The sequence below is a fragment of the Bos indicus genome, chromosome 18 (genome assembly GCF_029378745.1).
Source record: "Bos indicus isolate NIAB-ARS_2022 breed Sahiwal x Tharparkar chromosome 18, NIAB-ARS_B.indTharparkar_mat_pri_1.0, whole genome shotgun sequence".
NCBI classification, from domain to species: domain Eukaryota; kingdom Metazoa; phylum Chordata; class Mammalia; order Artiodactyla; family Bovidae; genus Bos; species Bos indicus.
In genome coordinates this window covers 66,513,039-66,640,956 of record NC_091777.1, presented here as the reverse complement: position 1 = coordinate 66,640,956, position 127,918 = coordinate 66,513,039, and the positions used below count along the sequence as shown (strand labels likewise).

The 127,918-nt window shown below is 47.7% G+C and overlaps 5 protein-coding genes, 1 long non-coding RNA gene and 1 other non-coding gene across 25 annotated transcripts; 2 read left to right on the top strand and 5 right to left on the bottom strand.

Annotated features, from left to right (window-relative positions):
- Positions 1-9,845: 9,845 nt before the first annotated feature.
- ZNF8 (zinc finger protein 8) lies at positions 9,846-25,178 on the bottom strand. Of its 3 annotated transcripts, XM_070772426.1 has the most exons (5): positions 24,995-25,172; positions 20,980-21,065; positions 19,712-19,838; positions 19,324-19,419; positions 9,846-15,126 (listed from the first exon to the last, which is right to left on the bottom strand). In XM_070772426.1, the coding sequence occupies exons 3-5, from the start codon at positions 19,743-19,745 to the stop codon at positions 13,772-13,774; spliced, it is 1,485 nt and encodes a 494-aa protein (XP_070628527.1). In that variant the 5' UTR covers positions 19,746-19,838; positions 20,980-21,065; positions 24,995-25,172; the 3' UTR covers positions 9,846-13,771. The 3 variants fall into 3 exon arrangements, with proteins under 3 accessions (XP_070628527.1, XP_070628526.1, XP_070628528.1); XM_070772425.1 differs by lacking the exon at positions 20,980-21,065 and having other exon boundaries at positions 24,995-25,178; XM_070772427.1 differs by lacking the exons at positions 19,324-19,419; positions 19,712-19,838; positions 20,980-21,065; positions 24,995-25,172 and adding an exon at positions 16,676-18,667.
- Positions 25,179-32,463: 7,285 nt separating this feature from the next.
- On the bottom strand, positions 32,464-49,557 carry LOC109571632 (uncharacterized). The gene is made up of 6 exons (XM_070770281.1): positions 49,513-49,557; positions 43,015-43,206; positions 42,725-42,929; positions 40,501-40,592; positions 35,687-35,793; positions 32,464-35,273 (listed from the first exon to the last, which is right to left on the bottom strand). Exons 1-6 carry the CDS (start codon positions 49,555-49,557, stop codon positions 34,952-34,954), a joined length of 963 nt encoding a protein of 320 aa, XP_070626382.1. The 3' UTR covers positions 32,464-34,951.
- A 4,429-nt stretch (positions 49,558-53,986) lies between these two features.
- On the bottom strand, positions 53,987-77,310 carry ZNF274 (zinc finger protein 274). 3 transcript variants are annotated; one of them, XM_019978139.2, is made up of 8 exons: positions 76,966-77,310; positions 76,475-76,550; positions 75,618-75,744; positions 74,786-74,881; positions 59,607-60,089; positions 56,756-56,841; positions 55,709-55,835; positions 53,987-55,303 (listed from the first exon to the last, which is right to left on the bottom strand). In XM_019978139.2, exons 1-8 carry the CDS (start codon positions 77,217-77,219, stop codon positions 54,393-54,395), a joined length of 2,160 nt encoding a protein of 719 aa, XP_019833698.2. In that variant the 5' UTR covers positions 77,220-77,310; the 3' UTR covers positions 53,987-54,392. The 3 variants fall into 3 exon arrangements, with proteins under 3 accessions (XP_019833698.2, XP_019833704.2, XP_019833703.2); XM_019978145.2 differs by lacking the exons at positions 74,786-74,881; positions 75,618-75,744; positions 76,475-76,550; positions 76,966-77,310 and adding an exon at positions 64,298-64,437; XM_019978144.2 differs by lacking the exons at positions 74,786-74,881; positions 75,618-75,744; positions 76,475-76,550; positions 76,966-77,310 and adding an exon at positions 61,976-63,997.
- Positions 64,014-84,594, top strand: LOC109571633 (uncharacterized). 2 transcript variants are annotated; one of them, XR_011561810.1, is made up of 3 exons: positions 64,014-64,090; positions 64,675-65,327; positions 66,679-74,537. It is a non-coding gene; the product is annotated as an uncharacterized lncRNA (long non-coding RNA). The 2 variants fall into 2 exon arrangements; XR_011561809.1 differs by lacking the exon at positions 64,014-64,090 and adding an exon at positions 83,449-84,594 and having other exon boundaries at positions 65,194-65,327; positions 66,679-77,199.
- On the bottom strand, positions 69,538-69,639 carry LOC139177435 (U6 spliceosomal RNA). The gene has a single exon (XR_011561876.1). It is a non-coding gene; the product is annotated as a U6 spliceosomal RNA (small nuclear RNA).
- Positions 84,595-91,214: 6,620 nt separating the features above from the next.
- ZNF329 (zinc finger protein 329) lies at positions 91,215-104,271 on the top strand. 7 transcript variants are annotated; one of them, XM_070772430.1, is made up of 4 exons: positions 91,263-91,281; positions 93,785-93,932; positions 94,586-94,716; positions 101,677-104,271. In XM_070772430.1, exon 4 carries the CDS (start codon positions 101,697-101,699, stop codon positions 103,311-103,313), a length of 1,617 nt encoding a protein of 538 aa, XP_070628531.1. In that variant the 5' UTR covers positions 91,263-91,281; positions 93,785-93,932; positions 94,586-94,716; positions 101,677-101,696; the 3' UTR covers positions 103,314-104,271. The 7 variants fall into 7 exon arrangements, with proteins under 7 accessions (XP_019833713.2, XP_070628531.1, XP_070628529.1 ...); XM_070772428.1 differs by lacking the exon at positions 91,263-91,281 and adding an exon at positions 91,288-91,510; XM_070772429.1 differs by lacking the exon at positions 91,263-91,281 and adding an exon at positions 91,288-91,510 and having other exon boundaries at positions 93,742-93,932.
- Positions 104,272-108,704: 4,433 nt separating this feature from the next.
- LOC109571619 (zinc finger protein 135) lies at positions 108,705-127,231 on the bottom strand. Of its 8 annotated transcripts, XM_070772415.1 has the most exons (6): positions 126,899-127,228; positions 123,504-123,588; positions 123,149-123,246; positions 118,331-122,097; positions 117,520-117,615; positions 108,705-116,752 (listed from the first exon to the last, which is right to left on the bottom strand). In XM_070772415.1, the coding sequence occupies exons 4-6, from the start codon at positions 118,473-118,475 to the stop codon at positions 115,035-115,037; spliced, it is 1,959 nt and encodes a 652-aa protein (XP_070628516.1). In that variant the 5' UTR covers positions 118,476-122,097; positions 123,149-123,246; positions 123,504-123,588; positions 126,899-127,228; the 3' UTR covers positions 108,705-115,034. The 8 variants fall into 8 exon arrangements, with proteins under 8 accessions (XP_070628516.1, XP_070628513.1, XP_070628515.1 ...); XM_070772412.1 differs by having other exon boundaries at positions 118,331-122,318; positions 123,149-123,588; XM_070772414.1 differs by having other exon boundaries at positions 123,149-123,588.
- Between the last annotated feature and the right edge of the window lie 687 nt (positions 127,232-127,918).

The window sequence follows — 127,918 nt, the reverse complement described above, 5'->3', positions numbered from 1 at the left end:
TGCTAGGGTGGGGGTGGGGGAGCAGGGTTAGAACCCTGGCTGGGAAACTAAGATCCTGCAAGCCACCCAATGCAGACATATAAATATAATACAAATGGGTAAAGAAAACATGCAAATGGATGCTCAACATCCTTTGTATTCAGGGAAATGCAAATCAAAGCCACAATGTGATGCCACTTCACATCTGCGAGGATGGCCGCCACCAGAAAGGTAACTAGCGCTGGTGAGGATGTGGAGAGACGGACACTCTCATACCAGGCCGGTGGAGATGTAAAACGAAGCAGGCCCTATGGAAAACAGGTTAGCAGTTCCACAAAAAGTTAAACATAGTTATCTTATGACCCAGAAATTCCGGGGCTTCACAGGTGGCACAGTGGTACAGTGGTTAAGAATCCACCTGCCAGTGCAGGAGATGCAAAGATGAGTCCAATACCTGATCAATAAGTTCCCCTGAAGTAGGAAATGGCAACTTGTCCCAGTATTCTTGACTGGAAAATTCCATGGAGAGAGAAAGAAGCCTGGTGGGCTACAGCCCATGGGGTCACAAAGAGTCAGACACGACTGAGTGACTGAGAACATACACACCACCAATTCCAAGAGAAATGAAAGCACAAAATATTATACAGAAATATTCACAATAACACTGTTCATTAAAGAGGTAAGGGAGGAGCCAGGGTATAGAGAGGTATGTTTCATTTTCTGGGTGGGGGGTGGGGGGAACACAACTTCTGATATAGTTGAACATCAAAAGGTTACTGCCAATCACACAGATCAGACACTTCAAGTTAATTTTAGTGCTTTTCCGTGTATGATTCCGGAGTCTGGGCTCATTGAAATTATTCCTTAGATAGGTATCTTAAGTATCCAGGGCCAGTATCCAAAGCACAGAGTGCTTCCTGTTTTTCTCCATCCTGAATTCCCTTCATGGCACAGCACCTGGAAGCAGCTGCACTGACGAGAGCTGATGCTGTGGACAGGAAACCAGAAGAAGCTGGGCTGACGGAGGAGCAGGAAGGAGACAGGTTTGATCGTCCCGGGCTCCCCATGGAATGATGAGACATGAGTCTGGAAAAGGCGGGCCACAGTGGGGAGAGCAGGGGCTTCAAGGTTGGCTTGAGTCAGAATTTAGCTTGGTGGTCATAGGGAAGCCCTGAGGAAAGCTGTGCGGGAGTGAAGGGCTCATGCCTGTGATGGAAACACATGCATGGCTCTCAGTAGGCATTTCAACATCCGGATGGAACAAGGGCTGCCCGTTCCCACACTGCCTTTGCCACGAGGTGGTCAAACGGACCAACTGCTTCTTAAGGCGGAACCCAATCCTCGCGTCATCTCCCGGTCTCAGGGCGGCGTTTATTCCAGCACCGCAGGGAACACATCTGGGTGTCTGCTTAGTCGCTCTGCGGCCTTTGGGATCTTCCCAGATCAGGGATCAAACTCGTGTCTCCTGCACTGACAGGCGGATTTTTTTTTTTTTTTTTTTTTTACCACTGAGCCACCAGGGAAGCTCAGAAAATATTTTCAATGAGAAAAGCCATACACAAAAAGAGCACATATTATATGACACCATTTACAGGAAATGTCCAGAGCAGAGACAGAAAGTAGGTTAACGTTTTCCAGGGGCTGAAGAATAAATGAACTGGGAGTGATGGCTAAGGGGTTCAGAGCATAGACCCACAGCCGCGAGGGCACACCTGCATCCACAGGTGGTTCACACAAGCGGGGTCGCACCTGGATACACACCTGAGGTCTCACCTGCCGGCACAGCACAGCTGGCTTCCCCGCCCCCTGGCACGCCCCGCGCCCCCTTCTGTCTCCCCAGTCCCACAGCCCTGGTGGGCTGCTGTCTATGGGGTCACACAGAGTCGGACACGACTGCAGTGACTTAGCAGCAGCAGTTCAGTTCAGTTCAGTTGCTCAGTCGTATCTGACTCTTTGCGACTCCATGAATTGCAGCACGCCAGGCCTCCCTGTCCATCACCAATTCCCAGAGTTCACTCAGACTCATGTCCATCGAGTCAGTGATGCCATCCAGCCATCTCATCCTCTGTCGTCCCCTTCTCCTCCAACCCCCAACCCCCCCCCAGTATCAGTCTTTTACAATGAGTCAACTCTTCGCATGAGGTGGCCAAAGTATTGGAGTTTCAGCTTTAGCATCATTCTTCCAAAGAACACCCAGGACTGACCTCCTTTAGATTGGACTGGTTGGATCTCCTTGCAGTCCAAGGGACTCTCAAGAGTCTTCTCCAACACCACAGTTCAAAAGCATCAATTCTTCGGCGCTTAGCTTTCTTCACAGTCCAACTCTCACATCCATACATGACTACTGGGCAAACCTCCACAGTTATTCAGCCTGCCTGTGAGGTTCACAACAATTTTCCCAGCCCTGTGATCATCAATGATTTCAAATTTGCCAATGTAATAATGCTTCATCATCACAATTAGAAACCTGATGATGACTTTGGAGCAGCGTATAATTCAGTTCAGTTCAGTTCAGTCACTCAGTTGTGTACGACTCTTTGCAACACCATGAATTGCAGCATGCCAGGCCTCCCTGTCCATCACCAATTCCCAGAGTTCACTCAGACTCATGTCCATCGAGTCAGTGATGCCATCCAGCCATCTCATCCTCTGTCGTCCCCTTCTCCTCCAACCCCCAATCCCCCCCAGTATCAGTCTTTTACAATGAGTCAACTCTTCGCATGAGGTGGCCAAAGTATTGGAGTTTCAGCTTCAGCATCAGTCCTTCCAATGAACACCCAGGACGGATCTCCTTTAGAATGGACTGGTTGGATCTCCTTGCAGTCCAAGGGACTCTCAAGAGTGTTCTCCAACACCACAGTTCAAAAGCATCAATTCTTCAGAGCTCAGCTTTCTTCACAGTCCAACTCTCACATCCATACACGACCACTGGAAAAAGCATAGCCTTGACTAGACGGACCTTAGTTGGCAAAGTAATGTCTCTGCTTTTCAATATGCTATCTAGGTTGGTCATAACTTTTCTTCCAAGGAGTAAGCGTCTTTTAATTTTATGGCTGCAATCACCATCTGCAGTGATTTTGGAGCCCCCGAAAATAAAGTCTGACACTGTTTCCACTGTTTCCCCATCTATTTCCCATGAAGTGATGGGACCAGATGCCATGATCTTCATCTCTGAATGTTAAGCTTTAAGCCAACCATTTCACTCTTCACTTTCACTTTCATCAAGAGGCTTTTTAGTTCCTCTTCACTTTCTGCCATAAGGGTGGTGTCATTTGCATATCTGAGGTTATTGATATTTCTCCCGGCAATCTTGATTCCAGCTTGTGCTTCTTCCAGCTCAGCGTTTCTCATGATGTACTCTGCATAGAAGTGAAATAAGCAGGGTGACAATATACAGCCTTGACGTACTCCTTTTGCTATTTGGAACCAGTCTGTTGTTCCACGTCCAGTTCTAACTGTTGCTTCCTAACTTGCATATAGGTTTCTCAAGAGGCAGGTCAGGTGGTCTGGTATTCTCATCTCTTTCAGAAGTTTCCACAGTTTATTGTGATCCACACAAAGGCTTTGGCATAGTCAATAAAGCAGAAATAGATGTTTTTTCTGGCACTCTCTTGCGTTTTCCATGATCCAGCGGATGTTGGCAATTTGATCTCTGGTTCCTCTGCCTTTTCTAAAACCAGCTTGAACACCTGGAAGTTCACGGTTCATGTATTGCTGAAGCCTGGCTTGGAGAATTTTGAGCATTACTTTACTAGCGTGTGAGATGAGTGCAATTGTGCAGTAGTTTGAGCATTCTTTGGCATTGCCTTTCTTTGGGACTGGAATGAAAACTGACCTTTTTAAGGAATCTCCACACTGTTCTCCATAGTGGCTGTACTAGTTTGCATTCCCACCAACAGTGTAAGAGGGTTCCCTTTTCTCCACACCCTCTCCAGCACTTATTATTTGTAGACTTTTGGATTGCAGCCATTCTGACTGGTGTGAAATGGTACCTCATAGTGGTTTTGATTTGCATTTCTCTGATAATGAGTGATGTTGAGCATCTTTTCATGTGTTTGTTAGCCATCTGTATGTCTTCTTTGGAGAAATGTCTATTTAGTTCTTTGGCCCATTTTTTGATTGGGTCATTTATTTTTCTGGAGTTGAGCTGTAGGAGTTGCTTGTATATTTTTGAGATTAGTTGTTTGTCAGTTGCTTCATTTGCTATTATTTTCTCCCATTCTGAAGTCTGTCTTTTCACCTTGCTAATAGTTTCCTTTGATGTGCAGAAGCTTTTAAGGTTAATTAGGTCCCATGTGTTTATTTTTGCTTTTATTTCCAATATTCTGGGAGGTGGGTCATAGAGGATCCTGCTGTGATGTATGTCAAAAACTGGAAATAGAACTGCCTTATGATCCAGCAATCCCACTGCTGGGCATACACACTGAGGAAACCAGAAGGGAAAGAGACACGTGTACCCCAATGTTCATCGCAGCACTGTTTATAATAGCCAGGACATGGAAGCAACCTAGATGTCCATCAGCAGATGAATGGATAAGAAAGCTGTGGTACATATACACAATGGAGTATTACTCAGCCATTAAAAAGAATACATTTGAATCAGTTCTAATGAGGTGGATGAAACTGGAGCCTATTATACAGAGTGAAGTAAGCCAGAAGGAAAAACATAAATACAGTATACTAACGCATATATATGGAATTTAGAAAGATGGTAACAATAACCTGGTGTACGAGACAGCAAAAGAGACACGGATGTATAGAACTGTCTTATGGACTCTGTGGGAGAGGGAGAGGGTGGGAAGATTTGGGAGAGTGACATTGAAACATGTAGAATATCTTGTAAGAAACGAGTTGCCAGTCCAGGTTCGATGCGCGATACTGGATGCTTGGGGCTGGTGCACTGGGACGACCCAGAGGGATGGTGTGGGGAGGGAGGAGGGAGGAGGGTTCAGGATGGGGAACACATGTATGCCTGTGGCGGATTCATTTTGATATTTGGCAAAACTAATACAATTACGTAAAGTTTAAAAAAAAAAAAAAAAGAATCTATCAAAGAATAAAAAAAAAAAAAAGAAAAGAAAAGAAAACTGACCTTTTGTAGTCCTGTGGCCACTGCTGAATTTTCCAAATTTGCTGGCATATTGAGTGCAACACTTTCACAGCATCATCTTTCAGGATTTGAAATAGCTCAACTGGAATTCCATCACCTCCACTAGCTTTGTTGATAGTGATGCTTCCTAAGGCCCACTTGACTTCACATTCCAGCATGTCTGGCTTTAGGTGAGTGATCACACCATCGTGATTATCTTGGTCGTGAAGAAATTTTTTGTACAGTTCTTCGGTGTATTCTTGCCACGTCTTCTTAATATCTTCTGCTTCTGTTAGGTCCATACTATTTCTGTCCTTTATCAAGCCCATCTTTGCATGAAATGTTCCCTTGGTATCTCTAATTTTCTCAAAGAGATCTCTCGTCTTTCCCATTCTGTTGTTTTCCTCTCTTTCTTTGCACTGATCGCTGAGGAAGGCTTTCTTTCTTTCTTTCTTTCTTTCTTTCTTTTTTTTTTTTGAAGAAGGCTTTCTTATCTCTTCTTGCTATTCTTTGGAACTCTGCATTCAGATGCTTATATCTTTCCTTTTCTCCTTTGCTTTTTGCTTCTATTCTTTTCACAGCTATTTGTAAGGCCTCCTCAGACAGCCATTTTGCTTTTTTGCATTTCTTTTCCATGGGGATGGTCTTGATCCCTGTCTCCTGTACAATGTCATGAATCTCCGTCCATAGTTCATCAGGCAGTCTTATCTATCAGATCTAGTCCCTTAAATCTATTTCTCACTTCCACTGTATAATCATAAGGGATTTGATTTAGGTCATACATGAATGGTCTAGTGGTTTTCCCTACTTTCTTCAATTTCAGTCTGAATTTGGCAATAAGGAGTTCATGATCTGAGCCACTGTCAGCTCCTGGTCTTGTTTTTGTTGACTCTAAAGAGCTTCTCCATCTTTGGCTGCAAAGAATATAATCAATCTGATTTTGGTGTTGACCATCTGGTGATGTCCATGTGTAGATTCTTGTGTTGTTGGAAGAGGGTGTTTGCTATGACCAGTGTATTTTCTTGGCAAAATGTTTGTCTTTGCCCTGCTTCATTCCGTATTCCAAGGACAAATTTGCCTGTTACTCCAGGTGTTTCTTGACTTCCTACTTTTGCATTCCAGTCCCCTATAATGAAAAGGACATCTTTTTTGGGTGTTAGTTCTAAAAGATCTTGTAGGTCCTCATAGAACCGTTCAACTTCAGCTTCTTCAGCATTACTGGTTGGGGCACAGACTTGGATTACTGTGATATTGAATGGTTTGCCTTGGAATCGAACAGAGATCATCCTGTCGTTTTTGAGATTGCATCCAAGTACTGCCTTTCGGCCTCTTTTGTTGACCATGATGGCTACTCCATTTCTTCTAAGGGATTCCTGCCCAGAGTAGTAGATATAATGGTCATCAGAGTTAAATTCACCCATGCCAGTCCATTTTAGTTCGCTGATTCCTAGAATGTCAACGTTCACTCTTGCCATCTCCTGTTTGACCAATTCCAATTTGCCTTGATTCATGGACCTGACATTCCAGGTTCCTATGCAATATTGCTCTTTACAGCATTGGACCTTGCTTCTATCACCAGTCACATCCACAATTGGGTACTGTTTTTGCTTTGGCTCCATTCCTTCATTCTTTGTGGAGTTATTTCTCCACTGATATCCAGTAGCATATTGGACACCTACTGACCTGGGGAGTTCCTCTTTCAGTATCCTACCATTTTGCCTTTTCATACTGTTCATGGAGTTCTCAAGGCAAGAATACTGAAGCGGTTTGCCATTCCCTTCTCCAGTGGACCACATTCTGTCAGACCTCTCCACCATGACCTGCCCATCTTTGGTGGCCCCATGGGCATGGCTTAGTTTCATTGAGTTAGACAAGGCTGTGGTCCTAGTGTGATTAGATTGACTAGTTTTCTGAGTATGGTTTCAGTGTGTTTGCCCTCTGATGCCCTCTTGCAACACCTACCATCTTAATTGGGTTTCTCTTACCTTGGACGTGGGGTATCTCCACGAGATATCCAATGATAGTCTAATTAGCACCGGGCATTTACCTCTTTTCCTCTTTGTTGATACTCTTGAGAATATCAGCTAGGACATTCACGTGCACCATTCTGGCAGCACAGAAAGATGGCAGAAAGGACGGGAGGCGCAAGCGTGTGGCATTCTCTGTGTCCTTTTAGCTATACTGCATATATATATTTTTTCCTCTTCCTCTTGGCCCATATACAAGTATTAACAAAAGGAATTTTTAATGTATTGAGCTATGGGGAAGTCATTCTGGGTTATAAATGATTTATCTTGATATTTATGCTAACTAAAACAGCCCACTTACAGCCTGTCATACATACACTCTCTGCTTTTATCACCAAAGAAAAGGGTGCACTGACCAGAACTAATGTCCATGTTAAAAATAAAGATTAGGAGAAGGATATGGCAACCCACTCCAGTATTGTTACCTGGAAAAGTCCATAGACAGAGGAGCCTGCTGGGCTGCAGTCTATGGGGTGACATGTCTGAGCATGTGTGCATGAGGGTGGAGCGAGATGAGTTGGTAGCAATAAACTGGTAGAACTAAAAAAAAGATTAAATGCCTTGCTTCTTGGGACACCAATGCTGGTCCTCCTTCAACAATAAGGCTCCCTTCCCAGGTGCCAAGGCCATCCTGACTCACTGTTGATCTGGTGGTTTTTTGTTTTGAAACCTTGAAGGAATGTATCCTTGAGTTGTGTGATGTTTTTTGTTCTGACAAGACATAAAACTGCACTGAAACCATGCTTCAATGGAGCAGTTTCTCAGGGTTATCTGAGATGCTGTCTCCCAGGCTATAGTCCTCAGTTTGGCTCAAACAAAATTTTTTTTCTATTCGTACTGTAGATTGGTTTATTGATTGGAAATGTGTGTGCAACAACTAGCTGGCAGGAAACTTCATAGGGCCTAGGATATCTTATTCTCAATTGGTACTGTTGCCTCAACACACACATGTACAAGGTCAGTCATGTTTGACTCCTTGTGATCTCTTGGGCTGTAGCCTGCCAGGCTCCTCTGTCCATGGGATTATCCCGGCAAGCATACTGGAGTGGGTTGCCATGCCCTCCTCCAGGGGATCTTCCCAATCCAGGGATCGAACCCACATCTCTTCTATATGACAAAGGTGGATTCTTTACCATTGTATCATATAAAACAGATGTGACCAAGACACACAGTCATGTGGACATTTAAGAAGGGGGAGACAGTGAACAATGAAACAAACTCAAACTTAGTTTAATTTGAAAGAACTAAGGTTTTGTTTAAATTTATTCTTTGAACTGGTAATATTTTTACATGTTTCAAAATTCCAAAAATATCAAAAGATATAGAGTGAAAATTATTCCTCATCTTCCCCCTCCCTCCAATTCTCCTCCCCAAAAGCAAGCAGTATGTCTGGTAACCTTGTACCCTTCAGATTCAGTGTGTTTGTGTATGTGTAAGCAATGGCTTCCTCTTTACACAAATGGAAACCTATCATACAGTTTTATACCTTTTCATAGACAATGTATCTTGGTGCTCTTTTCCATACACGTTCATAAAGACAGTCCTCATTTCAAGGGCTGTGTAACAGCCAGCCAGTCCACCAGAAATCACTTAACTAGTCCCATGTGGTGGATGCCAAGGCTGATTCTAAATGTTCACTTTCTGAAATCAATATCATAGTAAAAACTATACAAGCACAGTTTGTGCGGGTAGAAATGTATCTGTAGGATTCATTTCCAGCAAATGGCTTGCTGGGACAAAGATTGCTGTAATTTAGATAGCAACCAACAAAGTAACCTTCACAGAGGCTGTATCAATTCATATCCCCTAAGAAATGTATATGAATCCCTTCGCCCCCTTTTAGATAAAAGTGAAAGTTTAGGTAAGATGGTGGGTGGAGATCACATGGCTACAACCCTCCTGAATGTTAATTTAAAAATCCATCTTCACAGGAAAATGTTCAAAATATAGTAAGAAGCACATTACAAGAGAACTTTGTAAACAAAAGATAACTATACGTATTTTTGCTGTGTATAAGATTTAATGTTCACTCTATGTATACACACATGTATATTTCAAAAAAAAGTTACAAAGAAAATTAACAAAATCTTAAGGTAATGAACAGCCCTGGATGGTGGAAGTATGAGGAACTGAATTTTAAATAAGCCTTCATACTTTTGTGTATTTTACTTTTGTGCATTTTCCAGGTTTTGCTACAAAGATTTTGCATTACTTTGATAAACTGATAAAATGATACACTTTCTCTAGTTTACAGCAATTTCCCCTGAGGAGTTTCTTATCTGACTTGGTTTCAAAGTATCTGTAAAGAAATTAGTAGGAATATGATGCCTAGAAAAGGTGACCCGAAATGAGAAATGGAAAATTCCAAAAGAGCTGCACTGCATGGAGAGGGCCGCAATCACTGATGGTGACAAGCTTGTTCCCAGCTTAACAGACGAGGTGACTGGAGCCTCAGCCCGCCCAGTGCCCACTCTAAGAACTGTGGAGACACGACCCTTCTGCAGCTGCCACTGTGCGGGCCGTGGCGGAGGGGACGGGGCAGTCGCAGGCCTGGCTTCTGAGCTGTCCAGTTACCGCGGGGTCTCCCCGAGTCAGAGCACGCTAGTGGTGGGGGCATTCCAAGTCTGCACCCCCACACCAACGATGGGGCCGTCACAAATGGAGGGCACTAGTGACCAGGCTTCTCCCGGTCATCCTGCGTCAGTGGCAGCAGTGGGAAGGAAATGGAACAAAGAAGACAGCCAAGCTGCTTACACAGTAAAATCAACAGGATGTCTATTGGTATCTTTTGGATTGAGGGATGGGATGGCAGGTGGCAACAATCCTCGAGAAAGGGAGCAGGGAAGGAAGCACAGGTTTGGGATGGAAAGTGGCATTTCCCTCTGGGTAGGCGGTTTCCAGAGTTTGCCAGGCATCCAGGGGGAGCTTCCGGCAGCATGCAGCTGCTGTTCCAGCCTGAAGTTCCGAGACCAGGACCTGGGAGTGAGCAGCACATAGCCACGGTGTTGACTGGGACATCTTGGGAGTGTGTAGAGCTCAAGATGCGCCTCTGGGACAGCAGCCCAGGGGCCCCAGGAGTTGAGGAGGGGAGGGCAAGAGGCCCCTTGAGAGGTAGAAGGGATCTGGGCAAGCACAGTGCTCCAGCATGCCAGGGGACCGAGGACTGTGGGGGGCCTGGTCGGCAAGCGGGACAAGCCAGGCGTTGAAGAGGCGGTGGTGCCTGACCCAAAGAGGGAGCGCTGCAGATTCCTCAAGAAAGAGACTGGGGAGAAAGGCGACGGGCGCTGCCAGCTGCCCACCATTAACCTCTTCTGAGGCTTTTTCTCAGGTATAGTCTCAACCACGGAGGTTAGAGAAGCTAAGCGATTCAGTCTTGGCCAGCAAGACATGGAGGCATTGGATGAAAGCTTCTGGGAGAGTCGTTTTTTGAAACCTCACAGGTGATGAGTACTGGCTGCCTTTTTCCCTCCTCCAGTCCTGATGATGGTGGGTGCATCGGCTGAGGCTGCAGTGGTCTCCCTGTGACCATGAGGGACAGGCTGGGAGAGAAGCCACTGCCTCTGATGGCGCAGAGCCACTGAAGACACAGCCTTCAAGCAAAGTCTGATCTGTTTAAGCCACTGTTAATGGGGTGCTGACTTCAAATGCTGCCTCCAACTCCTAGCTGTGCAACCCTGGGAAGGTTATGTTTGTCCTGGGCCAGATTTTCCTTATACATAAAATGGCGCCACCTCACAGAGGTGTGAGTCACTGCCTGTCTGAAAACATACCTCTTCTGAGCCACGTAAATAGGTTATTTGCTAAGAATGAAATGGAAGGTGGTGGAGGCCAAGGCATGACAACAGAGGCGCTGTGATAATGAGAGTTGATGGAGAAGTCCACAAGACAAGCCCAGAGAGTGACAGGGTGGCAGAGACAAACCCGAGGCTTCGAGGCATCCTGAGGAACCTCTGGAGATGAGCTGCAAGCCTGGCTCTGCTACTGTGGAAACCCTACTGGGTGTGACACTCAAGCATCCAAAGAACAGAATTGGACAAAGGAAAGTTCTGACAGGTCCTGAAACTCACCCATCACATCTCAGCAGTGAGTTCTGATGGTTGGACACTCTGACACTGTGCTTAGAACAGCCGCTGTACCCTTCCAGAATACTTCTTCCATTCAACTCGACGCTCTGACAACCCAGTATTCCTTCTGGGGGATATTTTTCTGGAACGATTTCTACAAGCTGACCTGTGCCATGGCCAATTTTCCTTCCTTCCAATTGTTGATGTTTATGTTTTGTATTTAACTTCGATAGGATGCAACCACAGTGGGAACAGCAAACAAACAAGAAAGGCAATTGTGCTGTGTAACTGGAGCACACAACACAGCATCCCAGAGGGATGGGCATTTCACTCTTTCATTCTAGGTTAGAAAGCAGGCGGATTAAATCCTTAGTTTTTGCATCCTTTCTGCTGAGATACCAAGGAGCACACCTTTGAACACAATGTTCTTCTTTATAACAAGAACAGCATAGACAAAGATCAGAAGGCTTTGATTTCCTCAGGAGTAAACTTGGAAGAGAGCAAGAAGATGAGCCAGGCGAAGTTTCCAATTGTGGACATGAAAATGGTCATATTACAATGTACTGCATCATATATAAATAAGCCATTTTCTCAGACGTCTTGCTTTTCTGGACAATGACAGCTGAAAGAAAGGTCTTCTGAAGGTCAGCAGAGACCCCAGCAAGATGGTAAGCTGTGCTTGAGATGGGGCAGATAAACTTAGAGAACAAAACAGAGTCACATCATTCACCAAGGGCCCTCAGCATAGTCCAGTGGGTCTGATGGGCAGGCTTGGGATAGGGACAAAATTTAGGTTATCCTGTTGTTTCCCCCAACATATAAAAGACTAAAAAAGAAAAAGAGGGGAGACCTATAGATTAAAAGAGACCTAAGTCAAGCAAATGCACGGTGTGATTTTTCTTTAGAGCATGATTAGAACAAACCAAACAGAAAACAAAACAAAATTTATAAGGAAACCAGGAATATCCACTAGATATTTGATGACATAGTAATTACTGTTATTTCTGCTTAGATGGTAATATAGTTTTACTCGAGATTTAATGAAATTAATAATTTTTCCTGCTTCATCACAGACGTTCTTAAGTGAAACCATCCCCCCACCCCACTCCCTTTACTGCAGTGCCAGGGAAGGAAAAATATGAACAGCGACCTCGGGGCAACTTCCTTGATTCTCACTGAGACTCTGGCAGTGTTACCCAGTGTTGGATTTGCACTATCAGTGCAAACATCAGTGTAAACATCAACTTAGTGAAAAAGGCAAATGATAGCTCAGAATGACTATAAAAATGGTTTTTGTCATCACGTGCCAACATGATTTTATATATATATATATTTATATATATTTATAAAGTCCATGCTTTATAGAGATATTTAAAAAAATTGATAAAATGACAAGATTTCTGGTGCTGATGTAAAAATAATCCTATGGCAACAGGGGTGCCATTTTGAAAATGTATCAGCACATGGAATGTCCAAAATAAAATGCTAAAATTACTCAGAAAAATAAGTGGATTCTCTTCCCTCACACCAACTACAAATGTTGCAAAACAGTGGGAAAGAATTACTAAAAGAAAATGTGTACATGCTCAAGATAGCATTTGTTAAAATCAAATGTACAAGGCTGTTAACACAGCCCTGATTAACCAATTTCCAGAGTCAGGAAAGCCGGCTCTTATGCTGGGCGAGGGTTCTCCACCTCACGGCCAGGTGGCTCTTTGGTGATGGGGTTTTGCAGGATGCTCAGCAGCATCCTCGACTTCCTCCAGAGGATGCCACCGCCCTCCTCCGCCAGTCATGACAACCAAAATGTGTCCAAACATCACCAAGTATCTCCTGGGGGAACAAAGCCACTCTGAGTGAGTCCCTCCATCACAGGCAACATTGCCAATCTAAGGCCATGGTTTCTAACTGGAGCTGTGACACCCCCAGGGAAAGCTGTGGAATTTCACGGGGGAATCCTTTGTCCCTTGATTTGGGCATGAGTGTGGCTGCCATGCCTGCTCTAATGACTCTAAAGTGCAGAAATGGATCCCAGCGGCCATGGATGTATGTCTGAAACTCCTTTCTATATCAACTGCGACTTGGGTTGACTCCACATATAAATTAATTCCTGCATGTTTAGAATTTAAACAAAACCTTCCAGTAACGCAGCTGCATTTGTTTTGTGCAAACCTTTCCCAAGCCTTAGTCACCACTTTGGGATATCACACCCACACAGGCCTCTCATGTTTCTGTGGGTAACACCACACCCCATGCACCAGATGGCAAGCCATAAGCAACGCCCCAAGTCTCCAGGCACGATGGTCTCCACCACAGGGAAAGACAGCAACTCAGCCGACGTTACCTACTGACCGTTTCTTTTGCTTTAATTATCCTTTACAAAACGGGGACATGTATGGGTTTCTCAACATTACACACGTGTGTAGGTTCCATTACCTCTGAATTCATTTGCGAGGACTGGGTTTGAGACTCAGGAGAATCAGTGATCTCAGGTGTTTGCAAGCACCACCGCCTTAGGAAATCTGAGGGCGTTTCTACCCTCAGCCCCCTTCCAGAAATACACTTTGTGGACGTACCACATTTCTGTACCTGTCATCCGCCGCGTTCCTTCCCTACGTGGACTCCCTGATGTCAAACAGCACGGACGTGCTCATGGCGGGCTCTTCCACCCCAATAACGCGCACCGGGTTCTTTTCCTGCATGATCTCGTGGAGGTCAAACAGCGCCAGTGCCCTGCCGGCGGGCGGCCCCGCCTTCGTCCCGCCCCCGGGGCTCTCCTCCGGGGGTCCGAGCGGGCGCCGCCCGAGGTGCGCGCCGCGGCTGCGGACCTGCGGGCGCCGGCGGCCCCGGCCCCGGGGCTGCTCTCGGGTGTGCGTGATCTGGTGGCGGATGAGGTGCGAGCTCTGCGTGAAACCCTTGCCGCACTGGCTGCACCGGAAGGGCCTGTCGCTGCGCGGCGGGCCCTCGCCCGGGCTCAGGGGCTCGGGCCAGGAGGGCGCGGGCGCGAAGAGCAACCTCTGGCGGCAGTCGTAGGGCCCGTCGCCCGCATGCTTGCGCTGGTGCTGTGCCAGCGACGAGCTGTGCCTGAAGCCCTTGCCGCAGCGGCTGCACTCGTAGGGCCGCTCAGCCGTGTGCGTCCGCAGGTGCAAGAACAGGCAAGTGGTCCGCGAGAAGGCCTTGCCGCACACGCTGCAGGCGAACGGCTTCTCGCCGGTGTGCGTGCGCCGGTGGCGGCCCAGTGACGAGTTCTGGTTGAAGGCGCGCCCGCAGTCCTGGCAGGCGTAGGGCTTCTCGCCCGTGTGGATGCGCCGGTGCACCGTGAGGTGCGTGCTGTGGCAGAAAGACTTGCCGCATTCGGCGCATTTGTAGGGCTTGTGGCCCGTGTGGATGCGCTCGTGCTGCACCAGCGACGAGTTCTGGCTGAAGGCCTTGCCGCATTCCTTGCACGCGTAGGGCCGCTCGCCTGTATGGATGCGCCGGTGCACCGTGAGGTGCGCGTTGTGGTTGAAGGACTTCCCGCAGTCCGCGCACTTGTAGGGCTTGTCGGGCGCCTGGCCGCGCGCCAGCTCCGCCTCCGGAACGGGACGCGCCACAGTGGAAGCCTCGCCGCGGTCGTGGCGGCTGCGCGGCTGCGGTCCCGGGGAGCCCGTCTCCTCACGTGCGGCGTCAGGGCTCCGCTCCGAGCTCGGACCCCGAGATTCCGGCACACACGCACGCTCCACCCGGGAGACCTCTGGGAGCCGACCGAGGCTCTCCCCAAGTCTGAGACTTCCGTCCTGAACCGGGACTTCCTTGAGCTGCCAATGCCCCTGGTCCTGCTCGGGCCCCCTGACCCAGCCCGCCCGTTCCCAGTCTTCCCCCGACGAAGTGGGACACAGCGCCTCCCCCAGGAAGCCTTCCTGCCCCTTCTCCTCAGGAAGGCCCTGCTCCCGGGCTGGTGGTTGACCCTCCAGTGCAGCTTCCTGGCCTGAAAGAAAACCAAAGAGCTGTGAGGGGCTGATGGACACACCCTAGGTCGGTGTCCAACCTCCCAGTTCTGCTCACGTTGACCGCAGTGCTCTGTCTGCAAACAAAGCTTCCCTCACTCATTCTTTCAACAAAAACTTTTTGAGCACCCGCCATGGGCCAGATACTGGCCTAGATCAGGAGCTGGCCAAAGACAACCCCCAAGCTAACCACGCTAACGGGCGGACTCTGAAGCGGTCAGGTCTCTCTTGTCAGTCACAGAGGGTCTGCTGGCAGGCGATTTTGCAGGTGACACGCAGTCCACTCATCAGCTGGCTTTAAAAACCTTAGCACTGGGAGATGATGCTGGGTTAGCTGGGCGACGAGCAATCCCCTCAAGCTTTACAAACAGGAGGAGGAGGTAGAAGGGACAGGCTGGGCAGGGGGCCTGAGCCAGGGAAGCTGAGCCAGCTGTCAGCCTGCAAGGACACGGGGACTTCTGTCCAAGGACCACGTGGCTGGACTCTGCCAACAGCCTGCCCGCATGGAGGCACAGCCTCTCTGAGCCTCCCAGTAAGTCTGCCGCCTCCACTGCCCGCCCACCGGTACCCTGCCTTTGGCCTTGTGGGGGCCGCGGCAATGAACCAGTTGGGTCGGACAGAACTGAGAAATAACACGTTGCCTTAAACCTCTGTGTTTGTGGTAATCTGCTACAGTGATGATAGAAAACAAATACAGAGATTGAACACTGTCCACAAAGCCTAAAATACTGTCTGGCCTGAGGTGCTGGGGATAAAGCAGTGACTCCGAAGGACAGAAAGCCCTGCTGGGGAGGCAGACACACAGCACAGAAGGAGCAGGCTCGGGGGGACGAGGAGCTATTTCAAACCCAGGTGTGACAGGTCAGATCCCATGTGGAGGTGCCCTCTCACCTGTGGGACACCTTGCGAGGAGCAGCCCCTGGTCCTGGATCCTCCAGAGGCCGAACTGCCCCTCAGGCAGGCAAGGTGCTCCCTCCTCCCAGCACAGTGATGCACCACTCTACCAACTGACCACACACTCAGCCCCTGCACATACCTATTTCTGGGAAGGCAGGGCGGCTTCCGGAGGCTGCAGGGGGGGGTTTCCTGGACGCTCCAGCCTCCAGAGGCGCCCTCGGGCCTTGGCCCTTCCCCTCACCTCCAGAGCCAGCAGCGGAGCATCGGGCAATTCCCCTCTGACATCTCCCGTCCTCATCCTGCCCCCCTCACAAGAGGGCTGCTGTGAGGTCACAGGCTGGCCCAGCAATCCAACAGCTGGGCTAGGGGATTAGGACATGGACGTCTTCGGGGCCAGCGGGCCTGCCCACCCCCAGCTTGAACCTCCTGACCTGCTGCAATTCTGGCCATAGCACACTCTGTGTTCATGCACTCAGGGCCCACCTCACCACATCAGAATGTCCACAGGCAGCTCAGAGCTGACAGGAAGCAGGTTCTCAAACCTGCCTCAGATCCGAGGCAGTGCGGGAGCACTGGCCGGGGAGAGGAACTGGAGGGGCTCAGGCTGGCCAGGCAGCTGGCGCCTCTCCTCACCTCCAGACCCCAGACTGGGCTCCATGCACAGCACCCAGCGGGTCTTCTAAAACACCAGTCAGCCCTCACAAAAGCTTGTACAGGAACGTTCACAGTAGCGCTATCCAGTAGAACCAAGTAGAAACAACCCAATGTGGTCCACCAACCAAATGTGGTCCATCCACACAATGGAATGTGATTCAGTGATGGAAGGAATGAACTACGGAGACAAAGCACAGCATGACTGAACCTTGAAAGCCTGATGCTCCTTGGAAGAAGCCAGACATACACAAACTATCACGTACTAAAGTAAGTTACAAGGGCATTCTGTACGACAGAGGGTATTCACCCAATATTTTACAGCTGTGAGAGGAGCAGAGCCTTTAAAAACTGTGAATCACTACACTGTATACCTGTATTTATATAAGATGTTATACATCAACTACATTTCAAGAAAAAATAAAAGCTAGACACCAAAGGCCATGTTATAAGATTCCATTTAAATGGAATATCCAGAATATGCAAATTCCCTGATAGAAAGTGGATTAGTGACTGCCAGGGGCTGGGTGGGATGAGGTGATGAGCGACTACTGTCATTTAATGAGAAATATGTATGTGGTCTTCATCCCTGGGCCCCAGCACACAGCTCCTAAAACCCTTGCAATTTCCTTAGTGAGAGGGGTTAGGACTGTCTTTTGTTAATTGTAATAAATTCCCCTCAACCATGAGTTCATGCTGAGAGGCGACTCTTGATGGGCCCTCAACAGCTTCAAGATGGGATGCTTCAGCCCCTCTCCCCTGACACTTGCCTGTTCATTTATATCCTTTATACTAGCATTTATAAAACACAATAAATGTAAGCTGTGATTTCCTGAGTTCTGTGAGCTGTTACAGCACACTACTGAACCTAAGGAGGGCGCGTGGGAAGCCCTGGTTTACAGCCAGTCAGTCCGAAGGATGGGAGGCCGACTTGTGACCCATGTCTGAAGAGGGGCCAGTCTAATAGGACTGCGTTCCTAAGCTGTGAGGTCTGCACCAACTCCAGGCAGGGCGGGTCAGAATTGGACTGAACTGTTGCGACACCCATCTAGTGCCTCAAGAGTTGGGCAATCAGTTGTTGATGTGGAAAAAACCCACATATTTGGCATCAAGAGTGTTCTATGGGTAGAAACAAACCAGAGTACCTCTAGTGGATGATTTCTGGGGAGCTGCAACGTTCTGGAACTACACAGTGGTGATGGATGTACAATCCGTGAACATGCTCGAAACCAGAGAACCGTACACTTCAGATGGGTCAATTTTATGGCAAGCTTGGGACCGGGCAGCCAGAAGGGAGCTGGCCAGGTGGATGAGAGTTACCTCAGAGAATGGGGAAAGGAAGGCTACTGTCTGGGGCTGAAAATACACAGGCTCCACACCCAGAGGAGACAGCGTACTTGGCAGTCCTGTCCCAGGTGGGGGGCCACACCGTGTGTGGAGGGACCACAGACTCCCTGTGGATGGTGTCAGAGGGGAAGCGGACTGTGGGTCTAGCTGCTTACGTTTCCCATGGCCAGAGCCCACTTCCTTCAAAATGTAGTCAGGGTACCAACACATCGGCCCAGGGACTGATGACAATCTAACCCCACCCCAGCCTTCGAGCAGCTGGGGCGTCCCCCTCCTCAACAACATCTGGAGCTGGAGAAAGGGGACAAATATGACTGGTGCCACTCTTCCCAGCTCCCTCAGCCCTCGCACGGAGCACGGATGTGGCGTCCAAAGCTGCTGCAGCCGCACCCAGCCCGGAGAAAGGCCAGAAGAATTGGGACCACCAGCCTTGGCGGCGCGGGAATGCTGAGCCAGCACTGGCACGATCCCCCCAGCTCTGCTTCGTGAGGGGCCTGCCGCTCCCATGCTGACGGCGCTGGGCCAGCCGTCAGGTACTCATGGCTCCCACGAGAACAGAAGCGCGTACGGCACAAGTGCACAGACTGTGGACGTGCAAGAATGAAATGGAGGTGAAGGGCAGGTTCACACTCAGAAATTATCCCATGGGACAGACACACCACACGCTGCTGGGAAAAGAGGAAGTGCTGGACTCTGGCCGCTCAAGCAGAGCCAGCATCTCTGAGCTCAGAGAAAGGGGGGCATGAGTGAGGGGACCCCAGAGCACTGGGAGCACTGCAGGCAGGGGGTGAAGGACGGGGCCCAAGCCCCTGTGGAGAAAGGGCTCCAGGGCGGCCGAGGCAGCTGTCCCAGAAGGACAGCTTGAGGCCTTGAGGCCTGTCCCTTGAGCTTGTCCCTTGAGGCCGGCCTCTGGCTTGGTCGGGGAACTTGGATTTGGGGGCACTGCCCTGAACCAAACTGGGAAGAGAGACTCACTGTGGCTTAGGGCAAACACCTGCTTTCTCCTGGGAGCTTGGGTCTTGGTCTGTGCCAGGTGGAGGATGCCTGCAAGACCAGCCCCCAATCAGCCCCTGGCCCAGAGCCTACATGAGCCTGCCTAGTAGCCAACACCTCTCACGAACTGTCACAGCGCACTGCCGGGAGACTGAGGGGGTCCAGGGGGGGCTCTGGCCCCCCTGACTGGCCTCTTCCCTTTGCTGACTTTCCTCTGGGGACCCCAACACATCACCCCTTCCAAGGGGCACAGCTGCTCCTATCAGGGCTCCCACTCAGTGGGCTCTCACCTGGACGGCAGCCCTGGGCAAGTCCTCTCTCCGCCACCCACAGCTCAGCCCCTTGCTCCAGCTGGGAGATGACGTCTGGTTTGGGAAGCTCAGGCCCTGGAAACAGAGAAAGACAAAGGTGGTGTGGGTCTGCTCTGGAGAAGATGAGAACCAGTCCAGGCTCCAGACTGAGACTCCTGACCCTCAGGGGCCGGGGTGCCTCATAAGGTTCTGCATCCGGACACACAAGGGTAGAGTCTACAACCCACGTGTCCCGCAGGAGTGCGAAATCAAGCTCCGTGATCTCCAGCCCGAGGTCAAGTCATCACACGAGAAGCCCGGCAACCCATAACCCATGAAGAGTAAGTCAGCGCAGGAATCTGGTCAGCAGCAGGGGAAGCGGCCTCACCCACAGAGAGCAGGTGCCCAAAGGTCTCCAGCATCACGTCTCGGTACAGGGTCCTCTGGGCCGGGCCCAGCTGCCCCCACTCCTCCTGGGTGAAGTCCACGGCCACGTCCCGGAAAGTCACCGGCTCCTGAAACATCACACATGCTGCATCACCCGGACTGTCCCCATCGGTGTCTTCAGGATTAGGAGGAGGGGTGGGAAAGGTGAAGACAAGCAGGCCAGTGGCCAGGGAGTGCGTCCCAAGCAACGAGAGTCAGGTTTCCTGGGCCCTGCTGGGCTCCCGCCTGGGGTGGGCTGTCGGCCAGGATGCAAGAAGGCATCCGGGCAAGAGCAAAGCCAACCAACCCACAACCAACCTTGGACAGGCGCAGGTGCTGACAGAGACCAGTCTAAACTGCTGACTTGCAGATTTGTGGGCTAAAGAAACAGTGACTGTTGTGTCTAAGCCCCCAAATTTTGGGATAGTCTGTTATGCAACAACAGCTAACTGACACACTAAAAAATCCTCAGAGTCAAAGCAAGGCTTATCCTCCTCCCCGAAAAGAGGGGTGTGCAGTTGGAGTTAGAAATTCACTGGCCTTCAGAGACTGGGCAGGCTCACAAGTGACTGAAGTGGGTTCATGTAAGGGCCTGTGAGGGTACTTAACTTATGAGAGGTGGCACAGGAAGTGATGGTAACATGTGCCCTGTCTAAAGGGGCAGCTCGGACTCAGAACCAATTGACTGTGGCAAAATACAGGCCTCACGTGGTCAGAATGCCCAGTCTCTGGTGAGAAACTGAAAATTAGGCCACATTTTATGAGGGAAAAACTTGTAGTTCCATGTAAAAGAATAAAGTTAAGTCTCCTATCTCACGCCATATATAAAATTTAACTCAAATGGGTCAAAGGCATAAATATAAGAGTTAAAACTATTAACCTCTTAGAAGAAAACATATGGCTAAATTTTTATAACTGTATCTGACAAAGGATTCTTAGCTATAACAGCAAAAGAACAAGCAATAAAGTAAAAAAAAATAAGTAAACTGGACTTCATAAAAATTAAAACCTTTTTTGTTTCTAAGGGACATTAACAGGAAAGTGAAAAGATACTCGCATGATGGGAGGTGATGATTGCAGATCATCTCTCTCATACGTGACTTGTATTCCGAAGATATAGAGAACTCTTAAGACTCAATAATGAAGACAATCCAATAAATAAGCAAAGACTCTAAATAGGTATTTCTTCAAGAAGATATAAAAGAAAATAAACAATCAGCTAATAAGCACCTGAAAAGATGCTCAAGGTCATTCGCCACCAGGGAAATGCAAGTCAAAATCACATACAAAAGACTTCAATTTTCAAGTGGTATTTCCTTTAAGAAAAACACAATTACATTTTTAAATATTTAAGAAATTACAGTACAGGTGGAATGTGGTTCGACCAAAAATTATGCAGCAAATTTACAGAACCCTTTGGTTGCGACCAAGGTCTCTGCTCCTGTCCCCGCACCCTCACCTCTCACTCTGACGGTCCTCCAGCCCTGAAAACACGGTCGCTGTGCCTCCGGCCGCCATTACCTGCTCTGCACGCGGCGCCAATGACAGTGCTGGGCCCGCTGCGGGCTGTCTAGGCCACAGACCTCTCCGCGGCATCACAGGAGTCCCGCATGTCTCCTCCTGGCATCCCAGCAGAAGCCCGCTCCTCGCTGTCTTTGAGCCTCCCCGCTGCTTCACCGCAGACCCCTGCAGCCCTCCTCCTGGTCTCCTGCTCTGCACTGTGGGCCCAGCGGGATGGGCTTTGTCAGACCTGCTCCCTCCATACATCCTCCCCGAGCTGAGCAGGCAGTCACTGGACTCCACCCTGGGCGTTAGCTAGCTCTCAGTGTCTCTTACTCCCACGCGGCAATGCCTGAATGTATTTTTCAAACCCATGCCACTCCTGCTTAAAGCATTCAAATAGCTCCTTCCTTTCGATAAAGGATGACCCCCTTTAGCCTGGCTATGGGTAGCTGAAAAATGGCCCCTAAAGATATTCAGGTCCTAGTTCTTGGAACCTGTGAATATTATCATAAATGGCAAAAGGGACTCTGTGGATGTGTTAATCGCATCCCTTAATGGGTTTTAAACCCATTTTAAACCTTTAATGGGTTTTAAAAATAGGGAGATTATCCTGGAATATCCAGGTGGTCCTTAAATTCAATCACAAATGTCCTTCTGAAGGGAAGGTATTGGGAGACTGAACTACAGGAGGCAGAAGATAATGTGACCACTAAAGCAAAATGAAAGTGGACAAAGGCCCATGAGCCAAAAAATGCAAGGTCTATGGCTCTAATAGCTGAAAAAGGAAACACGAGACCAGCGGAGAGCCTTGACAGGAAAGGTGCAGCTGCCCACGCCTGATCTCAGTTCAGGGAAAGTGATTTCAGACTCCTGACCTCTGGAACCCTAAGAATCAACATATTAATATATATTTCAAACCATCACGTTTGTAATAATCTGTCATGGCAGCCAAAGGATGCTAACACACTGGACCTCAAAGCCCCCTGCTTCCGACCCTTGCCTCCTGTGGTGGCAGGCCTCCAAGATGGACCCCAGTGATCCCCAGCCCCTGTGTAGCCTCCTCCTATACTGAGCAGATCTGACTTATGTAACTGATACGATAATTCAGAGAGTGAATTCTGAGCCCAGGTCACAAGACACTGTGGCTTCCACCGAGCCCTCTCTTGGATCATTCCCTTTGTGGGAAGCTGGGCGCCATGTAAGAACGCCCAGACGGCTCCAGAGAGAGTCCCACACCAGAAGGAACAGAGGCCTCCTAACAACTCTCATGAATGAGCCATCCTGGAGGTGGATCCTCCAGCCCCAGTCAAGTCTCAGGTGACAGCAGTCCAGGCTGACATCTTGACTGTCATGAACCCAGGCCAGAACCACCAGCAGGTATTACAGGACTCCTGTCATCAGCAACTGAGGTAATACTGATTGTTGTTTTAGGCCACTATGTTTTCATCATTTGTTGCACAGCAACAGATAACAAACACACTCTCAAGCCTCTCACTGCTGACAGATTCTCTCCTTGACCGAACTTTAGTCTGGCTCGCAACCTCTTCCCAAATAAGCTTTGACCTTTGGGCTTCTGCATCCATTTCTGCATCATTCAGTTTTACCGAAATTCTGGTCCCATTGGTTTCTTGGGTCCCACTGGTCCCAAGAATCCTACCCTCCATATCTGATCACTCTTGATATCTTTTCAAAGTCCTCATCCCCCACAGCCCTCCAAGTAACATCCCATCATTTGGCCTGATTCAGCAAGAACCCTGTTTTAGGTCAGTTTAGCAAGATATGCAGATGACACCACTCTAATGGCAGAAAGTAAAGAGGAACTAAGGAGTCTCTTGATGAGGGTGAAAGAGGAGAGTGAAAAAGCTGACTTAAAACTCAACATTCAGAAAACTAAGATCATGGCATCTGGTCCCACCACTTCATGGCAAACAGATGGGGAAACAATGGAAATGGTGACAGACTTTATTTTCTTGGGCTCCAAAATCACTGCAGAGGGTAACTGCAACCATGAAATTTTTAAAAGATGCTTGCTCCCTCAAAGGAAAGCTATGACAAACCTAGACAGCATATTAAAAAGCAGAGACATCACTTTGTCCATATAGTTAAGTGAAAGTATTAGTCACTCAGCCATGTCCAATTCTTTGTGACCCCATGGACTGTAGCCCACCAGGCTCCTCTGGAATTTTCTTGAATTCTCTTGAGAATTCCTCTTGCCTGGATCAGGCAAGAATACTGGAGCGGGTTGCCATTTCCTTCTCCAGGGGATCTTCCCCACTCAGAGATGGAACCTGGATCTCCTGCATTGCGAACAGACATGCAGTCGTGTATGTCATGTATGGATGTACAGCTGGACCATAAAGAAGGCTGAGCGCCAAAGAACTGATGCTTTCGAATTGCGGTGCTGGATAAGACTCTTGAGAGTCCCGTGGACTGCAAGGAGACCTAACCAGTCATCCTAAAGGAAACCAACCCTGAATATTCATTGGAAGAACTGATACTGAAGCTCCCAATACTTTGGCCACCTGATGCGAAGAGCCAACTCATTGGAAAAGACCCTGATGCTGTGAAAGATTGAACGCAGGAGCAGAAGGGGATGACAGAGGATGAGATAGTTGGATGGCATCGCCAACTCAATGGACATGAGTTTGAGCAAACTCTGGGAGATAGTGAAGGACAGGGAAGTCTGGCATGCTGCAGTCCATGAGGTCGCACAGTCAGACAACAACCAAAAATTACCTCTACCCCCACTATAAAAAATACCCACATTTGCTTGTTGTATTCACAGTTGAGCCCAGTTCTATACTGAAGTCTCTTTCCCCCTATTGCAACTGTCCCCAAAGAAAACCTGTTTTTACTGCTTTAACTATGGCCCAGCTCTGATACTCTTTGACACTGCTCACTCCCTGCCCCTTCTCCGGGATCCACAGCAAAAGCAAACAAAAACGTGGTTGCATCTCCTACACATTTGCAACAGTCTCCGAACACTGTGCACACCTAGGATTATCAACAGTCTCACTTTGCATACCAAATCTGAAATAAATGCAAAAGCCGGTAGGCAAGGACAGAAGGACAGAAAGTCTGGAACTTAAGGAATTATATACATTTCTTTTGGTTCCTGCCACGTGGAGTCAGCACGGTATGGAGAACACGGGCAGCAGCCACTTTGTCTAGAAGGGCCGGAGCTTTCAAACAGGCGCCTTCCCAGATGCCCTTGGAGATTGCTCTGAACTGAGTCCCCGACAGCCCGGCAGGGGTCAGACCCTAATAGTCGCTCCCGCCCCAATAACGCGGTGTGTCCTTACCCAGGAGGCGGTGCCCGGGGTTTCGGGGAGCGGGACTCTGGGTGGGTGTCGGTTGACTCCGCACGTTGAAGCATCTCTACTACAGTTTCTAAGACCCATCCTCACGGTGGACGGCCTTCGGGGCGGGGGAGGGGGGCAGGATATCGGCGGGGGGCCAGCCTGATGCTCGGGAACGAACCCAAGTCCTTTCCCTGAACGGAAAGGCCGGAGGACTCGCGGAGCACGCGCACTCGGGGACGGGAAAGCCCGGGTTCGAACCAGACGCCACCCCTCACCAGCTGGGCATGTCAGCGTACCCCAACCTGGGCTTCAGTCTCCCCGTCTGTCCAGGGGATAAGGCCCGACCCTGCCCACCGTGCGCTGTGAGGGCTAAAGGGGTAATACCCGGCCCGAAGCCCGCTGCCATCGTTGTTATTGTTGCTATTATTGTTCTGCCGTACCTGGAGCCGTTCTACCGGCGGCCCCATAGCCATCGCCAGTGCCGCCGCTTCCTCCTCGGGGTCCATCCTAGGCTGACAGGTAGAGGACTGGTGCCCGAGGCGACCCTGAACACGAGAGCCGTCCCCGACACAAGAACCTCAAGACTCACAGCCCGCTGGACAATGGCGGCCGCGCTGGGGACGCCGAAACTACAGATCCCAGAAGGCCGTGCGGCACGCCGCAGCCCCGGCCAATGAAAGCTTTCGTTCGTCGAGCCTTCAACCAATGGGAGCCCGTTGGCTTCGGGCCAATGGGAGCTTCCTCCCTGTTGCCCTGAGGCCAATGGGAGCCTCCATCCTCCGGCCTCCAGGTACCGCAAGCGCTCACCGCAGAGAGCCGCGGGCCTGAGTGGGCGGGGTTCCTCTGCCCATTGCTGTAGTGCTGCGGGTCGTCGTCGTGGGGAAGTCCTTCTCCCAGTCCAGCCGTTCCGCAGCCTTCGCCTTCGCAGCCCTGCCTCCAAATGCCAGTCTGCGCCCCGGGTCCCCTCCTCCAAATACAGTCTGCGCCCCGTGGCCCCTCTTTCAAATGCCAATCTGCGCCCTGCGGCCCCTCTTTCAAGTGCAGTTTGTGCCCCGCTGCCCCCCTTCCAAATGCCAGTCGGCAACCTGGATTGCCACAGCCCTTGAAATCCGGGGTCTGCTCTTCCTAGCCGGAAACACAGAGGAGGAGGCCTGGGGCTTTCCTAGTTTCTTTCTGGATTGTATACTGTCGTTGTGCTCAAAATATTTCTATGCTTCAGAATAACACGAACGTTTAAACGTTTGTCACTGGAACCATTTTGAGGAGCCGTTGCCCAGAGCGGGCACCGCTCGAGATCTGAAAGCTGATCTTGTTCTGTTTCTCGATTGGGGGTGTTTCCCTTGCCATGGGTCATGTCTGTGAGTTTGTTAGAGTCTGTTAAAAAATTACTAGAAAAGAAGGAAAAAGCAGATGTTCACCGGGATGCAATCAAATAAGAATATTTACTTGACCATTTACTGTATGCTAGGAACCAGGCATAGCAAGCAGAGAACAGAGGTACTTGCCTGCCCTCACAGTGGTGCTGGTGTAGTGGGGAGAGACAGACAATAAAGCACAAACATGGCAAAGGGGTGAACAGTCACGGTCACTGCGGGGATGGGGCAGCCGGCCTCCAAGGGGCCTGAAGTTTCCACACTCTCTCCTGCTCCTCTCTTTTCTGCCCTTGAATCTCCGCTCCTCCAGTGACCCCTCTGCTCTTTACTGGGCAACCCCCCTGCAACCCTATCTGGGGCCCAACCCCACAAGGTCTGCAGTACCAGGAGGAGCATGTGGTCAAGCATCTTCCTTCACCACAGCAGGTGCCTGTGGAAACCACAAATCAGGCAGCCTCCAAGGAGACCAAATCTGGCCTCTGTCAGGAACCCAGCAAAATTTCCTGGCAGTATCCCTTTCTCTACAGTCACGGACCGATGAAAGGTTAGATAGCATCACCGACTCAATGGACATGAATTTGAGCAAACGCTGGGAGATAGTGGAGGATGGAGGAGACTGCCGGGCTGCGATCCATGGGGTTGCAGAGTCGGACATGACTGGGTGACTGAATAGTCACTGACTTTTCTCCTGGTGCTGCTGAATCTTGGATGCATGATGTTTTCCTATTACTTTGACTGTTTCTTTTCTATTACTTGTAGTTTTGTTTTCTTCTTGATTATAAGTGTTAATTTCTCAATGGTGTCCAACTCTTTGCCCCCTGGGGATGGTAGCCTGCCAGGTTCCTCTGTCAATGGAATTCTCCAGACGAGGATACTAGAGTGAGTAACCATTCATTTCCAGGGGATCTTCCTGACCCAAGGATCAATCCCAGGCCTCTTGCATTACAGGCAGATTCTTTACCATCTGAGCCACTAGAGAAGCCCTGATTTTAATATAGGGTTTTGTCTATTGAAGTAGTTCTCAAAGTGTGGACTAGGGACAACCTGGGAGATTCCTGAGATCCTTTCTATGAGTCAGTGAGTTCCAAGCTAAGTTCATAATAATACTTCCCCCCCATTCCCGTTTCTCACAAATGTATGGTAGAGGTTTTTTTTTAAGCTTCTGAATGAACAATATTGGGACAGACTGACGGTGTCAGACAAAGCTGGATACTGGTTAACTTGGTGAAAACAGACTTTATTTAGTAACTGCTGACAGAAGAGGCAATAACTGAGCTCCATTTGAATGTGTACAGAGGTGATTGGGCTTTCTTTAAAAAAATAATTTTGTTTATGGCTGTGCTGAGTCTTCCTTGCTGTGAGGTCTTTTCTCTAGTTGCGGTGGGCAGGGGCTGCTCTTTGTTGGGTGAGCAAGGTCCTCATTGCCGTAGCTTCTCTTCTTCCAGAGCACAGGCTACAGGCGTGAGGGCTTCAGGAGTTGCGGCCTCTGGGCTCTAGACCGCAGGTTCAGTAGTTGTGATGGGGGCTTAGTTACCCCACAGCATAGAGGATCTTCCTGGGCCAGGGACTGAACACGTGTTTCCTTCTTTGGCAGGCGGACTCTTTACCACTGAGCTACCAGTGAAGCCGAGACTGGGCAGTTGAAAGGGAGAATGAGGGAATCAGAAGGGGGAGTGTAGGGGCTCACATGAAAAATTATAAAGGGTTGTTCAGTGTAAATGTGATTAGGTCAGCTGCATCAGATGCTGGGCATTCTTGAAGTTAGGATTCTGTCCTCCTGGAGACTGGAGAGAGAGGCCCCGTCCTTCCTGGTGGTTGCATTTCTAAGGAGTGGCCTTCAGGTCCTTGAGAAAGACACTTCAGAGTTAGAGATACAAATGCATTTCAAAGGGGCAGAGAAAGGTTCAAAACTGCAAGCCCTTTTTTGTCAGTGCTCTAAGGTGACTCAATGGTAAAGAATCTGCCTGCCAGCGCAGGAGACACGAGTTTGACCCTTGGGTGAGGAAGATGCCCTGGAATAGGAAATGGCAAACCACTCCAGTATTCTTGCCTGGGAAATCCCATGGACAGAGGAGACTGATGGGCTTCAGTCCATAGGGTCGCAGAGTTGGATATGACTGAGCATACAAGCATGCTAAGAAAGGGAAGTCAGGAGACTATTCTCAGGTGATGGCTGGAAAAAAACTGTAAATTCTCCTAGCAGAATTTCTCAAGAAGACATAATAACGAGAGGTTGGGATCTTCCTAGCAATATAACGTTATGCCGCTAGAAGTCATGGTAGACTTTGGTTGTCTCTTAATACAAGCATTTGGACTGAGTTCTCTCTCCCCACACCCCTCGGCACTGGGAGGCTTGTGGGATTTTTAGTTCCCCGTTAGGGATCAAACCCGGGCCCTTGGCAGGGAGAGCATGGAGTCCTACCACTGGACTGCCAGGGAATTTCCTGGACTGAGTTCTTACTTGCTGAGAGTTCTGCAATTCTCAAAGGCATAAATCATTATGGAAATCCAGTTGCCTTCAGTCAGGCCAAACATTAAAGAGATTTGCAAAAATAAAAAGCAGTTTCCTACCTTGCTAGCTGGGTGACCTTAAGCAGGTTTTTGCACCTCTCTGAGCCTCAGATACCTCAATTGTAATGTTAGCTACCTCAAAGGATTGTGATGAGGGTTAAATAAATTAATGATACATACAAAGTACTTAACATTAGCCTAGCACAAAGTCAGTGCTTGATATATAATACTTGCTCCTGGCACAGAGCAGTTGACATGTAGTACTGCTACGGGGTGTATGTGTGTGATACATGAGGTGTGGTGGTGACTGGGATCCCCCACGCTGCCAGGTAAAGGCTCCTGCCGAGAGGTGGCCAGATGGAGAATCCTCCAGTGTGGATGGATGAAGAGGCCATTTTCCAGAGGGGATGGCTGGATGGGGGCCTCAGTGTGCAGTGAGCACAAGGTGGTCCCTCCTCACTGACTCTGAGCCCAGCATTATGAGGAGGGTTTCCACATGTGCAGGAGACACAGAAGCCACCCTTGAGTTATCTACATCTCCCCCACCTCCAGCTAGAGGGCTTTTTCCACATGTCCTATGTCTGAGAACAGAATAGGGCATGGCTCGGTGTTATGAGAGAAGCTTCATTTCTCCTCCAGAGATGAAGGGGAAATATCACGATGCGGCGGCACCCAAGAGTTCTGCTGATAAACTCAACCTGGACATCATTCAGAATGCTTAGTGTTAACACACATATTTGCATTTTATATTCAGGGTGTCTATAGGAGGAAAAACCACTGCTAAGCCTGGAGCAGCGCAAATGAGATTTACATCTACGTGATGGAATCACTGCTGAGGAATGTCGGCCGGGTCAGGGATGGAACGCATGTCTCCTGCATTGCAAGGTGGATTCTTAACTGGTCCACCAGGGAAGCCCCCAGAACTGCAGTTTAAACAGTTTAGTGGAACAGATACTATAAATACTGCTAGCTGTATTCATGTTTAAAGAGACAGAACAGCTTGAGAAAAATGGATTGACACAGCAGGCCTGAGGCTGCAAGTTTTAGGAGATCCTGTGTGCAAGCCTGAGCTTCCCAGGTGGTGCCAGTGATAAAGAACCCACCCTCCAACGCAGGAGATGTAAGAGATGTGGGTTCAATCCCTGGGTTGGGAAGATCCCTTGGAGGAGGGCACGGCAACCCACTCCAGTGTTCTTGCCTAGAGAATCCTGTGGACAGAGAAGCCTGGTGGGCTTCAGTCCGTGGGTTCTCAGAGTCAGACATGGTTGAGAGACTCAGCACACATGCAGCACATGTGCCAGCCTGATCTCTAGCTGGCATCTGGGAACTTGGCCTTTAGTGTTGTCTGTACTGTGCCTAGGAGAAGGCAATGGCACCCCACTCCAGTACTCTTGCCTGGAAAATCCCATGGATGGAGGAGCCTGGTAGGCTGCAGTCCATGGGGTCGCTAGGAGTCGGACACGACTGAGTGACTTCACTTTGACTTTTCACTTTCATGCATTGGAGAAGGAAATGACAACCCACTCCAGTGTTCTTGCTTGGAGAATCCCATGGACAGAGGAGCCTGGTGGGCTGCCGTCTATGGCGTCGCATAGAGTTGGACACGACTGAAGCGACTTAGCAGCAGCAGCAGCAGCAGCAGTACTATGCCTAGACTGCGGAAACAATTTCATTCACACTGAGCATCTGCTGGCCTCCTGGGGGTCTGGATTGTGGTACTTGCTGGGCAGGTGTCTGCTTACCTGGTGCCTGCTGTGCTTTGTATGACCCTTCATGGGAAGCACAATGTTGAGAGCTGCACACGGATTCACCCAGACTTCGCCTGCCTTTTCCCTTATGATCCAACTGCCTGCATCCCTGTAACACCACTGCCGTAAATCTCAGCCATGAGTGCAACTGTATGCTGAGTCTCATGAGTTCCTCTAGAAAGCTTCCTCATGTGGGAATGGCCTTGTGGACCCGCAACAGTCCCACTGCTGGTTGTATCAAAAACATACTCAGCAATATTTTGATATCTCTCTGTTTAAAAGCAGGAAGAATGGACTTCTGTTAGAAGGAGCCCCTGGGTCATATGTGACACAGGTGTGGCGTTTTGGTTTGTGTTAGTTTCTCAGTCGTGTCTGACTCTTTGCTGCCCCATGGACTGTGGTCTGCCAGGCTCCTCTGTCCATGGAACTCTCCAGGCAAGAATACTGAAGTAGGTTGCCGTTTCCTTCTTGAGGGGATCTTCCAAACAAGGATTGAACCTGGGTCTCCTGTGTTTGTGTGCTCAGTCGCTAAGTCGCGTCTGACTCTTTGCAATCCCACGGACTGTAGCCCACCAGGCTCAGACTATGTCCATGGGATTTCCTAGGCAAGAATACTGGAGTGGGTTGCCATTCCCTCTTATATTTAGGGGATTTAAAAAAATAAGCCACAAACATAAGTGAAACCAACAAAAATGAAATAGATACATGGATATACAATTGTGAGATTACTCTTTACAATGTTAAAATGGGTCCAGGGACCTCTCTGATGGCCCAGTGCCTAAGACTCTCAATGTAGAAGGCCTGGGTTCGATCCCTGGTTGGGGAACTAGATCCCATATGCCACAATTAAAATTTTGCATGCCACAACTTAGAAAAAATAAAGACCCCAAATGAATATCAAAGATCTCACCTGATAAAACTAAAATCTGGTGCAGTCAAGTAATTAAGTAATTAAAAAGACTGGCCCAGCAAGCTGTAACTCTAGCACTTCCTTTCATGTGTGTCTTATGCATGTTCCAATTTGGAACCACTGGTCTCTGGGTATGAGAACCATCTGGGAAGAAAGGTCTCAGGTTCCTATTTCAAGTGAGCCCGCTTCCTGGCCCCAGAAGTGTCTGCTTTGATTTATGAAAGGGTGAAACACTTCCCACAACAGGACCTGAAGCACTCATGTGTACACAGCAGCTGCTGTCCTTCCATTCCTTCCCGCCCCCCATAGGCATCCTTGTGTGATTCCCAGAGGGTGAGACAGAGGAGCTTGGTGTGCTAAAGACCATGGGGTGGCAAAGAGTCCGACAAGACTTAGCAACTAAATAACAACGTGAGAAGGCAAAGATGAAAGCATCCCCAGATGGGTGGGGCTGGTTAATGGCACACTTTGCTTTGGGATGAAAAGGGAAGAACTAACAATGATGACGAAGGTCCTTGGAGTGGCAAAATAAGGAAGCCCTTGTTCTGAAGCACAATACAGCAGATTCTCTAGTCCCTCAGAATTGTTTTCCCCGTTGTCAGAACATAACTCATTCTCTACTCTTTTTTTTTGCTGGCCCACAGCCAGATACTTAAGAGGAGAAAATCTGGAGTTTCACAGACAGTCCTTCAATGAACCCAACTTTCCTGCTCCCCCTGTGAGTCTACAGCTCTGCTGGGGTGGCTGTGACCTGCACTGCTGCAGCCCCTCTTTACAAGTTCCTGACTTCAACCTTTCCCACTCTGCACCTCTGGGTGCTGTCACCTCACTCAACCTGCAATTAACAGCCTCCCCTACTTGCTTCACCATTGTGGATTTACATTTCAGCCTTTTTTATGGAAGGCTTCCCAGGTGGCTCAGTGGTTATAAAAAACAGACAAACAAACCTGCCTGCCAAAGCAGGAGCCATGGGTTTGATCCCTAGGTCAGGAAGATCCACTGCAGAAGGAAATGGCAACTCACTCCTGTAGTCTTGCCTGGAAAATCCCATGGACAGAGGAGCTTGGTGGGTTACATTCCACAGGGTTGCAGAGTCTGATGCAACTAAGCACACACATATATATTGTTTTTTAATATGTTGCTGAGTTGATCTTAATCAACCATCTGTGCACAAATTTTTATGTGCTGTAACATTTTGCATACATACTGTTTTTGGTCCTATTTTCACTTCATTTGATATTTTTCATATTGCTCTGGACTCACTTAGTCAACCTAACTCAGCAAGAAAGTTAGAGCATAACGGAGTCCTTGGAAAACTGAGTCTACTTTTAACTCCAATAAAAACCATTTTACAAAACTTCCCATCCTTAGTATTCCTTCAATTTGTGTTTTTTATTGCTGGTTTACACCGAACATCAGTTCAGTCAGTTCAGTCGCTCAGTCGTGTCTGACTCTTTGTGACCCCATGAATTGCAGCACACCAGGCCTCCCTGTCCGTCACCAACTCCTGGAGTTCACTCAAATTCATGTCCATCAAGTCAGTGATGCCATTCAGCCATCTCATCCACTGTCATCCCCTTCTCCTCCTGCCCCTAATCCGTCCCAGCATCAGGGTCTTTTCCAGTGAGTCAGCTCTTCGCATCAGGTGGCCAAAGTATTGGAGTTTCAGCCTCAGCATCAGTCCTTCCAATGAACACCCAGGACTGATCTTCTTTAAGATGGACTGATTGGATCTCCTTGCAGTCCAAGGGACTCTCAAGAGTCTTCCCCAACACTACAGTTCAAAAGCATCAATTCTTCGGTGCTCAGCTTTCTTCACAGTCCAACTCTCAGCCATACCTGACCACTGGAAAAACCATAGCCTTGACTAGACGGAACTTTGTTGGCAAAGTAATGTCTCTGCTTTTGAATATGCTATCTAGGTTGGTCATAACTTTCCTTCCAAGGAGTAAACATCTTGTAATTTCATGGCTGCAATCACCATCTGCAGTGATTTTGGAGCCCAAAAAAATAAAGTCTGAGACTGTTTCTACTGTTTCCCCATCTATTTGCCATGAAGTGATGGGACCAGATGCCATGATCTTAGTTTTCCGAATGTTGAGCTTTAAGCCAACTTTTTCACTCTCCTCTTTCACTTTCATCAAGAGGCTTTTTAGTTTCTCTTCACTTTCTGCCATAAGGGTGGTGTCATCTGCATATCTGAGGTTATTGATATTTCTCCTGGCAACTGAACATGGCTGGCCCCAAATTTCATCTCTAACACCATCTTCCTCATGTAATGGTTTCTTCTTAGGTGGAATGTTTGGAGCTCTGTATCAAGAGTATTTTTCGGTTCACTATCATTTCCAGGAATGTGTTACTGGGACAAAGTCTGATTGAGATTGGTTGGCTGTTTGGACTATAAAAGATTATCTGGCGGGTACAGCTCCAGTCTGTGTTTTCTAATTCCTGCTGAGAGCTCTGACAATGTTTTTCATCAGTGGTTATATTCATAGCTTCTCACCTAACTGCAGAAGTAAATGTATTTTAGTGTACAAACAAGTCCTTCATGCTGCTTTTGGAAACTGTGGGCTCCTGAGTTTTACTGCTAGAGATTCTGATTTAGTAAGCTGAGGGTAAGCTTGGTAATGTGCAGTTCAACACAGACACTCCAAGCAATTCTGATGCCTGCAGTCATTAGACTACAGTGACAGTCATACCTTGGTCATCTGATGTCTAGTAAAGAAAGTCTGGCATCTTGACTATTTTTCATCTTGACTATTCACAGGGTTTCTTCCCTATAAGTCTTCTCATGTTGGAAAAAGGATGTATTATAACTGAAAGCTTTCCCACACTCATTACATTCATAGGGTCTCTCCAGTATGGTGTCTCTGATGCCTAGTAAGTTGACACCACTGGCTAAAGGCCTTTTCACAATGTTTACATTCATAGGGTTTTTCCCCAGCATGTATTCTCTCATGTTTTGTAAGGGTTGATCAATCATTGAAGGTCTTCCCACAGTCAATGCACTCATAGGGCTTTTCTCCAGTATGTGTTCTCTGATGTTCAATAAGGTGTGACCTCTGACTAAAGGCCTTAACACACATTACACTGACAGGGCTTCTCCCCAGTGTGCATTCTCTGATGCACAGAGTGCAGCCCTTTGGCTGAGAGCTTTTCCATAGTGACTGCATCATAAGGTTTCTTTCCAGCACGTGTTCGTTGATGCACAAGCTGAGTTTGCTGCCGAAAAGCCTTCCCACAGTCATTACACTCATACGGTTTCTCTCCAGAATGAACTCTCTAAGGTGAAAGAAGGTAAGAACTCCCAGTGAAGCCTCTCCCACATTGATGACATTCAAATGGTTTCTCTCCAGTATGAGTTCTCTGATATTCAATAAGGTGAGAGATCCCAGTGTAGGCTTTATCACATTGATTGCATTTATATGGCTTCTCTCCAGTGTGAATTCACAGGTGCCTAAGAAGTTGAGTGCTTCAAATGAAGGACTTACCACACTATATTCATATTCATAGGGTTATATTCATAGGATTTCTCTCCATGTGAGTCCGTTTATGTGTGACAAAGTCAGAGCTCTGACTGAAGGACTTTCCACAATGAGCGTACTCATAAGCTTTAAGGCAGTGTGAATTATTTGATGTACAAAAACGTTAGAGTTCCACCTGAAAGATTTTCCACAGTCATGACATTTATATGGTTTTTCTCCAGTGTGAGTTCATTGATGCCTAACAAGTTTGGAACTCTGGGTGAAGGATTTCCCACACTGATTACATTCATTGGGTTTTTCTCCCATGTGAGTTTTCTGGTGTACAACAAGGTCATAGCTCTGCCTGAAAGACCTTCCACATTGAGTACACTCATAGGGCTTTTCTCCAGAGTGTTCTCTGGTGTACAAGCTTAGAGCAACAGCTGAAAGATCTTGCACGCTGATTACATTCATGTCTTCTTTCCAGTCTAAATGATGTCACAGTAAGTAAAAGATGAGGCCATGTGGAGGCATCACAGTCCTCCTCATATATGAGTAGTGCCTCTCCAGGATGACTTAGTTCAGTCTGTACAAGGCATTTGTCACAATTGAACTGACTCTCCAAATGCGTTGGCTTGTGTTCATTAAGCGACAAGCTATGATTAATGTTTCCATAGTTCTGACCATCTTTGCTGTTCTCTGCTGAAAAAATTCTATTAAGAAAACGAAAGGAGGTACCATAGTTGAAACAGTCAATATTGACAGTATAATCATAAGGCTTTTTATTTCCTGTTTCAAAATCTGCAAGTTTATTCAAGTAAATAATCTGCTAGAAGGCTCTAGCACTTTGATGATCTTCACAGGGCTTCAGATCAGCTCAGTCTTTTTAATGAAAACTGAGTTCTGTTTCAACTTTTTATGCTGTGAGTTAACCTTATAGAAATATGTTCTTGTAGGTAATGTCGGAGGTAGGAGGCTTAAACTCAGATAATTTTCCTAAGCTCAGGCTCACAACTCCCACCTTGAGCAAAACATCTCTCTGAGGTGAGTACTGTTTGATTCAGCGTCCTACTGGTTCATCCCTAGCTGGTCCTGCCAAAGGTGCATTTCTCCTAATGACACCAACCTGGGGCCCTCCTCCTGAACATGGTGTTTCTTTTCCATGTGATAAGATGGCCCTTCCACAGCAATATCCTCTTCAGACACTGACTCCTTCAAGTGTAGTCTTCCAGTCTGAAAGAAATCCAAATGGCCTGAATTACTAGAGAAGCATTAGAAGGGGAGGGTGGGATAAAACAGACCACCAAGTATAAGAGATATATCTCTGGGTCTGTTTCTAACCTATGGACTGTAATTTCATGCAGAATGTGAAATGGAGGGATGGCTCAGCAAACAGGAAATCAGTGTGTGTGTAAGTCCCTCAGTCGTGTCTGACTCTTTGCGACCCCATGCACTGTGGCCCGCCAGGCTCCTCTGTCTATGGATTCTCCAGACAATAATACTGGAATGGGTAGCCATTCCCTTCTCCCTGGGATCTTCCCAACCCAGGGATTGAACCCATGTCTCCTGCATTGCAAGCAGATTCTTTACAATCTGAGCCAACAGGGATGCCCAGGGATTATCTGGGTGGGCCCCAAATGTTATCACAACTGTCCTTATAAGAAGGAGGCAGAATGAGACTTGATACACACAAAGAAGACAATCTGAACACAGAGCAGAGACGTGAAGGTGCTGGCCTGAAAGACTGAAGTGATGTGGCCACTGAGCAAGGAATCCCCCTAGCCACTAGAACCTGGAAGGAAAAAAGGAACAGCTTTTCCAATGAAGCCTCCAGAGGGAGAATGGCCTGTGCGCACTGATTTCAGCCCAATGACGCTGATTGTGACTTCTAGCCTCAGAGCTGTGGGAGAATCATCTATGTTGTTTTAAGTTACCCAGCTGGTAATCTGTTGGAGAAGTCACAGGAAACAAGGTCCTAACATGTGCCTCAACCTTATGACTCACACTCTATTTCCTGGTGCTGGATCTTAAAACGAGATCTGGCTGTTCTGTCCATGGTATTTTCTAGGCAAGAATACTGGAGGGGATCCTCCTCCAGGGGATCTTCCCAACCCAGGGATTAAACTCAAGTCTCCTGCATTGCAGGAAGATTCTTTACTGCTGAGCCATCGGTTCAGCTCAGTTCAGTTCAGTCGCTCAGTCGTGTCTGACTCTTTGCAACTCCATGAATCGAAGCACACCAGGCCTCCCTGTCCATCACCAACTCCCAGAGTTCACTTGGACTCACATCCATCGAGTCAGTGATGCCATCCAGCCATCTCATCCTCTGTCGTCCCCTTCTCCTCCTGCCCCCAATCCCTCCCAGCATCAGAGTCTTTTCCAATGAGTCAACTCTTTGAATGAGGTGGCCAAAGTACTGGAGTTTCAGCTTTAGCATCAGTCCTTCCAAAGAAATCCCAGGGCTGATCTCCTTCAGAATGGACAGGTTGGATCTCCTTGCAGGCCAAGGGACTCTCAAGAGTCTTCCCCAACACTACAGTTCAAAAGCATCAATTCTTCGGCGCTCAGCTTTCTTCACAGTCCAACTCTCACATCCATACCTGACCACTGGAAAAACCATAGCCTTGACTAGACGGACCTTTGTTGGCAAAGTAATGTCTCTGCTTTTCAATATGTTATCTAGATTGGTCATAACTTTTCTTCCAAGGGGTAAGCATCTTTTAATTTCATGGCTGCAGTCGCCATCGGTAGTAGGCCTCTAATAAAGAGTGCAATGGGCTCCCAGCTCAGGACACTCAACTGAGTCCTCCAAGATTCCCCCTTCACTTGTCACTCTGCCCACACAACTGCCCTTTTTAGGTGGGTAGCCACCCACACCCAGTAATATTAAGTCCTCTCTCCAGGTTCCCATCCCTTTCTCCCGTACCTGCCAAGGAGACAAGCATCCTCCATTTGGCAAAGTATGAGTTCCAGGAGGATGTTTTCCTTGTGCTAAACACAGACCTTCTTTCCCTCTTGGGGAAAGCCCTAATCTCTGCCCAACACTCCCACAACCACACTGTCCTCCTTCCCAAGACCCTGCTGTGTTCCTTTGGGGTGCTGCCTTGGAATCTCTGATGAGACGAAGTTTTCAAATGAAACAATAGCCTCATGAAGGGGAGTGAAAGAGTATCTGGGGATGAAGGGGAGGAAAGGAATCTTTGCGTGGCTAAGCTATGTCTAAGATATGTCTGGCTGTTGAAAAAATGGGCAAAGGAGGTAAAAATTCTACAGCAGTATCTGCATCAGAATCTTGAAATAAGGAAGACAGGCTGTGTGGGTCAGCCAGAAAGTAACATCTAGGGTAGAAGAGAAGAAAGACACTGCTGGTAAACTGAATTCAGAATGATGTCATTTGAGTGCCAAGGGTAAGTAAAAGTAGGTAAGACTTCCAAGTTAGAAACAAGAGAGGCTGCAGACATGACAGTTATAGGGTAAGAAGGAGCAGGAACACATGGGATAAATCCAACACCGCTAGGCTGGCAGAAGGTGGTGTGATAGACATAGATGCCGCTTATTGTTAAGTGAAAGCAGTCTCTCAGAAAGGACCAAGTACTGCATGATTCCAACTACAGGACAGTCTAGAAACGTAAACTTATAGAGACAGTAAATTAATCAGTGGTTTCCAGGAGTTAGGGTGGAGGGAGGGATGAACAGGTGGAGCACAGAGGATTCTTAGGGTAGTGGAGCTACTCTGTACACTACACCAGTGGATATATAACATCACATATTTGTCGAAACCCACAAAATGTACAACACCAGAGTGAATCTAATGTAAACTATTGACCTCTGATGGTAATCATTAATTGGTGTAAGATCATCATTTGTAACAAATGTACCACTGAATGCAAGATATTAATAATAGGGGAAACTGCATGGGGAGGGTTGGCATAGAGAAACCCTGTACTTTCTGTAAGGATGAAACTGGCTCTAAAAAATAAAGTTTATCAGTTAAAACAAAACCACACAAAAAATCAGAAGCAGCCCAATTAGTCGGGGAGATGACCATGTTCTAAAATAGACTGTGGTGATAAATCCACAAGCTGCAACTATATTAAGAACCTTTACGTGCTTTATACAGATGAACTGTATGGTATGAGAAGTGTTTTATTTCCATATAGCTGAAGGAGAAAAAAAAAATTCCAATTAGGCTGACATGCAGGGTAGGTGGTGGGCCTATGGGATGAGGGGAGGTGGGAAAGCAGGTCCAGGAATGGTGATTTAATAGGAATCCTTCTGGAAGGCATGGATTCTTACCACACCTGGGGATCATTTTGAAGTCATGAAAATGTCCAATGTGGAAGATGGGTGGACACCCAAATGGCAGAGCAAAGACCAGCAGGAAGGGGAGGCCTGAGGAGCTGGCACCCTGGATGGAAGCTATGATGAGGGGCTGGAGGAAAACAGGGGGCATGAGGACCTGGGAATGAGACATGGTAGCAGAGGAGTTAAGACCAAAGGGAGATGGGGACAGAAGTGAACTTGTGTGTGAGACACATGTTGACAACAGCAACAAGTATCCTCTGTGGGTGGGCTGGGCAGAGACAGCCTGACATGGATGAGAACGTGGCTGCCATGTTGGACATGAGGTGGCAGCAGAGAACACGTGAGCAAACTTCCTGCAAGCGGCCTCTCTGCTCCTTGGACTTTAACTGTTGAGCCGCTGGCTTGTTCTCACCTTGGGGAGGTCCCTGCCCCACTCTCCATTGGTCCTCCCCTTGCTCCAGCTAGGAGATCACATTTAGTTTTGAGAGCAGAAGTCCTGGTCAATGGAGGAAAAACAGAGGGCTTGGTCTTCTGCTGGGAGACAGGTCGAGCTCTCACCCCTGGGGTCAGATGTGGATGGACTAGGAGGGGCCCCCATCCTCCCAAGTAGACTCCCCACACCCTGAACCATAAGCCACAGACTTGCCCTGGAGGAGGGATAAGCAGCAATACCCAGACCTGCATCTCAAAGGGACACACTTCCAGCACCTTCTGGGCCAGTCCAGGCGTGCCTGAAATGAGCCACGCCCTGGGTCTGGTGATGGGTAGCGACTGCCTTAACCAGGGAGACCAGGCGACTGCATGTCTCAAGAACCACCTCACGGTACACTGTCCTCTGGGCCAGGTCCACATGTCCCCACTTCACCCATGTGAAGGTCACAGCCACGTCCTTGAAGCTCACGGTTGGCTGAAACATCACTGGTATTACCATGGAGCCCTGCTTTCTTGATGAGAAAGTTGGGAATAGGACAGCACAGGGGAGGGAGAACCCCTTGCTCAGATCAGACTCGGACCCAGGTCCAAGGTGTTTTCATTTTTCTCTGGGTATCTCCTCTGCTGCTAGTTGCATCGGTGATCCTGATTTTCTGCTTTGGGAACAACGGGGACCCCTCTTGGAGATCTTCACCCCCATCTTCTGTACAATATCAGATTGGAAACCAGCCAAAGAGGATGCTTTAAATCAAGGGTCAGCACAGCCATGAGACAAATCAGGGCTGTGGTGTGTTTCTAGGAAGCTAATGCCATGAGCTCAATTGCTTCCTCATGAAACCACATGTGAGCCATCTAAGGGTGCCTTTGGCGCTTTACAGGCACACTCTCAGCTGCCCTCCTGAGTGGTCTGCGGTAAGGGTCAATGGGCCAGAGTGGCTGCCTGTTTCTGGAGGCTCAGCTCTACTCGCCCTCAAGGGTCCACTGAGCAAACACCATGAAGAAGTCTGAAGAGACCTGGCTCAGAGACCCAGGTTTGGGGAATGCCTGGCTCATTCATGTGGGAGCCCGTGCACTTCACCCCAAGGCACAGGGCAGCATTGCAAGAACTCTAATGTGTGCTGACCTGAGGATGTGGGTGTTATTCCTGGATGCATTCTACAGCCATGGAGACTAAGGCAATGAGAACAAAGGTCTCCAACTCACCTGCAATGGGATCTGCTGAAAATATGCCTCCATTTCCTCCTCATATCTGGTGATGCTGTTGTGAAGAAGGCAGAGGTCCTCAGAAAGCAGGGCTGGGTTTGGGGGGACAATTAGGGGTTTAGCCCCTACCTCAGTGCCTCCACACTCCCAAGTCCACCCCCATGCCCAAAGGCAAGAGCAACCAGTGCCAGCTGAAGACTATACCCTGGGGAGTGAAGGGCAGGGAGGCGGGGCTCTGACCACATGATCTCCCTGTTCAAGGCTCTGAGGTCAGCCAAGGCGGCTAAACTCTCTCACTGAAGAGGGCCAGTCTGCCTAGCTCTGGGCCTGGGCTGTCATAGGCTCAAGGTAAATGTCTTGAGGCATGTGCTGGGGTGTATGAACCATGAACCCAAAGACACACAACAGTACCTCAACAGTCAAATAAAGGAGGGGCCAGTTTTTCCTGTCATCTCAAGATACTAGAGAGAAATGGAGGCAGTGTCAAAACAATTGATTGTACAATTAAAAAAAAATCTCAGTGAAACATCAGCCGGTTTCTAAAAATCGAGGTGGGGGAAGGGGACAAGGAGCATGTGAAAATTCCCAGGAAGACAACTAAGGGCACTCTGTGAGCGGGTATCAAACTTCTGGACCTGCTGGGATGCTGCCCAAGTGGCCAGAAGCCATACCTATTATCCCGTTTCCCTTAATGCTGCTATTGCTTCCCATACTCTGCTTATCTTATCCCAAACCCTTCCCCATGTTTGACTCTCTCTCACTCTGTGTACCAAAAGCACACCTATGCTGCACGCTTCCAGGCGTGCACACACACACACACACACACACACACACGTGTACACCACACCTAAGAAGACCGCTCAAGGCTCTATGTGAAGCTGTACTGTTCTGACATTCCTGTCCCTCCACGGGCAATCTACTACACGTGTTCATTTTCACCCTCGGGTCCTCTTCTTCCTTGTTGGAGACACCCAGGGCGAGGGCTGGGAACACCTCCCCTCCACAGCCAGACTGCCTGCTTTCAAAGTCCTACCTCCACCACTTGCCTCTGGAGGACCCTGAAAGGCCTCCTCAGCCTCTCGGGGCCTCATCTGCAGAAGTCTGGGAGGAGAGCAGGCCTGCTTTGTGGTGCTGCTGTGATGATTCCAAGAGTTGCATTTACAGAGTTTAACACTCGTGCTGACACACAGTAGGGGCCACAGCAGATTTAACTCTATTGATTACACCTGGACATAAAACTCCTTTCCCTCGTGCTAGACCTCTTTCTAGAGGCCTCTCTTTCTACTTCTCTTCCTAGTTTCTTTTTTTCCTGCCAGTGAGGGGGTGGGGCTTTCAAGTACTGCCCCAGGCCTTATGTCCAGCCCAGACCTCCCTCCCAGGCTCCCTACCATTGCCATTCTCTCCTCCATATCCAGCCACGCCTCTAAAGACTTGATGAAATAAAAATCGTATTTCATGGCAAGACAAAAACATTTAAACAGAAACGTTTGCGTTGCTCATTTGGGCCTCCTCCCTCCCATTTAGTGTGCATGGTGCATCCGCATTAACCACACCTGCTTAGGGGACAGACAGACTTCCTTCGTTCTAAGGGGCCACAATGACCCACTACCCACTTTGTACTGCAGGGCTGGATTATATCAACTGTCAATTCCTCATCTGACACATGGCCCTTTGTCTCAAAAAGTATATAACTGTGCTTTGACCTCCAGGGTGGAACAATCCTCAGAGCTTTCTGAAAAGCTGCTTCCTGAGTTATATAACCCAAAGGCTTGAATAAAATGTCCCATTTCTTTCTTAGAGCCATTATTGATTAATTTCTTCGTCCACAGACTCAACACAGCTGATAGCGTCCAGGGTTCCCTCATCCCTTGCACTGCGACCTCCATCCTGGCTCCCCACTAGAACCGGAAACTCAAGAGTCCTCCTCACACTTTCTACTCCCTCGGCACTGCCCCTCCACTGAGCCATCCACCGCCGGATTCTACTCTTTACTGAGGCTCTGAAACCCAAACCCCAGCCCTCGCGCACCCGGCAATTCTGTGGCCCGCTCTGCACACCTCCAGTCACGTTCACCCCTCCAGCCCCTGCTCACACCGGTCTCTCCACCTGGGCCAGCATCACCAAACACAACCAACACGGGCCCCCAACACCCAGGTCCGGAGTCGCCGGTGCCTTTTGCTCTGCCAAGACTGCCCGTAATTCTCTGTCCACCAGGACAACATACACTTTCTCTTCAAGCTGAGTTCGAAACCCGCGTACCAGTGGAAGAACTGTGTCCACGTACTGAGCTCGGGAGGCCTGTGGGGCACCGGGGCGCCTCCGCGCGGGTTCCCGGGCCAGTTCCGGAAGTGCGCCCGCTCGGCGCGAGGAACTACAAGTCCCAGAAAGTCGCGCGCCGGTGGCGGTTTTTCTCGCTCAGGGGGCAGTTTCTCCAGTTGCCGCGGCAGACGTTACTCCTCGCGGCGGCAGCACAGTGGCCTTTGGCGTCTGGGTGTGGAAGTCGGGAGAGACCACCTGCCGAGGAGCACGGAAGACGTTTTCACAGAGCCCGCTAGAGCAGGGGAGTCTGCCACAGCGGGTGTTGGGGAGAGGGAGGGCCTCGGGTGTGATCTGAGTGTAGAGTATGCAAGTTGGAGGCCGGCGACTAGCAGTGCGTCCTCCTGTGTGACGGCTTAGGGAAGCTTGTCTGGCTTTCTCCAGTTGGTCCTAAGTGGGACAGGGGCAAAAAATAGGGAAGCTGGCAGTTAGTGAGCAAGTCCTGGCTGCTTTGGACCTGTTGCTACAGAGATCGTGGGTCAGAGAGTTCTGTTTTATGTGGTCTGACCATTGTGTGCATATTCAGCCTCACTGCCTTGTGGGGTTGAGACCACAGACCTGCTATCCCGTCCTGGCTTCAAGGTGGGAGAGACCACAGGAAACCTTCCTAGGGCGGCCTTCTGGCGGAAACCACTCTGGCTCTTCATGAAAGAGGTTATCTGTGATAAGCTCTTCACTGAATACTTTCAATATTTAGACGTCACTTAAACCTTAACTAATTTATAATTTATGCAAAGTACTTTCATGGTTCCAACATGAAAACTACAGACACAAAAGTGTACTAAAAGAAGCCTAGCCTCTTTGGCTTCTCATCCCTGTATCCCTGTCCTCTCCCATTGGTAATTATAAGTTTTGGATTATCCTTCCGTTTAAAAAGTGTAAGCAATACATTCTGTAAGTGTATCCCACACTCTTCCTTGGGTAAAAGCTTCACTACTATACACAGTATTGTGACACACTTCATTGTTTTCCACCTAAGCGTTTGGTGAGAGATTGTTCTCTGGCAAATGCCAGGGCACCATTGTGTGTCAGGACTGTAGTTCTTCCACCAGCCCGCTACTGATGACACATAAGCTGTATTGAGTGTTTTACAGACGGTGCTGCAATGGGTATTCCTGAGCCAACATCGTTTTGCATCTGTGCCAGTGTGAATTTAGATCTCTAGAAGTGGGATGTTGGGTCAAAGGTAAGTGTGTTTTTAATTTTGCCTAATTCTTGTCCTTTGGAGTTACACCTGTTTCAGTTCAGTTCAGTGCAGTCACTCAGTCGTGTCCGACTCTTTGTGACCCCATGAATCACAGCATACCAGGCCTGCCTGTCCATCACCAACTCCTGGAGTTCACTCAAACTCATGTCCATCGAGTCAGTGATGCCGTCCAGCCATCTCATCCTCTGTCATCCCCTTCTCCTCCTGCCCCCAATCCCTCCCAGCATCAGAGTCTTTTCCAATGAGGCAACTCTTCGCATGAGGTGGCCAAAGTATCGGAGTTTCAGCTTTAGCATCAGTCCTTCCAAAGAAATCCCAGGCTGATCTCCTTCAGAATGGATTGGTTGGATCTCCTTGCAGGCCAAGGGACTCTCAAGAGTCTTCTCCAACACCACAGTTCAAAAGCATCAATTCTTCGGTGCTCAGCTTTCTTCACAGTCCAACTCTCACATCCATACATGACCACAGGAAAAACCATAGCCTTGACTAGACAGACCTTTGTTGGCAAAGTAATGTCTCTGCTTTTCAATATGCTATTTAGGTTGGTCATAACTTTCCTTCCAAGGAGTAAACATCTTGTAATTTCATGGCTGCAATCACCATCTGCAGTGATTTTGGAGCCCCCCAAAATAAAGTCTGACACTGTTTCCACTGTTTCCCCATCTATTTGCCATGAAGTGATGGGACCAGATGCCATGATCTTCGTTTTCTGATTATTGAGCTTTAAGCCAACTTTTTCACTCTCCTCTTTTACTTTCATCAAGAGGCTTTTTAGTTCCTCTTCACTTTCTGCCATAAGGGTGGTGTCATCTGCGTTTCTGAGATTATTGATATTTCTCCCGGCAATCTTGATTCCAGCTTGTGCTTCTTCCAGCTCAGCATTTCTCATGATGTACTCTGCATATAAGTGAAATAAGCAGGGTGACAATATACAGCCTTGATGTACTCCTTTTCCTATTTGGAACCAGTCGGTTGTTCCATGACCAGTTCTAACTGTTGTGTCCTGATCTGCATATAGGTTTCTCAAGAGGCGGGTCAGGTGGTCTGGTATTCCCATCTCTTTTAGAATTTTCCAGTTTATTGTGATCCACACAGTCAAAGGCTTTGACATAGTCAATAAAGCAGAAATAGATGTTTTTCTGGCACTCTCTTGCTTTTTCCATGATCCAGCAGGTGTTGGCAATTTGATCCTCTGCCTTTTCTAAAACCAGCTTGAACATCTGGAAGTTCACAGTTCACGTATTGCTGAAGCCTGGCTTGGAGAATTTTGAGCATTACTTTACTAGCATGTGAGATGAGTGCAATTGTGTGGTAGTTTGAGCATTTTTTGGCATTGCCTTTCTTTGGCATTGGAATGAACACTGACCTTTTCCAGTCCTGTGGCCACTGCTGAATTTTCCAAATTTGCTGGCATAGTGAGTGCAGCACTTTCACAGAATCATCTTCCAGGATTTGAAATAGCTCAACTATTTCAAATAGTGAGGAATTCCATCACCTGACTAGCTTTGTTCGTAGTGATGCTTTCTAAGGCCCACTTGACTTCACATTCCAGGATGTCTGGCTCTAGGTCAGTGATCACACCATCATGATTGTCTGGGTCGTGAAGATCTTTTTTGTACAGTTCTTCTGTGTATTTTTGCCACCTCTTCTTAATATCTTCTGCTTCTGTTAGATCCATTCCATTTCTGTCCTTTATCAAGCCCATCTTTGCGTGAAATGTTCCTTGGATCTCTAATTTTCTTGAAGAGATCTCTAGTCTTTCCCATTCTGTTTTCCTCTATTTCTTTGCACTGATTGCTGAGGAAGGCTTTCTTATCTCTCTTTGCTATTCTTTGGAACTCTGCATTCAGATGCTTATATCTTTCCTTTTCTCCTTTGCTAGAAGGCAATGGCATCCCACTCCAGCACTCTTGCCTGGAAAATCCCATGGGCGGAGGAGCCTGGTGGGCTGCAGTCCATGCGGTCGTGAAGAGTTGGACACGACTGAGTGACTTCACTTTCCCTTTCTCTTCTTTTCACAGCTCTTTGTAAGGCCTCCTCAGACAGCCATTTTGCTTTTTTGCATTTCTTTTCCATGGGGATGGTCTTGATCCCTGTCTCCTGTACAATGTCACGAAGCTCCGTCCATAGTTCATCAGGCAGTCTATCTATAAGATCTAGTTCCTTAAATCTATTTCTCACTTCCACTGTATAATCATAAGGGATTTGATTTAGGTCATACCTGAATAGTCGAATGGTTTTCCCTACTTTCTTCAATTTACATCTGAATTTGGCAATAAGGAGCTCATGATCTGAGCCACAGTCAGCTCCCGGTCTTGTTTTTGCTGAGTGTATAGAGCTTCTCCATCTTTGGCTGCAAAGAATATAATCTATCTGATTTCGGTGTTGACCATCTGGTGATGTCCATATGTAGAGTCTTCTCTTGTGTTGTTGGAAGAGGGTGTTTGCTATGACCAGTGCGTTCTCTTGGCAAACCTCTATTAGCCTTTGCCCTGCCTCATTCTGTATTCCAGGGCCAAATTTGCCTGTTACTCCAGGTGTTTCTTGACTTCCTACTTTTGCATTCCAGTCCCCCATAATGAAAAGGACATCTTTTTTGGGTGTTAGTTCTAAAAGGTCTTGTATGTCTTCATAGAACCGTTCAATTTCAGCTTCTTCAGCATTACTGGTTGGGGCATAGACTTGGATTACTGTCATATTGAATGGTTTGCCTTGGAAATGAAGAGAGATCATTCTGTCATTTTTGAGATTGCACCCACCTGTTTGCATCCCAGCAAATCACTGCAGATGGTGACTGCAGCCATGAAATTAAAAGGTGCTTGCTCCTTGGGAGAAAAGTTATGACCAATCTAGACAGCATATTAAAAAGCAGAGACATTACTTTGCCAACAAACGTCCATCTAGTCAAAGCTTTGGTTTTTCCAGTAGTCATGTATGGATGTGAGAGTTGGACTATAAAGAAAGCTGAGCGCCGAAGAATTGATACTTTTGAACTGTGGTGTTTGAGAAGACTCTTGAGAGTCCCTTGGACTGCAAGGAAATCCAACCAGTCCATCCTAAAGGAAACCAGTCCTGGATATTCATTGGAAGGACTGATGCTGAACCTGAAACTCCAATACTTTGGCCACCTGATTCGAAGAACTGACTCATTGGAAAAGACCCTGATGCTAGGAAGATTGAAGGCGGGAGGAGAAGGGGTGACAGAGGATGAGATGGTTTGATGGCATCACCGACTCAATGGACATGAATTTGAATAAGCTCTGGGAGTTGGTGATGGACAGGGAAGCCTGGCGTACTGCAGTCCATGGGGTTGCAAAGAGTCAGACTCGATTGAGCAACTGAACTGAACTGAACAGTGTTTGGTAGGGCCTGTTCCTCACAGTCTCATCAGCTGGTTATGGCATCATAGTTTTGAATCTTTATCTGATAGGTAAAAAGTGTTATTTCAAAATAGTTCTAATTTTCATTCCTCTAATGAGAATTTTTCTAGTTATGAGCATTTTTAATATATTTAAGAAGCATTTTTTTGTTTTGTGATCTATTCATATTGTAGCCATTTTTTAGTAGGTTTGTTGATCTTTTATTTTACCTTTGAAAGTTCCTTACTGGTAATAATAACTTTGCAGGTTGCAATTTTTGACAGCTTGTAATCTGTTCATGTTAACAGTGTTGTGGGGTTTTTCTTCCCCAACAATTGGTTTTCTTCCCCAATAAATAGAAACATTTATTTTTACACTATCAAATTTATCAGTATTTTCCTTTATTGCCCTTGGATTTTAATTCATGGGTAGTAAATATTCTCAAGTTTTGGGGAAATTCACCCATGTTTCTCCTAGTGCTTGTATGTCATATTTTACATTTAAATCTTTAATCCACTCAGAATTCATCCTAGTATGAAGTGTGAGGAATGGATTTCATTTTCTCTTTTGCAGGTATACTAAGTATACGTGTATATGGTATACTAAGTAGTTTAGCTAAAGTCTACTTTTTCCTCACTGAGGTGCCCCTTTTATCACTTACTTTACACATGCAATTAAATCTATTTCTGAATTTTCTTTTCTCTTGAATTGGTCTGTCTACTCATGTGCCAGTACTACAACTTTAAAATTATAGATGCTTCATAATATGGTTTACTATCTAGTAGAGTTGGCCCTCCTACATTACCTTTCATCTTCAGGGTGTTTCTGGCTTTTCTCTCTTGTTTATTATTTAGCCCTTATAAACTGACAGGTGTTGAAAGAGGAGCTAGTAATGATAATAATAAGAATAGTAATAGCTTAAGAGTTTGCCGACTACCAGCCTGGTAAAGCACACACGTGTATTGATTCAGTACTCCTCTTCAGATCAGATCAGTCACTCAGTTGTGTCCGACTCTCTGCGACCCCATGAATCGCAGCACACCAGGCCTCCCTGTCCATCACCAACTCCTGGAGTTCACTGACACTCATGTCCATCGAGTCGGTGATGCCATCCAGCCATCTCATCCTCTGTCGTCCCCTTCTCTTGCCCCCAAACCTTCCCAGCATCAGAGTCTTTTCCAGTGAGTCAACTCTTCACATCAGGTGGCCAAAGTACTGCAGTTTCAGCTTCAGCATTATTCCTTCCAAAGAAATCCCAGGGCTGATCTCCTTTAGAATGGACTGGTTGGATCTCCTTGCAGTCCAAGGGACTCTCAAGAGTCTTCTCCAACACCATAGTTCAAAAGCATCAATTCTTCGGCGCTCAGCCTTCTTCTCACATCCATACATGACCACTGGAAAAACCATAGCCTTGACTAGACAGACCTTTGTTGGCAAAGTAATGTCTCTGCTTTTTAATATGCTATCTAGGTTGGTCATAACTTTCCTTCCAAGGAGTAAGCGTCTTTTAATTTCATGGCTGCAGTCACCATCTGCAGTGATTTTGGAGCCCCGAAAAATAAAGTCTGACACTGTTTCCACTGTTTCCCCATCTATTTCCCATGAAGTGATGGGACTGGATGCCATGATCTCCGTTTTCTGAATGTTGAGCTTTAAGCTAACTTTTTCACTCTCCACTTTCACTTTCATCAAGAGGCCCTTTAGTTCCTCTTCACTTTCTGCCATAAGGGTGGTGTCATCTGCATATCTGAGGTTATTGATATTTTTATTATTGAATGGAAGGGGAAAGAAAGATAATAACTTAAAAAATTATTTGAATTTTGTTTTTTATAAATAAATAGAAACGTAAGTACGTTTGCAGGCAAAGAAGAAACTACAGCCAAATGAAAGTTCTGTCACACGGCAAGATTAGTCTGATATTAAAATATGACTAGTAAAATACGAGTACTCCTCCTAGCAACCCTATATTAACTTCCGCTTGGAACAGATAGGAAAACCGAGGCACAAAGAGGTTAAGTAATTAACTTGAGTGGCAAAACTGGTACGCAAGACCCAAGATTTTGAATCCAGGGCATCTTGCTGCAGAGCTCCCCCCTCCCCAAATATATGCCAGTTCTAGACCAGACTCACTTGGAAATCTGAGATTCCCTTCACTCCTGGTTTGGTCTTGGCCATGTCTTCTCTTCTCTGGAAGATCAATTTTCTCATTGTTGCCAGGGGAGCCCTCAAAGTTGGGGTGTCAAAGCTGAGTGTTGGTGTCACTGGCAGGAACCACTCTGCCTCACATGATGAGTGGAGCTTGTAGGCAGAAACCCAGCACCCCACCCAGGAACAGATGGAACACTGCTGAACAGCTCTCCTACCAACCGGACCCTGCAGGCTTGGGTGTGCTCATAATTCCAGGAACAATCATTGCTCTGTTGGGCAGCGCCTCACACAACTCCAGGGGGTGTCCCTCCCATGCAGAACACTGCTCTCATCTCTTTCTTTCCCATTTTGTGAGTTTTTAGCTTTTCTTTCTCTTGGTGTCATGAAAGGAACTCCTGCCTTTGGCTGTTCCCACTGAAAAGGCAGCAGGGATATTCTCTGCCACTTGATAACCTGCTTTATCAGAGGATTACCTCTCAGAGGTAAGGAGACTTGTCAGCCACCTGTTGCTGCATCCTGTGTGAGTAAATGTTAATTAACCTCTAAGTACGATCTCTAATTCTGTCTCATCACCAGTGTGGCCCTGATGATACATTTCTGTTAAGATGTTAACAGCGCTGCCTGTGAGAATGCCTACCCTGAGACCCAGCCCTGTATTCCTGGAAACAGCAGCAGTGGAAGAAGCCTCTGCTCTTGTGCTCCTGGAAATATCTTCCTTGCTAGATGTCCTATATAAACAGTTTGAAAGTGGGCACCTCACACCAACTTAACACCTAAGATGCACCTTGGAGTAGTGCCAAGTGAACCTGGCAGAGGGCTTCTTGTTCCTGAGAGCTTGATTTCAACAAACAGTAGGATCCAATAGGGAAGCAGCTTTTGGACCCATTACAGAGGTGGGAACAAATGCCATTCTCTTTAAGAAGTTACATTGCTAGTGTCAGAAGAATGGTCAAGCAGGCACTCCCATCTCTGAAGAGCTCTGGTTAATTTCTAATGTAGATGCACACTGCACATTAGGGAGAGGAGGTGCAAACAATTTTAGGTTTAACTTTTTCTTGTTCCTTCCTAAAATACAGATTGTCTTTCATTAAGTGAAAGCAGCAAACAGTGACCACCAGGAAAACCATAGCCAGCTCGTGGAATGGATCCCAAGCTTGTTTCATGTCAGACACTCAGGTGAGATACACTCACTCAGGAGATGGGCAATGGTTAAAGCTGTTCCCTCCTGAGACAGGCTGGGACCTGAACCCTGGGATCCTTTGCTGCAGTGCCTGCACCTGGACAAATGGTCTCTTTCAGCAACAAAAAACTAAGAAGCTAAAAGGGACTACAACTAGCTGTGTGCCTACACAGTTGGGGCACGTTATCAATGAAGAGATACAAAAAGACCAAAATGAGCAGAAGCAGGGTACTGGCATGCACCCTGTACACAGTGCCACCCAGGGGTGGGCAGACCACCTAAGTGACCCCTCCACCCCAACTCCTGGACACACCTCTGCTCTCTTGCCACATAAGGAACCAGCTGTCTCCTCCTCAGGAAGCCAGCAAAGGAAGCTGTTACTTGTTTTCCCTCCCCTGAGCTGCAGCACGAATCCCAATAAAGCCTTGCCTGAATTTCTTATCTGGTCTCTTATCTGGAACTTTCACTTCTGTGATGAGATTCTTCAATGGATTTCAAGTCCCCTCCGGAGGAACTACTGGGTACTCTTAATGGTAAATTCCTGGAACCTAAGAATGATAGGAGGTGTGGCTGTCACACACTTTTTACTTACCAGAAGCCAGGTACACTTAGCTTCTCAGTTCCTTATCCTGGTTCTTCCTGATATCCTCAGACAAAGGAGGAGATAGTCCACACGATTCTAATTTTGTTCTGTTTTTTACAAATGTGTTAATTATCATAGGAGCATTTAAATATTTTTAAATGGGACCAATCAACTATTTAGCCATTCCACTTTTATTCTCATCCATATGCAAACATTTTTTTTAAACATGACAGCATGACCATGTACATAATGTATTTTTCACTTCATATAATTATAGAATCTGCATAAACATTAGAAACTACAGAATCCACATAAAACAGATTAGAAACTATGCAAATATTCCCAAACGGAAAAATATCTAAGTGAAAAAGAACATTGATATTATAAGTAAAAAACATTGACACTACATTTTAATCAACTGTTTCCATTTTTAATCATCTAAGGAAACATTTACCCACATCAGAGCCTATTCTATTGTCCTTGTTCCTTCTCAAATCTAGGCCTCAGTGGTACTAAGAACACTGTCTAGTTGATCACCTTTAGTAGGATTGTCTTTTAAGGAGTCCTATACAAGTAGAGGAGCAGAGATTGACCATATGTCATTACACTAAAAACTGTTAATGGTTTTCTTCAAGGATGAGTTCTCTGATATGCAGCAAGGGAAGAGCGCCAAGTGAAAGCATGTCTGCACTGATTGTATGCAGAAGGTTTCTTTCACTATGAATTCTCTGGTGTTCCGTAACTCAGATGGTCTGCTGAAGGCTTTTTCATGTTACATTCATGTGGTTTTTCCACCTATATATGAATTTTCTGATTCACACTAAGATCAAAATCTCCATCTAAAGATTTCCCACATTGGTTACATTTACAGAGATTCTCTCCAATATGGATTCTTTGATGTCCAATAAGGTGAGAATTCCATTGGGAATACTTTTCCCATGACATTTATGAAGTTTTCCTCCAGTGTGAGTTCTCTGAAGTAACACTTCAAAGTGAGAACTCCAACTGAAGCATTTCCCAACTGATTACACTTTCCCAATGAAGAGAAAGGCTTCTTTCTCTTCAGTGTGAGTTCTTTGATGTGAAGTTACATCAGAGCTCTGAAGGAAAGATTTCTTATATTAATTGTACTCATTAAGACTTCTCTCCATTCTTTGATAGACATTAAAATAAATGACTGAAAGACTTCCCACATTGATTGCAAAAGAACAGTTTTTCCTCAGTATGAGTTTTCTGATGCCTAATTAGTTGATAATTCCCACAGAAAGCCTCCCACATTCATGGCATTCATGGAGCCTTTCTGTAGTACAAATTATGTAATGTCAACAGGTAGGAGCACCCGGTGAAAGACTTCCCACCATTGATCACATTATGCAGTTTTTCTTAGATATGAGAACTCCACTTAATAGATTTACCACACTAATCTTGTCAGTCTCCAGTATGAGTTAAGTCCTATAATTCCAGACATAAACACACACCTCCAATTTTTAGTGTCCTTTGAGGGAGTGTTTCAAACTTGACACTAACCTCCAGTAGGTCTTGACATACACAAATATCATGAACAATGCTGGAAGTGGCAATTGTGAATGAACAGCAAGGAGAAGGAAGACCATATAATTTGGTGGATGAAGATCCTGAGGAATTGGTCATCCATTAGCTCATTCTATACTCTGAAAAAGTTCCACTCTCATACACCAAAGTCCTTATTTGACCCTTATTAGAGCCCTGAAAAATTGCTTTAATCCTGTTTCACCTTTACCTTCTATTTTCCGTTGGCCATATTTTTCCAATTACAATCTAAGCCGCTAGGGGCTGGAAGATGATTCTCACGTGGCCTTTGAATTCTTTTCTGTAGGCATTCAAGGCCTGCTTGTTGAGCAAATAACTAAATATATGTAGATCTCTTGGCTCTGCTGCTCACCGGTTCTGTCCCCACAAATAGGAAGAAGACTGCCAACCTGGGAAGGTTATTGTGCACACCAAGAAGACACTGCAGCCGCATGGGAGCTCTCTTGGTTGTCTAGATGGTTGGCATTCATTAAATTCCAGCTCCAAAAGAACAGCTGTAATGGTGGTTGTTTCTATGTTCTGTGATCTGTGGATATGAGACAGAAGAAAACCAGATCTTAGCTTCTCCATTTTCTCCAGCCTTCAGCTGACACAATGTAATAAATCCCGCATCATTTTATGCTATATTAAGTGTGAACTCTTACATTCACATCAGAGATGAGGTGTCTCTGGCCTTCCGAAGCAGTCAACTTATGACATGAAGTTACCCACAGCCTGAAATCTTTCCCAACTGAGCCTTTATTACTTTCACGTTTCCTTTAGTGAGAGAGTGGTGAGTAGAGAGGCTCCTGCCATGAGACTAGGGCACTGCCTGCCCTCCTGGTGGCATCATCCACCATTCCCTGGTTGATCATCCTCTAGCTCACCATCCAGGCTGCTCATATAATCCTGACAGATGTCCATTCATCTGAAGGAGGTCCATGCAACACCCGCCCTCCTACCTGCTGATCATGCTCCCAGAGCATTTCCTTCACCTGCCTCCCCACACACTCCCCTTATGCACTCTGGGACAAATTCCCACATCCACCCAGGGCCCATCCTTTTGTTTTAACATTGCTTCTTTTAACTAAGTCATTAGTGAAAAGATGTTTAAATAGGTGGAAAAAAACACACAGAGACCCTACTACAGAAATATATAGTTTATTTATCCAAGTTCTCTTTCAACCCTTGTCCATATGCATAAATACTTTACCACAAACATCAGTGCACAGACTTCTTGGTATCTGTTTTTTTAAACTTACGTTACAAGCATTTTCAGGTTTCACTAGTTATTACTTTTAACAACCAATGAACAAACAAATTAGAACGGCAAATCAACTGAGCAAACACCTAGGAGCGACTGATGTATTCATTAGCAGTAACTCCCCACTGGTTTTCTTAAGTGCAGGGCGGTGTTCCTGGTCGTCCTTGGGTCTTGAGAATTTCATCACCAGCGACTTTCATTCATATCCGAATCCCAACCAGGTTTCCTCAGGTGACACTGCTGCAACGGTGACGCCTCCTCAAACGGCTTGAGAGCTGGGAGGCAGGCTATTTCTTCTTGCATTTCACCCTGCTGTGCGTTTTCTGGTGCCCTATCAGGTGCGAGCTCTGCGTGAAGGCCTTTCCGCACTTGCTACAGGAGTAGGGGCGCTCGCCGGTGTGAGTCCTCTGATGCCGGATGAGATGGGAGCTCTGGCGGAAGGTTTTGCCGCAGTCCGGACACGGGTAGGGCTTGGCCCCGGTGTGGGTCCGCAGGTGCTGGGAGATGGCCGAGCGGTCGTTGAAAGTCCTCCCGCACTCGTGACACACGAAGGGTCTCTCCCCAGTGTGAACCCTCTGGTGCTGCCTGAGGGAGGAGCTCTGCACGAACGCCTTCCCGCAGTCCCGACACACATAGGGCTTCTCTCCCGTGTGGATCTTCTTGTGCACCGAGAAGTACCTGGGATTCCGGAACGTCTTCCCGCATTCGCTGCACCGGCACACCTGGCTCCCTTTGTGAATTCGCGTGAAGGTGATCTGCGGGGCGTTCCGGGCGCAGGGCCTCCTGCCCCCGTCGCCGCCGCTCTCCACAGCCTTCCCGGCGCCGCCGCGCTTTGGAGGAAGCTTTACGCATGCGCCGCGTGTCCCCCTTTTAAGCCAGGGGTCGCGCTTGCGCAAGCGCTTTCTAGGAACAGCTTTCTGAAGGGAGACGCGGCCGCGGTCCGGGCCTGTGCTCGCCTGGGGTTGGGGGCTGTCCCCGGGCGGCTGCGGGGGGAGGGTATTTTCCGAAGCGAGTGTCACCGGTTTCAGCGCTGTGTCCCAGACTCCCGGGGCCCCGGCCTCCAGAGCCTCTCCGGAGGTGGAGGGCCGGGCGTCATCCGCCGAGGACCCCTCCTCCTCCTTCAGGGGGCAGGCGGGCCCCTCCTCAGGAGGTCCAGGCTGTGGCGTTAACTGCTTGCTGTCCAGGGTCGTCTCCCACCCTGAAAGAAACCCAGACGTGTGGACCGCGTTGAGAAAGTGCTGAAACGGGTCGATAATACGACATAATCAGATATCCAGAAGCTTCCTCCCGCCCCAAGTGCAGCCACGCAGGCTGGGGAGGGATACCGAAGCACTGAAGCAGCAGAGCTCAGCAGATGGCTGAGCGTCTGGGTTCTCATATCCCCTTGGAGTTTGGACAGCAAATCAGTCCTTCACTGGACCCGAGGCTGCCTCTGTCCACACCTTGCCTGCCCTTCTAGGTCTACAGCGTCAGCTAAAGGCCTGGAGGCTGCAGGGGACTCTTGAAGGCACATATAGGCCTTGCGCTGGGCCCAGAGGAGGTATAAGCCTGGACTTACAGCCTCTGGGGCATCCCAGTCCTGGGGACGGTGGCGGGGCCTTACCCACAGACACCAGGTGTCCGAAGGTCTCCAGCATCACGTCGTGGTACTCAGTCCGCTGTGTTGGGTCCAGCAGCCCCCACTCCTCCGTGCTGAAGTCCACAGCCACGTCCAGGAAGGTCACTGGATCCTGCAACGTCACACACGTGTCTCAGCAGGAAGTTCACACTCCTTGGTAGGTACACAAGAGAGGCTGGCAGGGACATTCCAACAGAGCTCACTGTGCTGGCACTCCCCAGCTTTGGGGGTTTACTGGGAAACACTGCCTGGGGCCTGTAAGAGGTCTAGTGAGTGTGTTCTGATGAAACCAGAGTCTGGGGCCCAGACTGGAGTTCCTTCACAAGGACTACAAGTGCCACAGACTGCTTCCTTTTCCCCATGACTTCCCACAGGGGACTACCCCTCGGGTTGCCTCGGGGTGGGGCAGCAGACCAGCTGCAGTATGGTCAGTCCTTTCGAGATGCTGACCAGGACTCTGGGAGTAAGAGGTCTTCCACTGCCCTAACCCAGATGGGAAGCACTCTGCCCACAAGGGGCAGAGCCTGCTTGAGAAGCAAGAGGCTGGAACACCTGAATACAGCCATACCTGCCTGTACGAAGCCTGAAGCCTGCCTCAGACCAGTCGTTACACGAGACCACTTCTGTGCTCAAGCCAGGTGTCAGCCCTGACCAAGGCCATATACACACCATCACCGGCCACTTTCTGAGCCTCGACAGTCAGTAAGACAGGACCAGTCCTATTTTGTCTACAACCTGGCTCTGGTTATTTTGAAGCAAATACCAGGCTTTGTTTTAAACACCATAAACACCCAAGTCTGTGTTTCCAGAGAATGAAGTCTCTTTTGTTTTAACTGAGATCCAGCAGTCATCTGCACGCCAGGGCTCAAGGCTGCCTGCCTCTCACTTGGCCCTTCTTCCTCTTCCGTCCAGGTTTCCTGACTCCAGGTCAGTGTGCCCCATCATGGTCTCCAATGACATTATGGACACTGGAGGGCAGACCTGCCGGGGAAGTCAGGACCAGAGAAGGAAAGTGCAACACTCCCCACTCACCTCAGGCAGCGCCTTCACGGGCCAGGTAGCTGTGTCCTGCTGAGCCGCGGGAGGGAGAGTGCCGGGGGCGCCCTGGGTGGGCAGTGCTGGGAAGAGATGTCAGCACAGGGTTAGCAGGGCAAGGGCAGCCCACCTCTGGCTCTGGGATGCCTGGGGCCGGCACACACCTGCAGTTCATCCCATCAGTCCTTTCTGTGACCTGCACCCAAACCCCACTTTTGTGACCACAGGGCACTGGCGTCCCTCCTGCTGGCCCCTCTCCCTGCCTCTCCAAGGACTGTTCTGGAAGCAGGCCCTCCACTGAGGCAGCCGAGTCACCGCCACATCACCTCAGCAGCTGGCTTCACACCTTCTCCCCAAACACAGAGACCCACTGCTGGCCTCCGAGTCCTCCCTCCCTCTGTCCCCCCTCCCCACGAAGGGTGGGACTTTCTCTGGCTGCCAGGACCAGACTCATTCTCTCAAACGTATCTTGATGCAATTTTACCAAGTTTCTTCCACCTTCGAAAACAGCTCTGCCCAGCTCTGTGATGCTTTGACGTGACTCTCCCCATGTGTCCCCACACGATCCTTAGGCTTCTATAATGATGATGCGCTCCCCCCCGCGCCCCCGCCCCCGCCACTATCAAGGGGACACATGGTATGACCCAGGCTGGGCCGCCAGGCTGTTGCTTCCTCCTGGCCAAAATGACTGCCTCAGGGACAAACCCCGGCCCCCCAGCCAGCCAATGAGAGCCGAAGAGGCAACTGCTGGAACATACAGGAAAGAGAAACCCCATGCTGGGAGCCCTATATGGAAACAGTGTGCATTTGCGTGCAGCTCCCAGAGGAATGATATAGCGGACGACAAGCCCTGAAGACGTCTGGAACTGCTGGGTCTAGCCATGCCCGAACCTGAATCACTCTGGACATTTTCAGTAAATTGTATTTCTCCCTTGAACCACTCTGTGCAAAGGTTCACAGCAGTCACACCCAAGTTCAACAGAATGCTGACCAAAAATGCAGGGTTCCTTGGAAAGCCTATTCCATTGTCTTCTGTAATACTAATTGGTTTCATTTGCCCCCGTGGTGTGACATGGACTCACTGACTTTCATCTCATGAGCTTGACAACCGTCTTCCTGGCACCTGTATTAGCTCCCTGGTTTAACAAGCTGCCATGACAGTGGCTCAAAATAACACGAATTTGCTGTGTTACAGTTATGGAGATTAGAAGTTTGATACAAACTCAAGGGGCTAAATCAAAGTGCTCCCAGGGCTGTATTCCTTCTGGAGACTTAGGGAGAATGTATTCCTTGCTCCTTCCAGTTCCCGGAGGCTCGCTGCCCATGACACTTTCCTTGTAGCACCCCTGCTTCAGCTGTCACATCTACTCTGACTCTGACCCTCCTGCCTGTCTTCCTTAGGATCCTTGCAATGACCTTGGGTCCTTCCAAATAATCCAGGTTAACCTGTCCATCTCTAGATCCTTAACGTTATCACACATGTGAAGTCCCTTGTCCCTTTCACCATGTGAGGTTCACAGGGTTCTAATGTGGATATCTTTGGGACCCTCAGCCTGCTGACCACAGCACCCCAGACTCGGTGCACGTGAAGAGACCACTCCTGCAGCTGCCAGCCCTGCTCTCTGCCCACACCTGTTTCTCCAGGAAGCCCTGTTCTCTGGATGCCACTCTCCAGGCTCAGATTCCCTCCCTCCTCCTCAAGCATCAGTCAGTCAGTCAACCATTCACTCACTCAAGAAGCATCTTTTGAGTACCGGTCATGGACACAGAAAATGGAGGTGAGCCAACAGGTGTCTGTGCTCTATAGAACTCAGCCTAATGAAAATCAAGTCTCATCAAGGCTGGATCCCCAGTACATCCCAAACTTGTACCATCTCCCTGGCCCACTGCTGCCGTCACCACTCTACCCACTGCTGTCAGATGCATGTTCACTTGTCAGACTCCCATCTTTCTTGCTAGGTTGGAGGCTTGTTGACCTCACGAGTCCATGAATCCTGTCTCAGTCATCACATTATTCACAGCCCCCAATGAGTGTGTGATGTTAGAAGCCACTTCAGAAATACATACACATACACCTGTGTGACTGAAATGGATGCAGCAGGGATCCCAGGATAAAAATGAAGCACATTATCTGCTGGCCTCCATCAGAAATGTGTGGAGGGCTCATTAAAGAACGCAGTGCCAGGGTGGGAGGGAGGTTCTAGAGGGAGGGGACATATGTATACTTACGGCTGATTTACATTGTTGTACAGCAGAAACTAACATAGCACTGTAAAGCAATTATCTTCCAATTTTAAAAAAAGGGACGCAGTACCAGGCCCCACCCAAGAGTTTCAGCAGCTTTGAGGTAGGGCCTGAGGCCTTCCATTTCCACAAACAGGTCCAGGGATGAGGCCATTCTCAAAGTTCTTTGATCTAGTGGTAGTGACAGGTATGTCAGCAAGGAAACATCTAAAGTAGGGGTCCCCATTCCTGGGTTGCAGACAGGTACCAGCCCAAGGCCTGTTAGGAACCAGGCCACACAGCAGGAGGTGAGTGGTGGGTAAGACAGCAAAGCTCCATCGGCTGATCCCCATGGTTTCCATTACAGCCCGAACCACACCCTCCACGCCTGTCTATGGAAAAACTGTCTTTCACAACATTCCTTGGTGCCAAAAAGGTTGGGGACTGATGATCTAAAACTGATTCCCCAAATGGGGTCGGGGAAGGGGAGGAAGCAGATGCCCTTGGCCTAGATGGAGTGGGCGCCACCCTTCTGCCACCCGTCAGGAAGGCTGGGTTCTTTTGCTCCCACCCTCGAGACACCCTCCCAGGAACAGCCATCTCCCCACCCTTCCATGGAACTCACTTTCCTCCTCAGAGATCCAGGTCACGTCCTCCACCAGGGCCACTGCCTGCCGGCAGTCCACTGGGTGCTGCGACTCCACCCATAGCCGCAGCTTCTCAGGCAGTGCGCCCAGGAACTGCTCCAGCACCAGCAGCTCCAGCATCTGGTCCTTGGAGTGCGCCTCGGGCCGCAGCCACTGGCAGCAGAGCTCCCGGAGTTGGGCCAGCGCCTCGCGGGGACCAGCCACCTCCTCAAAGTGGAAACCCCGGAACCTCTGCCGAGCCATCTCAGGATCAGCCGTAGGCTTATCCAGATGTTGAGGGGGCTCCCTGAGAACCTCTGGGCTCAGGCCCTCATCTTCAGCATACAGAGCCCGGATCTGGGCATTCCGGGGAACAGCCACCTCCTGGTTCAGGGTGAGGACTTCAACCACCTCGATGTTCATCAGGGGATTCCCAGCAGGAAAAGGATCCAACTGAGGTTCCAACTGAGCCTCAGGACACTCTGAAAGTCGAAAACAGAGCAAGACAGATGGGCAAAAAAATGCATGAAAAGTTTCGCAATGTTGTTAGCCACCAGGAAAATACAAGTCAAAAACCACTGTGAAATATCACTTCCCAGTCTCTAGGATGGCTGTTATCAAGGATGGGTGGTAACAGCTGTTGGTGAGGATGTGGAAAACCTAGAACTCTTGCACACAGTAGTAGGAATACAGAATGCGACACTACTTTGCAAAACAGTCTGGTAGCTCCTCAACAAGTTACACGTAGAGTTATATCATGATACACGGGTTTCAATCCAAAAGAATTCAAAACACATGTCAACACAAAAACTTGTACAAGAACGTTCACAGCAGCATTATTCAAAATTGCCAAAAAAGGAAAACAAACACCCATCAAATGATAAATGAATAAACAAAATAAGATCTATCCATATGATACATTTGTCTTTGGCAATAAAAAGGAATGAAGTTTTGATACATACTACAGCATGAATGAACCTTGACAACATGATGCTAAGTGAAAGAAACCAGACATAAAAGGCCACATATGTATGGTTCTATTTATATGAAATGTCCAAAATTAACAAATACAGAGAGACAGAAAGTAGAGTGGTTTCCAGGAGAAAGGAGAGATGAGGGGGTTGGGGGGTAACGGCTTCTTTAGGATATAGAAACTATTTTGAAATGAGATCATATTGATGGTTGCACAACCTTGTGAATATAATAAAAACCACTGAACTGTTACTTTCAAAGGGTGAACTTTATGATATATAAATTATTTCTTAACACAGAATAACGACAACAACAAAAAAACCCCAAGAGACAACAAGAACTGTGTCGCTATATATGCCTGCCCATGAGGCGAACTGAACCTGATCCCACCTCCATGGGGGCCAAGAATGAAAATATCTGGGAAAGACAGGGGTGCTGGGTCTTGGCATAGAGTCCAGAGAGCATTTGCTAAACAGAATTCCAGGATGGCCCTGAAATGCTAAGGAACAGGCACAAAGTAACAGGAAACAAGAGAGTTCTCTACAACTCCAAGAATAAATGCTAATTCTGAATGAGTTAAAGATTCAAAAAATAAGTTTAAAAAGGTGAATAACACAGATTATGATTTACTTTCAATTAGACTTGTTTTATAAAGACAGAAATGGCATAGCTGATATCCAGAGCAAACCCGTACTTTCACCGTTGCTATTGTAAGTATAAGTGGTTAAGCACAGCTCTACTTGGAAAGGAATTTATAGATGAACTCAAAGCCTAACAATGGATGCCTAGGAACTTTACCAGATGAATCTGCATATATCCGGGAGCCATCCAGAGGTGAAAACACAACTTCTGTGATACCCAGAGAATGAACACACAGACAATGGCCAGCCAAAATGAAAGTGAAAGTGAAGTCACTCAATCATGTCCGACTCTTTGGGACCCCATGGACTGAAGCCTGCCAGGCTCCTCCATCCACGGATTTTCCAGGCAAGAATACTGGAGTGGGTTGCCATTTCCTTCTCCAGGGGATCTTCCAGGCCCAGTGATCAAACCTGGGTCTCTGGCAAGAGCCACCAGGCTCAGTGGTAGAGTCCGAGTCCACCTGCCAATGCAGGAGACATGGGATCCATCCCTGATCCGGGAAGATCCCACAGGCTGTGGAGCAACTAAGCCTCTGTGTCACAAATAATTAGCCTGTGCTCTAGAGCCAAGGAGTCACAACTACTGAGTCCACGTCCTACAGCCCCAGCTCCACAATGAGAAGCCCGAGCACCACAACAGAGAGTAGACCCCACTCTCCGCCCCTAGAGAAAGGCCAGAGCAGCAACAGCAAAATAAAAGTATTAAAAAAAAAAAAAAAATGCTGGCTGAGGGGCCCAGTGGACAAAGCATTTACCTCAATTGGACTCATCAGTACAGCCATCCCAGCCGAGTCGGTAGGCGGAGGGGCCCCAGGAGGGCAGCTCCCGTTCCAGCCCGGAGACAGATTCTGGCCGAATGGAGCCCACGCTGAGCCTCTGATCCACCTCAGAACAGCTGTACCAGTGCCTACCCCACTTGCTATACCTCAGCGCAGCCCAGGGTTCCCAAGATCCCCACCATGCAACTGATTTGAGTACACAAAGAGTTCACAATGGACGCCTAGGAACTTTACCATACTAATCTACTTATGAGCAGGGAGCCAGCCAGAGATGAAGACGTGACTTCTGTGATACCAGAGAATGAATACACAGATAAAGGAAAGCCAGTATAAGACAACAGAACTCGGAACTACAACTTCTGTGGCAACAAGCCCAGCTCTCAGGACTTGGTTGATAACTTCCAGTTTTTCTTTCTGACCCCCAAGCCAATACTCTCCAATCAGAACCTTCTCTTTTTTTTCACCATGATCTTCCCCCTCCCAATCTGCTTTACTCTCAGTTCAGTTAGTAAAGAATCTGCCAGCAATGCAGGAGATCCTGATTCAATTCCTGGGTCAGGAATATCCCCTGAAGAAGCGATAGGCTACCCACTCCAGTATTCTTGGGCTTCCCTTGTGGCTCAGCTGGTAAAGAATCCACCTGCAATGTGGGAGACCTGGGTTCGATCCCTGGGTTGGGAAGATTCCCCTGGAGAAAGGAAAGGCTACCCACTCCAGTATTCTGGCCTTGAGATTTCCATGGACTGTATAGACTCATTGGGTCGCAAAGAGTCGGACACAACTGAGCGACCTTCACTTCACTTCAAACACAAAGGATGGTGGTTGATCTCCCCTGCTAGGTTCAACTCTTGAGTAATAGCCTCTGCATGTCCTCTTTTGAGCGGGCTTTATTTCCACAACACTCACTTCCAGGGCAATGTGGTAAATGATGGAGTAAAACTGGAAGACACAGGGAGTATTCAAACACAGGTCAAGAAAATTGTGAAAGATCCCCTTGTGAGCATTATAAAATTCGTACGTTGATTTTAGGGGGACTATGACAACATTGGAATGTTCCTGTCACATGCAGTAAAAAGCAGAACAGGAAATTACTGTTGAAAACGAGTCCCCCTAAAAACGACTTCCCTACCGAGTTTACGCTTAACCTCTATTATCCAAAACTGTATCCCCTTTCTTGTCCCCTCTGACTTCAATTCCGGAATCCACCAGTGTCAGACGACCAAAACTGCTGTGATCGATAGCATCGTATTTTAATACAAACTGAAGCTGTCTGTCCAGGGCAAGATGAGCTAACAGATCCTGGAGCCATGGATCACCTGGCCAGAGACGTCGTGATAAGTCATCTCCAACTGTGCGACGCTATGGAGCCTACTAGGCTCCTCTGTCCATGGGGGTTCTCCAGGCAAGAATACTGGAGCAGGTTGCCAAAAAACAGGATTAAGAAATGTCCAAAAAAAAAAAATTATTAACCCCAGCCTCTCCAATCTTTCCCTTTAAAACACTCCTAGGATTTGTCTCCACATAATAAACCTTTACTTTGCTGCAAACTCCCGCTGTTGGAGTTTGGCTTTCTACGCCTGGCGCACACGAGGTCAGTTATATTACTGTGGAGTAACTGCAGCTGCTTAAAGAAAAAAAATCTGAAAGCGACTAGGAGTAGCGGCTGCTTGTTCGCTGTCTCCGTGCTTTCCCTTGCCGTCTGTGGCCACCCAAGCACCTGCCGCGTATGTCGCCGCGCTCTTAGCTGCGGCGGCTGCGGAGCTGGTTTTGGTAGAGCCCGTGCCCACACCAGACGACTGTGTACGAAGTGCGCCCGACCCCTCCTCCCAAGGGTGAAGAATTTAGATGCCTATGCTCCCTTCACAACCGCACCAGCTCCTCTCCAAGTTCTAGGAGCTTAGGACCGCGACTTCCGGCCTGGACGGAAATGCGTCATGCTCCCGCCGCACTACAACTCCCAGAAGCCTCCAAGTCGTGCGACTTCCGGCGCCGCCATGTTGAGGCTTTGGGTTTCTCTGAGGCCTTTGGCAGGATTGCGGCTCACTCGCCTCTCACCTCTTCCTTTCGCGTTCCCTTTCCCGGTCTCCCTGGGTCAGTGCGGCGGAGCCTCCATACACACCTTCCCGAGCTGCAAGTCTGTCTTGTTGGGTGACGTTGGGTGTCGGGAGCGCGACCACTTTGCTCGAGAGTAACGAGCACCTGGATTCCCGACCCATTTTCCTCCCCCGCTCCCACATTCTTTCCTTGTCTCCTTTGGGCTTTTTTGTCCTCCTTTCTCCGAATTTTCTGATTACACACCTCGACTGGGCAGCGGCCTCCACGGACCTCACGGGTTTTGCCCGTTGCTGGCGCGTAGTGAGTCAGCTCGGAGTCACAAGTCGCCCAGTGCCAGCTGGGGCCGCTCATCCAGACTGGCCTTGGGCGCTCCAGGGTTGAAAAGCAGCTCCTGGGCCACGCTGTCACGTAATGGCCGCTACCCGGTCACTCCTTTCCTACTTTTAAAGGATTTTTTCCTTGATGAAAATCATGACAGACATTTGACCTTCCATTTCCAAACCCTTCCCCCAACTTCCTCTCAAATAAGGCTTTGAGTTAGCTTCATGTGGATGCTTGCCTGCCTTAGTTCATACCTGCGTTATCTTGAACATTTATTTAGTTCCCTTCCTGTTCCTCAGGATTCTGGAGGCTTATTCCCGCCTCGATGGACATGAGTTTGAGTAAGCTCTGGGAGTTGGTGATGGACAGGGAAGCCTGGCGTGCTGTAGTCCATGGGGTCGCAAAGCGTGGGACCCGACTGAACGACTGAACTGAACTGATTCCCGCCTCCCCGCCCAGTCATTCTTGACTTGAAAGCACAGTTTTTTTCTTTTAATTACAGCTCTTAAGGCTTGGAATTTCTCTCTGAGGATAACAAGGTGGGGCTCCCTAGGGGCTCCGTGCTGGGCCACAAGCACCATTTTGAGCAATAATCATGCATGACACTTAAAAGAAAAACCTTAATTCTCCAGATTGCTTAATAGCTTTTTACTTTATGAAATTTCCGTGTTTTATTCCTTGGTTAATCAGAGGAATTTTTATTTAGTGCTTTCTCCCTTAAAAAAAATTTTTTTTTTGTATTCTACTTCATTCTCTCTAACCTCACCCCTTCTTTAATCTGGGCCATATATTTACTTCCTCCTTATCGTTGTGGGCACCAGGGTGTTTTCCTTTGTTGCTGAATCCAGTGTATCCGCCCTCTCTCTGCTGTAGCAACCCTTCAGGTGGACACTGGTTATGCAGTTATCATAAACACCTACTGGATGCTGTGCAGTACCTGAAATGGCCGCGGGTAAGTGTCACTCCAGGCACCTCAGTCCTCTGTCTCATCTCAGGAACAACTCCCCAATCCCTCTAAAGGGAACCCTCAATGCTGTCTGTATTGGCCCCACTTGACAGAAAAATGAAAGCTCTGTGTAGGCTGAACCTGGATCCACACCTCACTCAGGCGGGGCTGACTAACCTACCCACCTGCCTTGGGAGCTGCATAAAATGATTCCTCAGCCACAAATCCCAAGTGCTGGCTTTCAATCCACCAGCTGAAAAACCCCCGGGGGTGGGGGGTGGGGTAGGATTGGGGAATTTAGTCCCTGCCACCTGCAATTCCCTATCTAGCTAGGGGGCTATTTTACAAACTCACTGAGCCTTTGGGCAAGGGGCTTAATCCTTCTGGGCCTCAGTTTCCCCACCCTAAGTGAATAGGGACCTCAAGGCAGGTACTGGGGAGTTGTAAAGGCTGATGGCAGTCGTTGTTTTCTTCTCTCATGCTCTCTCTGCTACCTTCAGGTAAGCTGTCTGTCTCACAGTGCCCAGTTTTCTAGTGAAAGCTTTGCTACAAGACCACAAAAATAATAGTAACTAATTACAATGTCCTTCTGTGAGCTTGTTGAGGGTGCAGGGGCAGCTCCCCTCATCCCTGTTGCACCTTCCCTTTGTCTAGGATGCCCTCAGCTCATCCTGTCTCGTCCTTTCCCCATTTCTTACTCCTCAGCTCTGGACATCTTGCTACATCACCTTCTAAACGTGTCTCCCCTCACTGGCCTGCTGAGGCTGCTAACTGGGTCTCATGCATTGGAAACTCCTAAGCCAAGCCCAGAGGAGGATGTGCCAAAGCTGTTGATGATCATTACACAGTCGGCCTTCAAATCAGTAACAGCAGCTACCATTTCATGAAACCCTCCAAGGACCTACCTGGGCTTTTACAACACCCCAGCCCCATTAAGCAAGTGACCAACTTTTACACAGATCCACGCTGGGAGAGGCTAAGAATCTGCAGAAGGGAGCACCTGGGAACCAAACCCTGTTCTTTCATGCCTTTTATACCAAAGAGGGCTTCACATAGCTACAATCTTTTCCTCGAATGTGCCCAAGAGTGTCTCATCCAGAAGTCACTGCACTTGCACCTGCCTGCCAGGTGATGTCTTTCCTAACATCTCTGCTTCTCCTTCCCCATCCAGCTCTCAGGTCAGATGTCATCTAGGAGCTATCTTCCCACCCAGTTCTAAACTAGTATTGCCCAGCCATGCTTCCCCATTCCTGTATCTTCCCCATATATATACTCTATATTGTTTCATTTTTCTTCATACCATTGATTGCCACCTTTAAGTATCTGGCTCATTAATTTCTCTCTCCACTCTCTCTAGAACAGCACTGCTCAGTGGAACATTCTTTGGTGAAGGGAATATTCCAGATCTGCACTGTCCAATGTAGTAGCCATTAGCTGCAAGTGACCAGTGAACATTTGAAAGGCCAGCACAACTAAGGAACTGAACTGGTAAGTTTGTTTTAGTAGGTTTACATTTACTCAGCAACACAGGCTAGTAGCTTCTCTGGAATGAGTGTAAGCCCAGTGAGACAGGGGCCTTTCCACCCTGTTTATCATGGTGACCCTTCCCTATAACAGGACTTGGCATTTTGGCAGGTTTGTTCAGGAAGTATTTGTTGACACAGCAGAGCTTCTAAGTGCTTTGATGAACAGTGCACCAAGACATTGGGCCTTTCAAAGGCTTATGCTTGCCCATATTTCAAATTTCAGGAAATCTCATTGGTACTGAAATTGTGTCCATCTGTAAGTTATCATGGGAAGACAGCCGCTGCTGCAAAGTTCCCATCTTTTACTTGGGAGCCTAAGCAGGTCATGGGGTAAGAGGACCTTGGTTTAAACCCCCACCTGCTTCTTCCCAGACAAGCCAGGTCAGGGACTTGCCTTCATGCTCCCACAGGATGAATGGGGCTGTGGAGTTTCTCTGGGGCTGCTGGCTGGAATAATTATAGGACTTAAGAAAGGGACTTCATGCACTTCTAGCCTTTTAACCCCTCAAAAGAAGTCAGTGTTTTTACATACTTAAGTCTTACATGGCCCTCTAACATAACCTTCTCCAAGTAGAGCCTGCTCATTCCTTACCAATTTATTCTTAGGTTCCATTTCAAAAAAGTATCAATAACAAAGTCTTTCCTCTATGTTGAAGTGGTTATTTCTGCTTTAAGCCACAAGTATTAAGTTTCTGTATTTTATACTCTGTTGTAAGTGCTCAACTCTATTTCAGAGGATACTTTTTTTTTTAAACACATTATCTAAAAATAGATAAAATAGGTGTTCATTATTACAAGCTACAGATATTTTCTCCGTTTCATATTTTTCTCATTTTGTGCTTTAGTGAGAACAATGCTATGTATAGGTTGCAGAAAGAACCTGTTAACAAAGCACCTAGTGTTCTGTCATTGAGTAGCTCATGTTCTGTGGAAACCTATCTTTTAATAGGAAGCTAGAAAATATTCACTGCCTGGGTTAATACAGAGATACAACTAATTATCTACTTTGTTCTTAAGAAAAAGTTGGTTTTAACATTTCTCTTGGGCCAACTTTACACTTTTCCAGAAATCTTTCCATCTTATTGTTTGTTCGTTCCTGTACTTAACAAATACTTACTGAGCACCTATGCTATGTCAGGAGCTGGTGACACAGCATGAAGATGACAGTCTTCCATTTTATAAGCATAGTTACTGGCAGGACCTCTGAAAGTGGAAGGTCACCCTCCCACCCAATTTCCTTCTCTGGAGACAATCACATCCTATAGTTTCTATATTCTCCCAGTGGTAACAATTGGTATATTAATACCTGGTGTATGTTTGCATGTATATTTTTAAGTGGGAAAAAAAGACATTGGTATCCTGTATGTCTGTACACCTTTATATACGTTAAGGTGGACTTCCCTGGTGGCTCAGATGGTGAATCTGCCTGTGATGCAGGAGACCCAGGTTTGATCCCTGGGTTGGCAAGATCCCCTGTTGAAAGGAATGGCTACCCGCTCCAGTATTCTTGGCTGGAGAATTCCATGGACAGAGGAGCCTGGCAGGCTACAGTCCATGGGTTGCAGTCGGACAGGAGTGACTAACACTTTCACTTCACACGTTCACGTTATCTATGTTAAAAGGTATATATTTGTAAGAAACAAATATCTCTTGGTGATTGTTTCATATCAGTACATAAAGCTGGCTTATTCTTCATTCTTTGGCCATACCACATGGCAAGGGGATCTTAGTTCCCCAACCAGGGACTGAACCCACACCCCTTGCAATGGAAGAGCTGAGTCTTAACCACTGGACCATCAGGGAAGTCCCTAGCAGGCTTATTCTTTGACAGTTGTTTAAAACACTATAATGGGAACATGTATTGCTGAATATCTACATAGTTTCTTTTCTCTGTATAGGTTTTTAACTTGCCACTTATTTATTCTTATCTATCCAGAAAATGGGCTCTTTTTTTCTTCTTCATTTCTGACTTACTACTGCTTTTATCTTATTTTTCCTCAGGACTCTTAGTTTTTTTTCTCCTCAAAAAAAGGTTTGAGTCCAATGCTTAGTTCATTTACTTTCCTTCTTTTTCAGTTAATAGTTTAAGCACTTCGGGTCTTGAAATTACTCCGGAGACTGTACCTAGACGCTAGGGAAAGTGGTCCTCAGATAATAGGATTAAGGTTACATGGGTCCTAGAGAGCAAATTGATGGTAACAGAGAACATGAAGTATTCTTGAATAAAGACTGCACAGTATGTGACCACACCGTGATAGGCTGGATTCCTGCCAAAACATGTTTGATAGCCATTCAAGGTTATAGACTTTTGACCTTGTCCCCAGGAATGTGACCACTTCAAAGTTCTTTGTAGCACTATTTTAAGATTTCTTTTATCATCCTCTTGGAGCCTGGCCTAGTCTTCAGACTCTCCTGTTTGAAGATTTCCTCATCTCTTGTAATTTTTCCAACTGTTTATTCACTCAACGGTTTCCTGAGCTGTAATGTCAGTTATTTCCTAGCAACTGGGGACATGTGAAGGAAACTGAAATAAGGATGCCGGGCTCACTCGTGCTACTTAACATTTGTTCTAGATATTCAGATAAGATAATAGAATCCAAATTGGAGAAACAGAACCTGTTTTACTATATATTCATACAGTTGACCCTTCACATCTGTCTATACTTCACAATTTTATTGTATTTTTTTAAAGTAGTATGGAGGGCTTCACGAATGGCCTGTTATCCTTGCACAGGGGCCATGCTAATCCTGTGTTGTTCCAATTTTAGTGTGCATGCTGCCGAAGCAAGCACTGTACTGCACCATTTTATATAAAGGACTTGAGCATCTAGATTTTGGTATCTGTAGGAGTCCTAAAACAATTCCCCATGGATATCAAGGGATAACTGTCCTAATGTGATCAAGGTTTTAGAGTTTGTCTTTCTTATGACAATCTGGTGTAAAAACAGAATGAGACATTTCATTTGTACTATTCAGTGTGGGTCTCTTCAGTCTGTTTTTCTGTTCTGTCAAACAAGGGGAGAGCTAAGATGAATGATCTGCCTGCACAGATTACGTTGAGAATCTGCTCTCATATGAGTCCTCTGATGCTGAACACAATGAGGACTCCTACTGAAGGGCTTCTGGTCAGTGGGTTCTGTGACTCCTCATGCCTAACATTGATTACATTCTCAGACACTCTTCAATATCTACTTCTATGATATTGAAAACAGCTGTTTATGAAACCTCTCCGCAGCAACTATTTCCCTGTGATTTCAGAGTTCTCAGATACAATGATTTGATGTAAGAACTTTTCCAAACGGAATACAACTGGAATTTTTTGTCTAGTATGAATTCTCTCAAATCAGGCTATAAGCATTTCCTGCTATGATTCCTGGGATTTCTTCCGTTTGAGTTCTCATATTGAAAAACACATGATGAAAAGGACTTCCTCCATTTGAGGTTTTTCCATGTGAGTCTCCTCTGTAAGCTGAGCTAAAACTAGGTTTTCTCACACTAAACATATTTACTCTTGTTCCTGAAAGAATTATCCTTTGTATAAAACGAATAATTTCCTACATCCCCCACATGTTGGTTTTATAGCCCATGTGAGTCCTCTCAGGCTACACAAAAAATCTTGAGAAGAATTTCCTTCTATTCCTCTCAACAATACAATCTTCTTGTACTAGCCTTTTTTTCCTACTAATGTCTATACTAATTTGAGTTGCCACATTCATATTTGCAGGGCTCTTTTGCTTAAATTCTTGACAAACCAAAAAAAATGTAACTGTCCTGCAAGCTTTCCTACAATCATGACCTTCAAAATAGTGTCTTTATTCCATTGCATTGTCCCTAATGTTTGAATCTATATAGATTATGTCTCAAGATATTCCACCCAAGCCACACATATGGTAGGTAATACTTTCTTGAAAGAACATTGAGTGAGAAGGCTTAAGATGTGAGTGCCATCAAATATTTCTCCACACTTATCTTCACAGCATCTTTTCAAATTAGTGCCTTCTTGAAGATTAATTCCATGTCTTAAGCATTTACCCAGGTTCCTTTCTACTTCAGCCACTGTCTGTGCTGCCATTTTTGCTGTCATGGAGAGCTAAGACACATGCAAACTGGGCTGTATTAGTGAGGCCTAGCTTTTGTTCAGTTCGTTCTCTGCCTTGAGGAGAGGCACAGCTACATTAGCGCTGGGAGAAAGGGACCACTGAAGGAGATATTCTCTTAACAGTAAGCAGGCCATTCCAAACACCTCAGACTCCCATGTTTTTATGCACTGCCTGGACCTCAGACAGGGGCATGCCACTGGCTTCACAGACCTTTACATGGGTGTTTCTAAGTCGCCTCCTATTCATACTCCGTTAATAGAACCAGTCAGGACATGGTACAGTTGCAAAAATATGTGAATTTAGGTGGAAGCTATTAGGTAGTTCTTTGTATGATTCATCTGTTTGCTTAAAATTATTTCAACATAAAAAGAAAAGCCAAAGAAAACATATTTCCACCCTTCAAAAGTCTTGGCCTTTACCAGACTTCCATGTCACTGACCAATGCCAAAAAGTCCAGAGTAGTAGTACCTCTGTTTTCAGTTCAGTCGCTCAGCTGTATCCGACTGCGACCCCATGAACTGCAGCACGCCGAGCTTCCCTGTCCATCACCAATTCCTGGAGCTTACTCAAACTCATGTCCATTGAATCGGTGATGCCATCCAACCATCTCATCTCTGTTACTGTATTTTAAAAATGAGATACTGATACATTTTAAAAGTGTGCATGAAAAATGCATATAAATACATACATTACAAAGAACAGTCACAAGGAATCCCTTGAAGCCTTCACCTGTGAGCAGTTCTTTGTAGCTTCCTTTCCGTGCCCTCCTGGTCAGTTACTCAACTGGCCGCATTGGATCCACCTCACATAGAGAGGAGCCAGCTTCTCCCAGCCCTGTTGGTACTCTCTTGGGGGCAGATATTAACCACCTCTTCCCTATCTGCTACTACCGCAGCCCCCCGCCTGCTGGCGTCTGTGCCCTTCTGTCCTCAGAGAGCTGTAAAAAGCACAGCACACACCTACTCAAGGAAGATCAAACCCCCCTGACAGTGGAGGCCCCAAACTTAACTCACCTATCAGTACACCTCAGTTACTTCCTTCCAGCCTAATAGGTGACTTTCCATTCCCAGAATGTGCCACCCTTGCCCCATTCTCAGGGTAACCCCCAGTGGCGTTTCTGCACCAGGAAACGAAGCTCTTCGCTTCTATTCTTGCCCGTCACTGCCGACTTTCTGTTCTATAGGCATTGGCTTAAAATCTTCGCCCTGCAGTGTCCCCTGACGCCACCTCTAGAGTAATTCCCTGTTGCTCCCTGCTTTACACCATGTTCTTTTTCTTCTCTGTCCATACCACTAGTTAACTGGCCTTTACCCAGTTAGATCTGTGTAGCGTGTTGGTAGAAGGTGCTCCTCTGTTAGACGGAGGAGTCTACAATCAAAGGGATTACACTAGGTCTTTGGCTTACTACCAAGTACATACTTTCTCTTTTTTATATTGCATAGGACACAAGGGGCCTTCTACAAATATTTCTAAGGTCAGGGGGAGACAGTGGAGAAAAAACATCACATAAAGGATTCTTTGTGACGAAGCATAAACATGTTAGGCACCTATCACCCCAGGCCTAGCTTGTAACACAGGATCTTTTGTTCTAGGACACCACCCCTGAAAAGCCAGCCTTTCTGACGTGCAGAACCATAAGTGCCCAATGACCCCCATGGCAGCTAGATTCAGGAAACTGCTAGATCATCCAGAGATGCATGGCTGGAAGGTCGTCATCACCAAAGATGCAGGCCAGGTACAGATTTCACAGCTGGACACTGTGAAAGTTCCAGGTAGTTCCAGAGCCACTTGCATTAAAGCACAGAGAACAAAGGGGAACACAAGAAGTTCTCCTTACAAAGCCAGCACACTCTGATACAGAAGTGTCCAAAAATAACAAGCATAAAGAAAACCATCCACCTCCCCAATATAATTTATGAACACTGATGCAGAAATCCTAAAAGTTAATAGACATCAGGATATTACAACAGGGGCACATCTATAATTATGTCACTGTTAACTGTTCAAATCAGAAAATCTCCATGATCACCTTGGAGGGCTTTGGAGGGGGAAAATTGGGGCTCTTACTAATTTTCATTTACTAGAAAGGGTGAGATGACTGTTCCTTTATCCAGATAAAAAGTGATACGAATCAAAGCAGAATCCAGAAACTTTCCCTTTTAAGTTAGAGACCAGATACTTAAAATCATCACATTCTCAGCCCAGTGTTTTGGAAGCAGTAGCTGTGAGGAATGTAATTACCTCCTCACCTACCTTGAATGCAAAAGAAATAAAATAATAATACTTTATACTTGCCAATAATATGACTCCGTACTAAGAAAATTAATGATAACCTAAGAAAACTGTTACAAATAAGAATTTAGCAGCAGGATAGGTTCATCTGCAGCAACTACACAGGACTGCAAGGGAGGAGTAACCTGAGCAGATAAGATAGCAATGGAGGGAATGCCCAACCGCACGTGGAAAGCCTGCCCCTTGTACACCTGAGCCGGAAGGTGACAGACCAGTTCTGATCAAATTTCTGAATGAAGTTAAATGTAATATACATCCTAACAGCATTTTCTCAATGAATCCTGACAAGCTGATGGTAGGTATTCATCTGGTTGAGAACAAATAATAGGTTTTTTTAATTAAAAAAAAAAAGAGGGCCTACCGTTTATCCAAGATTGTTATAAAGCTACAGTAAGTACAGTAATACGGTGCTTACTAAGATACCGACAGAGATCAAGGCACCATAAGGGGCCAAGAAGGCCTGCATGCAACAAACAGTGACTATGAGAGGATATAGATGGTGTTCCAATAATCAGAAAACGGCATTGAAAAAACTTGTGCCCCACACCAATTACACAAGGAACCCAGTACACGAAACAGCTAAACAAAACCCAAAAGTACCAGAATAAAGTATTTGTACAATCTGCCCATGGATGGCATGAAACCTAGATTAGGAATAAAGACAGATCTGAAAGAAAAAAATCTGAAATCATAAAACTTTATGGAGACTAAATAAAGGTAGGAGATAGATATTGGACTGTTAACCTGCAGTGTTACTATCCATAATATATAGTAGGGTCCTCCCCACCACCACACACAAAAGACAAACCAACAGAGGAAAAAAAAAGGAAAATAGAAAAACTCACAAAAGCAAAAGTACAAATAATCTGTAAACTTAGAAACCAAACTGAATATATCTTTTCCTATCAGATCTGTAACCCTTAAAAACAGGACTGTAAGTCACCATCTACCTTACGCAGCTGTATGTATTTTAAAGGAACTTAAGACAACAACTTGTTGCTACCAAATATTTTCACTTACATCTTGGTTGAGTCTACATTCTATTTCTAGAAATGCTATCTACACAAAAAACCCAACTTGATTGTGCAAAAAACTGTATGCAAGGATTTTTTTTTTTTTTGCAACCACTTGAATGTCCATCAAGAGAAAAAAGTAAAAGTCAAGTCTACACTGCATGTGTGAATGAATGATGCAAATCTGTCTCCACTGAGTATGGTCACCCCCCCCCAAAACATAAACTTACATAAAATCTGGCCAAAGCCACACACCAGTTACCGGAGATTACAAAAGGGAAGGGCGATAGACCATGAGTGAAGCAGGGTGAGGACGCCCCTACTGCCAACCTGGCACCAGCAAGAGGTTCCCATTCAGCCAAGCAGTGCCCCCGACTGAAGCCAAGGAAAATGCAGAGCTTGATTCAGCATGTTTGCAGCTACTCCTCACAACACCCCACTAGGGGTTTTCCCCATCCACCTCCTTTGCTAAGACACTAGTTCCTGCCTAACCAGGACTCCCACACCAGGACTCCCATGTGCCTGGTTCTCACCTGAAAAGGTGTCTTGAGGAATTCCTCTCTCCACCGACCACAGCTCTTCCTCTTCCTCTAACTGAGATACCACATCTGGCTTGGAAAGCTGATGTTCTGCCCAAGGGAAAAGAGACAGTGCTTGGGGGTCTGTGTTCGGGAGAAAGTACTTTCCTGCTGTAGCAATTCTGTCCCTGTGTTCTCCCTGGTAGAAACGGCTTCTGGTCTAGGGCAGTGTTGCTAACTTCACCCATCCCCTTTGCCATCTGCTTCCTTTTCTGGGTTCTCTTGACTGTAAAGGAGGTAGTGGGACTTGGTTCTGGTCAGTAAAACACTAAGGGAAGTTTGTCATCTGGGGGCTTATTGCATTTTTGTTTGTTTGTAAAGTGTGCCAGCTATAGAAAGAGAACTAGTCAGGGCTGCCCTGGCTTTACTTTCTGCCTTAAACTTGGATGGACATAATGCTTGGCGTCAGTCAGGCCCATGCTAACCTAAGAATGACAACTTCACGCTAACCATGCAGAGATGGAAGGGAGCAAGGCCTTTGATGATACACCTGAGCTGTCAGACACTGACACCACGTTCTGGAATTCTTGTTACAAAAATAGTAAGCATCCATCAGCAGTTGGAAACATCCCTGATAGGCCCACATCCCTGGTATTGAACACCTCTGAGGGGTGGACTAGGTAAAGTTTCAAAAGTTATTTGTAAAGTTGCCCTTTCCCTCAGGCTCCAGGGCCTTGACCCTTGAACTCAGATCCCTGCAGACTGAGCCAAAGCAGACACACACTTCAAAGGCACCACATTCGGGCTGCAAAGCACAAATCTTTATTGACACAGAGGCCATCCTTACCCACTGAGACCAGGTTCCTGTAGTTCTCCAGCATCACCTCCCTGTACAGGGACTTCTGTTCGAGGTCCAGCTTTCCCCACTCATCTGGGGTAAAACCCAAGGCCACATCTTCAAAGGTCACTGGTTCCTAAAACCCACAGGTGCCTGTTCAGCTAGGGCCTGTTGTCACCCATGCTGACAGGAGGAGGAGGAGGAGGGTGACTGACCACATGTAGGCACAATTAATAAGGTGACTCGAGCATTCCAGATATCTCATCACGAGTTCCTGAATTTGAAACAGCAAACCCAAGCTTGATCCCATCAGGTCACAGCAAGTAGGACAACCCATGAGGTCAGAAAACATTGTTCATTCTCTGAAAACCTTTCCACTTCTTAGTAACCTGAGGATTCCAACAGTGATATCAGGTGTATCCTTTCTCCTACGGAATTCCGTGAGCTAAATCACCACACTTCAGCCTGTAGCCTCCATCCACTGGCTATTCTGCTGCTACCTTCACCTATCAGGGCTTCATGCCCATCTCGCGCTTCACCCAGTGACTAAGCTTTAATTCCAAAGTACTACTGAAAGCTAAGTGAAGCCTGATTTCTGCTTACACCTGCCAATGGCTTTCCCCGCTCCGTTTAAAAGATAAATTAGAATCCCCCGCGATTTGTCCTCTATTTGCTCCCTTGGAAAGCTAAGCAACTTGCTATCCCTCTGCCCACTAGGGTCTCTCCTCCTACAGTCCCCCACCCCTTACCTAGATGCAAGGGGGCCTGGAGGCACCCCAGGGAACGCGTGTGCCTGCATCACCCCTCCACCCCCGCTCCCAAATCCAGCGGTAGACTCTGAAATTTATCAAGAAACCTCTACTCACACGGAACCAATCCGTCGGAAGCCCGGAGGCCATAACTTCCTCTTCCTCAACGAGTCCCGTGGGAGTAGGCAGAGTCCTAAGAAGGTCGAATTTGGGAGGTGGAAGGGGCGTGAGGGTTAGATCAAGGCCCCCGCCCCCTCGGCCCAATCTACAGGAAATGACAGATCTAACTCCAACCTCGGAAAATGCTCTAAAAAGTCGTCTCCACCTGTTCTCAAACACCCAGAGGGGAAATTTCCCAACCTCCTCACCCAGATGGAGTCGGCGCCTTACCCAGCCCGCAAGCGCCCGGATGGGGTTGCCCCGCCTCGCGCCCCTATGGGCCCCGAGTCCCCGATTCACTGCCCTAAAGGCCCCACGGCGGAAGGACGGCAGACGAGGCTGGCTCTGGGCTCCTGCGATTGGCGGGGTAGGGGCCGCAACTGGGTGCTCCCCGCGGAGCAGCCCTGGAACACAGCCCCCGACGGGTGCAGGTTTCGCGCCACACTCACCCTGCGCGCGCGCGCCACACAATGGCGCCTGTCAGCCCCCGGCGAACTGCGTCAGTGCGTCCATTTGGACTACGACTCCCAGAAACCCCCGCGGCGCGGCGCACCCCACGTTGTGGGCGGCGGAGATCTTGGCGGCCAACTCGGGGCGGTAGGCGAAGCCCCGGGCGCGGAAAGAGTGCCCTTGGTGATCCCGCTGGACAGGAGGAGGCCTTCGAGGGGCAAGTCGGTCCGCTGGTGGGTCCCAGCACCTGCATGGGCGGCGACGCAGGCTGAGAGGGAGGCTCGCCAAGCCTCGAGGGCTGCAACGCGTGGGACGAATGGGAAATGGAGAAAGAGAAGGCATGGGAGGGGCAGGGCCGGAAGTGCTGAGGGGCGGGGCGAGCTTCTCACACCAACCGTAGAGAGAGGAGGGGCGGGCCGGAAGTGCCTTGAGGCAGCGGTAAAGTTGGTCCCCTTAGGCTCAGCAGTCAAGAGTTGGCCTGCAGTGCAAAAGATACAGAAGACGCGAGTTCGATCCCTCGGTCGGCAAAATCGCCTGGCGCGGGAAATGGCAGCTCACTTCAGTATTCTTGCCTGAAAAATTCCATGGACAGAGGAGCCTGATGGACTTCAGGCCAAAGGTTCCCATACAGCTGAGCACAAAGTCCTGCTAAGTTTCGGGGAAGAGGATACTATGTGTGTGTTCACACCTCTAAGGGAGAGGAAAAGGGGTCGGGTTGGGCCGGTGGGACGTGTTCAGAAAGCGGGACTGAAATCCTCCCGAGCTCCTGGGAGGAAAAGAGGTAAAGGGCCTGCCGTGAATTGTGCGGGTGTTAGTCGCTCATCGTGTCCAGCTCTTTGCGACCCCATGGACGGTAGCCCGCCAGGCTCCTCTGTCCATGGGATTTCCCAGGGAAGAATACCGGAATGGGTTGCCATTGCCTTCTCCAGGGGATCATCCCGACCCAGAGATGGAATCCGGGTAGATTCTTTATGGTTTGAGCCACCAGGGAAATGTGCAGAGGGTGAGGCTACATGTCCTGCAGGCCCAGGGAGGGGAATGGGGTCAGGACTAACTGTCTACTCAAGTTGTGAAGAGAAGGGCAGAGCAAGTGGAACCCAGGCAGCAGAGTGGAGGGAGGATTGTCCACGGGTAAATCAGAGCTGGACGGAGGTTAAAGCAATGGAAGTAGATTTTGTTCAATAAACTTGCAACGGGGGAAGCGGGAGACTCCAGTGTAGAACAGCTCATTTCTGAATACAACTAGAGTAAGTGGGGATTTATGGCCTAGGAGTAAGGGGAGCCGTACCAGTGGGTAGAAAATGAGGAGAAGGAGGCATCCTGTCTGGGGGATTCTAGCTGGACAAAGCTAATAGACGGTTTTAAGGAAGGCAGGCCAGGGTGATGATGTATCACCTGGGGAGAGAGTAGGGGTGAGGAATTTGATCAGATATCAAGAGTAGGGGAGTCTTCATAAACTGACTTAGGATTCTTGCTCAAATGGGATTCTATGAGGAAGTACAGGTATGGGCCTTATGGGGAGAAGGTTCAGAGTAACTTTGCTAACGTTTGGCTGAGCAGAGAATCAGGGAGTTGGTGTGGTGTGGGGTGGACAGGAAGGTTCCTCTGCCCCGGGTCCTCATCTGTGAGCCAGGTGTCCATGTCTAGGAAATGGAAGAAGTCTTTGCCTGCCCAGGACCGGGTGTGTGCACCTCTTCCTTGAGCCCAGTCCACTCTCATCTTTATTTGGAGCCCAGAACAAAATAGTCTCATGTCTTCCTCAAAGTCCAGTATCTGGTGTCCTTCCATCTTCCTGAGGTTCCAGGGCCCAGACTCTGATGTCCTCTCTCCTTCTTGGTGCTTGGGACTCTCCTGAGACCCAGGGCCCAGTGCATCCTCTCTCCACTTTGTAGCAGGTTTCAGTGGCCTTATGCCTCTGTTTGAGTCATCCTGTCCATTGCATGCTATGCTTGTTCCAGCAGTTGTACATTTCTGTGGCCACTGTGGAGAATATTCACAGGTGTGCTGCATATTGTTCATCTTATTTGTTGCGATTAAGACAGTGTGTCTGTTGACTTGTGCATATTAGCATTGAGTCACTAACTATGCATTTCCCTGAATTTTTCTTGGCTGTTATAGCTAAAACAGCATCCCCATTCATTAAATAACTCAAGCCTCTTTCTCATATTTTCACTTAAAAAAATGGTGTTCTATAGCCATAGGTAGTAGGACAAGGCAATTAGCCGTATTGTTTTCTTCTGGTTATGACTAGGGATCCTTCTAGTAGTTTACGGTCAATTTGATGGAGGCTTGAACATCTTAAGGAATTGGGCCTTCTTGGAAGTTCTTTCAGTTCTTTCTGTTTGTATACTATAGAGTAAAAACATGATTTTAGGTTAAAAGGTGATCTTAAGTATATTATTTAAGATTGATTCATGAAACTCACTTTAGTACAATGTTTAATAATAAATTGCATGGGGTTTTTTTGCCATTTAGCAAATTAAGAATGCTGTTTAATTTGCTGTAACTTGATTACATTAAAAACATTTCTGGGGGGGTTTCCTGGTGCTTCAGTGGTTAAGAATCTGCCTGCCAGTGCAGGGGACGCAGGTTTGACCCCTGGTCCGGGAAGATCCCAAGTGCCGTGGAGAAACTGAGCCCACGTGCCACACTACTGAAGCCTGCTTGCTTAGCCTGTGCTCCACAACAAGAGAGGACGCTGCAGTGAGAAGCCGACTCACTGCGGCTGGAGAAAGCCTGTGCACAGCAGCGAAGACCCAGCGCAGCCAAAGATGAAGAAGTAAATGAGCACATTTTTGGGTGAATGTTAACTGTTACGTATGTAAAATGTCAAAAATGTTACGCATCCTACCTAGATGTCCATCAGCAGACGAATGGATAAGAAAGCTGTGGTACATATACACAATGGAATATTACTCAGCTATTAAAAAGAATGCATTTGAATCAGTTCTAATGAGGTGGATGAAATGGGAGCCTATTACACAGAGTGAAGTAAGTCAGAAAAACACCAATACAGTATATTAATGCATACATATGGAATTTAGAAAGATGGTAACGATGACCCTATATGCGAGACAGTGAAAGAGACACAGATGTAAAGAGCAGACTTTTGGACTCTGTGGGAGAAGGCGAGGGTGGGATGATTTGAGAGAATAGCATTGAAACATGTATATTACCATATGTGAAATAGATCGCCAGTCCAGGTTCGATGCATGAGACAGGGTTCTCAGGGCTGGTGCACTGGGATGACCCTGAGGGATGGGATGGGGAGGGAGGTGGGAGCGGGGTTCAGGATGGGGAACACATGTGCTCATGGCTGATTCATGTCAATGTATGGCAAAACCCACCACAATATTGTAATTAGCCTCCAATTAAAAAAAAAATGTTATGCATCCTGTTTGCATACAGGGCCCTAACCCCTTGTTCAAAACCTTCAGAGCCAGAAGTATTTTGGAATTCATAAGCATTTGAATTTTAGCAGTATAGGAAGGTGAACACACCGTATCACATGTGACATCCCCAACAGGTCTGGGGCAGCATCTGGGTGTATCTGTAGCAAAATATATAAGGGGTCACACTAAATTGGAGAAAAACTGTAAATAGCTGTGTTGTGCTCAGTCACTTCAGTCGTGTTTGACTCTTTGTGATCCTATGGACTGTAACCCACCAGGCTCCTTTGTCCATGGGGTTCTCCAGGCAAGAATACTGGAGAGAAGTTGACGGTTCTTCCTCCAGGGGATTGTCCCAACCCAGGGATCAAACCCGTGTCTCCTGCATTGCAGGAAGATTCTTTACGCACTGAGCTACCTGGGAAGCCCTACACAGCCTTGTCATTTCAGCTAAATTTTGCAGATGCATAATAGGGGAAGAAACTTTATTCATTAGAAAAGGTTTTAGAATTGCAGAAAAGGCATTGTGGATCATTTATGAAAACAGCTAGATAAGCAATAATAGTTTCATTCAATTGCAGGGTTTAATTTGCACTTCATCTCTCTTTGTATACTTTATATAGTTTAACAAGCATGTTTACTGAGATACTGAATTGTTGAAATAGTATTCTTTCATATGCTTTTAAAATCAACAGTGTCCTATTGGTTGAATAAGAGATATGAAACTATATATTGACCAAATCACTATAGCAGCTGGTGGCATTCAGTCCACTCAACAATGGACCTGTGATTTGGTCTCCACTCATCATTATTGTCTTATTTCATCACACAGAACATCTCAGAGTGTTTCATGTGAAGGGGAACATGTGTTTAAAACTCATTTAAAAAAAGAAGAGGAAGAAAGATGTATGTTTTGTCTTTAAAACATGAGCATCTAGGACCTTCTCAGAACTCCTCAGAGCTTGAAACTTCAGCTTGGAGAAGCAGGAATAAATCAATCAGCACATTAACTGTAAATTATTAGTGTCATAACTGGTTCCCCAAACAGACTTTGGGGTCGTGACTACTACACATTTGTTCTATGCCTGTTCTCCCCAAGATAAAGGGTGAGTTCAAAATCAAGATAATCCAGACTGGGTGTAGCACATGGAGGAAAGGTAAAGAATCTGAGGTCTGAGCAGAGACAGACCACATGCAGCTTCCAGAAGTGATCTGTTTCAAAGAGGAGTGTGGGAAGTCCACAGAAACTGGACAAACCAGTAAGTCGGGTTTGGTATCCCTTTCAATAGCTTTGTACCCTGTATCCTATAGGGTGTGTTTGGCCGTAAATGAGAATTTAGCTATCATAAACACCGTTTCCTCAAAAATGAATGTCCTGGGATTGGTTAAGCTGCCAGTGTCACCCAGGACCAGACTCTTACTTTCTCTGTTGCTCTCATCAGTGTAGGAGTGTGTCACCCTTCCTGGCCACTGGAGGGTAGACAAAGAATAAGCCAACAACCTGCTTACTGCTAGTCCTTTTGTTATTCAGTTTCTCAGTCATGTCCAACTCTTGCAGCCCCATGGACTGCAGCATACCAGGCTCCTCTGTGCATCACCAACTCCCGGAGCTTGCTCAAGCTCATGTCTATCGAGTCAGTGATGCCATCCAGCCATCTCATCCTCTGTTGTCCCCTTCTCCTCCTGCCATCAATCTTTCCCAGCATCAGGGCCTTTTCCAGGGAGTCAGCTCTTTGCATTAGGTGGCCAAAATATTGAAGCTTCGGCTTCAGCATCGGTCCTTCTAATGAATATTCAGGGATGATTTCCTTCAAGATTGACTGGTTTGATCTTGCAGTCCAAGGGACTCTTGAGTCTTCTCCAGCACCACAGTTTGAAATCATCAGTTCTTCAGCACTCAGCCTTCTTTATGGTTCTGAATACCACCAATTTCTACATTTCTCTTTACCTTAGGAAATTGACCTTTTCCTCTCCCATGAAATCTGACCTTTCTTCATTCTCTTGCCTGTTCACTCTTCTGTTCAATAGCCATGGATTGATGTACACATCCAAAACAGAAGATGATATCTGCTCTCAGCAACCTTAAGTTTAAGATTTCCTGGTGTTCTTATTATCACAAGTAAGATAGGAAACAGATCTAAGGGCTGTAACTACTGGAGAAGAAAATATAAAAATGCTTTAACAAATAGGCAACAATAGAATACTTGGGCTTCCCATGTAATACTGGTAAAGAATCTGCCAGCCAATGTAGGAAATGTAAGAGGCTTGGGTTCAATCTCTGGGTCAGGAAGATCCCCTGGAGGAGGAAATGGTAACCATTCCAGTGTTCTTGGCCTGGAAAATTCCACAGACAGAGAAGCCCAGTGGGCTACAGTCCAAGGGGCTGCAAAGAGTCGGACACAACTGAGCATCTGAGCACAACATTATTGTATATACAAAATCCAATTGGAAATTAAAAAAAACAAGATTGCAGTAAATGAGGCAATAAAGAAATAAAGGTACGTGACTCAACACACATGTAACATACAAAATCTTTACAAACAAATATATTGAAAAGGAGATTCACAGATGAAGCATAAAGACAAATGTCTAGGATTAATTTGTTGGGAAATGCAAGGAATCTACAGGAAGATACGTTTCTGGAAAGAATTACAAGTAAAATGGTATAAATGAAGATGAATATCGTGCTCCAGGTTGGGAAGGCCAACTATAAGTCGCAGACCATCACTGGGCTCAATACAAGAGCAAGTGGGATTACAGGACCACAGTGGGCGTCTGGTCCCTGGACTTGGCTCTATGCTTCTTTCCTCTTGAAAATGTGATGGAACGCACCACCATCCTCACTGGGAAACTACTTGGATTCAAACTCATTTTCTCTAAGAAATGCCCCCAAAAGTACAAGTGCCAAAAAATTCGTTTCTTTCCTGTAAATTTAGACTTCAAAGCCATCAACAGCATGCGGTAATAATCGTATAACTTTTCTTGTGTGTGTGGTGCTGGCTGCAGGGGTTTCATCTTTTCAGCAAGTTGGCCCAATTTTTTCAAATTGAAGAGTGTGGCTTTTTTCAAGCACTTTTTTTTTGTCCCATCCAGAGAGGACTCCTGTAACCCACTATGAAGACTCAGGGGGATACTGCACCCACGTCTGCGTGTGTAACTTGATGAATCCCCCATATGCCCTTGGTCCCATGTACTATCACATCATATCCTTGGAGCCTGCAATGTCTGTCTGTGTCCTCTGTAGCCCCTTGGCAGTGCCTCTGAGACTGCAGCTGAGGTAGCTTGGCCCATCTTGCTTACCACAGCGAGTCTTTGCTCCTTGTGGTGTGTCCACCTCCTGAGAAAGGACTTTGAATCAGGTAAGCAAGGGTCAGCCTGAGCCTGTACAACCTGCTTACCTGGGATGACTTCTTCTAGGAGTCCCTAAGGGACTTCCCAGGTGGCGCTAGTGGTAAAGAATCCACTTGCCAGAGCAGGAGATGTAAGAGTTCAATCCCTGGGTCGGGAAGCTCCCCTGGCATGGGAAATGGCAACTCATTCTTGCCTGGGAAATTGCCTGGACAGATGAGCCTGGTGGGCTAGTCCATGGGGCTGCAAAGGGTCGGACACAACTGAGCACAGCGGCAGGAGCCAAGTCTATGGCTGAATTGGCTCAGCATGACTAAATGAGACTGCAGAGCAGAAGTTGGTTGGGAACAAGAAAGAATTATTGTGCAAGATGGGTGTTTTTTTTTGGCCACAAGTTGCAGAATGTGCCACCATACATTATCTTACATCACATGCATTTCAGAGGCAAGAGCTCCCGGGGTGGTTGCAGGCACTCTCCATCGCCTGCTCATCACTCCTCAGTATATTGTCTTGGTTTTTCCAGAGGTTCCTGTCCTCATGGTCTCAGGTGGTTGTTTCATGCATCGCTTGAATCATACAACGTTTGGCTGAAGATATTGGCACCAGGGAGTGTTTGTTTCCTTTGACACTGTAACAAATTGCCACAAATTTTGTGGCTTGAAACAGCAAAAATGTATCATCCCACAGCTGTGAAGATCAGAAGGGAAATAGACCTTTCTGGGCAAAATAAACATGTTGGCAGTGCTGCCTTCTTTGGAGTCTCTAGGGGAGAACCAGTTTCTTCGCCTTTTCCAGCTTCTAGAGACTTCCTGCCAGTGGTGTATCATCTACAAGTCTCTCTCTGACTCTGACCTCTGCTTCATCATCACATTGCCTCCACTGACTCTGATTCTCCTGCTTCTTTTCTTTTCTTTTTTGAAGAATTGGAGGGTTCTTACTTTTTTTCTGTATTTGCTGTGTTAGATCTTAGTTGCCACATGCGGGATCTTCCTTCCATCATTCAGGATCTTTCACTGCAGTGTACAGATTCTCAACTGTGGCATGCAGGCACTGGAGCACGCGGCTTCAGAAGCTGTGATTTGTCGGCTTCGTTGCTCCGCACTGTGTACGATCTTAGTTCCCCAACCAAGGATCAAACCTGCATTCCCTGCATTGACAGGCAGATTCTTAACCACTAGACCACCAGGGAAGCCCCTCTCCTGCTGCTTCTTAAACAAGGACAACTGCGATTACATCGGCCCCAAGATAATCTTATCTCAAAGCCATAAAACTTAATTGCACCTGCAAAGAGCTCTTTGCCCTGTAATGAAACAGTCACTGGCTCCAGCTATTAGGATGCGAACAGCTTTGAGGAGCTACTCCTTGCCAACCACAAGGAAGGAATTCATGATCTTCTCGAGCCCTCTTTCCATAGACTTTCTCAGGCCCTGTTGTATCCATGTCCTGCCTCTGATAAAAGCTGGAAAAGGGTGGCTCACGTGTTGGCATCTGGAGCTGACCTCTTCTCAGCGGTGGGCACAAAAGTCAGCTTGGGGGAAACTCATCGGCCCCAGAACCCTCTCCTGCAGTTGGGTTGTAGGGCCACGTGCCCCTGGAGAGCAGCTGGTGCTGGAAAATGTCGGACTTGGTAGCAGCAGAGATCTGGACCACATCTTGTCCATTGTAAATAATGCTGCAATGAACATAGGGCTGCATGTGTCTTTTCAAGTTAGTGTTTTTATTTTCTTCGGATAAATACCCAGAAATAGACTTTTTATTTTTTATTTATTTTTTTGTTCATGCCAGGTGGCTTATGGGATATTAGTTTCCCAACCAGGGATTGAACCCGGACCATGGCAGTGAAAGCACTGAATCCTAACCAGTGGACCACCAGGAAATTCCCTGATTTAATTTTTTGAGGCACCTCCATACTTTCACTTTTCACTTTCATGCATTGGAGAAGGAAATGGCAACCCACTCCAGTGTTCTTGCCTGGAGAATCCCAGGGACGGGGGGGCCTGGTGGGCTGCTGTCTATGGGGTCGCACAGAGTCGGACACGACTGAAGTGACTTAGCAGCCACACTGTTTTCCACAGTGCCTACACTGATTTACATTCCCAGCCACGGTGGATGAGTGTTCCCTTTTCTCCACGTCTTTGCCAGCACTTACTATTTGTTGTCTTTCTGATGACGGTCATTCTGACAAGTGTGAGATGACATCTTGTGGCTCTGATTTTCACGTCCCTGGTGACTCATGATGCTGAATGTCTTTTCAGGTGCCTGTTGACCATCTGTTTGTCTTTGGATAAAGGTCTATTCAAATCCTCTGCCCTTTTTAGTTTGTGTTTTCCTTTTTAAAATTGTGTTTATTTACTTGTTTTTGGCTGCACTGGGTCTTCTCTGGGGCACAAGGGCTTCTCTCTCGTGTGGCCTGTGGGCTGCAGAGCACATGGGTATGTCTGTTTAGTCCTGCCTGGACACTGGCTGTGCCCCTGGAAACACGAAGATGCAGACAACTCTTTATGATTCCTCTCTTAAACTTAGTAATAGAATGCCATTTGTGAAACATTCGTGAGTTAGTATAAAACTCTGTAATTTGATGTGACAGGACTATGCAAGAAAGAAATGGATGGCATATTTTTCAGCTCTCTTCTGTGATTAGTATAAAATTGTACATATATTAATCCCTGTGATACTAAAAGATCAATGATCTTTGCATGACACTTCAATTTGATGGTTCTCTGGCTTTTATATGATACAAAAAATAGGGTGTTGCCACTGATAACATTTACATTTTATTATCTATAGCATCATTTCTATGAGACATTGTCCCTGAGGCTTAGACCCTAAGTCCCACTAAATGATGTTTCTACAGCAAATCAAGGGCATATATGGGGCATAACTGCTCATACTTCATCGTCCGTGACTATGGGGAGCTACAGGTGCAGTCATATTACATTCAGGGCTTCCATAGTGGCTCAATGGTAAATAATCCACCTGCCAATGCAGGAGACTCGGGTTTGATCCCTGGATCAGGAAGATCCCTGGAGGAGAAAATGGCAACTGGCTCCAGTATTCTTGCCTGGATAATCAAATGGACAGAGGAGCCTGGCTACAATCCATGGGGTCACAAAGAGTCAAACATGACTTAGTGATTAAACAACAACAGCCTATTTATGGGTCAAAGATAACTTGTGAATTCTGCCTTGTTTTTGGTTTCTTTATGTTGGCACATCGAATGAAATTCCAAGCAACAGCTTTTCCATATTGATTATGTTCAGTGAGTTTCTCTAATCTCTGAGTTTCCTGGTGTCAAACAACATGAAAGCCGTAATCGAAAGTCAGCCAACCTTGCCTCTATTCTGTTCTCCAGTATGAGTCCTCTTGTGTTGCATAAAGGGAGAACACTTCCCGAAGATTCTTCTACGCTGTGTACTTGTATAGGGTTTTCCCAGTATGAGTCCTCTGATGTCGCATCATAGTGCTGAGCTATGTTTAAAGCCTTTCCCACAATGCATATATCCATAGGTTTCTCTCCAGTGTGTTTGCCGTGATGTTGACTAAAGGAGAATAGCATGAAACTTTTCCTTGATGCGTATGTTGTAGGGTTTCTTTACAGAACCTTGTAGCATAGAGCAGTCACTCCTTGAAAATAATTTCTTGAATTCACTGCAAATATGAAATGTCTCATACGTATAACTTCTCTCATGCACAGTAATGGATAGTTTGTGCCTGTATATTTATAGGATTTTTCTCCTGTATAAGTTCTAAAATGTACTGATAGGCAATCTTTCTCCTACACTCAGATATTTGTAAGATGTGTCTCCTGAGAGAATTTGTTCATGGTTTTAAGGCCGAGCTCTATTCATATTTCTGTAGTCTCGATATATTTGTATGATCCCTCTTGAGTATGACTTCTCTGATGTCACTGAATAGAGGAAGAAGGAAGGACAGTCCTAATTAACTTTTCCCCCAAGCGTATTATTCTTGCTCCCGTTGTCTTGAAACAGTGTTTCCTCAAGGGCCATGTATTCCACCTCTCTCTCCTGGTTCTCCTACAGCTGCTGTAAGTGAGTCTTGTTCCTAGTCTCTGCCAAACGTGGAGGGATGTAGTTCATCCTTTACGAATCTTTCTGTTTTCAAGCAGCACATGATTCTAGGAGAAATGCTCTGCTTTCTGGTTAACTCTTTGCTTTTGAATTGGGTTTCCCGACCTGGAAAAAAAAGTGTAAGTGCTCAGTGCTCAGTCGTGTCTGACTTTTTGTGACCCTATGGACTATAGCCCACCAGGCTCCTCTGTCCATGGGATTTCCCAGGCAAGAATACTGGAGTAGGTTGCCACTTCCTCCTCCAGGGGGTCTTCCTGACTCAGGGATTCAACCCACGTCTCTTGTGTGTCTCCTGCATTGGCAGGTGGATTCTTTACCACTGCACCACCCATATGCAAATATAGACATTTATGTATAAAGAAAGTTGAGTGCTGAAGAATTGGTGCTTTTGAACTGTGGTGTTGGAGAAGACTCTTGAGAGGCCCTTTGACTGCAAGGAGATCAAACCAGTCTATCCTAAAGGAAATCAGTCCTGAATATTCATTGGAAGGACTGATGCTGAAGCTGAAACTCCAATACTTTGGCCACCTGATGCGAAGAACTGACTCATTGGAAAAGACCCTGATGCTGGGAAAGATTGAAGGCAGGAGGAGAAGGGGACCACAGAGGATGAGATGGTTGGATGGCATCACAAATTCGATGGACATGAGTTTGAGTAAGCTCTGGGAGTTGGTGATGAACAGGGAAGCTTGATGTGCTGCAGTCCATGGGGTCGCAGAGTCAGACATGACTGAGCGACTGAACTGAACTGATGTATATTACACACACACACACACACACATATATATGTCACATATATATGCCTCCTTCCCACCTGCACAGGGATACTTTGCAAGTCACTAGCAACATGTCAGGACATGTAACCCTTCTTCAGGAAAGGCGGTGAAAAGTTGGGACCAACAATCAACTGACTAGTTTTCAGCCAATGAATGTTCACTAAGTACCTAGTGTGTGCCAGGTAGAACAAAGACTTAGAAGAAGGAAAGAGCTGAGCATGTATCTGGTGGAAACATACTCTGGGCAAGGGGGAAGAGCATGTGCAAAGGCCCTGAGGTGGAAGTGTACTGTGCATGTGAGCACCAGGGAGAGGACCGGTGTGGCTGGAGCTGAGGCAGAGAGAAAGATGTGGATGATGAGCTCAGAAAGGCAACTGAGCTGACCTGGCCACCTCTCAGGCTACAGTATGGTCTTTCCCCACTGAGAGAGCGGCAGCCCTTGAAACTTTTGAGTAAAGGAGGCAAGGGGCAGGAGAACCCTCTGGCTGCTATGGGTAAATTGAGTTGGGAAAAAGGACAGCAGGGAGGCTGATGACAGGATCACTGTAAGAGATGCTGGCTGTCAGGCAGGCAGAGACGGGTGCATTCTAGGTAGGGGTCGGCATGATGCTGGCAGGACATGCTATCCAGTCACAGGTAGGATATGAGGGGAATCCAGACACCAGTGAAGACTTGGCCTGCACCAGGCAAAGAGTGGAAATGCTAGGAACCCAGACAGGCAGTACTGTGAGAGGAGTTGGAGTTGAGGGTAGCACTGGCATTTGGTTTGGCACCAAACTTACGGTTACCAAAGGGGGAAGAGAGGGAGGCAGGGATGATTTAGGAATATGGGATTAGCAGATTCAAACTACAATGTATAAAATAGATAAGCAACAGGATCTACTGTATAGCACAGGGAACTATAGTTAGTATCTTATAATAACCTATTGAGGGAAGGAATCTGAAAAAAATAACCGAATCACTTTGGTTTTCACCTGAAACTAAGGGCGTCCCAGATGGAGCCAGTGGTAAAGAACCCGCCGGCCAATGCAGGAGACCCGGAAGCCTAGCCAGCAGGCACTCTTCATCCCCCTTCTGATGTCTCCGTCAGAAGCTTTCTCTGTCCTTCACGGTAATAAAACTTCTGCCACACGAAGTCTGACTGTCTGAAGCCTGGTCCCTGGTCCCGAAGCTAAATCTTTATCTTCGGATATCACGAATCCAACATTGTTCACCGTAAACTATCATCTTGATCCCTGAGTCAGATGCCCTGGAGGAGGGCATGGTGACCCACTCCAGTATTCTTGCTCAGAGAATCCCATGGACAGAGGAGCCTGGCGAGCTACAGTCCATGGGGTTGCAAAGAGTCGAACACAAATGAAGTGACTCAGCAGGCACACACACCTGAAACTAAGGCAATATTGTAAATAAATTGTATTTCAATTAAAAAAAACCCTACGATCACCAATATGAAGGCAAAAAGGTATAAATATTGGGCAAGATTCTTTGAGAATTGTTTCCTTAACCTTGACTTTGGCTGTGTAGGGATTGAGCCTGGTCTCCTAGGCCTCCCAGACATGTCCTGCCTGGGCTTACTCTGAGGATCACCGCCCCCCCACCCCCATACACACATTCATGCTGGAAGTATGGCAACTTATTATTTTTTGTATATACATGAATGATTTCTTTTTGGATTGTTTTATATACATACACAAAACTGCGACCTTTTCAAAGCATACTTTCTAACTGCTTGTTACATTATTTTTGTATGGTGATTTTTCCACAACACATACGTTCATTCGCAGTCCTAATCCATCAAAAAATCCTTAACTAATTGTCATATCAAATCCAAAAATGTGTAGCTTCTGTTTAGATTTCTTTTTTTTTTTTCTGTTTAGATTTCTAAGTAAATAACTGTACTGTTAATTGATACTGAGTTGCCCTTATCTGAATTTGAACATATTTTTCTTAAAAACAACAAAGAAGGGATGGCATAGAATTATTTCGGCAATCTATGCAGTACACAAAGGAGATCAGCCCTGGGTGTTCTTTGGAAGGAATGATGCTAAAGCTGAAACTCCAGTACTTTGGCCACCTCATGCGAAGAGTTGCCTCATTGGAAAAGACTCTGATGCTGGGAGGGATTGGGGGCAGGAGGAGAAGGGGACGATAGAGGATGAGATGGCTGGATGGCATCACTGATTCGATGGACGTGAGTCTGAGTGAACTCCGGGAGATGGTGATGGACAGGGAGGCCTGGCGTGCTGCGATTCATGGGGTCGCAAAGAGTCGGACACGACTGAGCGACTGAACTGAACTGATGCAGTACACAAAAATAGGGCTGCACAATAATGATGTCCTCGGATGAAAGCCGTAGGCGAAAATAAATGTCGGCGAACCCACACTGATCGCCATAAATAACTGAATTAGTAGATGCGGCGAAAGGACATCTCTGCCCCAATGCACTTCTCTGAAGCCCCGGGCTAGAGGCGAAGGCTGGGCGCCGGGCGGGCAGAGGGAGCCCGGAACCCTGGGGCCGACCCCAGCCCAGGGAGCGGGGACCGGACCCGGCGCGGGCCCGCCCTGGCGCGGGTAGGAAGCGAAAGGCGCGGTTCTGTACGCGGGGCGGGCGGGGTCCGCGGAGCCCCGGGACGCGCACTTCCGGTCCCGCCGCGCGCACGCTCATTCGCAGGAACATGGCCGCCGCCGTGGCCGGCGTTGCCGACCTGCCGGGGGTGAGTTCGCCGCGCCGCTCGTTCTTTAGCGCCGCGGCTTCCCCTCGAGGGTGGGGTGTCTGTGGCGGGGGCGGTGTCCGCTGGGCTCGAGTGGCTCAAGAGCGACGCGTCGGCCGGCGGCAGTGAGGACGCCCGCGTGTATGTAGATGCCCCTCTCCTGGGGGTGAGGACGCCCCCTCCTTCTGCAAGTGAGGATGCCCCCCGGCGGGTGTGGACGCCCCCTCTCCTGGTGAGAACGCCCTAGCCATTTCCATCGCATGGCCCGGCGGTTCCGCGCTCGTGAGGAGCCAGCCGGCCCTTCGGCAGGGACCGTTTTGCCCCTGCCTGCTAGGTGTCCGAGCCCGGCTGCTGGGCGACCCCCAGGTCTGCCGCCCTTCTCCTGCCAGGTGTCGGGCGAGCGGGTGTGGGCATCGGTAGGTGTCTGGCCAAGGTGGCCCCATCGCGCCCACGGACTGTGCGGTTTCCGACCGCCCGGCGGACCAGCAGGTGTCAGATCACCTGTATTTTACCACCTAAGAGCTGCAAAATCAGGTCTTGCGGGGTTCTCAGTGAAAACCGCTTTTCCCCACCTGTTAGTGGCCTTTTCACTTTCCTCTTCCTTGAATTTTTTTTCTTTTTGGTAATATTTGTTTGGCTGCTCTGGGTCTTAGTTGTGGCATGTGGAATCTAGTTCCCTGACCAGGGCTCACACCTGAGCGCCCTGCCTGGGGAGAGTGAAGTCTTAGCCACTGGGCCACCAGGGAAGTCCTCTTTCTTGGTTTAGTGGTTCCTTTCCTTAGCTCTTCTTCACCCAGTAGGTTAGGGTAAGTTTTTCTACATATAGTGAGGTTGAGTTACTCGTACGTCCCCATACTAATCCATTAACACCTGCTCTGCTTGCTGTATGCTCTGTATTTGTTCCCTTTGTCCACCCTTTAACCATCCAGCAATCATTTTGTGTTGTTGCGCAGTTGCTAAGTCGTGTCTGACTGCGACCCCATGGACTACATGGCAGCAGGCTTCCCTGTCCTTCACTGTCTCCCTGAGTTTGCTCAAAAATCTTTTGGGGATACATTCAAAATAAATGACAGACTATCATTATTACTTACCCCCTCAAACACCTCACTGTGCTTAACATCAGTTAGAGTTCAGTATTGCTCTTTACATTTTTGAGGGAAAACTGACTTACAGTGAAATGCACCACTGGATGAGTTGTGACAAATGTAATTCAAACTTTTGTCCAAATTACCATTACCCCAAAAGATCCTTTCAGTTCAGTCAGTCGTGTCTGACTCTTTGCCACCCCATGGCCTGCAGCACACCAGGCTTCCCTGTCCATCACCAACTCCAGGAGCTTGCTCAAACTCATGTCCATCGAGTCGGTAATGCCATCCAGCCACTTCAGCCTCTGTTGTCCCCTTCTCCTCCTGCCCTCTATCTTTCCCAGCATAAGGGTCTTTTACAATGAGTCATTTCTTTGCATCAGGTGGCTAAAGTATTGGAACTTCAGCTTCAGTGTCAGTCCTTCCAATGAATACTCTGTACTGATTTCCTTCAGGATGGACTGGTTGGATCTCCTTGCAGTCCAAGGGACTCTCTCAAGAGTCTCCTCCAAAACCACAGTTCAAAAGCATCAGTTCTTCAGTGCTCAGCTTTGTTTATAGTCCAGCTCTCGTATCCATACATGACTACTGGAAAAACCATAGCTTTGACTATATGGACCTTTGTCGGCAAAGTAATGTCTCTGCTTTTTAATATGCTGTCTAGGTTGATCATAGCTTTTCTTTCAAGGAGCAAGCGTCTTTTAATTTCATGGCTGCACTCACTGTCCACAGTGATTTTGGAGCCCAAGAAAATTAAGTCTGTCACTGTTTCCATTGTTTCCCCATCTATTTTCCATGAAGTGATGGAACCAGATGCTGTGATCTTAGTATCTTGAATGTTGAGTTTTAAGCCAGCTTTTTCACTCTCCTCTTTCACTTTCATCAAGAGGCTCTTTAGTTCCTCTTCACTTTCTGCCATAAGGGTGGTGTCATTTTCGTATCTGAGATTATTGATATTTCTCCTGGCAGTCTTGATTCCAGCTTGTGCTTCATCCAGCCCGACATTTCACATGATGTACTCTGCATATAAGTTAAATAAACAGGGTGACAATATACAGCCTTGACATACTTCTTTATCTTTTGTCAATTTAAAAAAAAATTTAAGGACTTGGGCTTGTAAAAATATGTTTTAACACCAGGCTTTTTTAGTTTTTTTCAACCCACAGCCAGTAACTTTTCTCCCTTCTATTGCTTGTTTCTCTTCCTCCTACCCAACTTTTTTTTTGAAAAGTATTACACTTACAGAAGTGTTGCAGAAATAGTTCAATGAACACTTGTAAAACCATCCAGATTATCAAGTTATTAACACTTTGCCTCATTAGCTTACCTTTCTTTTCGCCCTGCCTCAAACACACATATTGTGCTGTGTTGTGCTTAGTCCCTCGGTCATTTCTGACTCTTTGCAACCCTGTGGACTGTAGCCCGCCAGAGTCCTCTGTCTATGGCGATTCTCCAGGCAAGAATATTGGAGTGGGTTGCCATGCCCTCCTCCAGGGGATCTTCCCAGCCTAGAGATGGAACCCACGTCTGCGTCATTGCAGGTGGATTCTTTACTGTCTGAGCCACCAGGTAAGCCCCAAACACATAAAGACACACTCTTTTGTGCATTTTACAGACAACCCAAGAAGATAAACGGTGTGTTACTCACAGGATGAGACTTATTTTGTGAGAGCAGGGCAGGCTTCCTAAAGTGATCCAGAAAAATCAAGAGAGACCACAAAAAAACTTGCTAGGCTTTATTTATTTATTAGTGAGAAGCTTGTGGGATCAATTAAGGATTGAACTCCAGGTCCTTGAAAGTGCAGAGTCCTACTCACTGGACCATGACTGAAGTCTTTCTTTGGGCTTTTATAGTGATTGGAGAATGGAATTGGGATGATGGTGGCCTTGCATTGATTGAGGCTTGGATGGTTTGAACTTCCTGCCAACTGCAAGGAGAAAGCACTTTGGTTCTCTCTCTCCTTTTTCAGGCTTTCTTGTTTGTTTGCCTAGTTTGCAGAAGGAGAAGGGGCAATAGGTGATGATGAGGATGGAAGTGGAAAGCTGCCAGCAGTTAGTCATCAAAAATGAAGTCAGACTGTTAATCACAATTGGTAATCAGATGGGTAACTTTATTAGGACAGGGCTAACATTAGTGGCAAACAGTTTATTTTTGTTAAAGAATGTATCCTTTGAACAAGTAAACATTTGAGCAAGTAAACGTTACCATGTTTGGTCCACAGAGATGTCAAGAACCATGCAGATGGCATCAGACAGCTGCAGTCTAGCAACCGCTGATGTTAAACATCCAGTCGTTGGGATTAAATGAATTCTTCTGCAGGGTCATAGAGACTGGGGGAAAAGCCCTTCAGAGGTGAGTACCTGGGAATGGAATTCTCCATAAACTTTATTTATTTTTTACTTGACACTGTTGTATGGAATTCTCCATAAGCTTTAAATTTCAAGGTACCAGAAACATGCCAAGTGGAGTCTGGACCAGTAATTCTGACTCCCAACAGTTTCAGTACCTGCTTTTTTTTTTTTTTTTCTTTAATAATTGTGTTAAAGTATAGTTCACATACCATATAATACACCCTCTTAAGATACACAGTTCAGTGCTTTCTGGTAAATTCACTAAGTTGTACATCCATTACCAACACCAGTTTTAGAATATTTTCATCATCCTCTGACAGGAAATGCGCATTAGCACTAGCTCTCACTCCCATTTGCTCTATTCCTCTCAGGCCTAGGCAATTACTACCCTGCTTTCCGCCTCTGAATTTGCTATTCTAGACATTTCACATTGATGGTCATACAATGTGTAATCTGTTGTTCTGGCGTCTTTCACTTATCAGTGTTTTCTAGGTTCATCCACATGGTAACATGTGTTGGTACTTGGTTCATTTTTATAGATGAATAATATTCCATTGTATGAATATATTAAATTTTTTATCCATCCATCAGATGATAGCCATCTAAGTTGCTTTCATAGAATAATGCTTCTGTGAACATTCACATACAAATTTTGTGGGGTTTTTTTTGTGGACATATGTCTTCATTTCTCTTAGATAACCTAGGAGTGGAACTAATTGTAGCCATCCTCGGGGGTGTGAAATGGTATCTCGATGTGGTTTTGATTTATAATTCCCGATAGTTAGTGGAAGGAATTGGGGGCAGGAGGAGAAGGGGACGACAGAGGATGAGGTGGCTGGATGGCATCACCGACTCGATGGACATGAGTTTGGGTAAACTCCGGGAGTTGATGATGGACAGGGAGGCCTGGCGTGCTGCGATTCATGGGGTTGCAAAGAGTTGGACACGACTGAGCGACTGAACTGAACTGAACTGAACTGGTGGTTAGTGATATTAAGCTTCTTTTCATTGTGCTTATTGGCTGTTTGTTTATCTTCTTTGTAACACTATGTGGACCCTTTGCCCATTTATGAAATGGGTTATCGATCTTTTTATTATTGAATTGTAAGTATAGTTTATTCTGGATACCAGTGCCTCATCAGGTATATGATTTTCACGTATTTGATCCAGTCTCATGGATTGTGTTTTTAACTTTGTTAGTAACACTCTTTGAAGCACAAGCAGTTTAATTTTGCTTAGTCCATTTCACCTCCTGTGTCAGTTTGCTTTTGGTGTTATACTTAGGTTTCTGAAGATTTATGCCTGTGTTTGTCTTTTAAGAGTTTTGTAGTTTTAGCTTGTATATTTATGCTTATGATGCATTTTGACTTAATTTTTCTGTAATGTTCACTCTTTAAGATCGATAGTTGCAATGTGCCTTTTACCATCCTGAAAAGAATTCTATGGATAATATTAAATATCCGTATAATTTTAAAAAGTAAATGTAAAGAATCAATAAAAGGCATTTGTATTTAAAAATGTATTTCTGTGTTTAAATGCTTGGCACAGCTACCTAAAGACATAGGAAGATATCTGGTGCTGGAGATTATCAGTTCAGTTCAGTTCAGTCACTCAGTCATGTCCAACTCTTTGCAACCCCATGAATCACAGCACGCCAGGCCTCCCTGTCCATCACCATCTCCCGGAGTTCACTCAAACTCACATCCATCGAGTCGGTGATGCCATCCAGCCATCTCATCCTCTGTCGTCCCCTTCTCCTCCTGCCCCCAATCCCTCCCAGCATCAGAGTCTTTTCCAATGAGTCAACTCTTCACATGAGGTGGCCAAGGACTGGAGTTTCAGCTTTAGCATCAGTCCTTCCAAAGAACACCCAGGACCGATCTCCTTTAGAATGGACTGGTTGGATTTCCTTGCAGTCCAAGGGACTCTCAAGAGTCTTCTCCAACACCACAGTTCAAAAGCATCAATTCTTCGGCGCTCAGCTGGGAGATTATAGGTTTGGATTAAGAGAAATAGGACAATCAGAACTCATTGTCCTCAGTGAAACTGAATGAGGGGAGGTGTGACTGGATCCTGCTGGAATATGAATGTTGTGGGTGGGTCCAGACCAGGTGTATTAAATAGGAATGGAAGAACGTACCTTGGTGGAAGCAGGTTCTAAGCACTTAACTCAGTTGAGGCAACCCAGGCTGTTTGGATGATCTGGGGTGACAGGTGTGGGATCCATCACCCCCTCTGCTGTGACCTGCAGCAACATCAGGATGATTTATTGCAGAAAACAGTTCTCCAGACAGAGCTGAAGTCTCAGCATGTGCTGGGGCAGCATTCAGTGTAAAAAACCTTTAAGACCACCTTATTTGGTGGCCATGGGGAAGAGAAGGCTAGGGGAAATTAGTCATGCTGGGGCTCCAGAGAAGTGGTTGTGAATATCTGAGGTCAGGTCAGAGGAAGAGTGTATGTGTGTGAAGGAAACAGAGAACTCCCCACATTTGTGAAGAGCATGAGGATGAATTTTTTACCACATAATTTTTATATCATTGTACTGCCAAAAATAGCAATACACAGATATGTATGAGGGTAATAATAGATTTTAAAAACAACCTTAATTAATGAAATTCAGTTCAGTTCCTTCATTAATTACCCTAATTTAATACTGTTGCCCTGAAGTCTGTTCTAATATCCTCCTATATACTTGAGATAATTTGTTCTGTTTGCAGTAACCACCAGGGCACTTCCCACCACCTCAGGGATTGAACCCAGGCCCATGGCAGTTAAAGCACTGAGTCCTAACCACTGAACTGCCAGGGAACTCCCAGTTATTGTCTGTTTTTCTTTTAATATTGGGCACACTGGTAGGTGTAAAGTGGCATCTCACTGTGGTTTTGATTAGCATTTCCCTAATGACCAGTGATGTTGAGCATCTTTTCATGTGCTTACTGGCCATCTGTTGGTCGTCTTTGGAGAAATATCCATTCAGATCCTTTGCCTATTTAAAAAATTTGGGTTGTCCTGTTATTATTGGGCTATCAGAATTTTTTTAATACCTTCTACAAGTCCTTTATCAGATTCATGCATTGTAAATATTTCCTCTGATTTGGTAGCTTGTCTTTTTACTTGCTTAGAGATATGTAAATCTCATTTCAATAAAAGAAGTATTTATTATAGATAAAATGGACACTGCTTTTGCTCCTCAAGGCCTGTGGCCTTCCACACTTCCAAAACAGTCATGATCACAGCTTTGTTAGGCATGTTGCCAGGGCATTTTAATATTTTTACTTCGAGAATATTTTGTGTGTCAAAAGTTTCACTAAGTGGTATCATCTTATATATGATGACTTACATATCTGACTTACCTCTTTTAAGTGCACACACTCATCCTCCCCTTCACACATGTAGGGAGATGCTCTCCATCTCTTGTTTCCACAGGACAGCTGTAGGATGCCCAGGCTCCAGTCTAATCAGAAGGCCAATTTGGAAACATGCAACCTTAAAATATTTTATCAGTTTATTGACATACGGTAAAGGGGTCTGTTGCTTTAATCTGAGAGCATTTTGATCATGAGTCTGGGTGAGATTTGTTCAGATTACTTTCTGAATTTATTGAGATGGGGTGTAGGGAGTGTCTTCTGTGTTGATCTGAAAATGTGGGGAATCATATCAGTTCAGTTCAGTCCCTCGGTTGTGTCCAGCTCTTTGCAACCCCATGAACCACAGCACACCAGGCCTCCCTGTCCATCACCAGCTCCTGGAGTTTACCCAAACTCATGTCCATTGAGTCGGTGATGCCATCTAACCATCTCATCCTCTGTCGTCCCCTTCTCCTCCTGCCTTCAATCTTTCCCAACATCAGGGTCTTTTCAAATGAGTCAGCACTTCACATCAGGTGGCCAAAATATTGGAGTTTCAGCTTCAACATCAGTCCTTCCAATGAACACCCAGGACTGATTTCCTTTAGGATGGACTGGTTGGATCTCCTTGCAGTCCAAGGGACTCTGAAAAGTCTTTTCCAACACCACAGTTCTAAGCATCAATTCTTTGGCATTCAGCTTTCTTTATAGTCCAACTCTCACATCCATACATGACTGCTGGAAAAACCATAGCCTTGACTAGACGGACCTTTGTTGACCAAGTAATGTCTCTGCTTTTTAATATGCTGTCTAGGTTGATCATAACTTTTCTTCCAAGGAGTAAGCATCTTTTAATTTCATGGCTGCAATCACCATCTGAAGTGATTTTGGAGCCCCCAAAAATAAAGTCAGCCACTGTTTCCCTATCTAATTGCCATGAAGTGATGGGACCGGATGCCATGATCTTAGTTTTCTGAATGTTAAGCTTTAAGCCAACTTTTTCACTCTCCTCTTGGGTGTAGGGGGTGTCTTCTATGTTGATCTGAAAATGTGGGGAATCGTATCAGTAGATATTCTAATATTTCATAGTCCTTGCTTTCCTGGGATAAATCCAATGTTGCCGTTTTGATAACTTTCTTCTCTTTCTTAATTAAATCCCCCTTAATTAAAGCTGAATATCACCTTGTATGCCTTCTTATTTTTTAATGATTATTCTTGTCAAAAATGATTTCATTAGTTGTTTCATGTAACAGACTTTTGGTTTTCTTCATATTCTTGGATGTTTCTTTGTTTTTGGCTTCTGTAATTTTTGCCTTTACCTTTATTATCTCCTTCTTACCACCTTCTGTTGGTTTCCTGTGTAGCTTCTTAAATTTGAACAATGATCTCATTACCTTTCAGCCTTCTCTTTAAAATACAAGCATTGGGGAATTCTTTGGAGGTCTGGTGATTAGGACTCTGCGCTTCGTTGCTGAGGGCACAGGCGCAGTCCCTGGTTGGGGAGCTAAGATCCACAAGCAGTGCTGCTGCTGCTGCTAAGTCGCTCCAGTCGTGTCCGACTCTGTGAGACCCCGTAGACGGCAGCCACCAGGCTCCCCCGTCCCCGGGACTCTCCAGGCAAGAACACTGGAGTGGGTTGCCATTTCCTTCTCCAATGCGTGAAAGTGAAGTCGCTCAGTCGTGTCCGACTCTTAGCGACCCCATGGACTGCAGCCCACCAGGCTCCTCCGTCCATGGGATTTTCCAGGCAAGAGTACTGGAATGGGGTGCCATTGCCTTCTCCGTGCAAGCTGTGCAGCTCGGCCACAAACAAACAAATAAAAAAACCCAGCTCAGGCCTCTCCCCAGACGCCCAGCATTAAAGACCAACATCTTCTGCCGAGGAACTACTTTAGCTGCGTCTTCCTTTGCCACGTGTTTTGAGCTGTGTCATCATCATCGGTGGTTCTGTTCTCTGTTTTCTAAGTCAGTGCTTGCTAATTTTCATCAGGATTTCTATTTGATCTGTGAATTACTGAGAAACAGGTTTTCACTCTTCCAAATAAAGAGCGTTTTAAAAAACTTAATTATTTTCTTGTGTATTTGATGCTCATTCTGTTACTGTATTTTTTTTCTCCCTTAACTTTAAACTTTTTATTTTGTACTGGGGCATAGCTGATTACCAGTGTTGTGGTGTAATAATTTCACGTGAACAGCGAAGGGACTCAGCTGCACACACACATGTATCCAGTCCACCCCAAGCCCTGCTCCCGCCCAGGCCGCCACACCTCCTGTTACTGGTGTTTAACTTGACTGCATCTGTAGTCAAAAGACTGTGGTCTGGCCTTTGTTGAACCTGTTCTTTGGCCGGGTTTATGGCCAGTGTAGCGTATGTTCCACTTGTGGGAAGCCTTTGGCTCTGATTGTTGGCAGTGGTCCTTCATGCAGCTGTGTGGCCAGGCTAATTACATTCTCATGCGTGTCTGTATTCAGTCTTTCTGTATTTCCATTTCGGAAGGAGGCCTGTTGAACCCACCCAGTATGGTTATATTTGCTGACCTTGTGGTGTGTTTGCAGGCAAAATGTTAATGTAGACTGTGACAGAGCCCTGTTGTCATCTTTGAAGTTTGTTGTTGGTTAGCAAAGAACCAACAGTCTCTGTTTGGAGAGCATGTGTCTGCTCAAACCTTTGGTTTTGTCTTCTGTGTTGTTTTGCTTTTGGTGTCTGTTACAAACACATTTTTTTAACACAGTCTGACACAGTGTCTTTATCTTACCCATCAAAGTCATTTACATTTATTGTTATTGGTGATGTCCTATTTTATAGTTTCTATTCTAATGTGTCCTTTCTGAACTTTTACCTTACCACCTTCTTCTGGATCAATCTGGGTTTTTTGTTTGTCTTTATTTTTTCCTCCTCTAATAGGATTTTTCTGTTGCAACACTGTTGACCTTCGGGTCTGGTCACTGTTGTGAAGGGCTGTGTTGTGTTTTCAAGGGTGTTCAGCAACATCCCTAGTTTCCAGTAGCATCTGCTCCCTAGTCGTGTCAACCAGAACTGTCCCCACATGCTGCCTGGTGTCTTTTGGGGGTTGAGAACCACTGCTTTGTGGACTTGGAAGTTTTACAGGGAGGTTGATGACAGATCTCGGAATGTCAGGTTTCAGGAAAGTAGGCTCATGCTGTGTCCAGTCCATAAAGGCAGAGCTCTGACCACAGAGGTGGTTGAGGACTGCCTGTTCAGTGCTGATGTAAGACCATTGCTGGGTGTTGCTCTGGAGTATGTGCTGACCACTGGTGGGGAGGGGTCATGAGGACGAGCACAGAGTGGCTGAGATGGTGCTCCCGTGTGAGCCGTGACATGGCCCCTGGTCTCCCTTGTCTGAGACTAGTCCTCTTAGTGACCATCACCCCAGCACCATTCCTCCTGTCTGGTCTCTGGGAAGAGGGAAATGCCACATGGTTCTTCTTGAACTTGCTCTTGGCTCCATCCTTGACTTTCACTGTTCATATATGAATTTCAAAAAGAAAACAAGTGAAAAGACACAAACACACACCTGGCCTATCACTGTTTTTCATTCCTCTTCTAGACTCAGCTTCGTGGGCTTAAGTCTTTTTCACTCTTTACTTTCCAGCCCGGGACAGAAGATTGAAAATGACAGCTTGGAATGTGCCTGAGGAAGGACTGTCCTGCGACGTGGAGATGGAGGCATTCACGAGAGAGGCTCCTCGCCTTTGCACTCCAGGGGCCAGCTGGGACTCTGAGAACCCAGAGGGACGTTCGAGGCGATCAGCCTTAACTCAGGAGGAGCCAGGGGCCCGGGAGGCAGCTCCTGAACATCCTGGGTTTAGGAAGCATTTGAGCGTGAGCGCAGATCTTCCACAAGGTCAGAGAGTTCCTGCGACAAACGGTTTCCGTGTAGGTGGCTCAGATGTTAAAAGTCTGGATTGTGACCCAGCTTCACATAATGGTCAGAAGAGCTACACAGCTAAGAGAGCGGGTGACAGGGACTCCTGTGGGAAAGCCTTCGGCCATTCCGTGGAAGTGACTCAGTGTGGAAGAACTCAGACCCGAGAGACGCCTTATAGATGCCCTGACAGTGTTAGGCCTCTCAGCCACTTTACCCCCCTTGGCCAACAGAAAATCGTGACACGAGGGAAGAGACTGTATGAAGGCGAGGACTTTGGGGGCCTTTTTACCCTGAGTCCATCTCTTAGTGAAAGCAGGAGGAGCAGCCCTGGAGAGAAGTTGTATAAATGTACCGAGTGCGGCAAGTGCTTCAAGCGAAACTCTTCTCTTGTCTTGCATCACCGAACTCACACTGGGGAGAAGCCTTACACTTGTAATGAGTGTGGAAAGTCCTTCAGCAAGAACTACAACCTAATTGTGCACCAAAGAATCCATACAGGAGAGAAGCCCTACAAGTGCAGTAAATGCGGGAAGGCCTTCAGTGATGGGTCAGCTCTGACACAACACCAGAGAATTCACACCGGGGAGAAACCTTATGAGTGTCCGGAATGTGGGAAAACCTTCAACCGAAATTCGTCCCTGATCCTCCATCAGAGGACTCACACGGGGGAGAAGCCATACCGCTGTAACGAGTGTGGGAAGCCTTTTACAGACATCTCCCACCTCACCGTGCACCTCAGGATCCACACTGGCGAGAAGCCCTATGAATGCAGCAGATGCGGAAAGGCCTTCCGAGACGGCTCATACCTCACCCAGCACGAGAGGACTCACACTGGAGAGAAGCCCTTTGAGTGCACAGAATGCGGGAAGTCCTTCAACCGCAATTCCCACCTCATCGTGCATCAAAAGATTCACTCGGGGGAGAAGCCCTTCGAGTGCAAAGAGTGCGGGAAGACTTTCATCGAGAGCGCGTACCTCATCCGGCACCAGAGGATTCACACTGGCGAGAAGCCCTACGGCTGCGACCAGTGCCAGAAGCTGTTCCGGAACATCGCTGGCCTCATCCGGCACCAGAGGACTCACACCGGCGAGAAGCCCTACGAGTGTAATCAGTGCGGCCGGGCCTTCAGGGACAGCTCCTGTCTGACCAAGCACAGGAGGATCCACACCAGGGAGACGCCATACCGGTGCCCCGAGTGCGGCAAGTCCTTCCGGCAGAACTCTCACCTGGCGGTGCACCAGAGACTCCACAGCAGGGCGGGCCCCGGCCACTGTCCGCAGTGTGGGAAGACATTCCGGAGAGGCTCCGCCCTCGCCCGACACCAGCGCTCACACCCCGGCGAGCAGCCCGTGGGCGTTTAGTGAGCACGGGCCGCACTCTCCCGACTGGCTCTCAGACACCTTCGTGTGCGAGGAGGGTCTCCAGGGGTGGCTCCTCCCTGGCAGGGGAAGGCACTTCTCTGAGCCCTGCAGTGAACCGACAGATGTGAGGTGTTCCTGAGCCGCACTGTTTGGGCTGTAGGTTCGGGAACTCCTGAGGAGAATACAGGACGGTGATAGACACGGTGGAGTCGTCATGGATGGGCCCGCCTGTACCACGTGTGACGGTGCACGTACCTGACGACGCACACGCTGGAGTAAAGCCTGCGCTCCCCTGGAGAAGCCACCCGCCCGAACGTTGGAATCCTGGGACCGCAAGGCTCTTCTGTAATCAGAGTGAGGAGTCCTTGACAGGGAGTTGGCCTCCCAGTCAGTAGGCAGACTCCTACTAGAGCCCAGTGAGGGAGACTTCTGGCTGGGGCCCTTACATGCTTTATCTGTATCAGCAAAAGCCTACACACTGCTACACCCTGCAACGACTGCAGAGTTACAGGAGATTACTGTTTGAGTGGATTCCCATGTTGCTGTCCTGCCAGGTGCTGTGGACTCGTTTCAGCAGGGGCAGATGGGTGAGGAAGTTGCTTGTGAATGAACAATGATGTTTCTTCTAAGAGGAGACTGAGTGGATTCCTCCAAGAGGGAAGGGGCTGCTGCTGAGAAATGCGAGGCATCGCTTTAGTTGCTGAGCCAAGCGAACAGAAAACACTGAGTTGTCGTGTTTGTGTTGTCACCCCGCATTGTTCATCTGGGACACAGGACTTGTGCAGCCGTGCCGAATCATAATGATAAAGATTTTGTTTTGTATTGAAAATACTTACAATATGGCTAGCAACTGAGCATAAAAGAGATTTGCGTTGCTGCAGCCATGTAAAGGCACGCACACATACAGATGTAGGTTGGAAGTTGATCACAGAGAAATAAACGTGGTTTTTCTAAGGGACTGTTGACTGTGTGTGATTTTTCCTCCATCACAAATCATGTGTTGTTGTTTCAATAATTTGTTGAGGAGTGAAAAGGTGGGGTTTTTTTGGACCTTTTTCAGACCAGAAGTGCCTGGGTCAGGGTCTCAGGGCAGTTTATGTACGAATGGATGGGGGAATGGAGGAGGGGTATCCAGGGGGAACCTCTGCCTCCCATGGACGGGAGTGTCCAGGCAGAATCTGTTCTGGGTTTAGCATCCACAGCTCAGGGCATGAGGATAATTTCTCTCTTCAGAATCTGGATGATGAGAGGGTGTTCCCGTGGAGGATGGGAAGAGTAGGCCACAGAGAGGTCCAGGAGGACCTGGGGCCTCCCTCCTAGGCTGAGCAGCACTGACTGTGGCCTGCTGCCACTGGTCAGCGTGGCCTCAGAGCCCCGGGTGGTTCCTGTAGGGGGGAGGCCACTGAAGTAATTAGGGCTGTGAGATGATAAATCTGCATTATATTAAGCTGCTAGGTTTGTGGTAAAAGAGCTGACTCATTGGAAAAGCCCCTGATGCTGGGAAAGATTGAAGGCAGGAGGAGAAGGGAACAATAGAGGATGAGATGGATGGCATCACCAACTCAATGGACATGAGTTTGAGCAAGCTCTGGGAGATGGTGATGGACAGGGAGGCCTGGCGAGCTGCAGTCCATGGGGTCACAAAGAGTCGGACACAACTTGGCGACTGAACAACAAAGCCGTGAGATCCAAGGTCCTCAACTTCGCCTTCTCGCAGCCTCTCCGGCTCCAGACCCTGTTCTGGAACAGAGGTACGTCGTGGAGGAGATCAGAGAGGCCGAGCTCACAGAGGCCAAGTGGAAGCCGGAGGGCCCTCTCCTGGCCGCTCCCAGGCCCGTCCACCCTGGCTTGTCAGCATCTCCCCCCATCATCAGTGCACCCCCAGCCGCCCCAGGGAGGCCAGAGGAGGAGCAGGGTGGGTACCCAGGCCTCCACCTCCCCGGGAAATGGGGATGAGCTTGGTCCTGAGCTGAGGCTGGAGGTGGGGGAATTGGAGCTCCCTGAGATCGGGGAGGGGCTCTGACGCAAGCCCTCCCATCGCCTCCTGGGAGGTCCTGCCAAGTGGCCCCTGACCACACGCTGCCCCCCAACCCACTGTGGCCACTGCAGCCTCCTCTCTGCCCCTCTGGCCATGCCCAGTGTGCTCTTGCTCCCCTCCTCACCCTTCCTGCTTCGTCTGCCTTCCTTGGCTTCCCGATCCCACCAGCCAGGACTCCCGATCTCATCTCCTGCCTGGCTTTTGTCGATGTCTGTCTGCCCTGTTGTGGCCCTGCCACCCTGAGCGCAGGCGCGGAGCCCGTGTGCGGTGGAGGGACAGAAGAGCCTCTGGGGACAAAAGGACTGGTCCTCAGCGCAGGTGGTGGGCAGTGTCTGGGGGCCACTTCGGGTGTCCATCCTGGCATCTAAAAGTGAGAGGCTGGGGTGCCGTGCAGCACCCTGCGTGCCCAGGACGGGCCTGGCCCCAAGAAGGTCGGCAAGCTGCGGCCGCGGAGCCCTGGGCCGGGCCGGGAAACGGGGCCCTGGGCAGAACCAGGACGGTGCTCCCCAAGCATCTCACTGTGGGCCTGACGCGGAGAGGCCGGCCTCTTTGGATCAGGAGCCTCAGTTGTGGCTGCACTGCTGTTTCAGGAGCTGAAGTCTCCAGAGGTACCTTCATACAGGGGAGGGCGGGGTGGGGGACCAGCGCAGCCCCACTGGAGAAAGATCCTCAGACTCCACCGCTGTGGGCGAGACCTGCCTCTGCAGCATCCCTGCTCACCCTCCCCCTCCCTGCTGGTCTCAGGAATCCTGACCCCACCCTGTTTTAAAGACATGCTAAATGTATTTGACATTGAACACGTTTCCCAAGGTCCTCGGTAGAGATCTCCACTTTGACCTCACTCATCCGCCCACCACCTGTCCTTCCCAAACGCTGGCCGCTGCAGTGATCTCCTGCCGTGTACTAAAACCACCGCAAAGCGTAGTCACTTAAGGACAGCAGTGTTGGGTACTATCATTCTGTGGACTGCCTGGGTCAGCCGGGCAGCCCTTCTGCTGGGCTGTGTCACTTGGAGGCTTGAGTCAGGCTGGCGTGTCCTGGGTGGCCTCACTCACCCCCTGGCAGTTGGCATTGGCCCTTGGCGCAGAGCTCAGCTGAAGCTGTCGGCCTGGGTTCTTGTTCATGTTGCTTCACTGCCTCACGGTGTGGCAGGCAGCTGGGTTCAGGAGGGAGCACTCTAGGAGGGTAGGCACTGTGACATGGCAGCCCCGTCAGTGTTCTTGCCTGAATAATCGCATGGGCAGAGGAGCCTGTTGAGCTACAGTCTACAGGATCACAAAGAGTCGGACAGGACTGAGCGACCAACACAGCAAGTACTGTTGTACGGGTGCTTATCAAGCCTTTGCATCGTGTGTGCTAATGTCCGGTAGGCTATATAGGTCACGTGGCCAAGCCACTGTGCGTGCGTGTGCGTGTGTGTGTGTGTAGGGGGTGGGCTCGGGCGTAGCAGGGGTGTACCCAAGGGCATGAATCACAGGAGACGGGCATCGCTGGGGCCTCCAGCGTAACACTAGTTACAACGTGGGTGCGTCTGGCCCTCCTGGTGACAGTCCCAGCTCAGACAGCCCATTGCCGGCGTCAGCTCGCAGTCCGGGCTGACTGGCCCGGCTCTCACGGCAGGAGGAGCCCTTCCGCTTGTGCTTTTGGGCAGCACTGAATCATGTGGCCGCTTCAGCGATACGGTGGGCGGGGAGCGAGGGTCTTTCAGGCAGCCACGAGCTCAGGGACTCACAGATGGGAAAGCAGACTGGGGACCACCCTGTCCCGCGCCATGGCCCTCAGCAACTGATCCTGCCTGAGTCCACAGCTCCCTCAGTTCGTCGATGATGGCATGCCCTTGCCCACTCCTCCCTGCTTGCCCAGACCCTCCATCCTCACCCATACCTGCTCCCGCAGCCATCTCCTTCTCTGAGCCCCATGAGTCAGGTCCATTCACGTGACCTTGTTTCAGGCAGCAGGAAGCGGCGGGAAAGCAAAGACAGCATGTGAGACGTTCACGAGAGAACTTCTCATTTGCTCCTTGGGGGCACTGCCATGTGGGACGAAAGCCAGCTGCAGAAGTTTATGGATCCTCGGGAGGGGTACCAGGCCTTCTCACCATAGCCCGCAGCTGTCAGTCATCCAGGAGCCAGCCAGGAGAGTGGCGTAGCTGGGGAGAGCCCTACTGCCTGTCACCCCAGGCACCCCGCAGCAAGGCTGGGGAAGAAACAGGCCTCACGCGGAGGGTGTGGGTGGGCAGGGCCCCAGGGTGTCTCCAGCAGGAGCAGCCGCCAGCAATGCCACACGAAGAAGGTGCTGCTGTGGCCAGGCAGGACCAGGGCACTTCAAGCCGTCTGCTGCCCTGCAGTACGTGAACCTGGGTGGGGGTCGGGGGTCCCAAGGGAAGCCAGGGGCCTGCAGGCCCTGTGGGGAGACCTGGCGGGGGGGACCTGCCATTTCACAGATCATCTCAAGAGCCACAGCAGGAAGCTCTAGGTGAGCAGGGCTGCTGGAAACGTCCACTTCAGCCTGGCCCTGGCCGGGCACCAGGAGACCATGAGAAGGAGTCTGTGCGTCTGAGAGGGCCCTGGGCCTCACCAGGCTGCACGTGGAGCCCGGGCCAGCAGAGGCTTGGCAGGTCCCAGAACACGTGGAAGGTGACGTTTGCCCTGTTCACTCTGAGGCAGAGATGGGCCACTTTGCTGTACGTGCGGGCACGGAGGACAGCTGCCTGCCTGAATGTTCCGAATCACACATCAGGTAACTTCCAAACCCTTCTGTGGTTTCCTGTGGTGTCTGTGTGGGTGTAAGTCCGCCCGTTTTCTAAATGAGCTAATGTGGCTAAAGCAGGTAGAACCCTGGAAGGGCTGCGAGGAAGCCCTCGTCTTGCAAACAGAGCTAAAGAGGGCTGACCCTTGAACACAAGCCGTCAAGAATGAACGGACTCTGCTTTCGTCTATGCCCACTTCAGCACCACCCACACATTGGAACATTGGTCTCTGTGCAAAGTGTGTAATTGCCTTAAAGTGCATCATCTGCCAGCTCTTTCTCCAAGTCAGCCTTGTTTCTGTTCCTCTTGGTAGAACTTCTGAAGGCTGTTGTTCAAGCAGAAATCTTGCCAGCTGTTTTGGCCTTTTCATAAGCACGTGATGTCACATTCACGTCTGAATACTCAGTAGCATACTATTTTAGTTTAACTCACATGTCTTTATAGGTATGGAGTGGCTTATAAAGATCACAAAAACACTCAGAGCCTAGTAATGGAGTGTTTTCAAACCATGTTTCAGCTCATTAGTGAGTTGTGAAATCAAACCAGCAGGTGACCACCAACATTACAAAGTAATGACATAGAATAAAAAAGTCAAAATTCATAATATAGTAAAGGCAAATACTGTTTTATGAAACTTTTCAGCCATATATCTAAATATGAAAACTGGATGCCATGTAAAATGTGTATTTTACTTGGTAGGGAGTGGGGAGGATTGTGATTTAAAAAAAAACGAAAACACAAGTAAAGGCTGATGAGCTCTGTCTGCATGAACAAGGGGAACTTAACTCCTTGGGCTGCATAAGGTGATCTTTTGATTTCTGCCTTTAGTCTCAGATTGTAGCATTGTTCTTTTTTTTTTTTTGCCTGAGATAAACTTAACTGCTTTCTATAGATACCATTGCCTATTTCTGTCAGTTTTGGGGCAGGAAGTCTGTTGTTCAGTTGCTAAGTCATGTCTGACTCTTTGCAACCCCACGGACACCAGCATGCCAGGCCTGTCTGTCCTTCACTAGCTCCCAGAGTTGGCTCAAACTCATGTCCATTGAGTCGGTGATGCCACCCAACCATCTCATCCTCTGTCACCCCTTTGTCCTGCCTTCAATCTTTCCCAGCATCAGGGTCTTTTTCAGTGAGTCAGCTCTTCACATCAGGTGGCCAAAATATTAGGGATTCAGCTTCAACATCAACCTTCCAATGTATATTCAGGGTTGATTTCCTTTAGGATTGACTGGTTTGATCTTTCTGTCCAAGGGACTCTCAGGAGTCTTCTCCAGCAATACAGTTCTGTTGTAATCATGCCCAAATCACAGGGGCTTCACATAATCAAGGATTTATTTCCTCATTCACATCCCTGTCTTGTAGTGGTTGCTGCTGCTTGAGTGTCAGTGGGTTCATACAGAGTGTCAGAGTTTGTTTAGTCCCTAGGTCATGTCTGACTCTGCAAACCCCGTGGACTGTAGCCCACCAGGCTCCTTTGTCCATGGGATTTCCCAGCAAGAGTACTGCAGTGGCTTGCCATTTCCTTCTCCAGGGGTTCTTCCCAACTCAGGGATTGAACCTGTGTTTCCTGCATTGGCAGGCAGATTCTTTACCACTGAGCCACCAGGGAAGCCTGTTGTGTCAGAGGGTGCCTATGTTCAAAGGGACGGGGGAGGTAAAATCACATAAAAGGCAACCTGGCAAGATGGGAATGAATTCCAATGTGCTTAACTACCTTCTGTTATGGATGAGTCATGTGCTGCCATGCTCCCCCTCCCCAGTTCATGTGTTGAAGCCCTAAGCCATAATTCAGAGGTAGGGCCTTTGGGGAGATAATTCAGGTTAAATGAGGTCATGCAGGTGGGGCCTACTTCCATAGGACTGGTGGCCTCACAAGAAGTAGAAGAAAAAGCAAAGATTACTCTCTCTTGCCAAGTGTGCACAGAGGGAGTTAGAGAAAACGGTCTCACCAGAAACCAACCCTGACAGCACCTTGATCTTGGACTTTCAGCCTCTGTAACTCTGTAACTCCATAACTTGGACTTCCAGCTTCCAGCAATAAATTTCTGTTGTTTAAGCCAGCTGACCTGTTTGTTATGGCAGCCCAAGCAGACTAATACATGCCCCCATAATTGCCTGAGTTGATGAGCTTTGTAAATCAGTGTCAATCAGTGCAAACACTTGGAACACAAACAGCCCCATTGCTTAAGACTTACTTTGACACCTGTGTTTCTTGAAATGTAAAGACATGATGATTTTCCTAAAGAGTTAGTGAGGAGTGACTTCCCTGGTGGTCCAGTGATTAACACTCTGAGATTCCAATGCACAGGGCACGGGTCTGACCCCAGGTGGGGAACGAAAGTCCACAAACTGTGTGGCACGGCCAAAAATAATTTTTTTTTAAACAGTTAGCTGGGAGGTGGTGGGGCAGGGGAAGGAGAAAGCTGTATACATTGAGGCTGAAATCCTTCCTGGACCTATGTGGGATACTAAAAACAAAATAACTAGGATGTTCATTTACATGGAGTTAAATACCCAATTACAGAGGAACTAGGACCTGAATTTTGGTAGGGTCATTCAAAGGAATAATAAGCATAATGATAATTAAGAAGACTGTGTGGGAACACGGAAAAATATATTTCTAAGCACTGCTTAGTAAGTAAATTATAAATATTTATTTTGTTGTAACTATAAAACAGTGAATGTGGTCAAATCATAGCAGAGAAAGTGTAAAACTTAAAATAGTTTTTTGGAGTCATGGAATTTTGGTTATATTTGTTTTGCTTTTAATTATCTTGAAAATTATTTACTGGGCTTCTATAAAATTTACTTTCCACTATTTTGAAAAAACTTCTCCCAATCATGGAAAACTTAAAAAAAAAAGAAGAAGAAGAAATATTTTCTCATGTTCCCAGAACATAGGAACTATTACTTTTGACTTTTGAGTGTATAGATGACTCGTTTTTCTGTGTACAATATTTGGTATGTATGTCTTCAGTGCATATATAAAATATATGAGCATCATCACTGTAAATGTGTCTCAAGTATCTTGAGTCAGGGATCAGTCCAGATTCATTGGATTCGAGGCTCACACGACTGAGGAGTGCCTCTTTGGGAGGAAAAATTTAAAATTGCCAAGATGAAATTAGGTATTAGACCTTGGAAGGGGGGCAGGAGTTAGTGAATGACCTTGGAGTATGACTTCTTTCACTTTTGTGACAAATCCATGAAACCCGAGCCTCAAAATATAACTTAACCCAGGACTCTCTTAGCCAACCAGCACCTGAGTGCATAGACAGGACAGTTTGCAGAAGTCTCAGTGATATCTACTAGCTCTCCAGCTCCAGCCTCTGGATGACAAAAAAAAAAAAACTCTCTTGAGAATTGTGCTACTGGGAGGGCACACAAAACTGAGACAACTCTCCGAGAACAACGCTGCCCGTGCCCCAGCCCCGCTGGAAGCAGCCTGCCCGGGAGTGTGGGTAAAGGGCCGTGGCTTCTGCAGGGGCGGTTCCGGTTTCCCCGTAGTGGAGACTTCTGAAACGGAGACTGGGGCAGATTAATCTTCCCGTTTTGTTTTGTTTTTTAACCAAATTTGTTCTCAGTGATTCATTTCCCTTCACGTTTGGATGTGAGGTAAGACCCTCAGCACAGACTCCTAATGCCTGAGCCAACTCACTTTTCCCCTGATATTAACAAATGGGGACATTTGGCGATATTTTTCTCTTTGTAGAATCAAATCATCCATTGGTTTGTTTCACCATGTCTTGGACAGGATGGTAATAGTAGAGGAACAGCAAACACATCCTAAATTTCTTTTAGCAGGTTTGTTTTCATAATGGTTTGAGAAAAGCAACTCTGGAACTATTTTACAAGTATTTTAGAATTCAGCAAATTAGTGCTTTTATGGGGGTAATCAGCATTCTATTGAAAGTGAAGTCGCTCAGTCGTGTCCGACTCTTTGCGACCCCATGGACTGTAGCCTACCAGGCTTCTCAGTCCATGGGATTTTCCAGGCAGGAGTACTGGAGTGGGTTGCCATTTCCTTCTCCAGGGGATCTTCCCGACCCAGGGATCGAACCCAGGTCTCCCGCATTGTAGGCAGACGCTTTACCCTCTGAGCCACCAGGGAAGCCCCATTCTATTGAAAACGGACTTAAAAATGTGAGGGAATCATAGATTGGATTTGGAGGCATTTCTGTACATGTGTACGCACCCATGTACCTTTTAGTATGAATCTGTGTTCATATGTGTGCCTTTATTTCCTAGCAAAACGCGCTCCTGGCACTCAGATTTGGTCCTGAATAGCGCCCCCCTCTAAACGGAACCAGTTCTTTGGAAGTGGAGAATTATGGCTGATTACAGGGTTAGTAACCAGATGAGCTTGTAAATGTTCTGAAAAGAAAGGAAGTCTTCAGAAAATGATGGAGGCATGTCACAGGGATGCCAGGAACTTTCCTGAAGGGACTCTCATTGGCCACTTCTGGGACAACGTAAGCACCAAAAAGACTAAGAACAGCAATGCCATAAAACAGGTGTTCACCAAGGCATCACGGCAAATCGCTGAAAAAACTGACAAACCACAAGTGCAGAGGCTCCTCATGTGAGCCCCCTCCCAACTCCCAATCCACCATACACAATAATCCAGATGTTAATATCTCTGGCCAGTTTTCACTTTGTCTCCTTTCTATTCTGACTACTTTGTTTCCGATCTTCCCAGCACATCTGATTTCTTTGAGGACAAGAAACTGCACAAAGATAGAAGCACAGGGAAACAGCGGAGGATACATGGGAGGAAAAAGACACCTGGCCAAAGGATCAAGGCTCTTGAGCTGCCCTGTTCAGTACAGCTACTGGCTGGCTATGTGTGGCAAAAGAGCACTTGAAACATGGTCACAGCAAATTAATATGTACTGCATATGTCAAACACACTGGATCTCAAAGACACAGTATACTGAAAAAGCACATTATCTCATTAGTGCCTTTTTATATTAACATGTCAAAGTGGCAACATTTGTGATATATGGGAAAAATAGTAAATTAGTTTCACCTGTGTCCTCTTGCTTTTTAAACTGGACTACTACAATATATTTAATTTACATCTCTGGCTTACGTTGTTTCAATTGGGGAGTGTTGCTATGCACTACGTATTGATTCATAAGTGGTTTTTATCAATTTTTAAAAATACTTATTTGGTTATGTCGGGTCTTAGTTGCAGCATGCAGGATTAGCTGTTCCAAGGCATGTGGGATCTTAGTTCCCCAACCAGGGATCAAACTTGCATCCCCTGCAATGCAAGGTGGATTCTTAACCACTGGACTGCCAGGGAAATCCCCTTAAATGGTTTTCAAATGGCTCAAATTAATTCCATAAAGAAGAGGCATTCCACAAGGGTACTGAAGAACAGTATTGAAGACCATTTGCAAACATGGTCCCCTCCAATGGAGAAATTTCAAGTTAACTGGAAACATATTCCAGCATTGTGATTTGAAAAATCAAACTGATTGATATAACCCTAACTGATGGTTAGTTACCAAAATTAGCCAATGCCATTTACACTTGGGTTCTAATGAGGGTGACAAGTCACTGTCTAAGGATCATGGTTGTCAGGGCAACTGCTATTAGTGGATTCAGGGTTCAGTGAAATACTATAGACTCCCTTCTAGTTGAATTTTATAAAAACAAAATCTTAATAAACACTAGGATAAAGAGTCAATTAAAAAAAAACAGCTCAAAAAAGATTAACTTGTACATTTCTCAAGAGATAAATCTTACAAAACATAAGCTCCCAATGTGGATGTGCACTTGCCCATGAGATGGTGGCTCTGTTGTTGTTTAGTTGCTAAGTTATGTTTGACCCTTTTACAACCCCATGCACTGTAGCCTACCAGGCTCCTCTCTCCATGGGATCTCTCAGGCAAGAATACTGGAGTGGGTTGCCATTTCCTTCTCCAGGAGAGCTTCCTGACCCAGGGATCAAAACAGCATCTCCTGCTTGGTAGGTGGATTCTTGAACATTGAATCATCTGGGAGGCCCCAAGATGATGACTTAACAAAGATAAAACCTTTTTGTGAAACAGCAACATCTGCATTTCTAATGCCTTTGAGTCTGGTAGAAAATGTTATAGCAAGAACAAAGCAGTAAAAGCCATCTCAGAATCTGCAAGATTCTGTGGAAGGGGCTCTACCTTTCAAGTCTTCCTATACAAATCCTTTCAGTTCCATTACATATAAAAATTAACTTATTGCCACATAATGCATACAACTATTTTAAAATCTGTTTATAGTACATGGATAATTATCATATGGCATTCACATTTGTGAGGCTGGTGGCCATGTACCTTGTTCAAACAATTACACACCAATCAGAAAATTTTGTGCTGAGATATTTGAATATTCATGATTCCATAAAAATGCCACTGTCATGTCTGGAACATTCTGCCATATTGGTTTTAGCAAATATGAAAGTCAACTTGCACTTTTCATAAGCACCTGAAGAATGTCATGTGCAATAATGACAAGTTCTGACTGCATCTGATTCTTTTATATGAAAGGCATTTGCTGAGTTTCTCACCACTTTGAAAATGTCTGGTTTAGAATATGGTGACTTCTTAGAAGCCACCCCATGTCCATTACATTTTTTCCATTTCTCCCTTTTGTAGGTTCTATAGTGAAGCATTGGTGGGCACTCATGGCTGGAGGTTCTCAACAGTGATTAACTTCACACTTCCCTACTGTCTGGATGACTGGCTATCTGGGATGGATGACCCAGAGCTTGCTGTTCCCACAATCATTTCTGTAAATGTCAACTCTGTGTGGGAGTCTTAGGGTGTGTTGAGCACAAAGGCTTGTTTACAGTGTACTGTTTATCAGGAGTATGACTGGGTCAAATGGAGTAAGTGATGTGCTATGGCTTAAGGCGTTGCTGGGTCCCAGCACACACACCAGAGTGGGCCTACCCAGTATGAGTTCTCTGGTGTTTGATAAAGGAGGAGCTGTGTGTGAAGGCCTTCCCACAGTCCCTGCACTCATATGGCTTCTCTCCTGTGTGGATCCTCTGGTGCTGAGTGAGGTGGGTGCGCTGCCTGAAGGACTTCCCACAGTCCTGGCAGTCGTAGGGCTTTTCCCCAGTGTGCGTCCTCTCGTGTTGGCTGAGTGATGAGCTGTGGCTGAAGGACTTTCCACACTCGTTGCACCCATAGGGTTTTTCCTTGGTGTGAATCCTCTGGTGTTCTATGAGGAGGGAGCTCTGGCTGAAGGCTCTGCCACACTGATTACACTCATAGGGCTTCTCTCCCGTGTGGATCCGCTGGTGTTGAATGAGTGGAGCAAGCTGGCTGAAGGCTTTGCCACACTCGTTACACTCATAGGGCTTCTCCCCAGTGTGGATCCGCTGGTGTTTGGTCAGGGATGAGCTATGGCTGAAGGCCTTGCCGCAGTCACTACACTCGTAGGGCTTCTCCCCCGTGTGGGTTCTCTGATGCTGAGTGAGGTGTGTGCTCTGCCGGAAGGCCTTCCCACACTGACTGCACACATAGGGTTTCTCGCCTGTGTGCGTCCGCTCGTGCTGGCTAAGCGATGAGCTGTGACTGAAGGCTTTCCCACACTCGTTGCACCCGTAGGGCTTCTCTCCTGTGTGGATCCTCCGATGCTCAGTCAGGAGTGTGCTCTGGCTGAAAGCCCTCCCGCACTCACTGCACTCATAAGGCCGCTCGCCCGTGTGTATCCTCTGATGCTGAATCAGTGGTGTGATCTGGGTGAAGGCTTTTCCACATGCCTGGCACTCGTAGGGCTTCTCCCCAGTGTGGATCCGCTGGTGTTTCGTCAGGGATGAACTGTGGCTGAAGGCCTTGCCACACTCTCCACACTGGTACGGCTTCTCCCCGGTGTGGATTCGCAGGTGCTGGGTGAGATGGATGCTCTGTCGGAAGGCCTTCCCACACTGACTGCACGTGTAGGGCTTCTCACCTGTGTGCGTCCGCTCGTGTTGGCTGAAGGACGATCTAAAGCTGAAGGATTTCCCACACTCACTGCACTCATAGGGTTTCTCACCTGTGTGAGTCCTCTGGTGCTGGATCAGTGGGGCAATTTGGTTGAAGGTCCTCCCACACTGAGCACACTTGTAAGGCTTCTCACCAGTGTGGATCCGCTGGTGTTTGGTAAGTGCCGAGCTGTTTCGAAAGCCTTTTCCACATTCAGGACATTCATAAGGCCTCTCTCCTGTGTGTGTTCGGTGGTGTTCAATGAGTGCTAAGCTGTGACTAAAGGCCTTTCCACATTCCTGACATCCATAGGGCTTCTCTTTTGCACAGGTTTTCTGTTGAGCATTTGAGTCTGGATTCTCCCTTTGTCCATGTGTCCCCCACGTTGGGGCACCCTGCCTTTCAGGAGTCATTGGTTGAGTTGGGAGATCTGGCCTCAAACTCAAGTTTTCCCCACACCCATCCCCTTGCTGCTGCTCCTCTGTCAGTGTCTTTACAAGTGTGCAGGCTGCCTGTACCACACAGCTATCTGACTTCTCAGGGCCCTGTTCCCTGTGGCCTGCAGCACCTTCATCCTTAGAGTGCCACAGACTTTCCTGTAGGAACCTTTCTACCAGGGCACTGTTGGGTATTTCTTCAGTTACACCTTGATTTTCAGTTGATAGCTTGCTTTGGGGTCTGGTTTCCAAATCTGTAAGAAGCAGAGAAATGGAAATGTCCCCTAATCCTGGTTCTGAAGGAAGTCTGTGTGTGTGTTGCGGGGGGGGGGGGGGGATGGTGAGTGGACAGAAGAATAAAACTCATAGTTCTGAAAGGTCCAGGGCATAGGCAGCTTTGTCCATTAAAAAGTACATTTTTACAAGTCAGGGAAGGACACACTGAGAATAATCATGGGTGGGGCACTGGTTTAGGGGGTGTGGATGGGGTGTTCAGGGGAGTACAGAGAATGAGGGCAGGAGAGGATGCTGAGGAGAAAGCACTCATCCAGGGAAACTATCAACAGATGTCCTGGGCCTGGAGTACCCCTGGCCCAGAGCACAGCTCAATGGATGTGTTGAAGGAAGAAACAAATGCATTTCCTCCTCCTCCCTTCTGGCCCTGAGATGTGACTGTCTCTGTACAGCCATGACCTCAGTGCCTGACATCCCCACCCTGACACCAGACTTGCTTAAAAGTATGATGTGGGCACCTTTCCCATTTGTTACACTCCAGTGAAAAGTTATATAGAAAAGCTCAAGCAAGATGTGGTTGGCAGAACAGAGACTCCCAAACATATCCACGTCCTCATCCCTGGAGACTTTGAATTTGAGGTTACCCTTCTCACAGCAGAACAGGTGCTTGGTGAATGTTCCCTGAGAGACTGAGTTGTCAATTTGCTCTGAAGAACCAAGGGTGGGTATGGAGAGAGAAGCTGGGGGGTGAACAGGCTCCCCCCAGACTGCAGGGCTTTCATCTCACCTGGGCACACACCTCGGGGGCCTCCCTTGTCCGCTGCCCACAGCTCTGCCTCCTGCTCCAGCAAGGAGATGACATCCGGCTTTGGGAGCCAGTGTCCTGCTCAGAGGGAGACCCACGCAGTGAACATCTGTGTCCTAGGAGCCTCCCTAACCCTCTGCCCACACCTTCAGTCTTCCAGGACCACGTGTCTGGGGTTCTGGGAGGACACGGTTGTTGTAACAGCTTCTGCCCTTCCTTAGAGGCCCCTTCCCCCCACTCAGTCCCTGACCCCATCCCTAGCCCCAGGGTAGCCAATCAGAGCTCTGCTTCTTCCTTTGCCTCGTGGCAACAATGACCAGCATGGAGGGGACCTGGCTGCCAAACCAAGACAACCTAGGGGCCTTCTATGGGCGCCCGGGACACAGACCCTGTCTCTCCTGCTGGTCTCAAGCCCAGGAGAGGCACACTGTTAGCGGTCTCATCACCTTCAGGGGGCCCATCTGTGAACGGAGGATGAAAGAGGCATGGGGGGAGGAGGGGGTTCCCCACAGCACCAAAGGCAGATCCAAGTCTGCCCTGGGGTTCCGCAGTCACAGGACCAATATGTCCCTCTCACCCCAGCACCTTCTGCTTCTGGTGCTGTTCACTCGGATCTGTATTTGCAACCAAAACGCTATAACTGATGTTACCTACACTGAAACAATCGGGTCCCTGAAGCCTAAGACACAGCCCAGATATCTCCATTTAAGGCCTAGATGTACGCCCACTTTTATCCCAGGAAAATGAGAACCTGTGCTGGGGGCAGATCGTCAGGGCATGGGGGTGGCCTCACCCACAGAGACCAGGAGCCCGAAGGTCTCCAGCATCACATCTCGGTACAGGGTCCTCTGGGCCGGCTCCAGATGCCCCCACTCCTCCTGGGTGAAGTCCACGACCACATCCTCAAAAGTCACTTGGTCCTGAAACATCACACACATGCATCCTCAGAGTCCCCAGTGTGACTGTCGGGAGCGAGCAGCTGGCAAACAGGGGCCTCAGCCACGTAGTTGAGAGGATCAGGGGATTTGGGTCAGGTTTCCCTTGGGCGGCCAGGAGCCCTGCTGGAGGAGAGACTCTTGAGATGAAAAAATGAGGAGTAACAGTGAAGAGGACGCTGGTCCTGACATGCTGGGGTCACAGAAAGGGTGCTGGCGTGGGTGTCCCTCAGGGAGAAGGCAGGGAAGCAGCACCTAGAAAACTGTCAGGCTGTTTCCCTGCCTCACCCTTTGGCCAAAATCACATCTGAGGGGTCCGTGGTGTATACAGAATGAAACAAAGCCCTCTTTAAGAGATAAGAGGGTCCAAGCTGCCAGAAGCCATTTTCCAGAGACTGGGAGAACGTTAAGTATCTTGCCCAAAGGTATAAAGCTGGTAAGCGGCAAGCCCAAGGGTTGAATCTGGGAGATTTTATTAAGAATCTGTTTACTGTGCAAATTAAATTCAAGTACATGAAGATCCATGCATTAGTGGAATGTCAGTGTGGTAGTGGGAGCATTTCAAAGCAATGGGGAACACTGGGGCAACTAGCCCTTTGGGGGAAAAACAGTAGATCTCTACCTCATACCATAAATAAATTCGAGAAATCTTAAAGAGATGAATATTGAAAAAGGAAAAAGTTGGAAAAGTATAGACCATTAATTTAATAAATGGGTGGCAGAGAAAGTCTTCACAAATAAAACAGAAGTTAGAAAGAAGAAAAATGAGTTTGGTAGGAAGAACTGTGTCTCTACCATCCCAGGATTACATAGCAAGGAGGAATTAGGATGGCAGATGGAATTAAGGTTGATAGTCTGCTGACCTTCAGAGACGGCAATGGCACCCCACTCCAGTACTCTTGCCTGGAAAATCCCATGGACGGAGGAGCCTGGTGGGCTGCAGTCCATGGGGTCGCTAAGAGTCAGACACGACTGAGCGACTTCACTTTCACTTTTCATTTTCATGCATTGGAGAAGGAAATGGCAACCCACTCTGGTGTTCTTGCCTGGAGAATCCCAGGGATGGGGGAGCCTGGTGGGCTGCCGTCTGTGGGGTTGCACAGAGTCAGACACGACTGAAGTGATTTAGCAGCAGTAGCAGCAGCAGTCTGCTGACCTTAAAATAAGGAGGTTATCCTGGAATATCTAGTGAGCCCAGTGTAATCACAAGGGTCTTTCAATGAGGAAGAGGCTGAAGAGTCAGCCTCACAGTAATGGTATGTGAGGAAGACTCAAATGGCTGAAGCTGTCTTAGAAGATGGAAGGGGCCAGGAGCCAAGGAATGTAGGAGGTATCTAGAAGCTGGAAAAGGGAAGGCAGCAGATTCTCTCCTAGAGCTGCCAGAAGCAACACAGCCCTGCGGACACCTTGACTTCAGCCTAAGGAGACGTATTTCAGACTTCTGGTCTCCAGAAGTATAAAACAATAAATTTGTGTGTTTTTAAGCCACTAAGTTTGTTGGGATTTGTTACAGAATCAACAGGAAAATGATACATTCAGCAATCACAATTCATGATTTCTAGATGACAGTGTTTACAAGCCACAAGGACCATAACAGCAGAATGAATATTTGCAACATAAATGGACGGAAAAGGATGACTGGCCAGCACACGCAAAGAGCTGACAGATCAGTAGCAAAAGGCAAACAACAGGACAGAGAGTCCGGCCCTTCTGAGAAAGGGGTGGCTGAGTACCCAGGCATGGGTTACTTGCACAACGGACAGGATTTTAAACATACATACAGCAGTTATGCTGGCAATTCCACTTCCCCATCCCCCAAGAACCTCGCTCCTTTGCTGCACTGTCTATACGTGACAGACAACTGGTAACAGCCTAGACACCTGTCATGTGGGAGCAGCCAAAGTTGGTGTCTGGAAAGCCTGCAGCCATGCACAAGATGGGGGCACTGACACGCACAGCTGGGGAATAACCTTCCAGGTGGAAAAATCCCGGGGCGAGGGGGGGGACATCACCAGCACAGTGCTATTTATGTGAAACAAAACAGAGTTCTAGTTCCTACTTGTCTGGAAACGTGTATATTAGCACCGGAAAGTGAGGAGCAGAGAGCGACAACAGCGGCAGCTTTGGACAGAAGCCTAGGAGGCTTGAGAACAAGGGGCTTTCTAAGTCTGCCTGGCACTTTCGCAAGGAGAAGATCATTATGGGACTGTGTGGTCTTAAAAAGCAGCCAACCATGGAAGACACCAGAGTTCTGACACACCAAGAACTTTAGATTTCTGAACCTTAAAAAAAACATTCAGAGCAAACATGCAGATGGTGCTGAGAGATGCACATGGATCGCTCACTTAATAGCCCCAGCCATGGGTGATCACATCCAGGGAGGACGACAATGGAGTCGCCCAAAACCACCCGGAGAGAGGGCGGAGCCAGGATTTGACCTTAGGAAGTCTGGGTCCATCGATTGCCTGTTGGCCATGGGGCTAAGCCAATTCCCTGAAAGATAAGTGAGAGAAAAGCAGGCTCCAGAGGTCGGAATGGGAGTTCTGGGCCTGGGGGGTAGGCAGGGGACTTGCACCCTCCTATCTGGTTCCTCCTTGGACAAACAAGAACCCCTGAGATGTCACAGCAGAATCGACTTAGGGAGCCCCAGAGGGGCTGCGAACCCCACGCCTCAGGTGGACCATCCACTGGTGTCCATATGTGCAGGCACCAGGCTGCACACTCACAAAATCTACACAGTGCATAAACAATGCCTGAACACAAAGAGGAACCTTGGAGAGAAAGAGCAATGGAGAGTGGCCAGAAAAATGAAATGGTGGGGATATCCAGGGGCAGGACCCCCGTACTGCATGATCCAGGAATCCTACTCCCGGGTATGTATCTGAAGAAAACAAACAACAGTAATTCTAAAAGACATATGCACCCCCGTGTTCACAGCAGCAGTATTTACAATTGCCTAGATTAGATGAGGAAGTAACCCAAGTGTCCATCAGCAGATGAACCAGTAAAGAAGACTCGGTACACACGTGCACACCTACACTCACTGGAATGCTGCCCAACCGTAAAAATGAAATTTTGCCATTTGCCACAACACGGATGGACCTGAAGGGTATTATGTTTATTGAAACAAGCCAGAAAAAGATAAATACTGATCATTCTCTCACATATGGAGTCTAAAAATAAACCAGTGAACAAACAAAACAACAACAGACTCACAAATGAGAATAAGGCCAGTTTCTTCCGTTATCAGGTGGGGAATTTATGCCTTTTTTCCACAAGGCGCATGAGGTTTGGGCACTCACATCCTCCACAACAAGATTTTCACATCACTGAAGCAAGTATTATGGATGGCCAGAGTGGAGGGTGGAGTTAAGGACTTGGCCACGTGGAGGGGTGGCCAGGGACACAAGGCCGCCCACTTCCTGGACCCTGGTCTCCCGGCAGAATCCTCCTCTGCTAGAGATTCTCCCACCAGAACGGCCTGGTGGGGCGAGGGTGGGGTGGTGATGTGAAGACTGGCGGTGCATCCACTTGGTGGAGATTCCAACCCCAGCCCCAGGTATCTTTGCACTACACTCCGCCCCTCTGGCTTCATCTGCAATTTGCTGGAAGCTCCCTGAGAAGGCTATTGGGAGGAATGAGGGAAGTCACAGGAAGTGTGCCCAGGACTCGGCACATAGTGGTTGCTTTACCTGCAGACCCAGCTTCAAATTATGCTGAGGGCAGGGCGGGGTGGTTTTCTTTTCTCTCACCAACCCTTCCTGCTTGCTCCACACTTTCAAGACTCATTAGATCTTGCTCAGTTATCTGCAGTCCTACTGAGCACAGGTCTGGACACTGCAGAGGCTGTGGAGACAAGACACAGACACACAGACACACAGACACACACACACACAGACACACACACACACACACACACACACATGCGCGCGTGCGCACGCACGCTCTCTCTCTCTCTGTGCCTCCTGCTGCTGTGTGCTAGCTGCTGGGTTGGGGAGGGAGCAAAAATGCAAACTCCAGAAGGGCTCGGTGTTCTGGGGGAAAGCGGGAGGGATGCTGCTGCAGCAGCACCAGAGGGACCTGGAGGAAGAGGCACGAAGGAGCAGGACGTGCTCGGGGCCCTGGGGCCTCAGGCGTCAATGCTCAGGCCTAGCTCGACCACTCCCAACTGCGTCACTTGCCCCCGTGCCTTGGTCCCTCCTCATCCCGCCTCATGGGACCGATGTAGAGGTCGAACCCAGTGAAACATGTCCAGCACTGACCAGTGTTCAGAACACTCAGTCTTCACCCATTCTCTGTGTGCCTACTGTGTGTCAGTCCTTTGCACATGGTAAACATGGCCAGAACTGCTTCCTAAGGCCTCGGGCCCCTGCAGCTGGCCTAGGAGACCTGGCTCTCCATCTTCCTGCCACATGTGTGCCTGGTCTTCACATTAAGTTCCCACCCCAGGCCTCTGCTCCTGTTGTCCCCTCCACCTGCAGCATTCTGCCTGTGGGCTTGACCCCACCCTCTCCCTTCCTGCAGGTCTCTGCCTGGGGGCCACGCCTCACGGAGGCCTTCTGACGCCCAAGCCCACCCTCTTTGGGGGCTTATTTCCCTGCCCAACACATGGTACATTTACATTCCTCACGAGCTCTGTGAGCCGCAGGGTGGAGATTTCCTGTCTGTTTCCGCACCTGCAGTACCTGGAACAGTGCCTGCTCGCGAGCAGTGCTCAGCACACGTTGGCCAAGTGACTGGAGGGAGTGTGAGCTGGGAGAACAGACTCTGAGCCCTGTGTTGAGAAAGTTCCAGGCCCGTCAGTGGGATGGATGAGCGATGTCTGCCAGGGTGGCACAGGGCAGGGGTGGGGCAGTGGGACCCAGCTGGTCTTCTCGGAGTGGCAAGCTAAGATGTGGAGGGACGTGGAGCTGATGAAAGCACAGGCCGGGCTGGGGACAGGGTGAGGGCAGAGGCCCTGAGCGCAGAACGAGCCTGGTGGGGACGACGGGTGGAGCCTGAGGGCCGGGTGGGAGGTGGCACTGTACTCACCGGGTCCCCGGCAGTGAGGAGCCCAGCGGTCATTCCCTCCTTCTCGGGCCTTTCGCAGGAACAGTCAGCTCCTCTGTAGGCAGTTCTGGAGGGAAAGGGGATATGAGAGACGGGGCAAGTGACAAGTGACCCAGGCCCCGAAAGGGCTGTGTCACGTAGAAGGAACTCCGTGCCCAGGTGGGATGCAATAGGATTGCCACCTCAGCGTGGCATTTCTTGAGCTCCTGCTGTGAGCCTGATGCTATTCCAGGTGCTGCTGAAGGAAGACCTCATTCCAGACAGGGAGACTGACGGCCAGAGGGGCAAGGGGCGCAGCCCAGGTCGCACGGATGATGCCCAGGGTGATAACTCTGTTACTATGCAGAAGGCAGAGACCCCAGGCAGTACTGGGTCTCTGGCACTCTTTGGCATGCCTGTTTCTACAAAAGGATTTTCCTCTTATAAAATGAGGATGGTGACCCAGGACGGAGCTTACGAAAATTAAAATGTAAAAAGGCAGGGTTCCCTGGTGGGCTAGAGGTTAGGATTCTGGGCTTTTACTGCCGTGGCCTGGAGTTTAATTCATGGTTGGGGAACTGAGATTCCGTGAGCCATGCAGTGCGGCTAAATAAATAAGTAAGTAAACAAAATGTGAAAGGAGCTGAACATAGAGCTCAGCAAGCAGCAGAACACAGAGGAAGGTGACTGCTGTTGGGGGAAAGCTAATGGCTTCAGTGAGCATCTATTTACCATCTGCTACATGCACAGCCTTATTTGCAGTGATTTACAAGCTCATCCCTGGCTGATTGCCAAATGAAACTCAGGCCAAAGGCAGGATGTGTTTCCCTTATCTCTGGACTGTCCCTTAAGGACCCTGCCTATCACCCGATTCTGCCCCAGCCACTCTGCCCATTTGTTTTCATTGTAGTTTCCTGGATGGGAGTTATCATATTCAGTGATATTTTATGGCTTATCATCCTCTCCCTGACTCTCCTGTGGCATCCAGGGTGGAGACAATGTTGGGGATATAGGACAGGGCCTGGCACCCAGGACATGTAAACACTTGCTTGTTGAAATAATGAAGGAACCTGGATGGTGCCGGGAATGCAGCTGATGCTCAACAAGATTTTAATTTGTCTGTTTCCTGGGTCCCGTGTGGTTAAGATCAAAATTCATTGCTTTGGGTCTCCTTTACCTTTATTCTTTATGCAAAGAAATAGAGGAAAACAACAGAATGGGAAAGATTAGAGATCTTTTCAAGAAAATTAGAGATACCAAGGGAATATTTCATGCAAAGATGGGCTCGATAAAGGACAGAAATGGTATGGATCTAACAGAGGCAGAAGATATTAAGAAGAGGTGGCAAGAATACACAGAAGAACTGTACAAAAAAGATCTTCACAACCCAGATAATCACGGAGGTGTGATCACTCATCTAGAGCCAGACATCCTGGAATGTGAAGTCAAGTGGGCCTTAGAAAGCATCACTACGAACAAAGCTAGTGGAAGTGATGCAATTCCAGTTGAGCTATTTAAATCCTGAAAGATGATGCTGCGAAAGTGCTGCACTCAATATGCCAGCAAATTGGGAAAACTCAGCAATGGCCACAAGACTGGAAAAGGTCAGTTTTCATTTCAACCCCAAAGAAAGGCAATGCCAAAGAATGCTCAAACTACCACACAATTGCACTCATCTCACACGCTAGTAAAGTAATGCTCAAAATTCTCCAAGCCAGGCTTCAGCACTACGTGAACCGTGAACTTCCAGATGTTCAAGCTGGTTTCAGAAAAGGCAGAGGAACCAGAGATCAAATTGCCAACATCTGCTGCATCATGGAAAAAGCAAGAGAGTTCCAGAAAAAACATCTATTTCTGCTTTATTGACTATGCCAAAGCCTTTGACTGTGTGGATCACAATAAACTGTGCAAACTTCTGAAAGAGATGGGAATACCAGACCACCTGACCTGCCTCTTGAGAAACCTATATGCAGGTCAGGAAGCAACAGTTAGAACTGGACATGGAACAAGAGACTGGCTCCAAATAGGAAAAAGAGTACGTCAAGGCTGTATATTGTCACCCTGCTTATTTCACTTATATGCAGAGTACATCATGAGAAACGCGGGGCTGGAACAAGCACAAGCTGGAATCAAGATTGCCAGAAGAAATATCAATAACCTCAGATATGCAGATGACACCACCCTTATGGCAGAAAGTGAAGATGAACTAAAAAGCCTCTTAATGACAGTGAAAGAGGAGAGTGAAAAAATTGGCTTAAAACTCAACATTCAGAAAACGAAGATCATGGCATCTGGTCCCATCACTTCATGGGAAATAGATGGGAAAATAGAGGAAACAGTGTCAGACTTTATTTTTCTGGGCTCCAAAATCACTGCAGATGGTGACTGTAGCCATGAAATTAAAAGACGCTTACTCCTTGGGAGGAAAGTTATGACCAACCTAGATAGCATATTGAAAAGCAGAGACATTACTTTGCCAACAAAGGTCCGTCTAGTCAAGGCTATGGCTTTTCCAGTCGTCATGTATGGACGTGAGTGTTGGCCTGTGAAGAAAGCTGAGCACTGAAGAATTGCTGCTTTTGAACTGTGGTGTTGGAGAAGACTCTTGAGAATCCCTTGTACTGCAAGGAGATCCAACCAGTCCATTCTAAAGGAGATCAGCCCTGGGATTTCTTTGGAAGGAATGATGCTAAAGCTGAAACTCCAGTACTTTGGCCACCTTATGCGAAGAGTTGACTCATTGGAAAAGACTCTGATGCTGGGAGGGATTGGGGGCAGGAGGAGAAGGGGACGACAGAGAATGAGATGGCTTGATGGCATCACTGACTCGATGGACGTGAGTCTGAGTGAACTCCGGGAGTTGGTGATGGACAGGGAGGCCTGGCGTGCTGCGATTCATGGGGTCGAAAAGAGTCGGACACGACTGAGCGACTGAACTGAACTACCTTTATTCTTTACGGACAGAAGCCCCTCAAGAAAGCGAGGTTCCAGAGCTGACATGGTGGGGCTTCGTCCTTCCCCACCTCCAAACGTGGGAGGTCTCGCCCAGTCCGGGGAGGAATGCAGGTCAGGCTGGCTCCAGGCTCTGAGGAGTCAGGCCAGCTAATCTCTATGACTACGCTCCTGAAGCCAAAGACCTCAATCCCTTCCACCAAAGTCGTGACCCAATCCCCGCCCCAACTCCTCCCCTCGGACACTGACACCCGTCTCGAATCGGGCCCCGCCCACTCGGCCCAGGCCACACCGCCCACAGCGACCCAAACTAGGCCGAAGCAGTAAAAGGCATGCGACACAGGCGCGCGCGGCTACATACACACCCTGGCCGGAGTCCCAAGGAAGACCCTGGACCCGCGCTCCGCCCGGCCTCCCGTACCCCGGCCAACCCAAACCTCACTTACCGCCGGACTGTAGGACAAAGGCTGAGGCTGCCACGGAGCGCACTGCGCCTGCGCACCGACGCTGAACTACACCTCCCAGAGGGCGGCGCGCGCCTCTGAGCGTCTTCCGCTCGCCACGCCCCCTCCTGGGTGGCTGAGGTTGAGGGGCTCTGAATCTTGGCTCCGCCTTGTTTTCCACCCAGGAATCCTCTCGTTCCGCACTCCTTGGAGGAGTGGCAGGACGAAGGCCACGCCCGCTGCTGGCCGAGATTGCGCCTAGCTGGACGGGCGCCGAACTACAACTCCCAGAGGGTGGTGCTCTCACCTCCGGTCGTTTCTCAGCTCGTCCCACCCCTCCTGGGACGGAGGCTGAGATGTTCGAACCCCTCTGAGCCTCACTCCTAGGACTGGAGCGGGAGGTTGCGACCGCGTTGGTCTGGGAGTGCGCCTGCGCGGAGGGCGCGGATCCGCATCGCCCAGGGCCACTCGCGGTTTCCCTGGGCGTCTATTCCCGCCCGGGGGATACCTCTGGTACCTGAATTCGAGTCCTAACACCTCTGTGTCCCCATCATAAATATTCCGTGCCGCCGCTGCGGTGAGGCGCCTTGTGATTGTAGCCCGGCGCTCAGTAGGTGCCAGTATTTAGTACAGGGTTATAAGAAACATGGATATTTGAAAACTGCTTTACGCACTGCTTCGTAATGGTCAGAACTGTGCGTTTCAATAGCAGCATCAGTTCAGTTCAGTCGCTCAGTCGTATCCGACTCTTTGCGACGCCATGAATTGCAGCACGCCAGGCCTCCCTGTCCATCACCAACTCCCGGAGTTTGCCCAAATTCACGTCCATCGAGTTGGTGACTCCATCCAGCCATCTCATCCTCTGTCGTCCCCTTCTCCTCCTGCCCCCAATCCCTCCCAGCATCAGTCTTTTCCAATGAGTCAACTCTTCGCATGAGGTGGAGTTTCAGCTTCAGCGTCAGTCCTTCCAAAGAACACCGAGGACTGATCTTTAAAATGGACTGGTTGGATCTCCTTGCAGTC

Coding starts and splice junctions, on each gene's coding strand:
- LOC109571619 (XM_019978146.2), bottom strand. CDS start 123,536: ATGACCGCTGGGCTCCTCACTGCCGGGGACCCG. Junction 118,458..123,503: donor TCCTCACTGCCGGGGACCCG/GTGAGTACAGTG, acceptor GTGATGTTTCAG/GACCAAGTGACTTTTGAGGA. Junction 117,616..118,330: donor CGGGCTCCTGGTCTCTGTGG/GTGAGGCCACCC, acceptor CCCTCTGAGCAG/GACACTGGCTCCCAAAGCCG.
- ZNF274 (XM_019978139.2), bottom strand. CDS start 77,219: ATGCAGGTGCTGGGACCCACCAGCGGACCGACTTGCCCCTCGAAGGCC. Junction 74,882..75,617: donor CAGGAACCTGGTCTCAGTGG/GTAAGGATGGCC, acceptor TCCCTTGGGCAG/AACATCAGCTTTCCAAGCCA. Junction 55,304..55,708: donor CGGACACCTGGTGTCTGTGG/GTAAGGCCCCGC, acceptor GGTTTCTTTCAG/GGTGGGAGACGACCCTGGAC.
- ZNF8 (XM_070772425.1), bottom strand. CDS start 25,060: ATGGACCCCGAGGAGGAAGCGGCGGCACTGGCGATGGCTATGGGGCCG. Junction 19,839..24,994: donor CGCCGGTAGAACGGCTCCAG/GTACGGCAGAAC, acceptor GTGATGTTTCAG/GAGCCGGTGACTTTCCGGGA. Junction 15,127..19,323: donor TGCCCAGGGCTGCCGTCCAG/GTGAGAGCCCAC, acceptor GTTTTCTTTCAG/GCCAGGAAGCTGCACTGGAG.
- LOC109571632 (XM_070770281.1), bottom strand. CDS start 49,557: ATGGCCAAGACCAAACCAGGAGTGAAGGGAATCTCAGATTTCCAA. Junction 42,930..43,014: donor TCTTCCGTGCTCCTCGGCAG/GTGGTCTCTCCC, acceptor CGGCAACTGGAG/AAACTGCCCCCTGAGCGAGA. Junction 40,593..42,724: donor ACTCAGCTTGAAGAGAAAGT/GTATGTTGTCCT, acceptor CCCCAAACCCAG/CCCTGCTTTCTGAGGACCTC.
- ZNF329 (XM_019978154.2), top strand. CDS start 101,697: ATGACAGCTTGGAATGTGCCTGAGGAAGGACTGTCCTGCGACGTGGAG.